At 40.4% G+C, this 144,179-nt stretch overlaps 5 protein-coding genes across 11 annotated transcripts in view; 2 read left to right on the forward strand and 3 right to left on the reverse strand.

Moving 5' to 3' along the window:
• Window positions 1-48,701: 48,701 nt before the first annotated feature.
• Window positions 48,702-90,789, reverse strand: traf4a (tnf receptor-associated factor 4a). Of its 2 annotated transcripts, XM_039785832.1 has the most exons (8): window positions 90,259-90,364; window positions 77,656-77,765; window positions 64,741-64,792; window positions 59,363-59,467; window positions 59,071-59,232; window positions 58,024-58,185; window positions 53,336-53,491; window positions 48,702-51,530 (listed from the first exon to the last, which is right to left on the reverse strand). In XM_039785832.1, exons 2-8 carry the CDS (start codon window positions 77,658-77,660, stop codon window positions 50,898-50,900), a joined length of 1,275 nt encoding a protein of 424 aa, XP_039641766.1. In that variant the 5' UTR covers window positions 77,661-77,765; window positions 90,259-90,364; the 3' UTR covers window positions 48,702-50,897. The 2 variants fall into 2 exon arrangements, with proteins under 2 accessions (XP_039641766.1, XP_039641758.1); XM_039785824.1 differs by lacking the exon at window positions 77,656-77,765 and having other exon boundaries at window positions 90,259-90,789.
• Window positions 90,790-92,009: 1,220 nt separating this feature from the next.
• nek8 (NIMA-related kinase 8) lies at window positions 92,010-111,899 on the reverse strand. 5 transcript variants are annotated; one of them, XM_039789874.1, is made up of 16 exons: window positions 111,737-111,899; window positions 105,858-105,952; window positions 104,055-104,260; window positions 103,321-103,553; window positions 103,072-103,203; window positions 102,636-102,844; window positions 102,446-102,525; window positions 102,152-102,336; window positions 101,022-101,169; window positions 100,412-100,488; window positions 98,956-99,073; window positions 98,654-98,804; window positions 97,995-98,158; window positions 97,483-97,635; window positions 95,119-95,277; window positions 92,010-93,824 (listed from the first exon to the last, which is right to left on the reverse strand). In XM_039789874.1, the coding sequence occupies exons 2-16, from the start codon at window positions 105,902-105,904 to the stop codon at window positions 93,796-93,798; spliced, it is 2,091 nt and encodes a 696-aa protein (XP_039645808.1). In that variant the 5' UTR covers window positions 105,905-105,952; window positions 111,737-111,899; the 3' UTR covers window positions 92,010-93,795. The 5 variants fall into 5 exon arrangements, with proteins under 5 accessions (XP_039645808.1, XP_039645826.1, XP_039645835.1 ...); XM_039789892.1 differs by having other exon boundaries at window positions 105,846-105,952; window positions 111,737-111,896; XM_039789901.1 differs by having other exon boundaries at window positions 105,784-105,952; window positions 111,737-111,896.
• Window positions 111,900-112,878: 979 nt separating this feature from the next.
• Window positions 112,879-121,705, forward strand: tlcd1 (TLC domain containing 1). The gene is made up of 4 exons (XM_039783799.1): window positions 112,879-113,336; window positions 114,366-114,448; window positions 118,090-118,172; window positions 118,877-121,705. The coding sequence occupies exons 1-4, from the start codon at window positions 113,131-113,133 to the stop codon at window positions 119,279-119,281; spliced, it is 777 nt and encodes a 258-aa protein (XP_039639733.1). The 5' UTR covers window positions 112,879-113,130; the 3' UTR covers window positions 119,282-121,705.
• Window positions 121,706-123,258: 1,553 nt separating this feature from the next.
• Window positions 123,259-129,431, forward strand: rab34a (RAB34, member RAS oncogene family a). 2 transcript variants are annotated; one of them, XM_039783777.1, is made up of 12 exons: window positions 123,259-123,707; window positions 123,923-123,961; window positions 125,197-125,313; window positions 125,534-125,625; window positions 125,733-125,801; window positions 126,557-126,658; window positions 126,752-126,816; window positions 126,970-127,021; window positions 127,112-127,193; window positions 127,851-127,941; window positions 128,485-128,592; window positions 128,680-129,431. In XM_039783777.1, exons 3-12 carry the CDS (start codon window positions 125,239-125,241, stop codon window positions 128,745-128,747), a joined length of 804 nt encoding a protein of 267 aa, XP_039639711.1. In that variant the 5' UTR covers window positions 123,259-123,707; window positions 123,923-123,961; window positions 125,197-125,238; the 3' UTR covers window positions 128,748-129,431. The 2 variants fall into 2 exon arrangements, with proteins under 2 accessions (XP_039639711.1, XP_039639719.1); XM_039783785.1 differs by having other exon boundaries at window positions 123,265-123,707; window positions 125,736-125,801; window positions 128,680-129,429.
• Window positions 129,432-129,516: 85 nt separating this feature from the next.
• The window catches only part of zgc:174895 (uncharacterized protein LOC100126024 homolog), a 14,702-nt gene continuing 39 nt past the window's right edge, over window positions 129,517-144,179 (reverse strand). Inside the window, 6 exon segments of the mRNA XM_039789291.1 lie at window positions 129,517-129,740; window positions 129,743-129,838; window positions 129,921-129,987; window positions 131,050-131,153; window positions 138,952-139,098; window positions 143,999-144,179. The exon segment at window positions 143,999-144,179 is cut by the window's right edge and continues 39 nt beyond it. Coding sequence (XP_039645225.1) covers window positions 129,703-129,740; window positions 129,743-129,838; window positions 129,921-129,987; window positions 131,050-131,153; window positions 138,952-139,098; window positions 143,999-144,059 — 513 coding nt within the window. The 5' untranslated portion in view covers window positions 144,060-144,179 and the 3' untranslated portion in view covers window positions 129,517-129,702.

The raw sequence follows: 144,179 nt of genomic DNA on the forward strand, positions 1-144,179 counted from the left end.
CATAAAACTGCAACTCTGCATGCCTCAAAACCACTAAACATAAATGAGAAAGTATGGTTTTTTTTTGTGTGATTTGGATGAAATGAGCCTTTGATTCAGTACATACTGTATGTGACATCAGCAGCTAGCTGGAAACTTTCTCACATGACAGAGTAATGGTAATGTTAAACTATAGGTCACTATAGATCACTTTACAACCAAAGGTGTAAATTGACATGACATGACATTTAGGGGGGGAATTATATCTCTCTGACTTTCAAATTTGATTATAATTGATGCCAAAAATGTAATGTGTAATGTACCCTTTATTTCAGCAAATACATATGAAAAGATCTGTACACCCATAAAGGGGACATAGTGTGGCTACTAAACGGCATATTGAGTTAAATCTGAGTGTTCTCCTTTCCTCTTTTTACCCTGAGCCATCTCTGTGAGGACGATCCACAGTGACAAGTGCGTTCAGATGCAGCGTACCCTGCGTCCCGTCTGCTGACCCTCAGGGGTTGTCTTGGACCTCTGGGGAGAGACTTAGTCAGCATGAGGGGCTGTGAGCAACACAGATCCACAAGTAACGACGAAGCGGCCTCCTGACAGACTGTGCACAATAAAGGGACAGTTGTACTTTCTCTCTCTGTGGAATTTCCAGCTTACTGCCAGATCAAAGTTTGTTTAACAATCCTGTGAGAGCGATATGATTTATTTATCTTTAAAAGAGGAACTTCTCTTTTCTGTGTGTCAGTTGGCAGTTCTACCCTAAACAACTCTCACTGAGGCTCACAACAACTGTATTTAAACATTAAAACATATTTAACACCCAAACATTACACCCAATTGAGATTTCAGAACGTCTCAATCTAAAAAAATTGGCGTTAATATTCTGCTATAACAGCCTCCGCTCTTCTGTGAACACAAGAAGATTTTGGACCCTGGCTGCAGGGATTTTTCTCCCATTCGGCCACAAGAGCATTAGTAAGGTCCAACACTGATGTTGGGCGATAAGGCCTGGCTTTGCTTTCAGTGTTCCAGTTCATCCCAAAGGTGTTGGATAGGGGTTGAAGTCACTCTCTACTGTCAACAATATAATAAAGGTAAAAATGCAACAACAAAAATCTGAAAACGTTTGTTAATGTTTGCTGCAGCCCAACTTGTATGTAACTGTTGACAGTACTGTAGCCTCCATACGACTTTAATAAAACAAGTCACAACAACCCACTGCAGCCAGTTTGCAATGCCAGGGTCAGCTTATGTGGGAGCATACTGTATAAAATCACATCTTGGCAGTGAATGTGGGCAAATCCATTATCCACATGGAGACTAACAAAGAAAATAATGTCAGCTTTACAAAGTGACATGTGTGCTCCCGTACGACAGCCCCTGCTGCAGCCTCATTGCCTGTAGGCCAACCTGCTGTCTCTTCAGCCACATGCCACCCCCGCCTACCCACAGTGCCCCTCTCTCCTATGCCTTCACATTCAGAGCGAAAGCCCTGAAAGACCAGGCAAACCCCCAGCCTGCAGGCCTCACACTGCTTATGTGGATCGAAGACTGAGAACCTTGGGGTTTCTCTGTTATAGACGTGTGCCAGATTATACACCAACCAAACAACGCACACCCCCACCCCATTAGATCTTTAAAAACTCCCCCAGTCTCTGCCCACTCCTTTGCTTCTTAGCAAAGCACTTCCCAGCTGCTGTGATTTGAATACGAGGGCCCCACCAAAGAAAGAGGGCATCTGGCACACGCCTAAGAGGCTAAGAAAAAAAGAGTTAAACTGCTCCTGTCATGGAAATGATCTGAAACAAGATTAAGCCTCTTAAAAAAAGCAAAGAGGTAAAATGGACACATGCCCTTAAATAAGTCCAGACAAAAGGCAACATGCGGAGACACCTGGATAATGTCGATATCCTCACAATGAGTGGTTGCTTGGAGTGGTCGTACACATTGAGAGCTTTGCTTTGCAAATTGGATTCATGAGTAAAGGTCAGCGAAGAAAATTATATTTCTTTAGTTTGTAATTAAGGACATGACAGCAGTAATTGCGTAATCACTCTCTAAAGGATGTTTTCAGCTCAGATTTATTAGGCTACCTGCCCCCATCTGGACACTATCGCTAATTACCATACAGTTGCTGTGTTCACAGGAAAAGGTCCAGTTACTGAATGGAATTAATTCATTACACATTGAGAGAAACAAGTCTGTTTTGATTTAGAAAACATGTCCAGGGAAGACAGTGGTCATTGAGCCTACTGATTATATTTTTGTGGAATTTTTACCATTCTAAATACAGTAACTACAACAATTAAAAAGGATAAGATAAGATAGACTTTATTAATCCCACACTGGGGAAATTCCCTCGTTACAGCAGCTCAAAATTGAAACACAACAGATAAGAAAAATACACATTAAATAGAAATAGATAATAAATATATAAACAATATAATAGGAAAATAGAAACATAAGAGAAATAATAGTAAGTTTCAAGTAAAGGTAATTCCCAATAAAGTCAATAAAAATGCTTGAAACTGTACGGTAAATGCTCACTTGTACTTCATCACAAAAACAATCCCAGTTAAATATTAGGACATATTACATTTAGATTTACAAGGGAGCAGAACTGGCATGGGAAGCTGAGAAATTGTGTATTTTATATCTAAATAAAGTCTATACCTTTTACTATTAGTTATTCTACATACATTCCTTATTTGTCCCTCCTACACAGCTGCAGAGCGGTTGATAGATGACAGGGTTGCAATGCCTTGCATTAGGGCACTCTAACAATTTGGTGTTGTGTTTACAGATGATGCAGCGACACTCCTTTTATAAAGGGCCACTTTACTTCCCACTTGATGGTGCTTATGATATGATATGATAGTACCTAAAGTGTCTATAAAACAAACCCAATGAACATGGATATAACACAATATGCTATTGAGTTGGATTATGGGAATTGTAGTATCCAGAGGTTTTGGAGCTCAGCCCAAACTAGGGACCTCAAGTCAGGAGCTTTATGGAAGTGCAAAATGGAATCATTGGAGTATGTCTTTAATACTTGGTATGTACCCTGGCTTAGTTAAGGGAACAAAATTGAACGCATTACTTTTCACTACCTTTGGTAAGCCATCCCTGAAGTGTCAACAACTTCATAAAGTTACATTTGAACCACTAATGGAGATCAAATACTATCAGATTCTCAATGTGGTGCAAAGTGACTCAGGACAGAGGTCTTTAAACAGAGAGCTCATGTGTTGATGAAACTCTAGATAAGTAGACTAGACATTTTTGTCATTGTGAGGAGCAGCTGTTAAACTTAATTTTCTTGTTTCATCCATGTTTTGTGTTAAGTGGAGAGTTTGGAGCGGGGTTCAAATGGCTGTTGACATGCAGTACTTGACACTGCAGATTTACATGTAAGCACAAGCCGTGAGATGTTAAAGAAATTAAGAGGACTCTGCATTAAGTGTCATATAAATGTCAATAACGATCCAGATTGACTTCCTTCAGCATCTACAACGTACTCAAGCAGTGTTAGTGTAAATAAATTCATGAAAACAGATGCCTCCCACACAAATGTGTCATTAGTTTATTTTCGCTGAACGAGAGGTTCTCCCTACCCTACATATGTTCTTCCTCCCTGTGAGCCCGATGGACATCCTCTCCCCACGGCCAAGGTAACACCAAGGAATCAGCACAGTGAGAGTTCAGGGAGGTTAACAAGTGGGTGTGGAATGCAAGTGTTTCCCACGCGGCATACCTCGACACACTAGCCCTGAGAAAACATGTGTCAGACCTCAGCACAGCAGACTGGAAATCCACGAGATCTGCTCGAAAGGGCCACAGCGTCTGAGGAGCCATCGGGTTAATTCAAACAATCTGGGGAGCAGGACAACAGTGGTGGAGGATGTACTCAGATCCTTTACTCAAATAGTTTGCAAGTAAAAAGTCCTGCATTCAAAATCACACTTTAAGAAGTCGTACAGAAGTATTATCAACTAAATGTTCTTCAAGTATCAAAACATTCCCCTCTAAAATGTATGTAGTAGAAGTATAATGCAACATAAAATAGAAACACTCAAGTAATGCACAAGTAAAATTGTACTTATGTACAGACGTGTATAGTCCAGGTGCCAGAAAGTAAAAATCCTGCCATGTTTTTGGATCTGCCTCTACATCTAGAACAGTGTTTTCACTAACGAGCTCATCTACCTGGTAGAGGAGCTGGTTTAGTGATGGTTGGGACAGCTGCTGGACAGGATTTCTACTTTCTGGCACCTGGACTATACACCTCTGCTACAGTACTTGAGTTACTTTCCACCACTGCAGGAAAATTAAGATGCGGACAGAGTGGGAACATGTTTAGCGAGCCGAGGGAAGAGATTTCTGTGGCTGAAATGCAGAAATAAAAAAAAAAACACTCAAGCACACAACAAGTGGATGTCCCCCACTGAGGCCGAGCTGTGGATGGAAAAAGAGCTCCCCATGTGAACCACACCGTGTTTCCTATGTACCTCTTACGGCAGAGCGGCTCTACCACAACACTGTCAGAACGCATCAGCTGCTGGAGCCATGATGGCTTCCACACTCGGGTTCTCCCAGTGGCGCCCTGGAGAGACGCTACAGGCCTGTTGCTTTAGTCCTGCTCCTAGCAGCCTGTTCAGCCTGCCTTGGTCTCACTACATTGCAGAGGGATCCCTAACACAATATCCCCCTCGGCTTAATCTGGGGGAAGAATGGTGACGTGTATTTTGCATTATCCATAGTGGCGTTTGGGAGAATGGACAGAAATAACAGGGAGGGGTCACACGGGCCAATGTAAAAAGTATTTATTTTTTATAAAAGGCTGATCTGTTGTAGCTGGAGCATAAATGGCCTTGAGCCCTAGAGCTTTTATGAGAAGAATAATATCCTCAGAGCATGACCGGATGACCTCATTGGAAACTTAGGAGAGCCTCACGTTAATCTATAATGTCTTCTTTCTACAGGGTGGCAAAAATGTGTCATGTCATCACTATATTCTCCTCTCACAGTGGTATGCAGCCTGTCAACGGAGTGAAAGTATTCTTGGTTGTCACCTGCTCTTTTAGAAGTGAATATGTGTTGAAGTGAGCAATGAATGGCAGGGTCAGAGCAGGAATGCAATGACAACAGCATGAGAGGGACAGAGAGAGATAAAGACACATGCATGTTGGTTAGACGTCACCAGTCATACCATACAGCACCAGTTCAGGGTTACGACCTGTCCGCTTTCTACTTCACAGCAGAAATGTATCTCAGCCTGGGTGTCCACTGTGAGTTTTCTGTGGGACCAGATCACAAGAGGGGATTACTGAAGCCAGCTGTTGGGTGGGGGAATGGGAAGGGTTTTTCCCCAGTTACCGGTTCACGAGAGTACAAAGTGTGATTTTAACAGCCTGATCGTGGTCAGTGGACGCAGTGTAATGACACCAAACAGCAGAGGGACACAGAGGACATGCTGCTGCCAACTTGCAGACATCCCAGCCCAGACAGGGGCAAATGGTGTAAGTACATCCCAGTGGTACAGCTGGTGAGAAAGTGTGTGATAAGTCAGGCAAGACCTGGGATATGACTGAAATCTATTTGGGATGTTAAGGGAATAAACTTTAACAAAATACAGAAACAATTATTACACAACTCCAAATGAATGCTAATGTTGCTTTGTGGTTTTTCTCACATTCCCGGCATGAAAATACTATCACAGGCAAACATAATAAAGCTGGCAGGCTGATATTGCCTTAATATCTTAATAGATAAAAGGTGTGGTGATGGTCGAGAAACATCCTGAAACTATGGCAGACAAATAGGAACATTCCTTTAACCCCAACTATTTAACAACACATTAGCCAATATAATCCATAATCACAATAAAATGTGTTCGGAAGAGACTCCAAAGTCTCAGAACTGCTTGAAAAAGTTGAATGAATACAGTGCCATTGTTTGCAAGCTTGGGAACAGGGCTCCCACGGGACAAGACGTGACTGAAAACAGGGACTGGGATCAGGGCATTTGGGTTTAAACTGGCATGTGGTTCTCATTGCTGCAGCGTAGTGAGTGATCGTGGTGTACTGGTGCTTTAACTGGCCTCGGCCTTGCACGTGAGCCGATCAAAACCACATGTTCCAGTGTGATTGTGTCTGTGGGCTCGTAAAGATGGAGCTCTGGCTGAAGAGCTGCCCCTGGCTCACACAGCCACACAGAGAGACCCTCTTTGCATGTTAAAAAAACATTTTTCCCACTCTCTTGGCTGATGCAACATAGTACAACTTCCACATGGAGTGTGTTTCTTTCCTGACTAAGGGGTTTCGGAGCTGATTTATTGTACAGTACTGTTGTTGAAATGAATCTGGTGGAGTGGGGCTTTTGTTTTTCTGAAAGCCCTCCTTGAGTTGGTAGTCCAACAGCAATCAGTGAAGAATGGAAGTTATTATAAGGGAATTACGGTCCAAAGGAGGAAAAATGACTGTTTAGATGTTATAAAAGAGGTTTTACAGAGCTGCTGTTTGTTTAGGAAAGATGACATCCTCTTCCTTTATTTAAGGTCAACTGTTGAAAAAAATACTATTGTCAGTTTGAGTCTGCATCTGGTTTACATTTCCTAAACTTTTTGTTGTGTACAGATTTTTTGTGTACTAATTGTTGCTGGTTTTAAAAAAGCAAACTTTGTTGTCCATCATAGCTGAAAATGAACTGTCTGGTGACAAAATGCCCTAAATTATAAGACAAAGGTTAATAAAGTAACATGTTTTTAAGGGTTATTCGTCCTGAGGCTGTCAGATGATTGCTCAGTGTAACGTGTAATGTGTGGACTGACATGAAAATGTAAAACTCAGGTGCACAGAAACTGTCAAATCAAATTAAAGGTCCCATGACATGGTGCTCTTTGGATGCTTTTATACAGACCTTAGTGGTCCCCTAATACTGTATCTGAAGTCTCTTTTATATAGACCTTAGTGGTCCCCTAATACTGTATCTGAAGTCTCTTTTATATAGACCTTAGTGGTCCCCTAATACTGTATCTGAAATCTCTTTTATATAGGCCTTAGTGGTCCCCTAATACTGTATCTGAAGTCTCTGTTATATAGGCCTTAGTGGTCCCCTAATACTGTATCTGAAGTCTCTTTTATATAGACCTTAGTGGTCCCCTAATACTGTATCTGAAGTATCTTTTATATAGACCTTAGTGGTCCCCTAATACTGTATCTAAAGTCTCTTTTATATAGGCCTCAGTGGTCCCCTAATACTGTATCTAAAGTCTCTTTTATATAGACCTTAGTGGTCCCCTAATACTGTATCTGAAGTCTCTTTTATATAGACCTCAGTGGTCCCCTAATACTGTATCTGAAGTATCTTTTATATAGACCTTAGTGGTCCCCTAATACTGTATCTGAAGTCTCTTTTATATAGGCCTTAGTGGTCCCCTAATACTGTATCTGAAGTCTCTTTAATATAGACCTCAGTGGTCCCCTAATACTGTATCTGAAGTCTCTTTTATATAGGCCTTAGTGGTCCCCTAATACTGTATCTGAAGTCTCTTTTATATAGACCTCAGTGGTCCCCTAATACTGTATCTGAAGTCTCTTTTATATAGACCTTAGTGGTCCCCTAATACTGTATCTGAAGTCTCTTTTATATAGACCTTAGTGGTCCCCTAATACTGTATCTGAAGTCTCTTTTATATAGACCTTAGTGGTCTCCTAATACTGTATCTGAAGTCTCTTTTATATAGACCTTAGTGGTCCCCTAATACTGTATCTGAAGTCTCTTTTATATAGGCCTTAGTGGTCCCCTAATACTGTATCTGAAGTCTCTTTCCTGACATTCAGCCTTGGTGCAGAATTCCAGCCCCTAGAGCCAGTCCCACAATGACCTTTCCTTAGGATGTGCCATTTCTGTGTCTGTAGCTATTAAAGAGGAGAGAGGGGGGTGGGGCAAGGTGGAGGGGGGGGGGCTTGACCAACTGCCACTTTGCTCGTTTGAAAGCCATGATGTCTCTCTCTCTCATGGGTGGGCCAAATGCTCTGGGCGGGCAAAGCAGAGAAAGGGGAGGTAACCTTGCTCCTTATGACCTCAACCGGAACGCGTAGCTCCTATGGCGCCATTTTGATGCTACCAAGCCATCACCTCCCGTTAGCATCCCATTGACTCCCATTCATTTTGATGTCACTTTGATAGTGAATAACTTTACATCTGAAGCGTTTAAAGACTCTGTTTGTCCATTTTTTATTTCTAAAGAAACACGACAATGTATAAAAGGCTCCATTACCTTGTACCTCACGTTATGGCTCCGTAGCAGACGTTTTTTATAAAAATAGGCTAACGATTGTGTCATAACCACGAGACTTATCTCCTTACATATACCTACACCCTCCGTCTCTGTAAGATTGGGAATGATTGAGACTTTCAGACAGGTTGCTCACGTCACATTTACGTTGTATCTCTCAGTTGGACGCTGTTCAGTAACGCTCAGCCATCACTGGAAAAGTGCTTCTAATATCCTTCACTGGTCTCCATCCATAGCAAAGGGATCTGTTGGTCCAGTTTATATATGTCTATGCTCATAAGGAGCAGATTCCAGATCGGCCCATCTGAGCTTTCATTTTCTCAAAGGTAGAGCAGGATACCCAGGGCTCGGTTTACACCCATCACCATTTCTAGCCACTGGGGGACCATAGGCAGGCTAGGGGAATGCTAAAATGTAAAAAAAAACTCATAAAGTGAAGTTTTCATGCCATGGGACCTTTAAGCCATCATGTATACTGTGATAGAAATCAGGCAAATTTGAAATCTATGGAAAAAAAATCCTGACATCTCCAGATTTTACTGACACAAACAGGAATAATTGAAATAAAAGGAGTAATCTAGATCAGATTCCCAACCTTTTTTCTTAACCCTCTACCCCTACAAGCATTTCAGATGACCTCAAGTAACCCCTCATTGACTCCACATGTTTAATCGCTTTCATTTGATATTGATTATATAAAAGTGGATACTGTTGAATGGTTCATGCAAATTTAGGTCAGTTTTGCAGTTGTACCACCACCTGGAGTGGCAGATAAGCTGGATGTTATCTGTTGCTTTTAGCTCACTATTTCAACTGTTTATCCATTTTAGATGTTACCTGCTTGATTGCTTGCTAATTTGAATTAATGCACTTTCAAAGTAGTGTTCACACATTGCAGCCGACTCAATATATGGATATATTTTGTAATCAAATAATAACTTCTATCTTATCAAATTAGTTGAGCTACACCACAATCTCTCCACGGACACCGTTGCAACTGCAGAAGTACCCCATAGCGTACCTTTGGTTAGGAATCACTATCCTAGATTAGTGATTCGAACCAGGCCCGGATTATCCATAAGGGCACTTGGGCCAGTGCCCAGGGGCACCAACCATTCACAACCAGTGGGGGGGCACCACATGACACAAGCTTTAACAATATTTTCCGTAAATTGTTATATTATTCACCTGAAATTGTTGAAAGATCATACATTACTCGTTTATGAACACTAATTTCACAATAATAATAATAATACATTTTTGTTTTCTTGATTAAATGGGTGAGACTTGGTTGCGGCCAATACATCCATGCAGCACGGCCGGCCGGTGCACTTCCTGAGTTTATTCAGTATGCAGTAAATGCTGTAAAAGACCCGTCCACAGTCTACGCTTCTTTTCCTAGAACTTGTATTTCTTTCAGAGGACTTTATGCAATAAATCCATATTCTTAGATCTAATATTGATAGTCTTGTGTCCATATCTTATTAATTTTAGGTCCTTTTATTGTCGTTAGCTGTGATGCTAAAGCAGTTTTAGCTTTCCTATGATGCTTTTGAAAGTTTTTGAACAATCAGAGGAGTTGCTTTTAGGGCCCGTGAAATAAAGTCAGAAAAATACATATTTGACCGACCCACAATGCTGCAATATATAGTATTGATTTTTGCTTTTTGAATTGATAGACATTTTGAATTGAGACATTTCAATATAGTGCTCACTGCTCATATGCTACATGTATGTAGTTGGTAAGTTAGTAAATTACATTTGAGAAACCTCCTTGATTATGTCTGAAATTTTTGCCAGGGGGAAAGCAAGTGTTGGTTTCTCTTTGCATAATGAAAATGCTTTGTTTTTTGTTAGTTTTTTTGGCTTGTCTGCTGGGCTGATGTACTGATGTATATTGATTTTGACATTTTGAATTGACTGCTGTGCTTTTTGAATTCAACATTTGGGGGGGGGGCTTTGAGGTATATATATATTGTCTTAATACGGGCCTGATTCTAACAAAGATATTTTTGTCTTTTGCAAGGTTTTTCAGTAATGACTATATAGAGCAAAGGTGTTAGGGTGGTATAATGTGTTGGATAATGATGGCAGAGTCAAATAGTGTCTGTCTTCACCGGCAAAAGTGTCCACAACGTTGCTGGTGTGGATGCTTTGCCCTGAAGTCTCTTGGCAGAATGCCACTGTGTCTTATCTCCAGCAGCCAGCATGCTGATTACAGGAAGACTGTACAGGCATGCACATACATCCTGTTTTGTGTCAGAGACAGCATTCCTGTGCATTCACCTCCACAACACCACAGATATGCTCAAAGTCGTTATTATGCCACTCACTGTAATAGGATAGTGGACACTCTTGCTGCAGTATTGTTCAATACTGCTATCAGGGAACAGGTCAAATTAACTAAATTATATTTGTACTAAAGAGCTGCCATAGCTGATACTGACACTTTATTTTTTCTTCATGAAATCCAAAAGCCAAATAATTGTTACTTTAGATCTTGATTGCAAAAAAAAAAAAAAAAAAAAAAAAGTGACCAGATCTATCTCTAGAAGTCTCACACATCTGAGTGCATTTCAGCAGAAGTTTGTTATGTGAAGGCATTGGCTCCAAAGTGTCAGTGAGTCAGTGATTTTCACTTTGGCGTCAGTTGTGAATAGGTCTGCTATTTCTGAACCTCGGCATCTGTGGAAGGAAAGTGACAGGAAAGTAAGTCCATCTTTTGTGTCAGCTATATCAGTTTCAGGGGAATGTGACACCAGAGGCAGAGTAAGTAAAAACGAGGTATGAATCTGACCTATGAACTGTCTGACAGAGGGTAAAGAAGCAATGTCATGGAGGAGCACTGCTCAAAGAAGTTGAATAACTACATGGACAAAAACCTCGCACACACAGGTGTCTGCCTTTAGGCTTGAGAAAATGTCTTGATTATGCGGTATGTGTCTCTCTCTTCCAGACAGATTACCAGTGCAAAAGTAGAAATACATAAATACAATGAATTTCAAGGGATATAGAAATGTGTACAAATACAATGCATGCATTTAACATTAAACGGGATGAAAGCTCTGCTGTTATCATGAGCCTCCAGCCACCTCCAGGCTTTCTGTTTGTCTTATCAGCAGGTTTGGCTCAGTTGTTGATCCTCTGAAACCCTGTATGTTTATACCCTCACAGAAAAAAGACAGCATCAGCCTTCTATTCAGATTCCTGCTTTCTTTTCAGGCTTGCCGAAGGCAAATGTAATTGTATTCTGAATGAATCACAAGCAATCGACTGACATTGAGAGGAAGCTGTTTGGCACTGATTGAACCAGCACAGGTTTAACTTTAGTTTCATCCCAGATGATTACAGAAGGTACTGGCTAGTTTAGTGTTCTTTAAGTTTTCAGAGTTTAAGTTTGTATTCAATACAACTGAGATATTGATTGACTCCTCTTACTGGCAAGTTCTTTAGTAACGGACTATAGTTTTTAATAATGTCATACAACAATACCTGCCATGGAAACAGACAGTTTGACTTTTAGCCTGACAAACAAATGAAACACTTGTTGAGAAAGTTTTAATTTTGAGTCGGAACATTCATTCACACAATAAGGAAGTTGCTTTAATTTGAGGACCACTGTCTGCAGCAGATGCAACAGGATGAGAAAAATGTGGCAACACCTGTCTCTGCTACAAAACAGGGGGGGTCACGACCCCAAGACCACCAAGAACTGCAAACACAAGTCCAGGAGTATTTCCTCCTCTTCTATCACTTCTTCATATCTTATTGTTAAAGAGCAATCTTATTTCTGCCATCTGAAAGAACAGACGGCGAAGGCTGTGTAAGAAGAAACGTAAGCCGGAAGTTTAGCATGATTGTCTAATGTTACTCTGCCGTTAAAATCATGGATGTACAAGTTGAAAATACAGAATATACTAATACTTTGGAGAAAGAACAACAATGGCGGAAAGACCAGGGATTTATTTGCTTGGACCGACAATGAGGTGGAACTAGGGCTGCACTATTAATCGCAATTTAATGCAATATCCAGCAGACTAAATAAATAATCCATGTTTGGTACAGGTCCTCACAGAAATCACACTATGATCAACTTAATTTTAATATTTATCAATGAAAAATGATACAAAAATGATCATTCCCTCAAATATTGTGAATCATATCGCAATCGCAATATCAGTCAAAATAATAGTTTCTGCCCATCCAGACTACAAAGCAACCCCAGAATTTTCAAACTTAAACGGGGTCAGCAGTGTTTCCAAATGTCTCCGTTTTAGGGGCTCGGAAACGCTGGAGTAGTGTGGATGTGAGGTGTAAACGTAATTTTTAATCGTTTGCGTTTTTAATCAACGTATTGTATTAGTGTGGATGTAGCCTAATTCAAGTTCATGTTTACGTATCTAGCTAGAGCCTCGAATCACAGTATGTCATCTCAAAGGGCTTTACAAAGAAAACAGGATGGTAATTCTCATCTGTCAAAAGTATTCACAATCACAAGTTGAAATATCAACTCAAGCTTTTTACTCAAGTAAAAGTGTAAAAGTACTGGTTTCAAAACTACTTAAAGTATAAAAGTTAAAGTAATGTGTGGGAAAAAATGCCAAAAAGGACAAAAGCTTAGCCCCCATAGGGGCCTAATAGTGCACTACCCCACCTTCACAAAAAAATATAACATTATAGCCATAATGACTATAATGTTATATTAAAATCGTACCTGCAAACTCAGAAGGGCTGAAAAAGGTTGAGACATCTCATGATACATCTCTTCTGTGTTTTTCAGACAACGGCAGCTACAGTCTGGTGTTAGAATCCTCTCCAGTGAAATACAGACACACTTTTACACTGGTTAGCTGTCAGCATTTTAACCGTGTTTACTCCAGCTGCTAGCTAACGGTAGGCTAACGTTACCTGCTGCCAAGTGTAGCATCAACTAGCGTCCCGTGCGGCGATGTTTCAGTTCCCTCTAACGTCCGTTTTCGGAGCATCAGAGAGCAGTGCGGTCATTTAAGTGGCACCTAAATAAGGCACCGAAATCCGCGGTGCTATTCGGTCCGGTAGATAATGGTCGTTAAGGCACCGATGGCATATTAGCACCGGGTCTGTGCAGGTGCGATGGATCGCGTAAAAACTAATAGGGTGTCGGAATGGTATATGTTTATACTTCTCATCCAACCACAATCAAAGTCACTCTATCCGGATGGAGCGATTTATCTGGATAGGTTGTTTTTTTTGTCTGTGTTTTTTTGAACGATGTCGAGCCGGAATGAAAAGAAGCTAAACTGACATAGGAGTAACGAGGCTATTTTTAAAATGTAAGGAGTAGAAAGTACAGATAATTGCATGAAAATGTAAGGAGTAGAAGTAAAAAGTCTGCTGTAAAATAATTACTCCAGTAAAGTATAGATACCCCAAATTTCTACTTAAGTAAGGTAACAAAGTATTTGTACTTCGTTACTTGACACCTCTGTGCTACAGTATATAACGGCACTGGGATGAAATGAATGACTAGTACTCATACAGGTTACTATATGAAGCTAGTGCATATGCCCATGCTCGTATGATGGGAGGGGCTGGACAGAGAGGGGAGAGCTGCAGGATGAAATGCTGCATGATATAACCCTGTCAAGCCCTCAACCAACCACAGAAACTCCTTTTCCTGCATTGCAACAACTCAAAAGCTTTCTAACAACTCAACCACGTGCTAGAGCGATTGAGGAACAGTCGAGCATTTCCTTTCTCCAACTGCAACAAAACGTTAAATCCATCACTCACTTCCTGTTTGCACTCCAGCTCAGTATACCTGCTTCCTGTATAGGCCAAAGAACTTCCCTCACAACACTCTCAATGCACTAAATCTGTTAACGGTCTTCTTATCTGCTTGGCCCACAGTGACACAGATATGGGCTCAAGACTCGTTGGTGCATACAAACACAAACACACACATGCCAAAAATAAAGCTTCTTGTGAATCTTTAACAAAACAAAACAATAAATGAGCAAACTTAAAGTAAATATATTCACCAATACTGAACTAAAAAATGAGAAACATGTTTTTTGTTATATTCTTCACTGTTTCATGTTACTAGATATTACAATGATAACCCAGACTACCACAGAATATTAATTTATTTGCACAACAGCATGTGTGGAAGCTAAAGTTACCCACAATCCATAAGGTGTATCACACTACATATCCCACAGTAGCCCAAAATACACATTTTTGTCCCCCTTCCTTTTACAGATCCAGTTTGATTTATTCACTAAAATACCACAAAAGTGCATCCTGTGGCTGTCCAACCACCAACTCCAGATGAGCAAAGATGTGAGATGATCAGAGTGCTCTATGCAACTTGTTGTGAGCACACACTAATCAGGACTAAAAAAAGCTTTTATTTACAGATAATTCTTCTAAAGAGATGCTAGAACTGATCATCAATCAAAGATAATGCAGTAAAGGACAGTGCTCTTTGTAGTAAAGATGGAAATGAATCATTATTTATTGAGTTTAAAGGTTGATTGGGTTAGTGCATTATTTATGCAGCTTTTTTGGTGTCCTAAACATTTTAACGGAAAGCAATTACCAATGTATTATTTGCTAGATCCTTTGAATTTATATAAATGACAAAAATAAGATTGGACTTTGCTGAGCAAACCTACGCCCTTGTGTACTATTTTCTGCTATACTGTTTATTGAACGTTTCTTTTTTTGTGCTTGTTGTTCTTCCCACCATCTAAGTGCCAGCTCCTGTATCTGGTGCCACTGACGTATTACCACCGTGTTGACAGAGCTCTCGCTCTGTTTGGGCTGCTGGGTCGTCTCTTGTTTAATTCTCATTTTTAGCCTCTCAGCGAACATGTGCTATCATTGGGACCCTGTGGTTTTGCATCATCAGGAAATGGTCCAGGACCACCAGCAGCACCACAGCAAACTCAGTCTGGCAAACTCAAACTGCAAGAACAAAGATAGAAAGAAAGTGTGCCAAAAGTAAGTGTGTGCTGTAAAAAGTTGCTGATAATGTGTGTTATTCAGTGGGAAGAAGTGCTGAGGCTGCTCATAAAGCCTAATTTTTCAAATCAGCCTTAGGATGCATTAAGGCGGGTTATAAATACTAAAGTGAGATGATGCAACTGCAAGTACTATGTGTAACTTTAAAGTTTTGAGAGTCTTGTACAGACAGACCCAGCTGGTACCCCAGCGGGTAAGGTAACACTCCCTCTGGGCTTTGATGTTTAATTCATGAAGAGGCCATGACTTCTGCTGATGCTTCAACGCTCAAGTTAAATGTATCAGAGAAGAAAAAGCAACTCCCCTACTACATGACTACATGTACAAAATGTGTCCACCTCAATCATTTAACACTGGAGGTGACATAAGTGCAGAGCAAAAAAACCATTTTGAGGAAAAAACAAGGCAGCTGCCAAATATGAAGATAGTGGGGTTTTGTGTTAAAGCTTGTCTTTGATACTTGTCCTCACTTTCTGCTTTCGTCCACGCCCGGTGATGTTATTCAGCGAGAGTCGCTGCACTTTGCCTGAGTGCATGTGAAGTGGTGCTTCACACAGAGAGGTAATTTTGCAGCTTCAGGTCCTTATAAACCTCACAGAGAGATTACCAAAACACACATTCAGGTGGGGCCATGGTCAGTCCAGGAATCACTGGATTACTTATCAGTGAACTATCTTGACATTTGGGAAATTTAAATTCTGAAAGCGGCTATAATCGATTGTATCAAATGACGAATGCGAAAACAATGTGACAATGTAAAAGGGGTCGCTCATAAAGATGAACCTGCAGAGAATTATCACACAAATCTGCAGCTCCCCTCAGCTTTAGGAAACTTTATTGACCATATGTGTTTCAGCAACAAGGACGTTCTCCAACTCCATTATTTTGTCTTTTAACTTCCGGTCTACACTGGAAGTGCTTGTGATCACTTTGTGCCTACATTTTAGCAAATATCTGACCAGTTTTAAAGTATAACGTACATCTTGAAGAACTGCCAGAGCAGGACAAAGCGCTATTTTATGTACATAGTGGCACTAATAAGATGAGTTCTCAACCCTCACAGCACCAGGAACAGCTGGTCGTATTACTGTTATAACATCATGTCATGTTTACTGGTCAGAATGTGTTAGTATTTGTGTTTTATTATGTGTTTATGACAGAATGATATACAAGAATAAGTAGTCTGATTTAAAAATTTAAAAATGTGTTTAAATGTTTAAAATGTGTGTTAATACAATATTTCTTGATCTAGTGAAGACTTATTTGGTTGGATACCCTATTACACACAGTCCACTTTTCAATAACATGGGCTTATTGTTGTGTAACAAGCTAATTATTCCAAATTATATTATCAATGAAATATACATTATGTTAGCATACATAGTTGGGAGACAAGTGTTTATGTTGATAAATCAGATTCCAGACCAACAAAGTAAAAAATCAGGGATCGTTTGTGAAGAATGTAAATAATGTTAATGACTTAATAACCTGCATCATTGTACTGATAATTTCAACATCAGAGCTGTCTCCCTAAATATTGAGCTGCTGCTGCAACACACAGTAAGATAGTTGAGCAAGCTGCTAGTTGGTGTCAAAAGATGGTCTTCTCTGTGCTGGATGGGGTGTTGTCAGGCTGATCAGGGTTCTGTATCGGGAGAAATAGTGTTACACTGATTAAACATATAGCAGATCGCAATGTTTTGATGTGGTCACATAAACCTGCAGCTCTACATTTTAACAAGGATTATCCAGTTTTTTTTTTGGTTTTGTTTTTTAAATTGCAGGTGCGGATTACGGCATTATCTTCTCAATCCCAACCCTGTCGTTCAATATTTCACCCGCGGATTACAGGGACACGCTGCCCATGTGAGTCTTGTCTTGTCATGTGAAATGTATTTGTCAGCAGAGGTCAGCAGCCACTGGACTGCCCTTAAGTAAATCTTATTCACACTTGGCACATTATGTAAATCTCTTCAGAGAGAATCAATAATGTCCTGACGGAAGCAGATGAAGATGCAAGGTGTTCCCCTTTCTGGGCGGGGGTTTGGAAGACATATGGCTGTTTCCCTTGATGAAAGACTTTTTCCTTATGTTGTTAAAACAGCAGCACAGCAGCAGCAGGAAGAAAACAAGAATAAGCATCCAGCTGGGGTCAAAGGTCAGGTCCCTCCCTGCCGGTCAGAGGAGTCGAGTGTTAACAGAGGACTGTGTCCATCTGCAAACTGAAATCAAACCTACAGCTTAGGTTACGACTCTTCATCCTCCATCACCAGTTTCTAATGTTCAAACATGGCTGCTGGTTCGCAGTACGAATCCCCGTTTTTAAAATGTTTACTCTCTGTTTCTGATTGCTCCTTCTCTTCAGCTATGATCATTTTGACCGCTAAGAGCTTTCCATACATCAACTCTGGTCTTCGCTGTCTGTTTTGATGACCGTGACAGGGGATGGATGGACTCACGGGCAGAGGACTGAGTCACCTCTTCTACCTATCATCTATCTTTATCTAATCTGTCACAACAAAGCTCGTAAAAACAGTTCATGACCTTCCAACCTCAACGCCTTCATCCTCAGCTGTCTCGATTTATACCCACTCAAGGCCATTACAATGTTATCGCCCTAATTTCTCACCACCTTTTCACATATACTTGTTTGATCAGTGAGTTGCTGAGCGTGTCAAGTGTAACCCATCTTCCACCACAAATGAATTTATAGTAGATTCCTTGTTGAGTTGAAGAGGGTGTCCTTTTTTCTTTGTGGCTTTAAGACATCATGTAATATATCTGCAAGAGGACGTCTTTCTCTTTCTGCCTCTTTCAGAGGACTGTGAATGCATCGGGAAACAGTTTGAATCTACGGGTGTCGGGAGAGGTTAAAACTCAAATGATATCTGGATGAAAGACGATAACAGTGGAACACTCTATGAGGATGATGAGTCTGAACTTTGGGTGATGTTTTGACTATTTTAAACACAAGTAAAAAAAAGAAATACAATATGCCATTTTTATGGCAGGAAAGAATAATGGCTCTGTTGAAATAAAAAATGTGGATCCGACGCAAACGAGTAAAGATTAGTCTTTATTTACCATTTCATTTCATTAATGGTTGTTTGTAGGGCCAATACACTAAGTGGCCACTTTATTTGGTACAAATTACAGTACAGTACAACACAACGGAGTATTAAGAAAAAACACTGCAAAACTATAAGGTAAATATCAATACGTATAAGCTTAAAAATGTCGTGGTTTCTGGAATTTTGTTTTTATCTGCTGAGGTTTTGAGGTATTCCCCTCCACCCAGTTTGTGGTGTTCATATTACTGAAAAAATGCATTCAAAATATTCACAGGCATCATCTCTTTTCTGTGGATTATCCAGAGTAATCAGGGCATTGAATTTTAATGTTAGAGGCCTATTTCAATGCTGCAAGCTTCACAAGTGAGAGTCAGGTCACTTCTATGGTTCAGACAGATCTCTCCAAATCTGTGCCGATGAATCCAAAACAATCTGTATGGGATACTGACCCTTCTTTAAAGCCTAATGCTACAAGAGTCACTGTTGCAGGACAAAGACTAAGACGTGAATGACCTCATCTTCATGTTAACTTTCCAGACTAAAGATAACCGTCCCTGAGTCACTCATAAGCATGTTTCAAAGCTCTCCTGCCACACAAGTATTCCATCCTGTCAGTGTGTAAAGATGTATATGCTTTGATAAGACAGAGCTAATATTACCAGAGCTGAGCGAAGCTGCGTCTAAAAGAGCATGATGGAAAAGTGACACATCCTCGCTGACGATTTCTTCAGAGGACAGGCAGCGTTACATACTGTACAGCCTCAGTGACTTAGATAACACATCATTATCTATTTTCAGTCAGCTTTACTGAGTCTACGCTGGAATTATATATGCAGTGTGGAGACGTAGGAGAGGGGATATAGACACAAAGGTGACAAAGACATATTTTTCATCCTTTGGGTGCTACAGAATGTAAAAAAAGAAAGATCCTCTTCAGTGTTGATCAACTCTCTATCTTTACTGCTAAATATTAAAGGTATAGATCCTTTTGTAAGCCGGCTACTCTTTTGACACATTGGTTTTCCTGTTCTTTGTTTTGTCATGTGGATTCAGTCCTGCACTTTTCTCTTTACTGTAAATGAAATGAGCCCAGATTTTATTGTGTATTTTATTAGATGGGTTTAGACACTCTCTTATGAAGCCCTGCAGCTGAGATTTCATGAGTAGTGAAGGTGAGAAAACTAAATTAAGTATAATTTGATGGAGTTCAAATATATGTGTATTTGATTTCTCAGTGATTGCTAGATGAAAAGATTGATACCACTATCATGCCTGTACGGTAAATATTCAGTTACAGCAGCCGGTTAGCTTAGCAACAGTGCACAAAGACTGGACTCAGGGGGGAAACAGCTAGCCTGGCTCTGTCCAAAGGGTAAAAAATATGCCTATCCCAGCACCTTTAAAGCTCAATAATTAACACATTAGATATCTATTTTGTTGGGGCGCAGTAAAGTCCACTCCCAGCAAAGAAATAATCCAGCACATAACATCCTGTAAAACCATGTGTCATTTTTACACTTTGGTTATTGTACAGATTACGAAAAAATATTAATTAATAAGCTTTAGAGGTGTTAGTAGGCAGATTTTGTCATCATTGGACGGAGCCAGGCTAGCTGTTTCCATCTGTTTCCAGTCTTTGAGCTAGACTAAGTTCAAAGGTTGCTGGTTTCAGCTTTATATCTACCGTACAAACATGTGAGTGGTGTCAATCTTCTTATCTTGTTCTCGGCATAAAGTAAATAAGGGTATTTTCAACAATTTTGAACTATTTCTTTCTGCTTCTGAGATTTCTGACAACACCTCAATGCAATAAGCTATTTGCTTCCGCCTGCTCCTTCTCGAACTAATCCTTTTTTATTTTTTTTGGATTGTTTGTGTTTTATTTTGTGGTTTTTATTTTATTTTATCTTTTGCAACATTGTTGATTGTTCGAGATAAATAATGAAATTAAATATAATGAAGGAAGAAAAGCTATCTGCATTGCTACAAGTGGTACATTTTAAATTACCTTTGTACACCAGCTGACTTTAAACCAAGCACACAAAGAGTTCAGTGTGTTAAATGTTTTGAAATTGGGAGTTTTGAAGAAACCCTTTTTATAATCTGATTTGACTTCAAAAATTTGCACTCACGAGTGGGAGCGCACCTTGCAGTTACAGCTCCATTGTGTCCAGGCTCTGGGACTGAAGCCAAGCATTCTTTGAAAAGGAGAAGTCCACTGATGTTGTGCTAATAAATGGCTCTAGTGGTTTATCACTGGTGGCTCATGATGCAGGCTGAAAGTCCCTTAGTTGTTCAACGGTTGAACATGGTTTAATGTTTTACTCTTCCCCTGGCTGTAAAAGACTGCGTCTATACAAGTGGAATGTATGAATCATGCTCAGCAGCTTTGACAATGACACAAAGGACGCTGGAGTCACTAAGATGTATTAAAAAAGCAGGAATGTTGAGTGCTGTCCAAACTGGAGGATGTGTGCAATGTACACACAAGCTCAATAAAGTCTCACAGGATGGCTGAAGTGTCCTTGAGCAAAACACACACAGTCCTGGACCACTGCGCTCAAGCTGACCCTGCACTTTAATCTCTCTGATGTATTTCCCTTTGGATGAACCAATTCTCACATACTGTATGTACTGTGCTTAGGATTTTAATTTTTTATTTTACTATTTGCCATTAAGCAAACTCAAGAAGATGACGACGCCAGGCTGATGGTTTTACAAAATGATGGAAATGCATAGGTAATATCAAGGAAACAATCAAAAAGGTAGCTTGAACACTGTTCTTTTCAATACTTCTATATTAACAATGGATAAAACATCTGTGTGTATCATGAAAGGGGTTGCTTATGGTGAACCCACAGAGAATTATCACCCAACTTTGCAGTTCCCCTCAGCACTGCGGAGCGTTTTAGAACTTTTCAGCTTTTGGTTTTACAGGCCCACAACTTTACTGTTTTGGTTCTAGCCACAATAGATAGTTGTTTTTAACAGAGAAAAGCTCTGGGCTACCTGCTCAGTCAGCACCAAATGACTAGCTGCTGAAAATAGCGAAGAATTTAGCTGCCAGAGAGCTAGATATTTTCCTAAGGAGTTGATGGAGACCTGGTCTCGCTTTGCCAGACTATCCACAGGCTGCGGAGTGGAAGAAGGTCTCGCTAGTCCACATAGCATTCCAGCATGGGAGAAAAATGTGCTCTGGTTTATTGGCATTTCTTTAAACCAATCACAATCGCCATGGGCGGCGTTAAGTTCTGCACGGAGCCGCTGTAAAAAAGTCGTGCAACAGAAAACTCAGATTGGACACATAGTCTAGCTAGCTGTCTGGATTTACCCTGCAGAGATCTGAGGAGCAGTTAACCATAGTCCTCAGAAATCCACCGGAGGTTAAAATTACAACCCAAAGAAAGAGGAAGGAAACGGACATCGGCGAAAAGACATGCATCAGGCGGAATTTCCTGCTGCACCGGAGCAATCCTGGAAGTGGAACATCAAGGATATAGACTGTTGGAGACCTAAACAAAGCTAAAAGGAGAAGAAATCTCAGACTCACATTCGTTTGTTGGTCAGAAGCACGACTCCAAATTTATGCAAAAGTTGCTACATGATTGCCGGATGAGTAAATAGGCAACTGCTTGCTTACTCATTTGCCATATTATATGATAGAAGGTGATCATCTTGCATCCCTCTATTAGCAGTGTGCGTTGATTAGCTGTATCAAAAAGAAAACTAAACTACATTACTGAAGTAAAATCTCAACATATAAGCCATGGTTTACTCCTAATTGAATGACTCTTCTCCTCTACAATAGGTGCCAAATTCCAGCAACATTCCTCAGACTGCTTTACAACAGTGACTTCGGCTGCTGTAAATGGACACCATCCTGCAACAACAAGTCTTAAATGTACATTGTGTTTATAGAGAAAACAAAGCAGGACCTCCTAACAAAGCAGCCACCGCTTAGTCAGGCTGTGGTGGATGTCGCCCTGGTGAAGTGCCACATATAGTTAATCTGCTCCATGTGCTTGAAACCCGACACACTGACCGAGAGCGGAGGCACAACAGGACGGACAGCCTTGTCAGTGATGGAGGGCTCCCTGGTGACCCATCAATTTCAAACAGCCCTGCCTAATGATCATATTCATCACCTTCCATCAGCCCAAGACCTGCAGCCGGGTCTGCTCCAGCATCCAGGATACAGTCAGGGGCCATAAAGCAAGAGACCACAGCGGCATCGATAGATTCCTAAAAAACTATTTTCTCAATCAGTTTCTTAACATGTGTGATTGGATTCTTAACAAACAAATATTTTCTGCCAATATGAGAACAGTTATGTTTATTTCACATAAGAGATTTCTGAGAGATTTAGAGTTTTGAACATTTAAATTGAGTTACCTCAAACAAACCACATGAAAAATGTTCCCCCTAACTTCAGCTTGATTAATGAGCAACTAACTCTTGCTCGTTTAACCATAAATATTTAATGTTAAAGAGTTAAAAAGAATGGTTTGGATAAACTTGACTGTGTTGCACTTACATTATAACATTATTAAGTTAGATGATAAATCAGTTAAATTAATTTCATCCACATTTTTGGCTAAAATATTATAAGTTTATTATATTGTAAGACAATAATCTCAACTCAGAGGTTGACTTACTAGCTTTTTCTGAGCTTTCAACTGCATCTTAACTTTTGCCTGAACTTGTTGCAGGCCTATATGTTATGATAAAAATATATGAAATAAAATTGAAGCATATTAATAGTTGGTTTTACAGTAATTATGCTTTAGAGTATCTTATGGCAACCGAAGGCAAGCATGAGTTAATTTATCTACTAATATTATTACTAATCTGCCTTCACGCTTTTTATTTTTATTCTCACACAGTGACACACATTCGGACATTGTCCCAACATGGATTCCCATGAAAGTACAAGATTATAGTTTTAAGGTTTTAGAGTGGTGTAGGATCAAAATATTCTCTCAAAAAAAGGAGTGATCAACCAATCCTGATCTGCACTCTGTTGCCCGCCTTCTCCACATATGTAATTACCCAGCTTTATTTGGCATGTATTATTTTCATTCAGCTGGGGAAATTAACAATAATCACAATTCTGAGCATGACAGCGAAGTTTCAGCCAGCCAATCAAGACAATAGTTTTGAATCCCACAAACCCCCCAAAAATGTACCACAGATCCTTCTCTCAGCATCTCTCGTCCCACGTGGTTGATTCTTAATCAGAAACAGGCAGACTGGATCAGGTCCCACATGTGGAAGACTGGATTATAAAAGCTGTTAACAATTAACATGCAGGAGGGTCTGCCCTTCCTCAATAAGAAAGGAACAGTACTTCTTATGTTAATTTCTCAGGATTAATTTAAGGAGCTTTTAAGGGCACTTCAGTGGGAGGGATTTTTAAAGTAGAGTGACTCTTTTTCCTGCTTTGTCGAGCCACGTGAAAAGCTTCCATTACTGAAACAACTGTACATCCATTACTTCAAAACTTCTGTATGCAATAGTGTAAGCAGTGAACTCTCCACCACACAATGACAATTTGGGACAAACAGGGATGAGTGTGTGTTCTGTGGTGTTGGCTCAGAGCTGGGCTGGCCCCATGTTTGTGCCCATGGCTGCAGCTCCAGATGTGAAGGGCTGCACTGCTCAACACCCCAAAGAAGAGGAGGATGAGGAAGAGTCCACAGCAGCATTGAGAGGAAGGAGGGACTGTGGCAGGTGAATTGCAATGTGACCCTGTCATCCTTAAAGCTGCAGACACACTGACCAGACGGCCGACCCTCGGCAGAAAAGACAGTCGGACTGATCAGTCTCCCCAAGTTGGCAAAAAAGTGCCTCGGAACACACCAAAGCCACGAGACGTAATACGTCTCCATAATGGCACTAATCTGTATTGTCGCCCAAAAATTAACACCGGCAGCTGATTGGACGAACACGTCACATGGGTCTGGTTTCTCCGGAAATTCAAAGACAGACTGTCATGGCGGCTTGTTCAGAATACGATCTCATATTGTACAAAAATAGTTCACCGAAACGAGTTTCTGAAAACATTTTAAGCGAGAAACAGGCCGTGCAGTTGCTGAATCTGTCTTCATTTCAGATCAACAAAGGTCAGTTTAAAAGATTTTTGTCAGATGATTCATTCCGCTCCCCATTTCTGGGTTAACACCCTACCAATCAGATGGGTCATGATGGGTAGTGCCCGCCCAGCCGATTATACATGTCAAATCGGCCAAAATGAAGGCCGACGGCCCCTCGGACGGACGACGCCACGGGACACACTGAACAGACTCGAGTGAGTTAGCGCCTTAACTCGTAATTTCCACCAGCTGCGGAACGGCTGTGGAACGGCTGCGGAACGGCTGTGGAACGGCTGCGGAACGGCTCCGAACGGCGGCGGAGTCATTAGGTTTCCATTAAAGTCAGTGGGTGTATTTCCACTGGCTGCAGAACGGCTGCGTTCTGACTGCGTCCCAGCTCCAGCGATCCGCAGCCCTCCGGAGCAGATACGCAGAGCTTCTATTTTTCCCGGATGCTGGAAAGCTCTGCAGCAGTTCAGCACAATTCAGATAGTGCGGGACAGGAAGTCAAGCACAGAAACAAAATAAAACATCCGGTTCATTTTCTAAACAAAATCCACCGTGCTCACGGTGGATCATATTTCCCTTCACTACACCTTGAAAACACAGCACAGAGCTGTTTCCCCTCTACTCCTCTGGATGGAAACAAACTGTTGTTGGTTTCGTGGTTCTGTTCTACCTGAATTCGCGTGATCTCGTGGGTCCTCGTGACTACAGCTGTCTGTCATGGCCGCAGCCGTGCCGCAACAAATCCAGACCTGGTGGGTATTGACGGCCGGCAGAGCACGGAGCCGTTCCGCAACCGGTGGAAATTAGGAGTAAGGCTCCCTGCACCGCCCTGTGTGACACATAACTCTGAGGAGTCTGAGCTATCAATGGACTGTAGGAAAATTATTTTGGTAGGGAGGGAGGCTGAAATTTATGTTTCACTTAAAAAAAAAAAAGCAAGGCCCTGCCGAGTGTTATTACAATATTTTCTTTGGACCTTACTCTTGACTGAAACAATCAGCTGACTGAGGGCGTTTCAACCAGTTCAACCAGTTAGATGTGGAAGCGAGGCTCCGCACCAGGAAAAATCAATCCTACATTAGCTGCTGTAACTTAGCCCCCAGTAGTCAATGCGGGCCAACCTAATGTAGTTTGTTAGCCGTCCGAGTCTATATACACACAGTCCACTTCCGGGATTGCTCAGGTGCCGCCGGAAATTCTGCCGAATGTCCCTCATTTAGGCCAGATGTCCGTTACCTTGGGCTTTCTGTGTGTTGGCATTTTAAACTCAAGTCGATTTATGAGGACTATGGTTAACTGCTCCTCAGATCTTTCATCTGTCCAATGAGTTTTCTGTTGCACAACTAAAACATGTTCCACCAAAACTTCCCGAGGCTATTTTGCAGAGGCGCCATTGCTCCGTACGACGCTTAGCACCACCCAAGACTGTCACGCTACAATGTCGGACTCAAATGGGGTGGTGATGGCGCAGTTTATATGACATGTGCCTTTGGTGCGGGAGATCCGGGTTCGATTCTCACTGCGATACATCAACCAATGTGTCCCTGAGCAAGACGCTTGTTGCTCCAGAGGCGTGCGACCTCTGACATATATGGCAAATGTAATTTGGATAAAAGCGTCAGCTAAATGACATGTAATGTAATGTAAAATGCTCAACTCAACACAGAGTAAAAGGTGAGTATGTTTATTAAAGAATAAAAAGTCCAGGCAATGGTACAAAAGACGGGGTCAAAAATACAGGCAATAATTCAGGAAACACTGGAAACAAACACTAGGAACCACTGGAGAGTGAGACACACGAGCAGCAACAACAATCCGGCAGGGAACAAGTGAAACAAGGGGGTAATATATACACGGGGGATGGGAAGACAACTCCACACAGGTGAATCACATTAGGGCGGAGACAGGTAATCACATAACGGGAAACAAACAAAGGCAGGAAGACGAGTGAAGTGAATGAAGACAAAACAGTAAATGTCAAAATAAAACAGGAAGTCCAAGAAACAAACAGAAAACACAATAAAAGCGGAACTGGATGTGACAAAGACGATTGTGATTGGTTAAATGTAGGGCTGTCAAACGATTAAATTTTTTTCGTAATCGCTGAATTTCAATAGTTGATCGCGATTAATCGCACGTTTTATCACATGATTAAAATTCAATCATGTTACATACATAACTGTTTTTAAGTCTGTATTAACAATGTAAACCAATTCTTACCAGTGTATCTTGATAGGGAATTAAATTAATGCACAGAAAGTTACTTTATGAAATTGACTTTTAGATTTATTTTATTATTTCAAATCAAAAGAAGACTGAGGTAACACAATCAATGTCTTCAGAAATATAGCTTGCCTTAAGCTTGCTTTTTAAAAATGTAAAAATAAATTATACAGCAAAAGTGCATGGACAAGATGGTCTGCAGTTAGTTACCACCCATTTCGCAAGCGCTTCAGTTAATTTTTTCGATTTGGTTTCCTCCACAGGTCTGTGGCGACTTGCACTCTCCAACATAGTGCTTTGCCTGAGTCCGCTAGCATCAACCTGATTAGCTGAATTAGCTGCATGCTTAGCTCGTAGATGGTAGCTTAAACTTGAAGTGCTTCGGTGATATTTTAATTCCATTTCACACAAGGTCCACATTGCTTTTGACTTGTCGACGGAGCCGTCTGGGAGTTTTTTAAAGTAAAACATGGCATTCAAAACTGTGTTGTTCCTCTCCATGGCTGCAGCAGGAGGTAGGAAGTAAAGGTGCCTCAAAGGGTCAAAATAGTAGCAGCCAAAGATTCTAGAGCATAGCGATTCTTCATAGCAAAGATTATTTGGTAACAGCACCAGTGACGGTGTAAAATAAAGAATCTTTGGTGCACGCTATTAATGTGATGAACACAATCATAACGCGTTATGCTCTGTCTTTAATCTCATCGTGATGAACGTGTTAATGCTGACGGCCCTAGTTTAAAGAAATACCAATAAACCAAAGCACGTTTTTCTCCCATCCCAGAATGCTGTGTGGACTCGCCCTCCGCAGCGCTGTGGAGGAAGTTCTGGCAAAGCAAGACTAGCCGTCCCCTGGCAGCAGCCTAGAAGCCAGGGAGGCTGGGTGAAGGAAGCATTACCCATCAGGTGTCAGATCCATGGAAAAGAGACAGCACAGCATTAAAAATTCCCTTGTGCTAATTAATGGAACTCAGCAGGTGGACTTGCCGCCCCACCAGAAACATCTCTGAATGAACAGTAGGGCACAGAGAGATTATTTCTTAGTTCTGATAGTAAGTAAGTAAAAAAACAGCCTAATATCGGTGTAGGGAAAACCGATCAGCAATCATGCCTTCAATTGTTGATATACGATCAGATCGCCAATCGGCACAAGCCTACTCCGCCCATTCACTCTGTCACCACCACCAGTGTCTAGACTCAATGAAGGGGATATTCCTGTATTCCTTATTTAGTAACTACCCCCGTAAAAATAATCATAAATCATGATGGGGTCTAATTGCCTCGCATATTTCTGACACTATGTAAAATAGATTACTTAGTTACTCAACTGCATTCTCATGAGTTTAGTATAATATCCTACGAAATAGGCGACCACCGGCTGCTGGTCACGTGATGACCGGTCACATGACATTTAAGTTTATAACGGGCGGTCTTTACAGTTGCATTTAGCCGAGAAAAGGTTACTGGGAGCCGCATACCGGTCACTGTGAGGTGGCAGTCATTTCAGAACCCGATGAAGTTGAGTTTAGCCAAAAAAAAAGTGGCTGGTAGACGGGCACAGTGCACCGCGAGGTGGTGCTCCTTTCAGCGGCCGATGTAGTTGAGTTTAGCCGACAAAAGGTTGCTGTGAGCCGGGTACAGAGCATCGCGAGGTGATGGTCAATGCTTTCAGCATTCCATGCAGTTGAGTATAGCTGAAAGAAAGTTACCATCATGCGGTGACGACAGTTAAGTTTAGGCACTAAGTTTAGGTTTCCTGGGTGAAAGTCTTGTGTTTTCAACGGGACACAAACTCCGCTCCCCCGCTTGTGTGTGTGTGTGTTTTATGAGCCAGCCTGGATAACACATTGCCCCTGATTAGAAAAACAATTTCAATCAGACTTTAACCCCCCAAAAAATTACAATACCCTCCCTCTTCTGAACCCTTTCCCCACCCTTCTAATTTCCATACCAAAACAAAGCCAATGAAATAATCTCTTCTAATAGATACAGTGATGTGTACAGTGATGAAACAAAGTTGAACAGATCCCTGTTGTCTGCTTCAACCTCCAGCAGTGGATGCCTGCCAGTCCTGTTGTAAATCAATCGCAGTGGACAAATTCCTTTTATCGCATTAACTCTTGCCTCTTGTTAGGGGCCAAATATTGCTGATTTACATATATAATTAGCAGTGCTGAAGGGGCAAATTTCAGCCTACAATAGTTGTCATGGTCCAAAAGAGTAATGCAATTAGAGCCAATTGTTTAAGCATGCCAGCCTGAATCAATTACTCACGTGCAACTGACAATCAGTGTCTGGCTGTTTGAGATGCACAACTAATGAACAACATTAGGACAAGCTGCCGCCTTGCATTGCCGCATGCCTGATTTTCCACAGACATAGTCATCCAAATAACACAAGATTCCTTTTAAGTAACAGATGAAGAAATATTTTTATGTCAGCAAAAATGATAAATGATGAGTTAAACAAGAAGATTCACATATTATTTGATGTTTTTGAGGTGACTGTAATTTTCCTTCTTGAATATGTAACATGATGTAGGAAATGAGAACAGAAGTGTAATTTAATTTAACATCCATATCGACTTTTTTACACGTTTGCAAAAAGGAAATAAAAGTCTTTGCTAAATAAGTTTTCTTGCTCACTCCCAAGTTATAAAGGGGGTAATAAAAAGGAAGAATACTTTGAAGAGACAGAAACCTCCATGGAGCACGCTGAGCTCATTGTTTTTCATCTTTTTGCAGTAAGTTCACAAAGTTCATGTCCCAGAGCTTCAAACTGCCTGAAATCATAGAGGGATGAGATTTTATTAAAAGCAGGGAGGATCTGTTTGTATTAACTGCTCAGATTTAATAAAGTATGTAAATAATTCCCGAATCTTACATACTGCAAGCCTGAAATGTAATAGTATGTAGTTTTGTTTGACATATGCAGCTGAATTTGAAGGTAGTCATTTTTTTTAAAGAATAGATGAGATCAGCATCTTACTAAACCTGCAACAGTGTACATTTTATAACACTATTCATACTTCATAAAATCATTGACTGCTCATCTCAAGGGTTTTGATGCTACAAACTGTATGCCATATGAACTCATTATTTGGCTGTCAGCCCTCAGTAATCAATAGTCAGGTTTCTGTATATTTAATAATGTGAACAGTTCAGCTGCTGGCTTGTTTAAGAATGGGTACAGTTATATTTGTTACTAGAGACAGTGGCTGCTGGTTCAACTACAAACCTATTTCACCAACAGTTTCTATCACTTCCTTCCTGCCTTTGACACAGTCTAACACACTAGTGTAAGAATATTGATACAAAACATTAGGCCTTACCTCTGGTACAGAGTCTGTTTGCCAGAGATGTAAAAGAAAATGTACCGCTTTTTTACTTTCAAACAACCATTAACAGATACTGGAAGAAGTCTGAAACCATATGTACAGTGTGTATGGGTGGAAAGAGAAAATGTACTCATGTATACTGTGCTTAAAGGGATATTTCTATATATTGTAAAGATGAATATATCTTTAAATTGGGTCACTTATGTAGTAGAAATGTGAAACTTTTTAGAAAATGGTGGCTTCTAGGCAGAGAAAAGCCAGAAAATGTGTTTTTGGCTCATGTGGATGAAAGACACCAAATCCCAGAATGCACTTGGTTACCTCAGAACTCGGAAGCCGCAACTGGGAATGACGTCATACCCGAGTTGAATGCGTTCTATTTAAAAGTCGGATTTTCATTGTTTTCATTAGCTCTAGCCCGGTTAGCTATTGTTAGCAACCAGTTGATAACAACGCATTACGCTGTTTTTGTGCATGCAAACCGCGTAACAACATGTCCACAGATAGAAGTTGGACATGCCTGTGTGAACGACTTTAGTGACACAAATGAGACAGAAGTGCTTATAACTTCATGTTACTGCAGCTTTCACAACTGTTGATACAGGGGGCAGCCATGTTGGATTTTGAACTCGGTACTGCAAGGTTGTACGAGTTCCGAGCTTGTAAATACGAGGTCAGGGGGCGTTTCCAACTTTGATCTCCTAAAAAACGAGTTGCGAGGTAAATAGAATGCGGCATTAGAGTCTACTCCCAAGCCACGCCTACCGTTTACAGACAAACAGTGAGACAGTCAACTCAACTCAAGTGTGTTTTAATGTCATTTCAACCATATACACAAAACTACATTTCACCGTGGCTCAAGTGGTGTTACACATTTAAAATATATAAAAAACGACATAAAAACGACATACGAAACAGGCTCCATTTAGTGCACCCACATGATATGCTCCGTAAATTTCAGCTAACACCCACTAGCATTAGCGTTTGGTGGGCTGTAAACACCAAGTATAAACACAGCCGTACATTTGCGTGGAATGTAGAATGGTCGGTATTCAACAGTCACAAACAGTTGGATGCAAGCACCCCATTTCTGCACCAGGCAGTTCATGTTAACACAGCCCACCTCCACTAGTGTTACCCGGCAACAGAGCAGCAGGCCTGGTAGCTGGATAGTCCGGTACACTGTTGTTCAGCCATGTTTCCACAACAACAAAAACACAGCAGAGTCTGAACTGGCGTTGGGAGTTTGGTTGAAGTTGGATGTAGTCCAGTTTGTTGTCTAATGAGCAGACACTTGCAAGCAGGATTGATGGGACAGGTGGCCGGCTAGTGTTAGCTTTCCACCGGCACACTCGTTCAACATTCCCCGCTGATGATGTCCCTTTATGGGCCAGAGGCATCAAGCAACACCGCTGGTCTCCGTAGCAGGCAGGCGAAGCTCGCGTAGTGTGTTGAGTATTCGGTCTGTAATAAAGTGTCCTGCATATTCTCCGATCTGTACCAATGTATCCCAGTGGTACACATGTGCGATAGTTTGAATGCACATAATTGTTGTAAAAGTTTTCTGCTGAGATAGAGACTTACTTACATGTGGAAGTAGCTCCTACTACTGACTGTAGTCCATTGTCTCTGGTCAAAAGTCTTCCGATGACACAAAGAAAATCGTAAGATTTTTTCCAGACCCACAAACCAGAGATCTCTGGTCTCAGGGGGACATGAGGGAGGGAAGCACAGTCATTCAAAAATACTACCGTGTTTCTAGTGCAGGGGTCGGCAACCTTAGGCACACGTGCCACCATGGGCACGCGGGATATCTCTGACTGGGAACAATACAAAGAGGATTACCAACGGCCGCTGGGGCAGATGAACTAACGCTAGTCTCGTTACTGTAAGTAGGCTACATTAAAACCTTCGTGAGTTAAAAGTCAATACTTATCAATTCACTCACCTGTGTAGACCGGCATAAACATGTAGGAGGCGATATTTCAATCTGCTCTGTCTGCTCAGTACACTCTTGTCCACTGCGCTGTTTTACGCAAACACAGCTCTACTCTGCAAATTCTCAAGCACACAGAAAATGGACCCACGAGGCAAGACTCAAGGTGTAAAATACAACAGTTTATTTAGCAGTTAAATAAACTCAGCAGCAGTGTCCAAATAACGACAGGCAAGGGAAAAATCCAGAAAACAGGCAAAGGTCCAAAATCCAGGGAACCCAAAAACAGGCAATACAGGAAACCACTCAAAAGCTGCACACAAAGGAAACAAACGATCTCACACTGGGGAGAGGGGAAGACAGAACTTATATACACAACTAAATTAGACACAGGTGCAACACATTAGGGCGGGGACAGGTAATCACACAAGCGGAAAAATACTAGCAGGACGTAAAACAAGACCACAACAGGAAGAGAAAAAACTTACAAGATAAAACAGAAAGTGGAAAACAAAACAGAAAATGTAACACAAACTCAAACAACAACAACTAGACACAGGGACGAAACATGACAGTACCCCACCCTTAAAGGCCGACACCAGACGGCCCCGGATCTCCAGGATGCAACCGGTGGCAGTCTTGAATGAGTTCAGGATCCAGGTTATTGCTGGCGGAAACCCAAGACCTCTCCTCGGGCTCGTACCCCTCCCAGTCCACCAGATATTGACGACCCCGTCCCCGTCTCCTGACGGCCTAAAGTTTCCTGACAGTGTAGACGGGGCCCCCATCGATGATGCGCAGAGGAGGCGGAGTGGGAGTCTCGGGCACCAGCTGACTCTCCCGTACAGGTTTCACCCGACTGACATAAAAAGTGGGGTGCACCCTCATGGTCCTGGGAAGTTTTAGTCTCACAGCAACAGGATTAAAGGGGTGATAGAATGCAAAACTGATTTTACCTTGTCATAGTTGAATAATGACAGTTTAGTGGGTAACTAGGACATACAGTACAGGCCAAAAGTTTGGACACACCTTCTCATTCAATGCGTTTTTTTAATTTGTTTTCATGACTATTTACATTGTAGATTCTCACTGAAGGCATCAAAACTATGAATGAACACATATGGAATTATGTACTTAAGAAAAAAGTGTGAAATAACTGAAAACATGTCTTATATTTTAGATTCTTCAAAGTAGCCACCCTTTGCTTTTTTTTATTAATAAGGGAAAAAATTCCACTAATTAACCCTGACAAAGCACACCTGTGAAGTGAAAACCATTTCAGATGACTACCTCATGAAGCTCATTGAGAGAACACCAAGGGTTTGCAGAGTTATCAAAAAAAGCAAAGGGTGGCTACTTTGAAGAATCTAAAATATAAGACATGTTTTCAGTTATTTCACACTTTTTTCTTAAGTACATAATTCCATATGTGTTCATTCATAGTTTTGATGCGTTCAGTGAGAATCTACAATGTAAATAGTCATGAAAATAAAGGAAACACATTGAATGAGAAGGTGTCTCCAAACTTTTGGCCTGTACTGTACATAGAACCTCTAAATCCCATTGACACCGCTTTCCTCTGCAAATCTCACTATTTGAAACTGCCTCTGAAAACGGGCAAATCTCAACGAGCCCCATAGTTGACGTCAACTATTGCGGCTCCTCCTCATTTGGCTCTAGTCTCTGCGTTTGTCACGCCCCAACATTTGCATAGGCTACTCCACTGACCTGAGATCAGTTAGTCTTCTGAATCTAGGTCGTGCAGATCTCAGAAATTGTATACATTGTTCATCTGCTATTTTACCATTAAATTCACTTCTGAGACTTTTTTATGCGAGAAATCAACTATGAAGAGGTCAAATATGGGCCGTTTTACGAAAATTTATGTCTAATTGCAAATTTTGTCCGACTGTGTCGGAGTTCAGCGGCCAGTGCTGCCTGGGTTGTTGCCTCGCCGCCCGGCCTGCCTTCCTTCACAGACTCCGGCCTGCTGTGAGCTCGATTAAGCTCCGTTAGGCTGGCAACCCACAGCACTCCATACCCGCGCAAAGACACCGTTTGTTGTTGTTAGCTTTATAAGACATTTAGTTAGATGTTGTATAAGTGGCGTGACATGTGTGTAACATGTGGTAAGAGATTGCTGGTGTAACAAGCTCGCTGACCGCGCTCTCACTCTCACACATGGGCCATTTAGCTAGCAGGAAGAGGGGAGTTGCAGGCCCTCTGTCAGGGCAGCGGCGTTTGGTAGCTAGTCCATTAGCCCAAGCGGTGACTTTGCGCGGGTATGAGGTGCTGTGGGCTGCCAGCCGTGCCGGAGCTCAATCGAGCTCACAGCAGGCCGGGGTCTGTGGAGGAAGTCAGGCTGCATCACAGGCAGCACCGGCCGCTCAACTCCGACACACAGTTTTACCAAATTTGCAATTAGCCATCCATTTTCGTAAAACGGCCCATATTTGAGCTTTATATAGTTGATTTCTCGCATAAAAAAGTCTCAGAAGTGAATTTGGTAACGAAACATTGCAGTGTCTGGAATATGAGATTCTGTCGCGTCTCTAATGTGTGTGATAGAATGTATTGTGTATTGGGGATTCGCTCAACCAATCAGCACGCGTCTCTAATGCATGTGTATTGCGATTCGCTCAACCAATCAGCGCGCGTCTCTACGTGTGTGTACGGGGATAAGGCTCAACCAAGCAGCGCGCAGCTCATCTAAATATTCATGACCATACCATATTTGGAAGAAAAGCTCTTGGTACAAATAGGGCCAAAACACAGGGATGCATAAGGGCCAATAAAATATCAACCAGGCCATTTTCAGCCCAACTAATGTTACATACCCCATTAGGAGACCATAAGGAACAGTGTGAAATACCCTATATAATCATTCTATCACCCCTTTAATAACATTCCTGACAGGGAACGGACCAACAAAACGGGGCGCCAACTTACGGCTTTCGACGCGGAGAGGAAGATCCCTGGTCGACAGCCAAACCTTCTGCCCCTCCGTGTAGGTAGGAGCCGTGGACCTCCGGCGATCTGCAGACTTGTTGTACTGGCAAGACTTGTGCAGCAGAACTTGTCGTGCCCTGGTCCATGTCCGCTGACAACGGCGAACCAACGCCTGAGCGGATGGCACTCCCACTTCTCGTTCCAGAGCCGCAGAAAGGGGTGGTTGGTACCCGTACACACGCCAGCTCCTTGGCGGAAGATAACTTAGGCAGGGGCACAAAGTGAACCATTTTAGAAAATCTATCAACTATGGTGAGTATAGTTGTGTTCCCATTCGAAGGAGGCAAACCTGTGACGAAGTCCAGAGAAATATCGGACCAGGGACAAGAAGGTAGAGGTAGGGGGTGCAGCAATCCGGCTGGAGGTTGGTGAGAAGATTTATTCTGTGCACTCACAGGACACGCCTCCACGCCCATGCCAGGCCACCAGAACCGTTGTTGCACCACGAACATTGTCCTCTTAACCCCGGGGTTAGGTAGGTCTCCAGCAGCTAGTCACAGGGACGAAACATGACACAAATAGAGAATTTTTACAAAACAAGCTAAAACAAAAGCTGTCGGTTTGTAGTCTAACTGTTTATCTTAGTTTGCAGGGAATCTTGAAATTTGGACAAATTCTTATAAACTTAAGCTGGCTGAAGAAACCATCCTCTCCGCTGGGGCAGTAAATATGGATGCATTGTAAGACCAAAACAAATACATGTGGCTACTTAATATGCACGTGAATGACGCAGCCTTTATGTTCATTCTTGATAATGATGCTGGTTGTGTTATTATTATTTTGCCACAGCATTGTTTCATTGAAAATGAGGCATACAGGACCTGCTTATCAATCCATTCATCATTAAAGCTGGGCTTTTCGCTTCAGGCTCTTTGACAGTGATATTTTTGTCAGCCCATTTTCCACCAATCAGGACGCTGCATACTAAAACCATGTTTCCATAATCATAATAATAATAATATACAATAATAATAATTACAAGGTCCTGATTATGAGAAATAAATGTTATCAAATGTTGCTATGGAATAAAATTACAGATTCCCTGGATATTACATTTTGATGTGATGTCATAATTAAACTTAATGTTGACATGGCACACTAATAAACAATTTTTTTGAAAAGGGCACTTCATATCAAAAAGGCTGCCAAGCCCTGTTCTAGTGATACAAAGCTTAATGCTAAATCGGTGAAGTATCCCTTTAAGATAAACTGTGAGTCACTTGTGCTTTATTTCTGTATTTCTATCTACTTTGCACTACTGAACATCTAAACGGAATATATTTATATCATAAAAAGTACTTTAATGAAGTGGAAGTAATACCACAATGTACAAACAAAACGTGCAGTCAATTCTTACTTGATCTTGTAAAATATACTTTAAGTATCAAAAGTAGTGCTGTCAGTTAAGCGTTATTAACCGCGTTAACGCAAACCCATTTTAACGGCATACATTTTTTATCGCGAGATTAGCGTTCTTTTTGGCCTAGCAAACTTTGTAGTTTTTTTCACATGCTGTTGCAACAACTAGTAACATTAGAAAAACTACAACACCCCACTGGATCTAGCTAGACCGGAAACAAAACAACAGGCACGCCGCACACACTGGTTTGGGCTTGCGAGCCGGTGTTATGTGCCTTCTGGTTTTTCCACCTACTGGTTTCCGAGCCTGTCCAGATGCCGTGTAAACCTATCAACCTACCCACGTCAACAGATTCGCTACATATTCATAAACATTTTACTGGCCTTTGCATGTCGCAACTCAAATCAAAACTATACTGAACTGAAAATATGAGCCCTACATTACTATAACATTGTACAGCGGGGAAAATGTGTTTTAAAAGTATTTAGGATAATCCGTGTCGCGCTGGATTCGTACCTCCCTCAGCAAAAATAAAAACTTAAGAGTCCACTTCACCGTCCACTACACTATCACATTTATCACACCAGCTACCAGGACATGACTTTGTTTTTTCTTTTCGGTCAGTAGGCCATGAATCACTGTTTATTTGAGTATTCCGAAACAACAGGTTGTAACACCAGACTGTAGCTGCCGTTGTCTGAAAAACACAGACTCAGCCTCGCCTCTTGGTGCATTCAAAGTTATTGTAAAATACGCTTTTCCCATTCAGTGGTTGTTTTCGCTGTTTTGTGCTCAACTTTTTATTGTTTTATATTTTTGAACATACAGAACAGACAAATACAATTGAACAAGGTGCTCCTTTTTTAATATATATATATATATATATATATATATATAAATATATTTCGTATCAGGCACCATTTTAAAAGTATTGTTGTATCATATTGATAAGAGCATTAAAATGAGGAAAAATAATGTGACTAGAATAGATAAAAATGTGGCCAGACAGCACTAATCAAAAGTAATAAATAGTAAAAGTAAAAGTAATTGTTATGCAGCATTATGGCCCCTTAAAGAGTTATATTATTATACATAAATATATTGTTGTAATATTTTTACCCTTTCCATGACCATGTAAGCAACAGTTTAATGTTGTAGCTGTTTGGGAAGGAGCTGATTTAAACTAGCCTACTTTATATACTGTTAATTTGTTAATTTAAGTGTGGAGTAAGTGTAGTATTGATACTTGTACTTAAATAAAAGATCAGAATAGTTCTTGCACCACTGCTATTGGTCACTTTATTCAGGAAAAAATTCACCTGTCGATTCAAACAGCAGCACAAATGACCTTTTTTTTTTTTTTAAGTGTCACCTTTTCAAACCTGAGAAGCAACCTTGTTGCCAATAAATGTCAGCTTTGTGTCAGGACAGCTTGGCCCGGCAACAAAACATCAATTGTTTCCAATTGGCAGAATTTCCTTCCCTCAGCCGTGGCTGCGGCCAATCAGAGGCCGGCTTGGTGGAACAGAACAAGTTCACCGTGGCAACTGCTCCACTCTACCTCTGCTTACTGACACTCCTCACACCGATCTCTCTGTCTCCGTCAGATGGTCAAAATACCACCCCACGGTGAAGTGAAGCTGGCTGTTCCTGCAGCTCAGGGTGAGTTAGACCCTGGCCGAGCAGACGAGGGGGATTGTGTGTTTTAACATACTATATCCTGCTTTCTGGAAAACCATTTCCCCAATAAACCAGAGCTAATATTCCACAGAAGGAGGTGAGGTTATGTCAGGGGTTGAGGGTGGTGTCTCCAAATGAGTAAGACACGAGACAATCTGCGAGCTTGTGCATGGGCAGCGTCCTCTGCCTATAGCAGCAGCAGCAGCTCGTGGGGGGGAAGCAGTGGTATTTGAGCCACAGCGCAGATGTGGGAATACAGCTCAAGACAAGTGATGGTGCTGTGTGTTTCAATGCAGCTGGGTCAAAAGACAGACCACACTTATTTGAGTAACCCTTCCCTGACCGCGTTACAGCAAACACACAGAGATACTAAACATGCAGACCCCCAGTGGAGAGACCTGCTTGACACACAGCTGAATGTGTTTACTCCTCTACTTCTTTGAAAAGACAGTGTTGCCTTTAGAGGCTCAGAGAGACTGGGAAGCCATGTTTAGAGGATAATCTTGGCCACACCATCTGGTCAAGATTTTCTCTCTTTTCGCCGGATTTCTGATTTCCTCTTTTTTCCCATGAAAAGTATAAAAAAAAGTATTTTTATAGTCTTGAAATGTAACTGATGACTCACATGGATTTGATTTTACTTCTTCAAATGGATAATTGAGCGGCATGTGTAGCAGAAAGGGCAAAGGCTTATGCAGCATCCCAAGCCAGTGGTGAACTACATAATATATGCTTATACTATTACTGATCACTTCCAGTGGCTTCTGCCCATCTGGATGCTTCAGCAATCCCATTGCCCACCCAGTATAATCACTGTTGACACAGGGAATTTAATCTAGATATCTTGGTGATGATGAAAGTGGTTGTAATAGGATTAAACTGGGCTTGACAGGAGTGTGACATCGTACAGCAGGGCATTACTCCATGAGCACAACACTGAATTATACTGTTGGTAGTATATACAACCTTTCCACATGCCCAGTTGGGCTGGGCGATATGACGATATATATCATTAAAACGATAAAAAAATGTCTATATTTTTACAACGTTTCTATTGCGATGTACAAAAACCAGTGGAAGATGCGTTATGGCGATATTTAGGTCATCCATGATATCAAGTTGCATTAGTTTCTGGTACTGTTACGTTATTGTTGTGTGATAAAACAGTTTAAGAACAGATTCATTTTAGAAGTTTGCCACACAATATTATTGCTATAATTACTTCCAAATAATAAGGTATTTTAAAGCTATAGTGCACGACTATTTTATATTATTCAACAATAAAGCCATTGCCAAATGATAAAACGCTAATTAAACATATCAGCTCCACAAAACTCGCTCTGTATTTCTCAGTATGGCTATGTTTATGATAAAATAATAATAATAATTTATTGATCCGGAGAGGGAATATTACATATTTTGTTTTTTTACAATTTTTTCACTCTGTTAGAACACACATTACAGAAGTACACCCACATGCTCAGGACCTTTAAATGAACAAATGGAGTGATGTCAGAGTGAGCGAATTGTTTGGAATTGTTTTAGTTCTGAGGACTTGCAGTCGTTATGTGCCAATCTAAAATATAAATTCTATAGATTTTTCCTTCACTTTTGTTGATTGTTAATAATATATTAATAAATAAGAGCTTCTAATTTATTGATAAAGTGTAAAATTAATTTGCTGTTTTGCCAGAATATCATCAAAATGAAGTGACTCAAGTTCAATCACACTCAACCATAGGAACAGTATGTGATATTGGCATTACTGTACATGTGTTTAATGGCCTAATCAGATGAATGCCTCATCTGTGGGGTTAAGAGGTTTAGGATGAATCAATGTGTAAGACAACAGCTTCCTTGTGTGTTCCAAAATAACTTTATACGTCACTTTAAGCTAGCCAATACCTGCTAATTATTTTACAAAACTATATACACTCCAGAAAATGGGTGATAGAAATAAACCAACATGTCTTTTTTTAGTCTGGACTGAAATATCTTAAGCCTTTTGCTCTGCTCATGTATCTGCCATGTGGCCTTTTACCATACGACCAGATTATGGGTTGCATGGTTGGGGCCACAGAAAGCCATTACTTAGGGGCTAAAGGCTGGAGTTAAGATTATCTGCAGGACTTCAGGCCAAAGAGATTTGATTCCACAAGCACAACACAACACTGTGTTTAGCAGTGAGAGGATTCTGGGGTGGCAACGGTTCAATCCAAGATTAGGCTAATTTAATTCTGGTTGATGAGCATTTTAGTTGATTTTCTGGGGAAATTGTACTATTTCCCTATCAATCCTGTCTTGAGTGAGTTAAACTCACTGTTGGCCATAACTTTAAACTGCAGACAGTCTAATAAGAAACACAACTTCATCTGTGACAATGATAACTTAAAAGTCACCAAATGAGTATTAACATTGGCCTAGTGGAGTTATAAACAGAAGTGTGTCCTTTTCACTTGGGATATGACTAAATTAAAATTGAAGATCTGCCTGGGAGTGGAATTTGGAAAATAAAGTAGAGGATAGCATGCCACAGGGACACCCAGTAAAGTCAGAGTGAAGTTCTTCAACAGAGGTTTTGATGTGGATGACCAGGAAGCCTCCAGAGGTTCACACGCTGCTGGGATCATTTGTCATCATGAATGCCGACTCATGTAAGCAATGGTCACTGAAAGGCTCTTTCAGGTTCACCAACTCAAACCACGTACACACTGCACACATGACCATGAAAGTTAAACATGCATTGTTTTATCTGAGAAGGTGCTTATTAAAATGCCAAACCCCAGGAGTGACTTTTATTCTCAGATCTCCACAGAGAAAATAGCTTTAAGAAAAAAAAGAAATTCACACACTGCATGGAGGAACATTTTTAGCTTTGCTTTGTTCACTGTAATAGTTTGTTATATTACACAAAGCAGTCAGGGAGAAATATTAAAGATAGACCTCATGGACTAAAATATCAGGCAAATTAAAATATGCAAAAAGTAATAATTCAATCTAAGTGTTTTTGTAGCAGCAGATAACTGCCTCTGCAGAATAGTTTTGCTATTTTGGCCCTTAGGCTACGTCAGTTTGCAAATGTTTTTAATTTTCTATTACAGTTTCTTTTTTCTACAAAAATGTTCTCTTAATGAAATCTTAATTTCTTTAGTGCCACAGTGCTGTGCTCTTTCTTCAAAATCAAAGGCACGTACATTCACTAACTTTGTTCACGCGGTCAGATTTATCATAGTCATAATTATTTTGAATCACAAGGACATATCAGGAAGCAACATATTTAAGAAACCACGATCTAAACACTCTTTTCTCTTGCAGTAAACAAACAGAGGTTGATGGACTCTCACACCTCTCTGGATGTTTACATCAGAGCTGTTGGAGAATCCTCACAGAGGTGTCAAATACTGGCTGTTTTTGTGTGGTGTTGATTCAAATATCCATGATGAGCAGAGTAAAGTCTGAAAAGATTTCGCAGGCCCTTTTCATGCCATCTTTGCAATACATCTTCCTTTAGTAGTTTCTTACTGAACAAGTGAGAAGAAAGGAAAATTAGCTGGGGTTGAGGTTTCCAGTGGAGGTAGGGCAGTGAAAAACTCAAATATAATACAAATGTATGAGGTCATGCAGCATCATAAAAGCATGCATATGAGAACACACAATAGTGCACAGCAGTGGTGTCTGAGAAAACATTTGGGCCGGCCTGTGAAAAATGAATTTTCTTTTGTTTAAGTCTATATTTTCCATCATTATCCTGCTATGACAAATCTACAGAGGTGATACCAAAAAACAACAAAAGAAACTCAAATATTTCTTTTATTTATCAATACTAGCCTATGAGCATGGGCTTGACATGGCAGGCACATCGATCTGTGATAAAGTAAAAACTGACAGCTGAGATGTACAGACCTACACTAACAACATGAACAACAAAGCAAAGGAAAAGCAACCAGAACCTAAACAAACAGCAGCTTACAATCTCACAGCAGAAAACGAGTAACAAACAATACAACTATCTCAAGACTTGATCATATTCATTATAATGACCACGGTATTAATTGTTATATTCAACGGCCACGGTGAGCATAGAAGAAGTAGAGATGTATCTACCATGAATGGTTTGTGAAAGGGTTGAATATGAGGATGATTTCATTGTAATCCAGTAAAGTCAAGTTGTTCAGATGAATGCTGGCCATTGGTTTTAATCCTGTTTATTGTAGAACAAAAAAAAAATTTAGTGAATTTGTATTCGGATGAGTATCTATCTTGGGGGAAACTGTCAAGTAACGTTAAGTTGGCCTACATCAATTCTGAAAGAACAGCTGACTGATATGTTGACGTGTCAGTAGGCTACTCCTCCAACCGTGGTTTCTTTACATATCTTGCACATATTTGACATGTTAATTATATAACTTAGTAGCTGCCAATTTTTTTATTTCACCTCACAGTCGGAAAATGTACTCCTCTAAGCACTTGACAACAGAGACAGCCGCTCACAGCGCACACATGATGACACACAACTGTCAAAGGTCAGCCCCGCCCACACCGGTATTCCAGACTTTAACTGGCCAAAAATAATACGTCTCCAGAAAACAAATACCCTTAATTTATTGGGTGTTCATGTGTCTAGCAGCTGGCGGCGAAATTACGAATCCCACTATGACCACGCCAAGGCCCGCCCTACGAAGCAGCTCGATTGGTTGGGGTTAGGCATTTGACCTCGAGTGGTTAAGGTTAGGATAGCCGATTGGTCAGGGGATAGGACCTGAACAAATGGGGTTACGTTACCTTGCCTTCTCATACACTGAACCGAATCAAACCCTAAACCAGAGTTTTTTTGGCATAGTCATGTCATGGATGAAAAAAAATAGTACGTAAATCGTCTACATTTTCAAAACATGTCATTTATTTGCGTAACTTGTTATATTAATCAGAGCCCCTTCTTCACTAACTAACCAGTGACATATACGACTAAAACATTTTTGGGGAAAAAATAGTCTAATTTGCTCACAATAAGAGGTATCTTTTAGCAATGTTTCGCAATAATAAAATTATAATATGGCATCTGTTATGCTTGTGGTTTTAACTTTTCCTGCTGGATTTACTCTTTCCTGCAGTCCTGTTTAGTAGAATCAACACAGTAGTTGTAGCATATTTATCATGATCAAACAGGGATTTCATTGGTGTGTATGGGTGAGCATATAGCCTGTGAAAGCCTCCAGGTTCCTTTGCCCCGGGCCGCTGTGTTATTCCAGTAATACAGGTCAGTGATTGATCCAAGCCCAGCAGCATCATGAAGCTGGCAGGTAGCCACGCTGGCTCTGGCTGACCTTTGACCCCAGGTCACTGCCTCTGGTCTAACTCGACTGGCTTTCAAAAGCTTGCAGGGTGGATGTACATCAGAGAAAATGCATAAATCAATATGCAGGAGAGTTGGTCTTTTTCCCAAAAAATAAATCGTCCAGCTGTGTTTTCTAATTCTGTGCAGTCCAGCTGAAGCCAGCCAGGTCAGTGAGCTCAGTGTGGTCAGACAACCTTTTCATAAAGAGTTGTGGTATACAACTCTTTGTCATCCAGTCAGTGATATAAGAGAAAGGTGCTAGGGAACACTTCAAATTAAATTTCAAAGTTTATGGAGAATTAAAACAAATCAAGCCTCCAGTATCTGTAATATCTTTAGTCTACAAGGCTCTTCGTCAATCAAAAAACACAAAGGCTCACATAGAAAATAACATGTATTGCAGCAGTTCTAAACAGGCCTCTGATTCAATTAGATAAATGTATGTGGTGAGTGTTTCAGATATGTTTTTAATGATTTATGTATGAGACGTGGTAGTTACATACTAAGCTGATGTCATGATATTCACTATGACATAATTTTACACCTTTGCAGTCTTCTGCAGGTAAGTGGATTTATAATAATACAGCTTGGAGGGATGGGTGGAGCTGCCTGTGAGTAATAGAAGATTAGATTTTGGATCAACCCAGAGAGATCGTGCAAGAAGGTCCACAGTGTAACTAGTATATACTGTATTTGGTATCAATAAAACACTTACAGGGTATCAAGGAAAAAGACTGGCATGTTAGGGAATGAGTGGGTAACAACTTTGTGTTTAAGTTGGAAATAAATTGTACTAACAGTATTTCAATCAGGAGAGACTTCCTTGCAATTATGAACAAATGTACGAGTCTCTGGAGCTTGGACTCCATCGAAACCAAATGTCATAAAGGGTTCATGAAACCCAAACATATCCCCCGATGGAGTCCAGACACTGGTGGTGGTGAAGAAGGAGCAGAGGAACCATCGACAGCCGTGGGCGAGACCACCGGTGGTAGAAGGGGAGGAGGCGGGACGCACGCTATTCCTGAAACGACAACTGCCAACCGCGGAGGAGAGAGCAGATTTAAAGCAGGATGTCATGCTGTGATAGGCTCGTGACAAATGGCAGACTCTGATTGGTTTAACTAACAACGACACAGCTGGATCTGATTTGCTACTGACAAGTGACATACCATGAAACAGCTAAACATTATGAGCGATGAAAAAAGGAATATGAAGTCTTCCTGTAAGAACTTACGCTGAGCTTCATTTACTACTATGTTAAACTACAGTTATAGAGGAGGTAGGCCAGTCAAAATAGATATTTCCCACCTGACAGAATAAGCTACCATACCTTAATAATTACAGTAGTGTTAACACTGGGCAACAGAAGGTAACAGTTTCAATATTTAATTAAATTGGTGTATCATATATTTAAAGCATCTAGAGCTGAATTATTGTTCACATGTACTGGTTAAATTAAAAAGTACTAATTTATTAAATGTATTACTAATTCATTAAAGTAAAACATTTATTTCTAGATAGCTCCTCAACGGAAATGTGTTCTGTGCTTCTCCCCCTCTACATATCAGTAAGTAGGCCTACGGAGTAAAACTTTCATTAGTGCCCTAAATGTACAAAGTATTTATACTGAAATATGAGGGCTTTTTCACCCAAAGACCACAGAGACCTTACCCGTAATAAAACACCAAAGAGCTTGACAAAATAGTCTTCACTCAAGGTTCACTCACAGTACTAGCTTTTTTTCCCAGAGCTTTCAACTTCATTTGTCTGCCTCAGTGGATGCAAGTTTTTGTCAACTATTGTTTACAAGGTCAAGACCGAGCCTTCATGCTCAACCAGTGAGCTTCTTGTCGGATGATTCGTCCGTGTGGTGAGTGATCTCCTGCTGTTCAGCTCAGATGTTTCCCACTCCTGAAGGGTTTTTTCACTTTTGTAAAACACTGATTCACCAACTCCCATACACCACAACACCCCTGGTTCAGTTCCTGCACTGTGATGAGGAACTGTTCAACTTCAGCATGAGGGACGACAGCATGGCACCACTTCGTAAACCACAGCAACTCTTTGATGTGTTGTTTTTTTATGGGCGAGGAAAGCCTCATGGGTTGGGCCTTTCCCTGCCTTCACCACCACCACCTCCTCCTCCTCCTCCTCCTCTTCCTCTAACCCAGGTGGCATCTGACTTTCAGCATTGATCAAAGGTCAGCTGAGCTCACCAAGCAGGAACGACACTGATGTGTGCACAGTGTGTATAAGAACATGACTGTACCTGCAAATCATTTACCAAGCGAGTGGTGGGTCATTTGAAAGAGAGCAAAGCCAAAGGGCAGCACTGTACATCGAGCTGCACGTGACTCCGCATTGCATGGGAAACATGGAGCTTGCTAACATGTAATTAGCTGTTACTATTTTCATTCTGCATCGCCCTGAAGCAGCACAGGGCTGTTGGTTGTACACCCCAAGGCAGGAAAATTTGAGGCTGGCTTTTGAGTCTTGAGTCACTCTCTGTATTGGTCTGAGGAGAGACAGAGTGGACTGTCCTGGCTAGAGGACCCCTCCCTGAACTGAATGTTCGCTCTCACTGAAGGGAAACTTAAAAACAGCCATCCTGAATGAAAAACAAGTTCAGTTTTTTTTCAAGGATATTGGCAATATCCTCAAAAAGGAAGACATTGTAGCCTACAGAGGCAAAGAAAAGTCATGCTGTATTCCTAAAACAGATGTTGTTTTCATTTTAAAGCTGAAAAAAGTAGACGGAGAGAGTTGAGATTATATGTTTTAGGAAGACTTTGGCCAGCTATTGTACAGTAAGTGGAAAACAGGACTGTCCTCACAAGGGACCTCTCAATGACTTTGACGTTAAAAGCTCATTTTCCTCTTCCCTAAATCCTGCTACACTGAACATCATCCAAACTGCAAGCAAATGCAAACTCCTGGCATCGCATCAAAGCAGGGCTGGTGTCTGCCTCACTTCCTCTGCTCCTTTGCTTCTCTCCATCTCAAGCAGCATTTGAGCAAACACTACAAAAGAAGCAGGACAGAAACTGCTTTAACCTTTGACCTAGATCACTGAGTATGTGATCGAATTGAAATAAAACCAATTGGCTAATGTGGATTCATCAGATAGAATTTCCAAAATAGAAGGAGTGCCTTTTTTTGGACAAACTTTGCACATGTGACAAGAAAGCTGAGTGGATTATTAAAGTGGACTGTGAAGTACTGATGCTAATAAAATCCTTGGTATGCAACTAGTTTTGAATATTAGTGAGTGAGGAAGGCATGTCAATGTTTTTTGTTTTTTATATGTATCATTACGAATTAATATTAATAATAGATTTCATCAATATATAGTAATGGTGTTTTATGTCCAAGCTCATGTTTTAAAGGCATCTAGTACTTTCTTGGTGGTCAGTAGCCTATAGCTAATTTAGGAAAATAATATAAAGCCAGTCCAGTCCAAAACCAATTATGCTGAGCAAGTAAATAAAGATGGTAAATTAATCATAAAATATTTTCTTTAACAACCCCATTTTTCCTTAACAAGGTTTCTTTTTCATTAAAGGTAAAGTCCAACCAATTTTAAGTTATGTCTTCAAAGGGTCTGTAGGGAAAAGTACAGGTCCACTAATGGCACTTACCCACTGCTAGTAGCAGCTCTACTCTATTCTACTCGGCTCGGCTCGGCCTCGGTGCCCCGTCCTCCTTTTTCCATTGCAGATTTAGTACCGCCTCATGCCTGAGGCGAGCGTGGCTGGTCGTCATAGCGATGTCGCAGGAAACTGGCGTGATCTAACGCGACACACACACAGAACGATGAAGGTGTGTTGTTTTTTACTCCCGGCAAGAAACATTTTGTTTCAAAAGAAGCTGGAGGCATCTAAAAAAAAATACAGCTAGTTAAACTATTTAAAAATGGCGGGGTTGTTCAGGACCCACCCCACCCCACCCCCCCGTCTGTCTCTAGCAACAATGACGCAGCGATTAGTGATGATTCTCTCCGACCAATCAGTAGTCTGCAGGTTTTCACGTCACCTTTTGGTATCGCATCAGCTCGCTGGGAACCTCCACGGAGGTGGTACTAAATAAAGTAGCGGTTAGCCGGTACCAGGGACTTTCTTTAGCCGGTGTGTAAGATCAATTGTTTTTCATTTTCTTCTGATTCTTTCCTGAAGTCAGATTTACAAATATGGTGCCAGTGCGGTTTGACTTTATGAATTTGGCTTCTTTCTGCAAATTCTGCACTGTATGAAATACAAATAGGTAAAACAACTATAATATATGGTATTTTATTTCAATTAAGAAATTGACAAGCACTCTTCAATCAACATATTAAAACATTTTTGCCATCTGTTCAAACTCACATGATGGCTCCTTAAAATAAATACTTTTAAGAGGAAATAATACAGACAGAATATGTGAGGCTCAAACCACAAGTACAAAGAAATTATCCAAATGTCCAAAGAGACAAAAGGGTCTGAAAATTCCCAAAGTCAACCCCGACTCTCCAACGAAAGTGTTTGTATAAAACAGCTAAGTATTTTAAAAAATACAGAATCTTACAAAAAAGTTTTATCTTCTCACTTCTTTAAATCACTGTAAAATATCAGCTGGTATTATGACAAGAAATAAGGAATTTTTCATGTAGAATAATAAAAACAAAGAATGTGCTTCTGCATTTTTACATTAGTATTCACATACGCCATGACTCATAAGTGTACTGGATCATCAGAGTCCTCCACCCCTGTGATGGTGCTATGACGGGGGCAGGTGTATCGCACATCCCTCCAACATCTCCTCGTTGCAACATTGTGTGCCGAGCTGAAGATAGACACCAGTGGCCATGGTAACAACAAAAGGTGTAGTCAGACCCAAGACACCCACATATTTGCAGAGACCATGTCATTAACCATCTTTTCAAAGAGTTCACCAGCCATGCCCAGGCTATGTAAAATAGTTCACTTCACAGCCAAGTGTTCATTGTCTTTATAGGTTATATTACCGGCAGCGTTCACATTTTCTGTATATAAAAAAAAACCCAAAAAAAAACAAAAAAAAAAAACATACTTTTTGACAATTTGTCAACTTTCAAACGGTCCAAAAAAAGAGACTAAATAGCCATCAACGGGAGAGGATTTCAAGAATACAGGTTACAGTACAAAAATGGTCCAGGTGGTAGCACATGAAGCATGCATGTGTTTATGTTGCCCTGCTCACCCCTAAAACTCTCATGCGAAGACATACTGTATAAAAAGGCCACATGGCTTTTCCTTCACTATTAAATGCACGTGTACTCCGACAACTGGCCTCTTTGTCTGCTCTGCTCATCTGAAGACCGACGAAAGGTGCTCCCCTTCCCCTCAGTGGACTTCACAATAGAGTGCTGTTGGAATGAGTCCTAAAACCCAAAATGTATTAGCATTTTTGCACTTCCAGTTCCCTCATCTGGAAGTTAAGGGGTTCTTTAAAAAAAGGCAGTTGCTAACAAGTGGCTGACTGAGACTACAAACGTCATCACACCGAACACGAGAAATCAGTTGGAAGCCGTCAAGCTTTGGTGCATGATACTTTTAATTTTTGGCAATTGCATTTAGGCTAAAAAAATCATAACTATGGTGTTCATGTACAAAATCTATCATCAGTATCATAAACATTCATTTGTTTTTATTTTAAAAAAATGTCGAGGGAACGAGGGCGATGCTAACTTTTTGGGTTGGCCTACAATCCCTGCAACACTCTATAGACACAAAGCCTCGTAGGGTCATTATGAAGTGTGTGTTTGGTACACTGGCATGCTCCTGAAGCTACACAGTTCCTGTGATGGGAGTGGTTAACTACAAGAGACCGATTCAGAGCTTTGATGTTATTGGGTAAAAAAACTAAACAAAAAACAGCCTTGGTTGAGCTTGACAGTTGCATTTTTAGTGCCCAAAAATTGTAGGATTTTCTCAGCAGTAGGAGAGGCATGTTTAATTTTAGTTAAAGGTATAGTTTGACATTTTGGGAAATACGTTTATTCCCTTTTTTGCTGTGTTAGATAAAAAGATTTATACCACTGTCATATCTTTCCGTAGCAGCCAGTTAGCTTAGCCTAGCACAAAGATGAGAAACAGGAGGAAACAACTAGCCTGGCCCTGTCCAAAGATAAAGGACAGAGGATTAAACAATATAAAACAATATATTAAGTGGTTAATTGGTGAGTTTTACATGTGCTAGTGTATAGGTGCAGACCACAACAACTGTGATTAGTCTGCTTGGTAGCATAACATCCATGTCTCTCAGTGGCTGGACAAGCACAGGAAATTCACCCGCCTTCTGCCTCAATCGGTTCAATGGTAGTACACACATAAAACCATTCCACCTTAAAAGTTGCCAGTAGCTGCCGGGAGAAGCCTTTGAGCTGCACAGTGAATGAAATAATTTTTTCTCAGTGTATAGCTAGCTAACTAACTGTTAACTAATGAGGATGACAAGGCAGCAAAACATCCTTTCATTTTATAGTTATATTTTTGTAAACTTGCCATCGTAGGAACAGCAGTTAAATAACCTTTGAAATGAGCCACAATTTGCCATAGGTGCTCTCCGGTACTTAAACAAATAGCACTACACCCCTGCGTACAGCTATAAATCAGCTTTAGGGACCACTAATTAATACATTATATCTCACACAGTTTTAATCCGTACAAAGAAAAAGGCGGTTAAAAATTACAATTTGCCATTTTGCTGAGGGCTATTTCTTGGAAGCAGTTGCTAGGCAACCATTGAGACTCCAGGAAGTTTGCAGTCTTTATGCTAAGCTAAGCTAACCGACAGCTGGCTGTAGCCTTATATTGAATGTGCAGATATGAGAGTGGTATTGATTTTCTCACTTTTCCTTTAAAACAGGAAATTACCAAGATTGGAGATGCAAGTTTCTCACTTGAAAACATCGATTTGATGTTTGTGTGTACACAAACCTCACAAGTCTCTGACCAAGGGCTCTGTGTTTGTTAACGGATCAGTGGGAGTATACTGTATGAGCATGGAAACAAAAGGCAGTTGGGCTCCAGCATGAGTCTGCTGAGCTCCCTCTTCTTTAGATCACCCCAACGGGACGTCTCTGGCCAGCTTCTAACTTTCTCTCTACTCTAAGTGCAGAGGCTTAGCGAAGCCCTTCACCCCTTTTTTCAAATATCTTTTCCATAATCTTTAACATCTGTACTGTGGAAATAACAACAAAAATATAACTTAAGATAAACTCTCTAGGCACTGTTTGATTTCCAAGGCTTTTTGTTGTAGACTGTGATAAAAGGACAACAAACAAAAAATTGAAAAAGGAAACACCAGAGAGTGATGGTTCTGCAGACCAAACACTTTCTCCTCTGTGATATATCAAGGTCCTCCGAGTCAGCTCACACAGCCAAACAGACTCGCTTCAAGCTCTGTGGTGGAGAGGCTGCAAGGGCAGAAAGTTTCTAAAGGGTAAGTGTGTAGAAGTTTTCAAGGTTTAAGTGTCACTTCCAGTCTTTAACCTATCTTTCTCCTTTATGAAAACAAAAGGTTGTATTTTAAGCCATAATCTTCTGTGGAATCTCTATAGAAGCCTTGATGAAGATGCAGTTGTCTCGGATGTAGTTTCTCTTCTTAATCTCCTCGTGAGAGATGAACTTGGGGTAGCCGAAGCCCAGGGTGCTCTCGTCCAGCGAGTTGCGGCTGCTGGAGGGCTTTTGGAAGTTCTTCCAGTTGGGGTCGGGGTTGAAGGTCTCCGTGATGTGCTGGGGTTTGGAAAGTGACGGGTCGCTCTGGTCCATGATGGAGAAAGTCACCTTGTAGGAGAAGGGCCACTCCAGCAGGCTGTCGTACTCTCCGGGCAACACGCGGATGTAGACGGAGAGGTGGGAGCCCTCGCCACTGCCGTTACCGTTCAGGAAGGCAGACACCTGCAGCTTGTAGCCGTAGCGGTGAGTGTAGAAGGGTGGGCTGAAGAACTCGTGGTTGCTTCGGAGCTTGGCCTCCTGCAGTTTGCGGGAGTAGTCGCTGAGCTTCCAGATGAGAACGCCGTCGTGACTGACGGACAGCTCCTCCATCTCTCTCCGCAGCTCCAGGATCTCCTGCCGCTGACGCCCCACCAGGTTACACATCATAGTCAGGTGAGACTTAGTGGTGTCTTCCAGGTGACGACTGATAGCCAGTTTGGGGCACTGCCAGAGAGAAAGCAAAGAGATGAATCATTTAAAAGCTGCTGCACAGTTAGTAAGTGAGGAGCTGCGTAAAAGCATACAGAGGTTACACATACACAGCTATATAAAGTAACACAAAGCTACGATCTGGATCTGTTTATTTCACAACATACTTGGAGCAACTACATTACCCAATTTTGTGTTGTTGTTTTTTTCTACGGCCATTTATACTTCTTGTATGTATATGTAGTTTAGCTGCCCACAAACTAAAATAATAAAATCTTATTTTCACCATGAGTTAATCAAACAATAAAGCATGATTTGCATTTGAACCCCACCTTCAAAAAAGAAAATAACTAGTCTAAACTGGGTCTAAAAAAACGTAATGTTAATGGTCCGGGTGGACATGATTAGTGGAAATATAACGAGGGGTTTTAATAACAGGAAAATACAATTAAGAATTGCATTGAGCTGTATTTGCATGACTTTTCTTTAAAAACTGGAAGTTTGTATATAATAGGAGAATGTCCAGATGAATGTTGAGTTGGGTTGAAGTGTCTCTCTTGGCCATTTTGCATGCATTTTTGAGACAGTTCCTAACTTCAGCTCCTAAACTACTACTACCCCTACGTTGCACACAGTGCCAGGCTTCAATATTAGATCATGAGATAAAAATAACATCTATGCAACATTAGTTTCATCTTCCACTGCATTGATCAACCTTAGTGTTTAGTCAATAGCCTTTATGTTTGCATTTGGGCACAATGGGAAGTCATGCTGCTTTGTGTGTAGCAGTGTGTGTAGCAGTGTGTGTGTGTGTGTGTGTGTGTGTGTGTATCGTATGATGTGATGCGTTTTCAGATTTGACTGAATTATGACTTGAAGAAGTGGTGTCATGTTTGTGGCAAATTGGGATGGAAACAATATAAATATTACTGCAAAAATGTGGATGCTGTTGGTATCCGTTCAGTTCACAGCACATTATCTAAATAATGTATTTGTTTGCATCCATTTACATCCACAGACGAACTTCTATTGATGTGTCTGCCATACCCTGAACAAGATAAAGATGTGAATGCTCTAATTATTACATGTAATGGTCACTCTGCAGTTGTGGAGACATATTTTTGCTTTCCATCTGTAAATGTTATACATCAAGTTTTCCAGATGCTTTGTAATTCCTAACAGAGCGGCGCGGGTATGACGCTCATCTGCCGCTCTTCCTCGAGTGTGTCCACATTTTCTCAAATTGATGTCAGTTTCAAAAATAGACAGAAATGCACAGTATATAGAAGTATTGCTCTCATTAAAATAGACCCTACAGGCACAGTACTGTATGTTCCAAAAGAGAAAAATAATTACTTTGGACACAGTAAGCAAACCATTTCAAGAAAAAAAAATTGTATCGTTATCGGGAAGTACTGGAGTTTATGCACCGATCCGATACCACCTAAAGAAAATCTATGTTAAAGTAGTTTATTTATGTTCTTTTTCCATTATAACTGACTGTCAAACTGGAGAATAATAAAATGTGGCATTCATTGTTTGTGTTTGTTTATGTCTTACAAAGAGTTTAACCTGAGCCAGACCGACAACAAAGATAGAAATAATATCAAATCCATACAGGGATAGTAGTATACAGTTAGTAAACATAATAAAATACATGACACACTGGTATCGGCCGATACGCAAGTTCAGGTATCGGAATCGGTAACGGGAAGCAAAATGGTATTGGGCCATCTCTATAAACAACAATGACAGTAGTAGTAGTGTTAACAGAAAGAAGAAGTCATCTTTTAAAGTTAAATGATAGCGGTCAGTCTTACCCTGTGTTTGCAGCCGGCGTCTTTGAAGGGGCAGAGAACGAGCGCGCTGCCGCAGTTGTCCTTCACATGGTTAGCCAGATCCTCTCGGGCGATGTTGGGTGTGCCGCACTGGTTTGGGCACTGGACAGGAAACCGAGGGCAGTGGTACTGGTGGTTCTGCAGAGGAGTCAGGAACAGTGTTAATGTGTACACTCCTGACCGACAGCATGAGTGATAAGAACACATTCTGCACAGTGGGGTCGCAGTTTAATGGTTGTACAGGGAAAAATGTTCTTGAAAGTAAAAGAAAAAAATACATGTGGTTTAAAAAAATGAGGCTGCAAAAATAGAACAGAAAAGATAGAAAACAACTGATCTTGTAGCCTGAAGCCAAATAAATTATTGGGACCATGCTTCCAATAACACATGCAAATCTGGCAATTAATGTTATAAAACACTGAAACAATTAATGGACAGATAAGTAAATCAGCAGGTAATTTGATAATTGATGTGGCCAGGTTAGTTCAGTTGGTATAGCGGGAACACACATATAGAGGTTTATTCCTCAATGCAGAAGGTGCAGGGTTCGAGTCTGACCTGCGACAGTTTCCTGCATGTCTTCCCCCCCCCCTCTCTCTCACCTTTCATGTCTCAGCTCTTTATCAATTAAAGACGGAAATGGCAAAAAAAGAAATGGCAAAAAAAAAAATCTTTAAAAAAAATTTGATAATTGATTAATCGTCCTTTTTCCCCCGTGGTTATTGCTTTTCGTGCTGCTTAACTTGTTCTTAAATTACAGTAAACTGAATATCTTTGGGTTTTAGATTGTAGGGCTGTCCTCTATTAAAGAAATTATTAGATGACTAACACTCATACGATTTTGTCAACTAATAAATTAGTCGAAAACGACAGATCTGTAAAACTGAGTTTCTCCACAAAGAATCATGCAAAAACACCACTTTAAATCTGCAGAAGTCTCTTGAAAATAAATCATTCAGCATGAAAAAGCATAAAAAATGACTAATCTACCAAATAAATCTCACTAGACCAGTGTTGTAGTCGAGACCACCTAAACCGAAACCAAGTCATCACAAAGACCAGTGTGTATCGAGACCGAGACAAGACCAAGACCAGATTTGTGTTAGACAGCCAGAGCTTCTTCTCCTGTCTCCCACATTCACTTTCTTGGGTGTGAGTGTAAAGGGGGCAGGGAGAGGGGTAAACAGTAACACATTTCAAATTAGATTCAGATTTTAAGTTATTGGTTGCATTTGCAAGTTTTAACACATAGGCGTCAGACAATGCACAGGCAATTGAGTGATATCTCTGCAGTTGTGGTCTTGCCCGGTCTTGAAATAAAATCCAGAGCCCTCTTTATTATTAAAGTGGCCATATAATGCTCATTTCAGATTCATAATTGTATTAAGAGGTTGTACCAGAATAGGTTTACATGGTTTAATTTTCAAAAAACAGCATATTTTTGTTGTACTGCACATTGCTGCAGCTCCTCTTTTCACCCTGTGTTCAGGTCTCTGTTTTAGCTACAGAGTGAGACATCACACTTCTGTACCATCTTTGTTGGGAGGCGCACATGTGCAGTAGCTAGGTAAGATCACATCGCTAGCTGTTTCTTTCTACAACTGCAGTTAGTACAAGGCAGGATTAGCCGTGAGACTTCTTCTAAACGAGGGCGCACTTCCAACTTTGCGTGGAATACCTGCAGAACAGGGACATGGAAGTAGTTCTTTTGTAGATTATGGTGAACTAGTGTGTGTTGTAGCAGTGTTTTGCCATTCAGAACGAGCTAGCATGCTACGGTTAGCCCCTTCGTTTCGGCTAGTGACGCAGATTTTGAACAGCTCCCCCGGAGACTGAAGGCAGGACACATTCAGAAACCGTATCTCACTCAAAACAGCATGGATGTTTTTTTTTCCAAGTTTATGTGTGTGGAAGCACCAGAGACACAAAATAACACCTCAAAGAGTACTCGAGTACTGCAACGCTGCAGTAGACGAAGACCAAATGGACCAATTAGTCGACTAATAGAGAAAATAATCACAAGATTACTAGCCATTATTTTCATTATATTTTCATCTTATTTTAATCAAATAATCATTAAAGGTCCCATGACATGGTGCTCTTTGGATGCTTTTATATAGACCTTAGTGGTCCCCTAATACTGTATCTGAAGTCTCTTTTATATAGGCCTTAGTGGTCCCCTAATACTGTATCTGAAGTCTCTTTTATATAGACCTTAGTGGTCCCCTAATACTGTATCTGAAGTCTCTTTTATATAGGCCTTAGTGGTCCCCTAATACTGTATCTGAAGTCTCTTTTATATAGACCTTAGTGATCCCCTAATACTGTATCTGAAGTCTCTTTTATATAGACCTTAGTGGTCCCCTAATACTGTATCTGAAGTCTCTTTTATATAGGCCTTAGTGGTCCCCTAATACTGTATCTGATGCTTTTATATAGACCTTAGTGGTCCCCTAATACTGTATCTAAAGTCTCTTTTATATAGGCCTTAGTGGTCCCCTAATACTGTATCTGAAGTCTCTTTTATATAGACCTTAATGGTCCCCTAATACTGTATCTGAAGTCTCTTTTATATAGACCTTAGTGGTCCCCTAATACTGTATCTGAAGTCTCTTTTATATAGGCCTTAGTGGTCCCCTAATACTGTATCTGAAGTCTCTTTTATATAGACCTTAATGGTCCCCTAATACTGTATCTGAAGTCTCTTTTATATAGACCTTAATGGTCCCCTAATACTGTATCTGAAGTCTCTTTTATATAGACCTTAGTGGTCCCCTAATACTGTATCTGAAGTCTCTTTTATATAGACCTTAGTGGTCCCCTAATACTGTATCTGAAGTCTCTTTTATATAGGCCTTAGTGGTCCCCTAATACTGTATCTGAAGTCTCTTTCCCAAAATTCAGCCTTGGTGCAGACTTACAGCCACTAGAGCCAGTCCCACAATGAGCTTTCCTTAGGATGTGCCATTTCTGTGTCTGTAGCTATTGAGGAGGAGAGAGGGGGGGCAAGGTGGAGGGTGGGGGTGTGGCTTTGACCAAATGCCACTTGGCTCGTTTGCAAGCCATGATGTCTCTCTCTCTCATGGGTGGGCCAAATTCTCTGGGCGGGCAAAGCAGAGAAAGGGGAGGTAACCTTTCCCCTTCCTAATGAAAAAAAAGCAGAGGGGGGCGGGGGGGGTTTTTTTCGGGACGCAGGGGGGGGGGGAAGGGGAAAAATCAACAAAAGGGGAGGGGGGGCGGGCGGGGAAAAGAGGAAAAAAGGGAGGGTGGGGGGTTTTTGGGCCCCAAAAAAAAAAAAAAAAAAAAAAAAAAAAAAAAAAAATTTTGTGGTTGAAAAAAAAAAAAAAAAAAAAAAAAAAAAAAAAAAAAAAAAAAAAAAAAAAAAAAAAAAAAAAAAAAAAAAAAAAAAAAAAAAAAAAAAAAAAAAAAAAAAAAAAAAATAAAAAAAAAATTAAAAAAAATTAATGGGACAACACTGAAGAAATGACACTTTTCTACAATGTAAAGTATTAAGTTTATATCTTGTATAACAGTGTAAATGTGCTGTCCCCTCAAAATAACTCAACACACAGCCATTAATGTCTAAAACGCTGCCAACAAAAGTCAGTACACCCCTATGTTAAATTCCCATAGAGGCAGGCAGATTTTTATTTTTAAAGGCGGTTATTTCATGGATCCAGGATACTATGCATCCTGATAGAGTTCCCCTTGGCCTTTGAAATTTGCCAAATGATCACATACCCTTCATCATACCTAGAGATTGGCATGGGGTACTTTCCATAAAATCACCTCTCAATGCAAATCAAACTAGCTATTAGGCTAACTGACATAAAACCATGCCAATCTCTATGGTGAAGGGTATGTGATGATGTGGGGCTATTTTAATTCCAAAGGCCAAGGGAACTTTATCAGGATGCATAGTATCCTGGATACTATGCATCCTGATAAAGAGATGATAGAGAGATGATTTTATGGAAAGTACACCATGCCAATCTCTATGGTGAAGGGTATGTGATGATGTGGGGCTATTTTAATTCCAAAGGCCAAGGGAACTTTATCAGGATGCATAGTATCCTGGATCCATGAAATAACTGGCCTTTAAAAATTTGAGGAGACAGCACATTTACACTGTTATACAAGCTTTACACTTAATACTTTACATTGTAGCAAAGTGTCATTTCTTCAGTGTTGTCCCATTAAAAGATATAATGAAAGATTTACTAAAATGTGAGGGGTGTACTCACTTTTGTGATATACTGTACATATATACATATACATATATATACTATATATAATATCCTAGGTATAGGTATAAAACACACATCATGAACGCATTGTAAAACACTTTGTGTCCAAGATTGGGTTATTACATCTCGTCACCAAAATGTGTGGGAAGGGAGAAGGTTCACTGTCTGTTCAGCCTCTGGCCAGATGTGCACAGAGTCAGGTGCTTCAAAACAGCAGGTTACACTAACATCCAGCTGCCACAGGACAGAGACACCATGAATGGCAGCATCCTACAGCCACATCCTGCTCCGCCGGGACTGGAAACCCTCTAGGAGCCACATGCAGGACGGATGACAGGTACAATGATACTGACAGACTCGATCATGCCAAACAAAATGATTTCACTAATAAAACAGAATTAGAGCAGGGATTTTAAAACTGACCTGGATCGTGTCAAACACAAACTCCTTGCCGCAGTACTTGCAGGGCTGTGTGCGTTTGGGACACTCGGCCAGGCCGTGTTGGGACAGCAGACGCCGCATCATCCTCGCCCCACACTTGTTCTCACAGTACACACTCTCCTGGGGACACACACCCTGGTGGTTCTGGAATAGAGAGGAAACGTGATTACAGTTTAGAGCTGGTTTATAAAATCAACACATATACTGTAGATACAGTGGGTGTTACGGTTTACTCAAATGCAGCTTAGAAACTGCAGTTTTCATAGCTCAAAACTGCATTTTAATAAACAAAGTATATTCGCTTCACTTATTCAGAAAATATACTCATCAATCCACACAATCTGTGACAAAGGAAATGCTAATCATTATATTTATTGTCGTTAAAACAATTATTGTGATATTGATTTTGGAAGTTATTGTTGTACTATGCTGCAGTTTTTAAGGAAAGGCACTTTAGGAAGTTTTCTTATTAATTAATTTTCACTAAAATTAGAAGATGTTTTTTGTAGAAAACATATTAAAATGTGCTGAGCAAAGTACTTACAAGAGTATCATTTATTATTTTACTTAGTATTTTAACTCAAGTACCAAGCTAAAACAAATAGTCAATTAATTGACCAGTACAGGAAATTTCTATATTAATCATTATTCCAATCATGTTTTTCTTGCAACAACACCAACCACACAGTGTCTCCAATGTGAGGATTTGCATGTGGGCTAGAGTAAACAGAGGAGGGGAGGAAATGACAGAGGTGTTAGTGAGGAGACTCTGAGGAACTTCATGCCGCTCAGCAAAACACATTTAGCATGAAAGACCCAGTCAAAGCTTCTTTCCTTCTGCCAACACGCGTGTTATTTCATAACAGACTAACACACCTGCATTACTCTCTCCTGCTGCTTTTCACAAAGACGCCTTTCATATAGGCATGGAAATTATGTGGTGTCACTCCGGTTTGTTTACGTCAAGCTCCCGCTGAGTTGGAAAAGGGAAAGAATGAAACTAAAAACAGGTTTGGAGTCGGCGTTTACCTCGTAGGCTTCACCGGTGAACTCGCTGCCACAAAACTCGCACTTGACCTTGCGCTTGGGGCAGTCGTGCTGCAGGTGGTCGGGCAAATCGCGACGCGTCAGCTTGACGGAGCAGCGGTTGGGGCAGGGTATCACATTGAAGGCGCAGGTGGAAAAGTGGCCCTGAGGGAGACACAACAACACACACACACACACACACACACGTTAGGAAATACACAAGTCAGAGTGCTTTTAGTTGCGTTTTTAGTAGAGCTGGAGGGGAAACAAATGAGAGGATATCGAAGCTTCTCACCTGCAGCTGCTTCATCTGGCCAGTCCAGCGGCAGCCCTCCTCACTGTGGATACAGCGGATGGGCAGCGCCAGGATCTGCTGCTCCAGCTCTGGGTCTGGGTAGATCTGAAGAACACAAGCAGGACAAGGTCAGAGAGGCAATGGCAGGAGCTATGCTGGAAGACCGTAATATACCACTTTCATACAGCAAATGTGTGTTTAACATGGGTCTTAATCGGCATTTGACCAATAAACCACGTAAAACCCCATTGGATTAGCTAAAAAAAAAAATATGCATACTTATGAAGCTGAAAACAAGGCTTATACTCTTAGGGCATAAAAAGCTGACATTTTGGAGTAAGACAGGACAGCGGTGCAGTATTTGACCCATACAGGATATTGGATAACAGGGTAATTTAGGTTGTCAGCATTCACAGACTAATTTTTAAATAGTTCAAAGTCAAAGTCAAAGTCAAGTTTATATCATCCATAAAAATGAAAATTACAGTGCTCACACCCGCCTAATACAATACAATAAATACAATACAATACAAAAATTATAAAAATTTACGTTTAAAGTGCTTGTTGTGCTGTCTGATAGCCTGAGGTATAAAAGAGAGAGCATACCGCTTAGTTTGTGTCACGGGAGGCCTTAGCCTACCACTACGTTCTATAACCCTACCAGTCAGATTATCATGAAGAGGGTGACCCGGTTCCCTCATTATTTTCTGTGTCATTTTTGACGGTCTTCATATACTTGATCCACTGTATTTAACTCTCCTACCATTTTTCCAGCCCTTTTAGTCACTCTATCAATCCTGGCCTTCTCGGTTATCCCAGCATTCCCCCCCACAACCCACCACACAGTAGCTCCAAACACTACATATAACTGACATAAAAAACATTCTCACCACATCTGTATTCACCTTAAAGGACTGCAACTTCCTCATACAGTATACCCGTGGACTTAATTTTTTCATCAGTAAGTCAACATGATCTGACCATGTTAGCCTATCATTAAAAACAATGCCCAAATACTTGTATGTGTTCACTCTTTCTATTTCTGATCCTTTACTTTCCACTGCCTCAGTTGTCGTCTTATTTCTCCTGTAATCAATTACTAATTATTTAGTTTTCTTAACATTGAGTTCTAGGAAATGAGTATCACAAAAATCAACAAAAGCTTTTATCTCGTTTTGATAGTGACTATAGTCATCATTTTCAATTAACCCAATGAGCGCTGTGTCGTCAGCAAATTTAACAACTTGACAGCTTGCCTACTGTGGACGGTAGTCTGCAGTGTAAATAGTAAAAAGAAATGGTGATAAAACAGTTCCCTGAGGTGAACCTGTGTTTGTCATGATCTTATCTGACTTAACTCTTGAATTTAGCTTAACAAATTGAGACCTGTTCTCTAAGAAATTTAGAATAAAAGAAATAAATACACCTGGAACCTGAAACCTGGAAGCTGGAACCTGAAAGCTTATTTACAATGATGTGTGGTTGTATCGTATTGAATGCTGAGCTAAAATCATAATACAGAATTCTCACACACCGTCCCCCTGCATCCAGGTGAGCATAGACACTGTCCAATTTACAGACAATAGCATTCTCTGCCCCTCTCCCTTTCTGATAAGCAAATTGGCAGGGGTCAAGATAATTCTCTACATGAGGCTTTAGACTATTTAACACAATTCTCTCACATACCTTCATAGCTATGGAGGTTAGCGCCACTGGTCTTAGATCATTCATACACTCAACAATTTTCTTTTTAGGTACTGGTATAATGCAAGATTGTTTCCATAAATCCGGTAACACTTTATGAGAGAAACAATAATTAAAAATACTTGAAAAAATGCTTTTTAATACTTTTGGAGATAGTCCATCTGGACCTGCTGCTTTGGTAGCTTTCAGCCTCATAAACATACCATATACCTCCTGATTATTTGTTTGCAGGCTATAGTTATCATCCTCTGTGCTGCCAATCATTTCCTTGAGTCTTTGTCTTTCATCAGAAAAGTCTATTTTATCAAATCTATTATAGAAATGATTTAGATTATTAGCATATTCCCTTGTGCCATTTAACTGGGATCTATTTACCTTCCCTTTCCCTGCATATCCGCTCATTAACCGCATTCCTTCCCAGACTTTCTTCATATCATTTTCTTTAAAATAATTTTCTATTTCGCATTTATACCGATATTTCTCTTTGTTTATTTCCCTTTTAAGTTCTTTATGGATCTTTTTCAGTGTATTCTTGTCTCCCCTAGCAAAGGATTTCCTTTTGTCATTAATTAACCTTTTAATTTCAGCATTCATCCATGGTTTACAATTTGCATATACCTTAACCCTTTTTTCCTGTACAACCATATCATTGCAAAATTGTTTAGCATCATCTGTGTCGATCGGAATTCAGAAATCAACTTATTTGCTGCAGTTCATTACTCATATCACTTCTAATTTTACCTGGCTAGTTAACATTTAACCCCTTCTAAAACCAACTAAACAAACTAAATACACTGTGTAAGTAAGTCAGCTTTAGAGCTGCTGGTTGCCGTATTTGGCGACAGAGCCAGGCTAGCTGAGCAGAGCTGAGATGGGTATTGATCGGTGTCTCTCTGTAGATAGAACTTTATTTATCCGAGGGAAATCGTGCAGCAGTTGCAGTGCAAAGTAGTAAAGACTGAATGCATGTTGGTTTCTACATCATATCATACAAGACTGAATGTCCACACAAACACACACACACACACACGGTTACTGGGCGATGGGGATAAGTCAGTTTTCTGCCCAAACACCCCAAATCCCCCCACACTGTCCTGGGGATTTACAGCTCTGCTCTGCATCTCCATCCCCCCATGCTGTCACACAAGCACAGCACTGGTCAAACAAGAAAATCCACTTCCTCAAAATGTCACAACAGCCCTCTAAACAAATAACAGCTCAGGGATGGCCCGACTGTGCTCACGTGCCGAAACATGGGAGCCATCGCTTTCAAATAAAAAGTTCATTTAGAAAATAATTTACCATAAAACACTTCTCTCACTCATTGTTTCTAGCTGCTGTGTTAGGGGATAGATGCCTCTGCCAAACTAAATATGTGTTTTAACCTGTTCAAACTAATATATCTAACATTAAAACTGATGCTTTGACTTGCTGCACTTTTAGAGCAGAAGCAGGCGTTTTTTTGCTGCCATAATCACATTCTTTTAGCAGAGTTAAAGCGGGGGAAAAAAACCCTCTAAAGCAAACTGAAACACTCTCTTATTGTTCCAGTCTTGGAATCTGCAGGGAGCCGGCAATAATGACCTTTTAATAACTTAGTCCCAGGCAGATCAGGGGGGTTAAGCTCTTTGGAGCTTCTACTCAGGGTTTTATTCTGTCTGCTTTAGCCATTGTTAGTCACACACTACTACTACTACTACTACTACTACTACTACTACTACTACTACTACTACTACTACTACTACTACTACTACTACTACTACTGCTACTGCTGCTGCTGCTGCTGCTGCTGCTGCTGCTGCAGCAGCAGCACAATCCTTTAATGACTGCAACCCTCTTGTTCTGTTGGAGCGAGGTTGTGTTTGTGCACGTTTTTTGAAGGACAGTGTGCAGCAAGCACTACAATAACCCTGACAGTAGACCACCAGGACGGGGTAATTTGCAGGCGACTGGGAGCCTTGGTAAATAACAATGTCTGACAGGTGTGCCACGAGCACATCCTTCCCGTTGGGAGTCCCTGCTATTACAGGCGGATTCATCACTCTTAGCACAGCATGCAGACCTGCGCTGCTGCAGCTCCGGGTTAATGGCTCAATGGCTAATTCAGGCTAATGCTAACTAACCATATTGGAGAATTACATACTGCAGTCTTCCTTCAAATTGATGGCAAAAGTTGCTCAGAAACAGGGACGATCATTAACTGTTTGTTGGTTTAAATCTCTCATGCATAGTTCAGAATTAAGCCTCTATCCTATCCTATCCTATCCTATCCAGTTCAGATGAAAATGTCAGTTTACAGTTTTATTTTCTTCTGGAAGAGATTTATTTGGTGAAAAATGTGTGGTTCAGAAGAACTGAACGGTCTGAAATGAAATGAAATGCAACTACCTACTCTGGGTTTAAGGGATAATATGTTGCGCTTTCTTCAAAAAACTATGTATAGACCCTGCCCTCTGCCTGTATTCTCTCTTTTCTTTTCCTTTGTGAGGGACGTTTCTTGGCAATACTAAAGACTACTAAAGAGACTTTGGGCCCCACCTGGGTGTGTAGCCCCCAGCCAGTGGCTCTAGGGACGGCAATGTCTGTCAGTTGGTCCACCGCTTTGGTCCAGACTAAAATATCTCAACAACTACTGGATGGATTTCCATGAATTTTGTATACATATTGATGTCCCCCTCAGAATAAATGTAATTACTTTTGGTGATCCTCTGAAATGTAACTTAAAGCATCCCTATTAGTGGTGTGCGAGAATCGATCCGATACCAAGTAAACACATGGCCAGTATCGCCAATACCGATACGATACCGATTTTTTTTTTATAATTAAGGTGGATGCATCTGAATACATTTTCATGACCTTTAAGTGGTTTTGTGGTTTTTCCTTTGGATTATTAATAAATTAAAACCCAGGACAGAATTTTTTCATATGCTTATATAAATGTGTTGTGTAACCACTGTATCTTACGGACTTTTTACAAATTATACAGCTTGCTGCTGTTTCATTTTTGGCCTGAAAATATCGCCACACGGCGCTCCTCTTCCTCTCTGCCATTCTCAGCTCCGTCTCTGTCCTGCTTGTGTGTGTGTGTGTGTGCTCCTGGCCGCCACCGGGCCGGGCTGCTTGCTTGTTTGTTTGCGTGGCGCCGCTGAGTCACGTGACGGTACAACATCAAATCACAAGAGGGGGGGGAGGAGGAGCAACATGTGCCTGCTCTGCGCTGTGACACAGACCCAGTCAGACAGGTCGCCTCTCTGATGAAACCGCAGCAGTGCATACTGGAGAGGAACTGAAACTAAAGTATCCATCTCATTACACTATTATTGATCAATATCAATACCAACGTTGCTATTGATATTATCAATATTTGGATCGATCCGCCCACCACTAATCCCTATTAGTCTCAACTGTACTTTGTGTTTAGTGCTAAATAGCAAAATGTGCTAAAATGCAAAGCTAAAATGGTGATCATGGTAAACCTACATAACATCAGCATGTTAGCGTTGTCATTGTGAGCATGTCAGCCTTTAGCTTAAAGCACCACTGTGCCTGAGTACAGCCTCACAGAGCCGGCAGCATGACTCTGAAAAGTCTTATATAAATAGAGTTATTGCTATCATATTTGAGAAGAAAACGATTGCGTGAATAATAGTTTGTGGTGAGAGTGTTAATCGTACCTTGGCATAGTCCAATGGCAGCTGGTCCTCCGGACACTTGAAGACGCCCTCACTGCAACAAAACAACAGAAAAGTTTTATTATTAGGATCACTCCAAAGAAAAGATGACTGCAGACAAAAACAATTTGCACGCATCTCATGAGGACATTCAGCCATTTTTAAAATCACATTCAGCGTTCGGTGAGATTACTAACTCTGACCCTGACTGGGAACAACCGGAGCGAAAAGGCACTTCAGCCTGCAAGAACAGCACGGCATCGCCTTTAGTTTTATTCTGTCTCTTCAAACACTCTTAATATGAGAAGTTCTCTGACTCATCACACACACTGCACACTAAAGTCAGATATTTGAGCTTCTGGCTTCAGTGACACTGGCTCTTTCATCTTCTCCCTCTCAGAGCAAACATCTGCACAGATTTCATTACAACCGAGGACAAAACTATTGGAACCTGATTGCTTTATTTATAACACATATAGAGATGATTGATGATCCACTTCCCAGATACTCTAGAGATTCTCTCCCAGCTTAGAGCGAGTGTTCAATTTTTCCCTTGTTTCGCAGTCTAGATAACAATGAGCTAGTTTCAACAGGCTTCTGTTTTCCTGAGAATAAAGCAGTGTAAGACTTGCCTTCATGCTCCAGGCTCTTCCTCAGGAAAAACAGACAATTTGCTGATTTGTGAGTGAGTAGAGTTTTTTTGTTCTTTTTCTCCTCCAGCAGTTTAACCTAAAATAAGATTTTACTACAGGCTCCAGCTCATTTGGTGGCGCCACGGAGGAACCCTTACTGGCCTGTTTTAGGGCCAGATGAGCGAGTGCCATGGCTCATTAGGATGTCCCTACCCTGATGTCATCATGAAATATTCACACTTGTAAATAATAGAGGCAGCAGCCAGTAGGGGTAAGCTGCTAAACATGATCTAAGCTTGCAGCTGCACAGCAAAACCATCCAGACACACAAAAAAAAGACTTAAAAAACACAGAAAAAGGCAATCGGAGGCTGATCTCTCGAGATGTCAGCGGTGCCACAACTGTCTCGAGCCCCCTGCTGTTTCTGGATCAGAGATGCTCTCATGGACTGTCTTTATTTCCATGTCTACTATTTTGAAAAAACGATTTTAAGATTCATTACTTGTCAGATTTGCTGCTTTTTTCAGTTTTATGGGACAGTAAGCTAACACCTTTGGGTTTTAGATAGTTGGTCGGACAAAACAAGATATTTAAAGATGTCAAGTTTGGGATTATGGGAACCACTGAAAGTCATTTTGACAATTCATGGACCAAATTAATTATTGGTCAATCAGGTAATAATCTTTATCTGAAGCTAAATAGGTTTTGTTTTTCACATGAAATCTACTGAAACGGCAGACAACAGAGATGTACAGAAATTAGTTTTTGTTCCAAAGTCACAAGCCCTGAAGCTTGATCTGTCCTCCCGTGCAAAGAGGCCACTCGAACCCCGACCATGCCTAAATTATGTTTAAACTAATTAAGGGACAACAGTGTGCAAACAGTCAGTGTTTTGCCTCATGCTTTAACATGGCTGGCTGCAGTGTCACCTGACCGTGGCTCCCAGAGGCACAGCGACATGTGACAGGATGGGAGTGCATATGCATTTCGCCCCGTCTACCCAGCTGCTATGAAACAAGGGGAGGGGTAGGGAGCAGAGGTTAGGCCTGAGAGGGAGGGAGGGTTGACGAAAAGGGGGGAGCGGAGGAGGGAGGTTAATGCATGACGAGACAGCAGTAATTCTCCTCCATTAGGGTCACTGTGTCAGCTGGGAGCTGGAGACCAATTAACAAGCCACAAAGGGCTGTAAAAGAGGGTCAATCGATGAGAGGCAAGGAGAGCCCAGTCAGCATCTCATGTGTAGAGTGAAATCATTTACAGTACTCATCGCCATCACCGAGGAATCATCTCACACTGTGGAGTACAGCGAGCACCACAACCACGCAGCGAGAGGAGATAGGAAGCGACAGGCTCTCAGCTCTGGACAGGGGACAGTCAGAGGCCCCGTCCAGCTCGGGCCCCGTATCTGACACACAGAGAGGCAGACAGGCGAAAAGAGCCAAGTCACAGACTGTCAGGATAATTCCTCCCCTGGTCTCAGAGAAGCTCCCGCAGCCACACATTCATGTGCTCGGGCCCCACCGCTGAGAATACCGCTCGACTTGGTCTTGGTCGCTCGTGAGTCGAATTTGCTGCCGCTTTGTGACAGCACATTAGCAGTGAAAGGTTGGGCCGTTGTGCAACGCAGCTCCAGTTCAATTACATCCATCTTCTCAGACTACTGAGGGCTTTCTAGAAGAGACTAGAGAGCAGCATGACCAAAAGAGCTGAATATCACAAATAGGGCTTTGTTTTTCAAATCAATTTGATAATTAGTTTGTATTTTTTTTTGAAAATTGCTTAAAATTAAATTACAGATTGCAGACGCCAAGGATTCAAATGCCTTCTTTTGTCTGACCAATAGTCCAAAACCAAAAGATTTATCACAGTGAAAAAAAACATAAACATAAAAGCAGCAATACTCAGAGAAGCTACATGGATCCAATGGATGTTTAGCATTTTTACCATACTAGTGGCTTTAAATTAGCAAATATTATATTATACATGCTTACCTAAGATACTGAACATGGTAAACACTACATCTGCTAAAACATCAGCATGCTAGCATTGTCATTGTGAGCATGTTAGCATGCTTAGCAGCATTGAGCTTGAACTACACCCTCACAACTGCTAGCAGTTTATTTGTCTTTGGCATGTTAGACACTTAATGAAACAAATAAATAGAAATAGATTAACAGAATTATTTCCAATTTATTTTGCTTTGATTAATTTGATTGATTGATTGATTAGATTGACTAATGCTTTTGACTGTAATCGCAAATTTGACTCAAAGCCAACATCTATTGAACACCTTTGAAACAATTAGTTGCTTAAAATCTCAGAAAACAATGTTGATATTTGATTCACCCTACAAATGCTAAATGTTTGTCGATCCCAGCTTTTAAAATGTGACAATTTTCTCTTTTATACGGTTTAAATATTTTGGGGTTTTGGGCTGTTGGTCAGACAAACAAGCAATCTGAAAAAGTCACCTTGGGCCCTGGATTAATGTAGAAATAGAGAGAAGAGAAGTTAATCAGAAGGCATAATCGTTAGTTGCAGCCCTAATGCAGTCATTAAAGGATAAACACAACTGTTACACAAAGCATAAAAGGGACAACTCCTTTGTTCACATCCTTGCAAGTGAGAACTTGTACCTCACAAACAGCCAGGCTCTTTAAAAACAAGTTTCCCACAAATGTTTGCCTCCCACAGATCTTTGACCACAATTCACACCCTCGTCAGTGAACATCCAGGGTGAGAGGCCGATAAACAAGTGTTTCGTGTTGGGATGTCACAGGGGAGCAGCTTAAGACCGGACAGCATACAGTATAAAACAATCACCTCATTAAAATTTCATCGCCTCCTTCTGTCCGCTCGTACTGCGAGAGCAGCCGAGGCTCTACAGCTGCTCTGCTGCCCGGACCATCATGTTTAAATCACCTAAAATTCACTGTCAAGACAAGGGCACACACATTATCACGTTGTGTTGGCTTGTAGCAAACACATTCACCCCCCTCTGCAGGTGAAATGCACCCACTCGTCAGAACCATCATTGCCTTGGACCTTAAATCCCTCTCCCATCTTATTGACCCCCTCTCAAATCTTTTCAGGTGCAGATTAAACAGCCATCCATTCATCCAGCCGATACCACGAGGACAGCCGTCACAACATGCTTCATCACTCTGCACACAGCTCCTGACAGGCAGACGGTGAGAAGTACAAATCCCTCAGGTTTAATCTCACCGGAGGGTATTTTTTTTCTTTTCGTTTTTTTCCAGGCGACAGCGTCCAGCCTGAAGGCCACACAGAGCAGGCATGTTTGTGACAGTAACCTTGAATCCTGCTCTATATTAAGAGACTCCTAAACAAACCTCCCTGTGTTTGTCATTGGAGAGGCCAGGGCTGTCGAGACACACTAAACAAACTAAATCAAAAGCATGAGGCCTTTGCAAGTCTGTGGCACATTAACACTCTAAACAGACCTCTGTCACATGAGGTATTTTCTCAGATAGCGTCGAGGAGGCTCGACTGAACTGCCTGCTTCTCTCCTGTTGGAGCTCACCGCCAGCTTTTATGTTCATCCTCGTGCTAAACCCTTTGCTGTCTTTTCAAGTTATAACCAGGATTAACTTCTCATATACACAAACAAAACCTTAAATTCCACCAGCGCCCTCCGTTCAGGCTCTACGTCTCACAGCTGAAACCAAACTCCCTGCTTCTCCCCTCAGGAAGTGGAAGAGAAAACAGGAATTTGGTTTTTATCTCAGATAGAGTTCCTATAATCACTCCAAATCTAGGCTGGTTTTCAGTTTGTGTGCATAAGACTGTGTGCAGTCATGACATTAAGATGATATAATATGAGTGACTTTGGACAGCAACTTCCACTTTAATTATGGAAGCTTCACAAAGAGGAAAAAAAAAAATGTTTTTCCAAAGATTTAATAGATTATTTTTGTTTTCCCAGCTGTCTCTGGAGCTGTCTCACCACAACCCACAATGTGTTGTAATTTCTTCCAAATGAAATTAAGGATGTGCCTGTGAGTTTCTGTTGCTCAAGCATATCTGAAGCAATGCTGTAGTTTTTCAGTGGAGGATAAACCTAATTCAGTATGTGTACGGTCATCTTTGAGTATTATTTTCTAAACTATTCTTTTTTTTTATGTTTGTGTTTTTAATGTTATCTGTTGATCGATGGAGCAGACGATGCAAGAACATTTTCTGTGTGAACAGACAATAAAGTTGTATCTTATCTTATCTTATAGTTCATGAAGTCAGTTCTCCCTACCTAGACTTTAAAGCTGCAGAAGGTGTTCGGCCTGCAGAAGCTCTTCCTCTCATCCTTAGCGAGCTGGATTAACGCCCTAATGTGAGCAGTCGGTGCTAAATAAAGTGGCCCCTAAACTAGGTTTGAGTGACGGGGACTAAGGCCGGGTGGGGTTTCCACCTGTGGAATCGGATACACCGGGAGCGCAAAGCTCCCTTCGCCCACGGCTGATTTGGCATTCGTCTAAGCTCTCTCCAGCCCTCTCATTTGTCTGGAAAGGGAGGAGCAGCTCCTACTTTCACAGAGTGTGATGACAACACCCACCCACAGGTGGATCGACTGCTCCTTTACAAGCGTCCTGTGGGACATCCACACAGAGTGATGCTGTGACAGCTTCTTGTGTGGGATTTAATACCTACAAAATAAGCTGTCCATACCTGTGGTTTGCCAGAGATTACATTGTGTATACGCCCTCTGACATCCTCTTCTGCCACTTCTATAGGAAGGTGTTGCTAATGTCTATGAATAGGTCACTTTCTAACACACTAATGCAACGTACGTGATCGGAATAAATGAGTTCAGAAGAGCCTGTTTTACACGGAGCTCGGCCTGTTGGTCACCTCGTCCAATATCTAACACTAAAACCACCAACATCTGTCTCCAGTAGGGAACCCATACATGCTAATGCTGTAAAATACATAGACTACTACAACCATCTAAAGTGTGAAGAGAGAAGTTGAAATGACGTCAATTAAGAACTATGTTGATGATCGATTAAGACGTTTTCAAGTTAGAAATCCAAATATTCCCTCCTTTAAGCTTCTCAAATGTAATTTTTTATGTAAATGGAATATTTTTGATCTGATGACATCACGTTTGGCTCTAGGAAAAGCTTCTGATGTTACATGGGCCAAACGATTAATAGATTGATGTAGATAGACAGCATTTATGAAATTACATTTTACAGTCAGCCCTAAACTGAATATCTTTTGGTTTTTGACCGTTAGTTGGAAAAACCAAGCAATTTGAAAGTGTCATGTTTGTAAATCATAACATAACATAAAACAATTGGCGGATTGATCAATTAGGAAAATTATCATTAGTCTCAGACCTAGTGAAAAGCTATAAACCTTTTAAGTGATCCAAAGTTGGAACTGGTTTCATCTGTTGATTCACACTAATATTAGTAGCTGTCCCTGTAAACAAAGCAAGTTAAATACAAAATCTTGCAGGATTATTTTTGTCCTTCCAACACCGAGCAAAGCCTTTTTAGCCGGTTCAACAGAGGATACTTAAATTCTCTTTTCTGTTTTATGAGACCGGTATAACCTGCCATCCTCCTGTAATTTTATTTAAATTTACTGAGGTCTTCTGTGTGCTTAATCATGTTCCAATCTGCTCTGTCCTTACTTTGTGAAGTAATAATCTTGTCATTAATTACTGACCATATTTCACCAAACACAGGAGTCCTCTAATGAATATTAGCCCACTGTGATTTACTATTTCACAATCGGCTGAGTATAAAGGCAGTAAATGTGAGTGAAAAATAGACTTTTTTTTTATCATTGATTTCTCCAAAAAGCAGAGAAGACTAGGGATACATTCTTAAAAGGACCTGTTAATCCTAGTCTGGTGCAAACACAATATTTTTTTTTCTACATTTAGATGTTTGATGGATTTCAGGAACCTGCTTGTTGAGTTTAGTGCCCGCCTGTCCAGAATATGACACCTGTAAAATCCCATCCAACTTCCTCGGCTGGTCACTAACAGCCACTGGCAGCTGTTTAAGATGAAGTAACAATGGCTGACAGTCTGCAGGTCATGGTCATCAACAAGACAGACATAAATTACATCTGACTCAGTGTTAGACAACCCTAAAAAGACAGGCGGAAAATTAAACTACTTCCAGTGGTGATTACACATATTCATATAAATCAAGCACTGCTCAACTTTACAGTTCAGTTTAAAATCTCTATTTTATGCTTCCTTGTCCAGACGAATACTATTTTTATTATGTTCCCTTGTCAAAGCAGGAATAAAATGATGCAAGTGGGAGAAAGGCACTACTACGAGAGAGAGAGAAAAAGAGTGAGTGAGTGAGTGTGTGTGTGTGTGTGTCTGGCCTCTTTCCCTGGCTTCATCTCCTATGTAACACACTTACTGGGACCAAATGTGGACCAAGATAGAATAGCCTTTGAAAAGGAAGGTTTTATTATGAGCTACACTGAGACTATACCTACAAAATGCGAACAGAAGAAAGCGTGTTTTGATGCTTTTGTTTGCTTTCTTTTGTGTAGTTGCAGAGATAATTTTACAAACATACACTGTGGATCCTGACGGTCAGGACACCTGAGGCCATGCTTGCTCATGCCGTCATCACTTATGTAATGATATTCAGTTCTCCTTGCAGTTCACCTCACCGTGCTGACATTTGTGAGCACAAGCCATCTGTGAGAGAGTTCACACAGCTATAAAGCGTCCAAAGGTCAACAAATTCTCAGATTGTTTTTCTTAAATGTCAGTTTTGCAGTGGCACCGGCAGCAGATAAAGAGTAATATTACTGCGTACTGTAGTTTTTTTTAAATGACTCTGATGGAGCTTAATGTGCCTATAAGATGTAACTCAGAAAGACCATGTTCCTGTACAGAAATTGTGTGTTGCCAATGTCAACCCACTCATTTTACTTGAAATGTAAAAACACAGAAAGAGCACACAAACAAAGAACTACAGCCCACAAAACTTCAGTTTTTCTGCATTAATAGGACAAATGATTGAACTATGGCATACAATAAACCAATATTCTAAAACTGTTGATAGAGGAACTTCTGATCAACAAATTATGCAGTTAATGGTGTAATAATCCTGTTTATTTTATCGGTTAATTATATGATCCCTACCTGTTTACTTTTGGCATGTACTGTATATATTTTGGATTTGGACTTTACTGTTAACCATTTTTTAATTTATGACACTTACCGTACATTTCTGGCATTGTGCATTTAGTTTTTCCACTTTATTACCTATACCTATAATCTTTATTGTTTATATTTTGTTTATTTGCACTCCTACTTTGTACTGCAAGTGCTGAACAAAAATGTCTCTTGGGATAAATACAATTCTATATCCTATCATATCTTCTAATCTAATCTAATCCTATTAACAGAATGAATTTCACATTGATGATAAGGTCACCTACACATAAGGGCTTGGGAGAACATTATTATGGTTTTGTTTTTTACAGTATGTTCAGAACTACATTTCCTGGACTGAAATATTTTGCTTGTGCGATTATAAAAAGTAGCTCCAAGAAGCTGGCGAGGCGGAATTAGACAGTCAGTTTGAATTTGTGAGCAATTAATACAATGACTCATCAAATTGCCAGAGGTGCAGCTTAGAAAACACCATGCCATGACAGCAAACCATAAAAAAAAGAGCCACCTGCCAGAGGACTAGCTGGCTACAAAGAGAGTGAGAGGAAGGAAGGAAGGAAGGAAGGAAGGAAGGAAGGAAGGAAGGAAGGAAGGAAGGAAGGAAGGATGGATGAATAGACCGATAGAGGGAGGGTCAGAGAGAGGAGGAGGAGCAGCCATCTGCAGGCCGAGCGCAAGCCTGCGAGATGCCATAATCCATCGTTAAGTGTGTGAGGAGGGTAGACAGCGCTTAGAAGTTTTTATAATCCCCTCACACGGTCTCCTTCCATCAGTGTGATCGGGCTTTGACATGGAGTCTTTATCAGAGAGGGGAGGGTTATAACATGGAATGCTAATCCAGCTCTTCTCAGTTTGTTTCTGTTGACTCTGAATGTATATGGGATTAGTTTTGTGACTTTAATTCCAAGCAAAACTTCTCAAGTATCAAACAAAAAACACTAACTCAAGCAAAAAAACTTGTCACCTCAAAAGGTAAAACTTAAAACTTGTTGTGTGGAGTGGTTTGTGTGTCCTCCAAAGTTTAACGTTAGCTCAGCTGCACTGAAACGTCAGGGGGCAGGCAGGCACTGAGCTGTCACTCAAACTCACTCCGACAACTCATTAGCCAATGGGGACGCACCCCTGTAAAACCCGCCCACAAAAACTCAGGGAGCGCAAACGAGAAAGCTGGGAGCATGACTGCAAACATGATGGAGAGAGCAAAATACTGATCATTGAGAAAGAAGCAGAGGGAACTGTAAACAATAGGACATAATATCAAACAAATAAAATACCAATAGTTTACGACTACACAAATGTTTTGTTTGCAAGTTTTAAGTTTTACCTCTGGAGGTGACAATTTTTTTGCTTGAGTTACTGTTTTTTGTTTGATACTTAAGAAGTTTTGCTTGGAATTAAAAGTCACAAAACTAATCCCATAAATGTATAGCCTTCATAAACTCCAGTTGTGTAGGACTTCCTCTTAACTCGCACCTACGATATTAGGAGTTCAGAGAAATAGTAGCGATAGTTAGATATTTGATTGCTGTTTTGCAGGGAGTTCGATGAGAAGATAGACACCACTCTTATGTCTGTACGGCAAATATGAAGCTACAGCCGGTTATCTTAGCTTAGCATAAATACTGGAAACAGGTGGAAATAGCTGGCTCTGTCCTAACAATATATGCCTAGCAGCACTAATAAAGCTAATTAATTAACAAGTTATACCTTCTGTCTGTTAAATTTGAAGCTAGCTCCAGCAGCTAGTTATCTCAATTTAGCATTTACTAAGACCGGAAACAGCTAGTCTGGTTTTATGAAGGGTTTTGTACAGATTACAAGGTATAAAATGTTAGCTTTAGAGGTGGCTTTTGTAACCTTTAAATAGACATATGCTAGCGGTTTCTCCCTGTTTCAAATCTTCGTCATATTGGGCAGACAAACATAAGAGTGGTATCAATCTTTGCATCTAACTCCAAAAACACCAGCAGCTAGTTAACTTAGCTAAGCACAAAGACTGCTTATTATCTTAGCATAAAGACGGGGGACAGGGGGGAAACAGCTAGCTTTTCTATAGCTTGTTGTTTTGTTTTTGTACAGATTTAACAAAAGGGATATAATGTCAGAGACATTTTTGTTACCTTTGGACAGAGCCAGGCTCGCTGTTTCCCCCCCGTTTCCAGTCTGGTGCTAAGCTAAGCTAACTGGCCGTTGTTGGCTTTACCATATTAGACAAGAGAGTGGTATCGATCTTCTCATCTAAGAAAAGAAAATAAGCACATTTCCTGAAATATCAAACAATTTCTTAACATCCTGTTAAAATAACTGTTTGACATACGCATTTCAGTCTCAGTTATGCAGTGTCATATCTATACAGATTAGCAGCCAATCAAATAAATAAAACAGCAAATGTTAAAGAATGCTGTAGGATCTTTTGTTTTCCTGGTCGATTTCATCCCCCAGATTATGCGCTGTATGCAGGAGGTACAGAAAATCAATCCACTTTCATTAACTGCTGCTGATCTGGGTGCAGGGTGGTGGGGGGGGGGGTTTGAGAAAGAAGTCTGTCCCATCAATTGTATCGGGAGCTGAGCTCATGCATGCAATGCAGTACAGTCACCCTCACCCATGCAGTACACAGCAAAAGCAGAGACCACCATAACGGAGGCGTACCCAGGCCTGCACTGCACACATGAAAGGAAAGGAAGGCTTAAAAGGAGATGCTTTATGTTTGATCTGGTTGAAGGGTGGTTTGTGGAGGGGCGGGTGGAGGACTGTGCCTGGAGATCAATGAAAGTCCCGAGCTTTAACATGTCACACATGTGAGAAGGACCTACTGGTCTGTGAAAAGTGCTAAAAGCTGCTGTCAAGGTTGCAGCAGTAAGTGTGAATAACCCCACTCTCCATTTTACTACCCACTGTCACGCATTTGTGAAAAAGAGTGATCAACTGTTATTCCACCAACTCAGCCCAAATGGAAGCAGTTACATGTTGTAAATTTCTCCAGACACGTGTAAATTTGAGCTGTTTTAATCACAGATGGCTGGTCTAATTTTAGCTCAGCTTCAGAGGACAGATTTCTGCTCAAAAGGCCTATTTGCAGCGATGGCGGCTGGCTTCGAGGAGCTGCCACGCTGCCACGCTAATCCTGTGGAATGCCTGCACTGGACGGAGGGGCTCTGAGATTGCCAAGGCATTGCCTGGCCTATTAAAAAGGAGAGCTGCCTGCCAACTATATGCATATGGCGCTGGAGAAGGAGCACTAGACACAGTTGGCTCATTTTTCCTTCGAACGGCATTAATGAATCAGCTATTGGAGTCACAATCATCGAGAAGCACAGCATGAAATCACAGCACTAATACAGATTAAACTGTGTGGAAGCAGCAGTGCGCTTCAGGCCATTGTACAAGCTGTCTTTCAGAATGAGAGAAAATGCATTTTTATCAGTATGCGAATGCTGCAATAAAAAAGGTAGCCTATCATTCAGTTTGAGGACATTTTGGGAAAACAGGCTTATTCGCTTTCTTGCTGAGAGCTTCTCCCATACTATACGGTAATTCCTCTACTGTGCGACAGTAAGTCGCCTGGTTATGACACAATCGTTAGCCTATTTTTACAAAAACGTCTGCTACGGAGCCATAACGTGAGGTACAACGTAATGGAGCCTTTTATACATTGTCGTGTTTCTTTAGAAATAAACAATGGACAAATAGAGTCAGATGTAAAGTTATTCACTGTCAAAGGGACGCCAAAATAAATGGCAGTCAATGGAATGCTAACGGGAGGTGATGGCTTGGTGGCATCGAAATGGCGCCATAGGAGCTACGCGTTCCGGGGAGAGGCTTACCCCCTTGGTTTAATCCATACAAAAGCCTGTTTCCGATCTTTATGCTAAACGACTGCTAGCTGTAATGTTAGCTTCATGTTCAGCGGACAGATATGGAAGCTGCATCGATCTTATCTAACTCTGCAAACATGTTGTTGATGGCCAGAATATGTGACAGATGGTTGGGTTAGGAGGTTAATGCCCTGGAAATCCAGAGTATTATAAAGCATTTCACTTTTAACACACTTTCTTTGATTAGTTAGGACAGTAGCAGATAAATCAGTCCTTCAAAAAATAATTAGAAAATTAAAAAAAAAAAAAAAAGGCAAAAAAGAGGGGTGGAAAAGAAAGGGGGGGGGGTGAGAAAAAAAAAAAAAACAAAAAAAAAAAAAATGGTGGAGGGGTTTTCCCCCCCCCCCCCAAAAAAAAAAAAAAAAAAAAAAAAAAATCAATCCTGACACAAAATCCCATGAGGTGTTGGTGTTAAAAAGCTATTAAAATTTTAAAAAGGTTTTTACATCCAGAGGTTTTATGCTCCTTTAACCAATTAAGACGCTGTATATGAGGTCATCCCAGTAGGATCATTCACAAGCAGTTTCCTAAATTAAGTGGTGTGGATTTCAGCGTGAATTAATGGTCAAAAATCCTTTTTTTGTCAAGACGTCCTTAACTCCTGTGGAAGAATGAAGAGGAATATGCCAATGGCTTGTTAGCTGGTCCTCACGACTCATTATTCCTGCGTAACGACCTCCTTTTGCTCTCCGTAGGATTTGTTTTACGAGTTTCAAAACCACCTCCCACCCCACCAAGATCCCAGCCCAGAGGCCAAGAGGGACAGTTTCTCTTCAAAGAGAATTTACTCTGTTGTTGGCCACCAGAGGAAAGGCATCAATCAGAAGCCACTTAGAAATAAAGTTTCACGATTTAGCAGCACCTATAGACACATGAGCTCATGGCACCAGAGGAGAGAAGTACGAGCTGCGGCTTTGCATTCTCTTCCCATGAATCATGTTTTATAGCAATTCATAAGTCTTTCAGTTCACGCATTTATAGTCTGCTCTCAATGCCAAAACTCATACAGCAGACAAAGAAGACCGTTGTTTTTAATGCTTGCAGATCTACTGCATGCCTCAGAGAAATCTCTCATCACCCTTTAATTAAACTATTCTTTTATTGCAGAGTGACTGTCACTCCTTTGAAAATATGTGGTGCAAAAGTGAGTTGTAAACAAGCTGAGAGGGAAAACAAGACAATATCTGCAACCAAATTTGACTATCAGGTCCAGAAAGGCAGATTATCTCACCTCATTTCTGCATCGCCTCCTCTGCGACCAACAGCAGCAGGTGGGCAGTGCAGATAATCCCTCCAACCAGTAACATCTTATGGACAACAGATCTTTTTATTACCCTGCACCTGTTCACCCCATACACCAGAAAAGGAAATGAAACACAAAAATCTGGTTTTAATCCATTTTACGAAATAATTCCTGCTTGGTAAAATGCTAAAGAGTTAGATTAAATGTATCCCGTTTCAAAGTTACACATTTGAATTGGGTTGGATTATGTGCTGTATGTATATGTGAGTTACACTCAGTATGCTCGTCTGAGGAAAAGTTGCTGTATCGATAAAAACAAAAAGGCGACAAAGTGCGACGGAGACAGACTTAGCGAATAAATCATGTCTCCAATTAATTCGTGAAACAAACATAATTGCCACATTTACATCACGTTTCCCCACATCCAACCGTCTGTGGATTGACTGGCGCTCTTTTAATGACATCATCTAATTGCGCCCTCTTCTTCTTTAATGGCACTCGACAGGAGAATCAGCAGCTGTTAATCTTAATGAACCACTGCACTACATTTGGATGAAAACTTGAATTGTGTCTGCCCTGTATGGAACTGTGGAGAAATAGCTCATCCACCATTGTTTCTTTTCAGTGGGTCACTGCCAATGCTCTGGTTTGGTGCTTTGCTTAGAACACACTATATCAAGTAGCTGTTAACAACAGAAAAAGCAGCTCCGCAGTCATTAACCAGCTCTCTTTTCTTTCCTGTCCTTCACAGATAAGTACTGCACTCAACACAAACGCTGACCTGCTATGTGTGCGCCAGATAGCAGGTGTGGGTAAACCATTATCAGCTTTACTGTGGGAGTTATTTCAGTCCGATCCCACAAGAAGAGGAAGAAAAATGTGCAATGCCCTCTGTGACACATTCATTAATTAGCTAGAAGTGGAGTCCAATCGTACAGAATCATTAAAAGTAACAGAAAATGTGCAGACACCTCTCCTTAACTGTTTGTATTAGACAGAATAGAGACGGGATAACGATTTGGTTTTCCACTTGTCAAAGTCGGTGACCTGCCTCGCTGTGATTCACCGTTATCACAGCCGAGAGCAGGAAGCACAGCCATGGGTCTGATGTGTCATGAGTCACTTGTGATCCTCTCAGGCAGAAAAACTTTTTACCCTCTCAGCCTCGTCTTTCTTCCTCGATGCTGCTCACCTTCAAAAACTAGTCAAAGTGACGTCTCACTTTCCTCTCAGATATCCGAAAAGAAAATGTCATATTTCATGTGAATTTCTTTTAGCATTCCCATTGAACTGCGAGCGGAAAAGCTCCATTTCCTGATTTGTCAGTTAGCTGATTCAGGCCTGTGAGGTGTGCACATCAGTGGCTGTGACAATTTTAGGTCCTGTGCTTTTGTGTCCATGGTAACTGGGAGGGAAGGTGAGGGCTTTTTAGGTATGGGTATGGGTATATGTGTGCGTGCGCGTGTGTGTAGTTTGCAGACACGTGCACTAATTCACCAAAAATGAACAATCACTCATTGCTCCTGTTATCGGCGGTTATAATCTCAGACATGCTGTGGCTCCTGTTTTCCCGTATCAGTTTGAATCTGTAAAGAGTACATGTAGATTAAAACGATACAGGAACCCGCCCCCGGCCTGCACATGCCCCCCCCTGACTGAATGTGAGCCAGCTCAGAGCTGCGCCTCCTGCAGTTGTCCACTTCTCTGCTTCGTGGATGCAATTTCTTTGTTCAGCGAGGCGAGGAGCTGACGTCAATTCGCCTCCTTTGTTTCAAAACGCCTCAGCTGCATTGTTCGTCTAGCATGAATTCTTCAACCTGCCCCTGTTGCCGGGAGCAACAATGAGATAAATGACAAGATTTCAATCAGCGTAACAAGAGCAAAAAAGAAAATAAAAAGAGGAATTAGCAACAATTAGAGATGTCAGCCATTCCTTGTAAGAATAAATCACAGAGGACAATGCAATTTTTAATCTTTGGTTTGCTAAATTATTTGAATAATAGGCAGAGATGTTCCTGAAGGGCTGCAACTGACCATTATTTTTTGAATAATCAATGAATAATATTCAAGCAAAAGTGTCAAATATTCTACTGGCTCGAATATGTGCTGGTTTTTGTTCGGTCCTTTTATGATTGTACGTAGATTTCTTTTCAAACAAAATGACAAAACGAGCAATTTAGAGATGTCAATTTGACATTTCTTTTTGCTATTTTCTGACATTTTATTGACCAAACGATTAATGGAATCCTCGGAAAAGTCATCAGCAGATTAACTGATAATAAAAACGGTAATTAGTTGCCAAGTGAGGTGTCCCATTTGTACATTTACCACCACAATCAGCCAATCCTGTGCCATTTCCACCATGGTTTGGTGAGCTAAGAAAGTCTAGAAAACAAGCGCTCCTTCGCCCTGAACGAGTTGACTGAATGATCCATCTGGACGTGCACCTGACAGAGCGACTTCCTGTGCAGGCTCTTTGATGGGATCAATAGTTGGCTTGTGCAGAGGGAGGAAGGAGCGGGTTCAGGGCATTAACGCTGTGTTGACATATCTGAGAATGAGCTGTGAGACACAACACAAGGGAGTTAGTGTACTTGACAGAGTCATTGAGCTGTTTGGTTAAAGGACCACCACAGCAAACAGCCCAGCTGATGAGAGGAAGGTGGAAGAGTCTTGGCAGGAAGGAAGCGGAAAGGATGAGGGGGCAACTGGCCAATGACCTTAACATTGATGGGGCCCCTGTGGATAAATGACTATAATTCAGGAGTGTGTTTCGCTTCAAGTGAAGGGCTTAACTGCTCTGCCGACACCTGTTCAGCTGTACAGAGGAGCCTTTCACTGAGGACAGGTGCCTGGGCAGTGAGGCGCTCTCTGCTCCGCTCCCAGCTGCTCTCCTTTCAGACCTCCGACTCAGATTCCTCGCATGCCGGCCTGTCAGCTCAGCAACCACTGCAGCGGTCACTCAGCTGCCTCATAGTGAAGACAATTCCCCAATACAAACAATACCTCTGCCAGAGGAGCATCACAGGAGCATCTCACATTAAGGGGGACAAAGTGGAAACACTGCAGGATCAGTGTGTTTATGATACATTGGAATATGCTGCATATTGTGCACTTAAAAAAAAAACTTTTCACGCTCTATGCTAGATGGTGGACAAGTTCCCTAGCTGTAGGTGTAAGCTTTGCTTTCTATATGAATAATAACATGACATCAGTTTGACTCAAATTCAAGAGAAATAGCTTGCTTGCTTTTCTATATAAGTGGGAGTAGTAATTGTTGGTAGGGCTGCAACTAACAGTTATTTTCATTATTTTATTCATTTAATGAATTGGCCAGTTGCTTTCTCAATTAACCAATTAATCGCTTGATTGATAAAAATGACTATATAAAAACAGTAAAAAAAAAAAAAAAAAAGAAAGCCCAAAGTGACGTTTTCAAATGGCTTGTTTTGTCCAACCAACAGTCCAAAACCCAAATATACAACTGAATATCACATAAGACAAAGAAAAGCAAGAAAACCTCACAATTTAGAAACTGAAACAAGGGAATGTTTTGGTACATTTGCTTTAATTGATATTCAAAAAAGCTGCCGATTTATTTTATGTTAACTGACTCATCAACTAATGGCGTGTGTGACTCATTAACACCCTGTTTGGGAAATTCGGGTATGCACAAACGTTTCACACAAATTAGAAAAAAAAAAGCATCCTGCTGGACTAATTTCTGTGGGAGTTTGAACATGTGTGCGTTTTGCTGTGTGCATATTCACAGTCGGCTTTCTAGCTAGTTCAGTGACCTGTGCACAACACAAACAGATTGGAGGGGGGGTTGGGGGTCAGTTAATAAGATAGGGAGCAGAGTGCAGATGAGGCCAGACTTAGCACTGAAATGGTTTTAAACTGAAACACTTGCCTCCTACCTTCAAATATCTGCTGTTTGACACCCCAACTACAAACCTTCTGAGGGGCTTATACGTTTTGTGGGAACAGGCAGAGAACATGTACGTGTCATGATAAACATACCTTTATCTAAGCTATCTGACATAGCATGCATACCCGGGCACGTGTGAGCACTAGCCATGCTCGTCAGATCTGGGCCAACTGGCTGCAGTCCAGCGTCAGCAGGGCTGGGTCTGGCAGCTTGGTCCCAGCATGCTCGCTGTATGAGGGGCAAGGTGCTTCGCTGCATAGCTGGAATGTTTTCTGTCTTTGTGTGGCCCCAAAAGGCTGGGATTCATTTTAAAAGGACCTCTTATAAAAGGAGGGCAAGTTGAGGCATGTCTATAACTGGGTCTTATATCGCGCTGCATTCACACTGCTGCCACTTATTTAGTGTCAATAAATAATAAAAGATATAAATATAAATCTAATTAATACCCCCCCCCCCCACCCCGCCCCAATTTTGTCAGATAAGATTTGCTCTGCATTTGTATGAAAACTTGAGTTGTGTCTGCTCCGTATGCATCAATGGAAAAAAGGATCATCCACCATTGTTTCTTTTCAGTGCTCTGGTTTGGTGCTAAACTATCAAACTGCTGGTAACAACAGAAAAAGCAGCTCTGCAGTCATTAACCAGCTGTCTTTTCTTTCCTGTCCTTCACAGATAACGATCTTCAGTCTACAATCTTAGAGGACAAAAAAAATAAACATTCATATTCAAGAAATCAGAGCCAGTTAATTTTTGGCAATTAAAAGATGACTTAAACCGAGCCTATGTGACTTTTGAAAGAAGAAATTGTTCCTCTTACAAATGAAAAGTTGAATTCATAAGCAATGAAAATGCACCATTGCGTAACTCAATGCAGTCAGCAGATTTGTCAATAGGGCTAATGATAGCTAATTTAGCAAACTTTACATAGATACTGATGTTAAATTAAAATATATGACTACAGTGAGTCATTTCGCTGACTTAACTCTTCTCTTCTTGTGCTACTGTTGACCAAATGACCTATTAATTGACTACTTTATCTACTTTCAAATAAAGTGGTTTAGATATTCTAGCTAAAAATCTGTTCCCTGTTTCGTCAAACTTGTTTTTAGAGATGCAGCCATGTTTCCAGATCTCAGAAACTAACCTGGCGAGTAATCTCATTATAAGATGTAGAAATGATGCCAAATGCTAAAAAAAACCCCATTAATTTCCTTTAACTAAGCCACCTTTGTCATTTTAAATGTGTAAATGAACTCTCAAATCCTCATCCTGAAGACCCAAAGTTTAAACTACTGACCAAATATAAATGTTTGTTGCCTAATTCTACAATTTCTTCATTTTGACAGAAAAAAACAAAAGCCCAAAGCTGTAATATTTCCGATCTACATCACAACAGCCAAACCACCTGCAACGATGACTTTAGCTCTTCATGTTAACATGAAGTCGGACTACTAATTGCAGTAATTTGAAGTTGTCCTCTGCGCGTGATTAAGGTGTGTGAAAGTTGAGTCACAGCTTTCAGACTTTCTGTAAACCACAAATTGCCTTTTGCCTAAACTTTCACATTGTTCTCGACCGCATAGCAAGGAAAAGACACGGTGTGTGGTCACTTGATTTGGACAAAGAGTCACGGTTCGTGTAGAAGTCAACGAGAGGCTTAGAGTTCTTGAACAAGCTGGATAATTACGGATGTATTCCTGGCTGAAGCTGCAGCTGACGGACCTCTCAAGGCGGTTTTGCTTGTGATTCAAATAAAATCAGCCACTTTTCAGAAGTCTTTAAAAAAAGTGATGAGTTGTGCTTGAACTGGCTGTCACTAATACAGTCCCTCGCAGCAGACAGATGATGTGACCTGAAAGTGACGCATGGAGAGCCGCCCCGTCACAATGAGAGGCCAAAACATCTCAATGACTAAATCCACCGAAGACATTTCTTTACATTCAAACAGCTGTCACAATATGTCTCATAATAATATCTTTTTCTGGACCTTTGCAGCTGTGAGAAATGGTCAGGACACTTTCTCTCAGCAATGTTATCGTCACAGCTGCATCTCTAAAGCCTCTCAGCTTCCTCCCAGGAGACTCGCAGCAAATGACCTTATTCTGAAACAGAGCGGCTTACATCTGTCTGTCTCTGGGGTGACGGAGCTCTGTGGAAACGCTTCAAATGACAAGGGCTATAAAGTTAAACTACAGTGGGAAAGTTTACAGGCAAATCAGAGCATATAAACAATGGCCACATGGGCCACATGTCATTTATCATGGTCTCAGTCAGAAAAACTGAATTATTGGACTGTCTGTAATAATCCACCTTCCCTGGTGTTTACACAAAGTGAGAGTTCACTAATTCTAAACCAAAAACTGCAGCTTCACATCATTTTTTTCATGCCAGCCATTCTAAACATGGGTAATTACTGGCTATCGGACGTCAACATTCATTTCCTTACACCCATAAAATACTGTGATTTTGGGTCATTTCCTGTTGTTGGCTTGGATTTCGTGTTCAGGATTTCATTTTCAGCTTGAGTGCAGTGACTTCAATGTGCGTAACTGTTCATAATTGAGCAGACACAAAATGTAACAACGTTTTAGATCACCGATTTATCATTTTGGTCATTTTTTAAGCAAAAATGTCAATCATTCGCTGGTTCTTGTCTCTTGAATGTGAGAATTTGCTGCTTTATCCATTTTATTTTATTGTAAACCGAATATCCTTAGATTCTAGACGGTTACTTTGAAATATATATATATATATAAATAATATGTACATAATGTCACCTCTGGTTAATAATAATAATAATAATAAGTAAACTATTTTCTGGCATCTTTTAGACAAAATTATTAATCAGTTCATTAAAAAAAAAATACAGTAATTGGCAGATAAATCAGTAATAAAAATAGCTGTAAGCTGCAGCCTTGGTTATGAATAAAACTATTCTAATTCATGAAGTAATACGGTTGAAGCAGCAAGAAGTAAACATTAGCTTAGACTTTTTATTTGTCCCCGTAGGGCAATTTGTTCTGAAACATCCATGTTAAACTTCAAAGATCAGTGACTTATATAATAATAAGTTACAAAGTCCGTGAGGACATGTAACGTTCAGGAATATTCAGTCGCTAGAGAGACGAGTGGGCGGCATAACTTCAACAGTAGCTGGTGTTTGTGTCTTAACTTTACAGGTCCGGCACATCATGGAGGTGTAGGTACAGTTACTGTAGGCAGAGTATAGAGTACTGACTGTCCTTTCCCTAGATAAATGCTGCTGTGCTCTCCGAGTGAGCGGCTCCTTCTATGCATTGATGCGTTCAGATTTACTGGGCTGTTTCCAGCTCTGTCACCCCAAGTCCATCAGCTGACAGCAGCTTCAGTGCACAGCTCTAAGAGGCCTTCACAGACCCCAAAGTGCAGAGCAGAGGCCCGAGGGCTTTCACTCAGCCAAACAACATCTCTCTGTGTGTGCAGCCCACTGACCATCGTTGTCGTCAGAGACAGGATGGGACAGCAGAGCCCACCCCCCTCCCCCGAACTCTCCGGATCTGGACCCAGGATGCCTGTGCAGCCTGAGGACACCTGCGGGGGACTGTGAATGTCTCTGTGATGGGGCTGAGGGACGGAGATGCTAATGAACACACAGTCATTCATCAGCCATCCATGGCACTGCTCCCATTCAGATAGAGATACCCACTGAGACACAAAGCCCCAGCTGCCTCAAGTGGCAGACTGACACACAACATTGGGCACCAATGCAACACAGCTTCATTTAGCCCTTTAAGAAACGCTCAAAGTCCCTCTCTATACATCCCTCTGCACGGCTGCACGCACAATGGACAGAAGTGGATTCATCATGTGTTTAAAAGGGGAGAAATAACCCTGATTACCACATGTTGACGGAGCCAAACGCCTTTCAGAACGCCATTTGATTTTTATGGTACTACTTTCTTATAAATCTTCCTTTACAAAGTTTTTAAATGGTTAATACATCACTTTGTAAAACTTTATAGATCAGTTATTGATCTAAATAACGTTTGGGTTGCTAGGCTGTGAAAGCGGTATTTATCCTCCAGCAGGAAACATGTCTTTTTAGCGCTGTACATTTTGAAAAAATATGCTTATTTGCTTTTTTGCCAAGAGTTAGATGAGAAGATGGATACTTTCATTCTTCTCATCTAACACTAACAACTTATTCACATGTGTAACTGCAGACTTTATGGCTCATAAGAACAGGTATTTATTAATGGATTACCAACATTTATAACTGCATTATCACCAAATAGATGAATCTTTTTGTCTATCTTTTTTTCTTTTTCATTTGCTACTTTTCTCTGTTTTAAATTTTAAAATGTAAATTGACAAAACTTGAAGATGGTAGAAGAATATTGGAAGAGGCCATTTGGGGATTTTTGTGAGAATGTGACTAAACTATGGAACTAAACCGTTAACCAATCAATTGGAAAATGACTGACTGATTGATTTATAAACCATTAATAAAGCGATTTGTTAGACCTTATAAACTCATCATAAAAGGTCACTCATCATAAAGTGGTATCGATTCTCCTTCCACTAAACTCTGCCCACACATTGAAATAAGGCTGCTGGAAGAAGAGTACTGTAAAACAGTCTGGAGTACTTACGCATTCAGACTATAAAAGCGTGGGAGAGTGAGTATCACCTACATCAATGAGGAGTGAAAAAATTGTGGATGTGCCAAAGTTAAAATGAATCATAGCCCATTCCCAAAAAACCCTCCCCTGGCTTTTGGACAGTGAATAATCGAGTTTTGAAATGAAATCTCATATTAGCCCACTTTGGAGTTCCTCGTGACTCTGGGTAATTCAGCAGTTGCAGCGCTACACGACTGCATGGAAGAAGAAGCTCCCGAGCCGAACAAACCAATTACACCGCTGGCAAGGCCGCGGCGCAGCACTGCATCATGCCCACAGAGAGCCCGCTGTCATATTGCATGACATTACTGTGGCTCAGTAGACCCAGGACTGATGAGCCATGAGGCCTGGCATGTGTGAGGGCTACTTAGCTGCTTAGCCCTCACACAGTGAAAGAAATTGTGTTACATACCATAAAGTGTGGACTCTCCTTTATTAAAGAGTCTGCGTTGCTAAAACAAAAGCCTGCCCCTGTCAGCACACACTCAACTGTTGAAGCGTGTGAGTCATATCTGATGGCAGTGAGTGTTAAAGCTGCAGGGCTGGGCTGCTTTTACCCCATGACTCTCCCTCCCGGTGCTGGGGGCAGCCTGCAGGACTGTAAAGTATTTAGACATTCCTCCCGGGGCGGAAACACAGCCCATTAGCATCACATGCTAACATGCCTATGGACACAGAGGAGGCACACAGCAGCTCTTGTAAGCGCTGACACATGGGAAAGTACAATCCATGCGTTTCCTCGAGTGCCTCTCAGGGAAGTTTATTTTGACAACCTTTGAAGTGAAAATACACGATTTAGCGTTATAAGCAGTACATGTATATAATTGGGATTGGGTTTATAACACACTGAAATGTGGTTGTAAGCAGATTTCAGTGTTTATGAGTGTACAAGTCAACAACTATGACTCCTCCTGTGGTGAAGCACCCATAACTGTAGGCTGGTGTATAAATACATAATAAAAGGCATATAGTATAACACGTCTTTCTAGGAGATGTTATACTGTACTTATTGACACTAATACAACACAAACATAAAAAGTCCTTATATCTGCTTATAGTTTCATTATAGTTTTTATAAGACCTATTTTATATTATTTAAACTTTTCTTGATGAATTAACATTTATACATGCAGACTTGATGATTAAAATCCTTCATTAATTACGCATTAACATTTCTAATGGCAGACTTGATGATTAAAAGTCTTTATTAAGGAGTTATTAACATTTGTAACTGCATGATTCATGATAAGAACTCTTTATTAAAGATGTATGACATTTATAACTGCAGACTTCATGACTAAGACATTTATTAACGACGTATTAACTCTTATTCCTCTTGTGAAGCACCCAGACGGGAGGGGCGGTGTTTTAACAGATAATAAATGTGAAATTTGCAAAAGTGTTGCCAGTCAAGTATTGAGGACAGTTTGTTGAGAAAGGATGATTAACAGTGAAGAAATGCCATGCAGTAGCAGTCTTGTTGCAACAGAGCAGCAAGCTGGGGAGACAGCGGCAGAGCTGCCAGGGTGAAAGTGGGCAGAGTCGGCTGGCAGGCCCCGACTGGATGTTCCATAGTCTTCAATCATTACAAAAAAAGGATCAAGCTAGTTGCACAATGGGCGAAGCATTAGCTAACTAATGTCTGTCAGCCTCAATAAACTTGAACTCTCCTCACAAACAGAGGCCAAGAGAGCTCAAAGTGGCCTCAACTGGCACACTTTGTTAATTAAAGAGGGGACAATGCAGCTTTGTTTCCGTTTGTCACAGTTAGCAAAGGTGGAAGAGCTGCTGGCATCAAGTTTCATCAAGTAAAACTAAAGACAGTAAAATAACAGAAAGGCCAGTTTTGTAACTGAAATTAAACTACAGACCAGTCAGATTGAGTAGATTTCTTACTAGATAATAGCACACTAACAAACCACAGTGTTTTTATGAGCCAGAACATTAAAATGCTATATTTAACTATTTTGGGAAGCTTCAAGTTCTCGGCAGAGTTTCTCTAACAAAACTGCTCTGTTAGTTTCTGTTTTGTCTTCATCTCTTTATCTTTCCAAACGCATCACTGAAGCCCTGATATGATTCACGCAACACGTCAACATTGATGTTCATCTGCAGCACAATAACTGCTCTTCTATGTTAACTCAATGGTCATAAAAAAACGTGAAAATGAGTGAATACTGAATATCTTTTCCAATCAATACGACAAAAAAAGTCCACAAGTGAAGAAACCCAACTTCACAATAACTTTCACAATCAAATCTTTAGACTTTCGTTGTTTTCGTCGATTGACCAATTCATGTTTAAGTCTATAAAAGGTCCTAAGGAAAGGTGTGCATCACAGATTTCATCATGATACGATATATATTACACTTTGGACAACGATACGATATTTGCTGATATCACAAATTCTGCTTTGATTCAATTCAATTTATCAATACATTTTATCAACTCACAAAAAGCAACTAAAATATGATTCGACAATTTTATTACTGAGCTCAGACATTTAAATGAAAAACAACCTATTGTTTTTAATGACAATTACAAACATAAAGTGGGAATTTCAAATTGATATATTGATCCAGGTCGTAGTGTTACACCCCTAGATAAAAAGATAAAAGTGACAAAAGCCCATCCCTGTTTCCCAGAGACCAAGGTTGACGTCTTCAAAAGTCAGTCCAGATGAGATATTCAATATTCAATCATCAGCTATAGAAGAGGAAAGAGCTGAACATTTTCAGCAAGGTTTCGCATTTTGCTTGAAAAATTACTTAAATGATTATAGTTCATTATTTTTCTGTTGATTGACTAATTGATTAATTTACTAATCATGCAGCTCTACAGCCCTATACTTCTGTTTCTGCCTGAAGAAGAAAACCAGTTAAATAAAAAAAACTTTAAATAAAAGGCTTAGTTAAGATTGAAACAGAAATTATTCATATCCACATATGTTCAGTCTACTCCTGAAGACGTTTATGATGCAAGTCCATGATTTGCAGATACATTGTGGGTAATGAAGTAAGTGACTGTTTCCGGACAGATTAGGGTGGGGGGTTGTTCTCAGACTGCTGACCTAGGAGTGAAAGGTCCCTCAGTGGCCTCCTGACTGACACCAATGAAGAATCTGTCTAATCCTGGACCCTCAGGACACACACACACACACACAAACACACACCACACACACACACACACACACACACACACACACACACACACACACACACACACACACACACACACACACACACACACACACACACACACACACACACACACACACACACACCTCGACCCCATGCAGACCCAGCCACCCCAGGGGCAGAAACACAGACAGGATGGAGAGGACACAAACACCACAATATGAAAAGAGATTTTACCCTGAATATTGAATACTGGAAAAAAAGACAAAACCTGGAAAAGCACACAATAATGACTAATAAGCATCATTGCAAGCCTAATTTTTTGACTCATAGATGATGTAGCCACAACAAAAAGCATCGATCTCCTTTCAGCAGAACAATGACAACATCCTCTAGGCTACCTGTTCTACAAAAACACCTGCATGACTGATCCACAAAAAGCTCCTTTGTCATGATTTCATGTTGACACAGTGGCTCATAACTGCATTTAAATCATTGCATATGTGGAGAGGAGAAACACACATCAAACTAAAAAACGGTGGGTGGGGGGGGGGGGTCAATGCAGCCGCTGTTTACCAGGCCCCATGTAGCCTACTGTCATAATCAGTGTGCAGTGGACATACAAATACTAAAAATGAATGGTGAGGAAAGGTGAGAAGGAAACACCCACACATTCTTTATTTACTGTAGCTTGACCGAAACTATACGAGGCTGTGCTGCGGTTCCAGTATCGCCTGCAGAGAGGTGGATCTCTCATACACAAACACACACACACACACACACACACACACACACAGACACACACACACACACACACACACACACACACACACACACACACACACACACACACACACCGTACCTTAGAAATTCTTGCAGACAGGTGTCACAGAAACGATGTCCACAGGTAGACACTTGGACCGGCTCCCGCATCGCCTTGCTGCAGAGCGGACACTGGAACCGTCTCTTTGGTTTTTCCAGAAACTTGTAATCAAACCCGGGCATCGCTACAGTTTCCGTGGATATTATCTCGGCCTTCAGCTGCAGGTTAAAAGGTAGAAATGTCCTCTCTGATCCTCCGTTCACTCCCCCCTCCCCCTGAAAACGGGGCTATTTAGCTGCACTGGCGTTTAAGCCGATGAGGGGTTCATATCACGTCCCTTCCGCCACCGAGCGATCGGGCTTTAAGGAGGCGAGTCCTCCCCAGGCTTTCCTCCTGCAGCCCCGGCGACTGATGGCAACAAAGGAGCGACACTGCTGTCCAGGAAACGCTACGGAAACGATCACAGATCGGTCCTGAAAGCCCCTGTCCGTGCACGTCCACAGCTCAGGGTTAATGCGTGTGGGCCTCTCCTCCTCAGTGGATGCAGCACTGACAGACTGAGCACAATGCATAACCCCTCCGTCTGTTTAGGTGCACCGAGTCCCGCCTCCTTCTCCACGCAGGAGGAGTCAAGAAGCTGAAACACTCTGTTCACTTTATTTATCCCTCTTATCTCTCTTTATTGAGCTTAATGAAGGCGTATGTGTGGCTGATAAGAAATACTTTACTTGTTTCAAATGCCTCTATGGAATGTAATGTCTAGCCTACTATTTATTATTTATTTGTCAGATAGGCGACAAGCCTATAATGAGTGCACACAAACTGGCTCTGGCTTTATACTTATTTTAAACATATATAGTCCTGATTATTAACGTCAGAGGTGAAGATGGTTTTAATATTTATGTCCAATACATATTATAAAAAAAAAAGTCCAATTGACCTAATACAGAAGCCAACAGCACGGTTAGAAGTGACGCATGCCACCTGGTGGTAGAGCAGACACACACAATGAACAATATAGTGTTCATTTTATGGTGCCATAATGTACACGCACCATTTGCCTTTACACGTTACAAATACAACCTGACTCACATTGTTACCCTCACTGAAACAAAAAACTAAAACTGGATATGGTTTTATGACTGTAGAAATAAAGAGCACATATTTTGATCATTTTCTACCTGCTGTATTGCCACTGGATTACATCATCATTACATCATCATACGAGACAACAATGTGGACGAGCCATGTCGTCAGAATAGGTGTGAACTCTTCTTAAATAAGGAATAATTACTTCAGAATTATATTTTGAAGGAATAGATGATTTCTTATTAGAATCATTATGAATACACTGGGAGAAAATACATATACATCTACAGTATACTGTAATATAATATTATAGTTACAATAATCATACCAACTGATAACAGCTGTATGAAAACTACAATAAAAGTGATTAATTAATAATGGGGACTGCGGAGGCTGAATAAAAGCAAAGACTGTCACTGAGAGATCCAGCATTATACTGCAGGTTAGTTATTCATTTTAAGATGGTGATGAATAACTTGTTTTATTTTAAGGTCATGTTTCCAGACATCCATTAGCAGCCATGAGAACATTACATTCTCTGAAATATTTGATCTAAACTGAGTACTGTTCACTGTGAAACAATCATCTCATTTAAAATACAAGATTTATCACAGGATTTGTAACATCTTGCATGGTTTATGCTGTTCAAAATTTCATTTCAGGTATCCAGAAACTAAAAGACACCTGTCAGACTCAGGATCTGTCTTTCTCTTATTGTTTTTTATTTATTTATTTGTTTATTTTTATTTATCGTGACAATTAAAGCTGTGACACCAGAAGATGTAATGTAAAAACACAGAAAAACATTTCACTCCTGGGCATGGTGGTGGAAAATAAGTACATTTACTCAAATACTGTACTTAAGTGCAAATTTTGAGGTACTTCACTTGAGTATTCTATTTTAAGGTACTTGATACTTTTACTCCACTACATTTCAGAGGCAAATATTGAACTTTTTTACTTTACTACATTTATTTGGCAGCTTATACTTTACAGATTATTAAAGCAAAAATCAATCAACTAATACATTTAGATGCATTATTATCAATTAAGTATATAAGACACAGAGTAAAGAATTAGCCCCACATTCACCAGCTGCAACATCAAAGTGATGCTTACACATTAATGCATCACTAATTATAATCCAAATAATAGAACATGTATTATTCTGAAATGGGCCATTCTGCATAATGAGTACTTTTACTTTTATTTTTTTAATGACACGTTTACACATTTATTTCACACGTCATCAATGTATCATTAAAGACAATTTCAGAAGGTGCTCATACTTTTGTACTTTTACTTAAGTAAAATATTGAATGCAGGACTTGTAACGGAGTATTTCTACACTGTGGTATTGGTACTTTTACTTAAGTAAAATAGCTGAGTACTTCTTCCACCACTTTGGCAGTTTTCTTTTCTCAACAGTCTTAGGTCATCTTATGAATACAGTTTACACAATATACATACCATTTCATTTTAAATATTATACACATTTCAGTGAGTTACAACACATACAAATAAATAAACAGTCTATTTAATGCACTTGATTTACTGTCCACCATTTTCTGTGAGTGTCCGAGTGTGACATCTATCCTCTATAAAGTAGTGCCCTCAAAGATTCCTACAATGGAACACAACAATTTTTTGCTAACAATCTCACAATGCAACTTCTCACATTTAATAGATGTCAGTGATGACGATGATAATTGGTGTCCATATTTACAGCTCCCTGCAGAGTAAACTATTGAGTGTCTCTTATATAGGGAGGAGTGAACAAGATTTGGAACACAGTCATTAAGTCCTAAAGAGGCTGATCAGTTGAACCCTGAACACATCGTTATCTGGTCTGAATGCTGCTGTTGAGTTACAAATGTATCGGAGGACTAATCCAATGAAGCACAATGTGAGCGCTGACGATGTGATCGAGATTAACGTGTTTGGTTCATTCGACTGATAAATTGCTAAACACTGAAGTGGCTTTTGTTCTTTTCGTTTCTGCGCATTGTGTCATCTCATTCACCAGAGGCTTAAGGGACCTCAAACCAGTTTGACTTTTATTGGCCTTTATCATGCTAACTCCGCACGTGATAGACGACAATAGCTCACCACATGAAAGCTGCCTAATGACTTCCTATAATCCATCTTCAGAAAGAGTGTTGCAACTGTCCTTTAACTAACCTGTTCCTGTTGTGAGATACACCTGCTGCAACACACAGGGCTCGGCCTTTTCTGTGCTTTGCTTTATGATATCAAACCGCCGAATGAAACAAACATTCATTCCCGGAAAGAGAGAAGAAAAAACCTAGACGGAGAGGAAGACCAAGTGGAAATCTGAGGCCGCAGCTGCAGTGTGAAAGGGAATCTTTCAACTGCAGCACAGATGGGCCTCTGGGAGGAGTTATATTCAGAGGAAGCTTCACCTCATGCCACCGCCGGGCTTCTTGGCGACCACTGAGTGGGTGTGGGTTCGTTTTTAGGACAAAATCATCTTGGGACAGGTTCCTCGAGCAAAGCTGAAACGAGATGGTGGAAGGGGCAGAGTGAAATGTCTTCAGAGCTCAAAATACTCAAAATAGTCAATTAATAGATTAGTTGATTGACAGAACATTTGTTGGCAACTATTTTGATAACTGAGTAAAAAGCAGGAGTTAACTGAATATATTTTGGACTGATGGTCAGACAAAAAAAGGAATTTAAAGTTGCCATCTTTGGCTCTGGAAAATTACAATTGATATCTTTCCCGATATTTGTTAGACAAAGCATTTATTCAGCTGATTGAGACTATAATCAGTAAATGAATCAATAATGAAAATATTTGTGAGTTTTAGCCCTTAATGTCCACACATGACTTATGTCGTTGTACAAATTACTGTAAGCCGATAAATCAAATTGGCAATAATGAGGCCAACAGTGGTTGACATTTAATTAAATATCAATACAATCTTGTCTACATGTTCTACAATCAATATGAAACCAGATTCTCCCAGTTACATGGCTGTACAGTTAAACATGGACATGCAACACTGTTAAAAGCTTTATGTCTGTTGTTTTAACCCTCCCCCAGTTTTTAAACTGTAGTATTATGCTTATCAGTTTCTGGTCTGATCCCATCAGTATCAGACTATGATAATGGCCTCTATGAGGGTTATTAGTCCATGTTGTCTCCATGTCCTTGTCCCATGGTGCAGGTCAAAAAAAACATTTATACAGCAGCCGTGTAGCCTGTAGCGAGGATTAACAACATCTCTGTTACTTATTAAATTGTGATGCACTTTAATCTTTTTTAAATCTGCAGCTATTTTCAATTTGGAGTGTAGAGGGACTATCTAATCCCACCTTCACTGTTTTCATTAGAATCTGTTGCTTTTGGGAGAAAGACGGGCCAAATTGCTGTTTTCTGTGGCCTTCTATGGCCATGTCATTCATTTCAGTCTACAATTAATAGCCACAATGCAAATTTGACTGAATTATTACTTTTTGCATGCAGATAGAAAGGTTCTGATCAAGTGTAGCTGAAAGGAACTTGTTTGTTAATGTAATAAGAGTGCCTGTGACTGGAAATGCTGTAAGATGTATGCCTGTATGAAACAAAGCTATAGTCATGTCTTTAGCCAGTGAGCTTTCAAACTTACAAATGAGTCCTTTCTCAATTCTTCATAAACATGCATCTCTGTCGATATTATCAAGAGAAGCTTGTCTCAAGTTCAGCCTGTCTTTCATCTGGGGATTAGCACTCTCTCAGTTACATTTCACCACCATCCCAACATCTCAGTGTTTGTTAACAAAGGCTAATAAGCGAAATATTACGTTTCACTGCCAGCAGAGTGTTGCCATGACAACAAGCCACCGATGTCACCGTGAATGGGTGACTCTCGTCAAGCTGCACCGCCTTCGGTATCCCAGAATCCTCCTCTTTTCTTCCGAGTCGGCCGCGGGCCCCCTTTCCCCAGGTGTACACCTCCCCATCTGTGGAGAGCAGGAGGAGAAGGCGCTGGTCACCATTACTCAGGATGCATTAATCCATGAAAATCTTTAACTGACAGCTCTGTCTCTCCTGCAGTGACAGCACAATGGCTCTATCTGGAGGAAGTTGAACAAAGACTCCCACAGCAAAGGAAACCTACAGGCATGGCTGCCACTTCTGGCTTTCTCCCCGGGGAGCCAATCACTGGCACAATATGACTTTTTACCAATTTACCCTCAAAACACACTTACAAAAATGCACACATCTGTTACCTATCAGTTAAACCATGTGTTTAAAGAACCAGACCAATGGATTTGTATGTTTAGCCCATTAGCTAAAAACCCTGTATAGTTTACATTACTGCTAACCATACCATATGTTCCATGTAACCATTAAACCTTCAGTTCATTTTAGTTTGCCGTGAAAATAAACTTACAAAGACTTGAAACGTGTTTGAGCAACAAAATCCATCACACTGAACATTTAATCAGCTCTGTTTTTGAGCTCCTCTACTGTTGTTTGGTCACATAGTTGCTCACAGGGACTGTTTTGAGACTCTCATTAAAATACTCCTCTTTTCTTCAAAAGCAGATAAACCACAGATATCTGAGAAATGTTTTCTCAATTCAGAACTGAGATGAACCCTGTTGTGTTTACGTGCAACTACTACTCATACATAAAAACTTTTTTAAGTGAGGGATTGAAAATGAGGGAAAATAAAGAGGTTGTCATTTTGGAAAATTCTTGTTTTTAGCACAAGTGCTTGTTGGAAACTATGCCGGTTTGAGACAGGGTGTTGGATCTACCTCTCATTTACAGCACAGCAGCAGAGAAGGAAGCATGCTACTTGGCTACAATGTCAGGACAGTGACAAAGTGAAAAAAAATGCTGTATAATGAACAACTTAAAAGGACTTAAAGTCTATGGGCCTAATTTACTAATACTAGCGCAGTTTGCGCTGCATCTGTTTATGCGAGTTCAGTAATAGCGCACGCTATGCTTCCACATTTTGCGTAGTATTTATCAACCCTGACACCCATCAGGCAATCAGCGTCTTTCTCCGCCCACTATACCGTAAATTGCGCTGTAGCAAAGCGGTACTGGTGCTATGATATGACTGAGTGTAGAATGCGATATTCCCACTGCTGATGCTATGACTGTTTGAAATGATCCTGATGCCAGTATTTGTAATGTAGCGAGGAGTTTAACAACTGCTGGAATGGGATGTGAACGCTGAGTGGGATATTCAATTTCATCTTTGATTTCTGCCAGGAACTCTAATATTGCATGGCTGCTTGATCTGTAACGCTAAATGATGTTGTGTTCACTGACAAAGTGTGATTCTTGTGTTAAAAATATTTTCAGTCTCGCCTATGTCTTCGTCTTGCTCAAATTACTGTTGCCATTTCACCAGCGACATAAAGGTCTACGAGGAAACTCGATTGCGGCTGGTTTAGACCTGCTTTTAAGAGGCGGAGAATTTCCCCCGCAGAATAGAGGCGCGCTCTTACTGACAGTCTTTGTAAATACCACGGAATATATAATTAGGGGCACTTTGCGCTTATCCTCCCACCTTTTCGGGTGGTACTCCCACTTTCCCCACGACCCTCCCACGAACGCATATTGAAAGCGCAACTTGTCTCTTCTCGCTCATGTGGCAGACAATCTGCGATTTTACCAAAGTGCGCCCTGTTTGTAAATAGCCCGCATCTTACGTCCGTCTTTGCGACCAATTAGCGCCTGGAAACAGGCGCAAACGGCTTGATAAATCTAGCCCTATGTGTGTGCAGACTGTGCTTGATTGATATCTCCCTAGTCTCACATTACCAGACCTATCTCCACAGCACAGTGTCAGCAATGGATTATGGTCTGGCTACACCAGCTATCTATTCTGGGATAGGGGAAAAAACGCTCTGGCTTGTATGTATTTCTTTATACCAATCACAACCGTCCTGGGCAGCACTAAGCCCTGATAGCGGAAATAGCAAGCGGGGAGGGACATCCAGCGTCTTTTACGCACCAGATGTCAGGCTTTATTTTCCAGCAATTTACATCCATTAAGCCAGAGTAATATTTCCCTGACCCCCTGTTAGCTTTGTTGTCATAGTTATTAGTTCAAGTTATCCGGTGACCTCTCATACACCCCAGCCTTCAACCTGTGGAGGAATGCTCGACCTTTATAAACTGGGACGGTCACTTCTACTAACCAGATCCGATAGCTAAGGTGAAAGCGTCTCCACATGCAGCCATGGTGATGCCCTGCAGCCCAGGCACCAGGTAGGGAACACGGCTGCTACGACGGGAGCTGCAGCCCATCTGGCCATGCTGGTTGCTGCCAAAGGTAAAACACTGACCCCTTTCTGGAAAATAGGGGGTAAAAATGTTTCATTGTTAAAAATCACGAGTGTTACTTTGACACAATAAATATCTGATTTATTTATCGGCCTTGTTTTATGCCTGAGGTGCTGTAAAAAACAAAGATTGCACTTTGTACTTTTCACGTTAGTTTAGCTTCAGCACTTGAAGTTGAACATGTTGGAAGTGATCTCTCCCAGCAGCGTTTCACTCAATCTGGTGCTGCAAGAACCTAGAAAACTAGCTGGCGCTATTGAAACAGTGACCTTCTCTTATTTCGTATCATTATGGAAGAATCACTCAGAGATGCATAATTTCAAATGAGTCTGGTTCAAATTTTACATTTATAATGGGAATAGTTTACCTGTAACAGCAACAGAATGTGCTGTCCCAATGTCAATGTGAACAATCTTCTCACTGTTGAGTGGAGCTGACTGGACAGAAGTGAAAGAATGGACTTCTTCCACCTGATTGGAGGGATTTGGTTCCTCTCCAGCTGTTATCTTATCCAGCCCAAGCTTGTTGAACCTGACCACAACAAAACAACAAAATCAAGGTACTTATAACAGAGGAACAGAGACATTTGTATAAATATACTTTTAAACCACATCTTCAATATACAATAAATATTTATCACTAAACCAACAACTAAACATTTTTTATTCCTGTTTCCTCGTCGGCTGCAGATAGCTGCTGAGATGCAGGTATCTCAACAATGCTGCTTACTGAGACCAGAAATGAACGCTGTTGTGTTTACGGTCGTACTCTTACACAACTCTACATCCTGTCCAAAACCTCTCTGAGAGAGGCAGATTACCAATGACAGAAAAATGTGTGTCATTTTGGGAGAATGCTGCCTCACAGGGTGTGCACCAGGAAAGTATCTTTGTACACCATATCATTTAATCTATCGCCACCCCATGCACACAAACAAGTTTATACGTACGTGTCTCATGTCAGCCAGTGACATGTTTATTGAGACTAATGGCCATGGTTTTGTGTAGGAAAATATAGAGTAATTACCTGTTGCTTCCACATGTCACAATGCTGTACTGGGTGCTGATAGTCATGGAACAGTCCACTCCACACATCACCCTTTGGGCCTCAAATTCCACAGGTAAACACACCTGCTGTGGAGAGTTGTGGGTGTCTTGGGTGCCAAGCCCGAGGCGACCTTCCAGACAGAAGAATAGATACAAGGAGAGAGACCTAACAATAAAGCTGTGTACTGTAATGCTCCTGTCATAAATCAGTCACATACAAACAAACACAAACAGATGAGTCCTAAGATAGATTTGAAAAGAACCCGTTCATTTATGATATACCATTATCTCCTCTTCCCCAGGCAAATACTTCTCTTTCATTGGTCACAGCGAGTACGTGGGAAGCTCCACATGACACCTGAACCAGCTCGTAGCCGAGGAGTGCCTCAACTATCTTGGGCTGATTTCAAAAACAGAGAGAGAAAATAAATGTCATCATTGTCACGTTTAAAGTACAGATGTGTACGGACACAGAGTAGGGACTGGTAGCCCAGTATTTAATGTGTATACAACATGACTGCAACTGGTTCAAATCAAGCCAGGAACCTTGATTTAATGTCACATTACTCACTCTCCCCTTGTTTCCTGTCTGCCTCTCTACTATCAACTGTCCATCAAAGCTGCCAAAATAAATTCACAGGGACCAAAAATGTCCTTTTGATTGAAGCTTTTGTTTTACAATGTCAGATTTTTTGCATTTAAAGGCATGTTTTTTTCATAATTTAGGACATTTCTCACAGCACGGAAAAATAGATCTAGATCTGACAGTTTCTTAGGTACGAATACAGTCTAATGTAATACAAATGGTTGTAATGGAAAGTTAGAGAATTGTTGACTAAACTGTATTATCATTTTAGAGGATAAAGTCTGTAGTGCTGTTTAACTGTAATGCATTACAGTATACTGAGAGGTATTTCTAATATTTAGAAAATATTAAACCACCAGCAGAACTACATGATAACCTACAGCATGTGTGATTGCAGGGAGCCAGGTTCTATTCAGCTCAAGACTATTTGTTCTAGGAGACGGGTCAATCCTAAGCAAAATAGATAAGCACATAAGAAGCTGGGTCCAGACTAGTTTGATGATAGCCAGACAGATTCTTCTAAGAGGATGGAGGAATGAAGGGATGCCGTCAACCCAGGAGTGGGCTTGTTAAATGGCTAGAGTGGCAGCGTTTAAAAAAAAATGTCATATAAACAGTTTGCAAGATTGAATGTCTACATTAGAAGATTTGGAAGGTACGTACTTAGTCTTTCTGCAGGGCTACTAAGAAGCCACATACTATGGAGAGGGGTAAACGATGTGCTTATTGTTTTATCACATATACAGTACATAATATGTCTATTTGGTTTACAGTTTATAGTCTATTTTGTTATTATTTTATTGTATTGTCTTGAATATTATGGTTATTATTTTATCTTGTCTTCATTTTTGTCTAAGGAAGTGTACCTAAATTAACAACCAAGGCCTATGATATATGCGGTGATGACGAGTGGAGCGGTTCTGGAAGGGAGGGGATGTGTTCATGTTGTAAATTGTAAATGTTTTGTATTTTGTAAAAAAAGAAAAGAAAAAAAAGCTGCCACATACAGCTCTATATACAGAACCACCAGCAGAACTTATTGCAGGACTGTTGTATTAGACTGAATTACATTTAGTTAGGTGTATCAAATAAACTGCCAACTGAGTGTTCATTTAATATGAGTATATTTTCCTTTGAACAATGGACACATACCTGTGTTACATCATTGAAGTTACCGTGTCCTAGGCAGCCGTTGCTCCCACTACCAAATGTCATGATAATGCCCCTGTCTGCAAATTGAAAATAAAAAAGGCATTACAGACACTATTAGTTGATAAATGTAGGTGTGTTATTTTGTAGGCCAACGCAATGCTTCTAATCCTCATCTAGGAAATGCTAATCTGTGTCAGTACAGTGAAAAGTGATGAAAGAGAGGCAATTGAGCTGAGAGGAAGGGTCTTTAATCCTGTGTTATCTGCTTTGCAATGCTGGAAGGACTGACAACAGCCTCCTGAAGTACACTGACTAACAGAACACCACAGTTTGAGCTCAAGGAAAACTACTTCCAAACTGCTAGGCAAGCATGGAGAGGTTTGTTTTCCAAGTGGATCCATGCTATCTGATCTGGAAAAAGAGCTGACAGTATACACACTTTCATGTACGTTCAAATGCTGCCTCAGTGTTTTACAGCCATGTGGTGCAGCGTGTGAGGGCAGAAAACAGAGATTAAACATTGATTTCCTTTTAGCAGAGCTCCCTGCTAAACTAACTGAGCATGGGTGTGATGACTATGATAGTTATAAAAAGCAGCCGGCCCACCAACCTGTCATGCAGGTGGTAAAAAGATCACCGCAGGATACAGACTTGATGGTGACTCCAGACTGGCCCTCAAGAAAACGGGAAATGAACTGAGGCTGCATCTGCTCCACCACACCGGGCAGACTGGCCTCACCAGACCCCACTGATGGAGTCTGTTACAATAAAGGATTATTAGTCTTAATGGGGGCAAAACAGTGAGAATGTAACTGTTAACTGGAAAACATAAGCAACTAAACATGTTAAAGGAAGAATCCATCATATTAGGAAGCATCAATCTGTGATGTTCAATGCCTTCCAGCTGTTATTTTATTATAAAGTTCTACAGAAATTCTGATCCAAAAACGTTGTTTTTTTAGCACATTGGTGGTGGCTGTTTGCACTGAAGCAACTTCTGGTGTAGTATTTTCCCCTCTAATGTGGCTGTTGAGTCTACAAAGAAGCTCTCAGAGGGGCTGACACCAAAACCAGATTTGAACCATTGATATTTTTGATAGCTGAAAAGAGATAACTGAACTAGCTAGTTGTAAAAGCGCTAAGCTGTTATGGGCAGTTATTAGAGGTGTTGAAATTAATCAAATAATCGATGCATCGAATAGTGGACTTGGACGATGCTGCGTCGATAATCGTACGGGCCATAATCGATTATTTCTGTTTACAATTTAATATATGCCTAACAACCTTTCTGTTTACATATTCTGTTATGTTTTGCACATTCAGGAAGTGCCATGTGCTCAGTGCTGTAGTTTTATGTATTCAATTTATTTAGTATTAGAGCACTGCAGAATGTTTTGTTTTTGAAGCTTGAAAAGCTAAGAATTAAATATCCTATATGGCTTTAATGGTAAAAATGTATTTGACACATCGTGATGCATCGAGATATCGAATCGAATTGAATCGCTGACATGATAATCATAATCAAATTGAATCGGGAGATCAGTGAAGATTCACACCTCTAGCAGTTATCTGTGAGAATAAGAAAAAAAGACATCATCGTACATCAACAGGTTGACCCAGGAGTGCAGAGTAATAACAGCTGTTCCTTGATAGTGGGTCAGGAAGGATTTTTCCTTTATAGTGCATGAATTTCAGAAATTATGAACGCTGCATTGTAAACAAGTCTTAAAATACACAGACCTCCCATGTAATTAGACGGCCAGACTTGGTCACCCCCATCTTCTGAGTGCGGCCCAGAGACACTTGAAGCACCTCAGTGTTGAGCATCGGAAGGCGGAGGGGCGCTGAGATTCCACTTCCCCACGTGTACACCGACGACAGCGGGAGGGAATGCACCTTCCCTGATCCTAAACCCACTGATCCATCTGTGCATGCCCAAGAAATAATCAGTCAAATGTGTAATTAAAGTAGGCCTACAGTGATCTACCTGGTGCAGCTAGTTCTGTTGTCAAATAATGGTGTTATGTGCCTGACCTCTGGACCTGTTGGTAGGAACTCTCCCTCCTGGTCTACCATGATGACCAGTTTGCACAGCAGACAGTGGTTTCTCAATCCTGGAAGATAGAAAATGAAAAGATTCTTTACACAAAATAAATGAAATCTTAATCTCAAATCATGTGCATCAAATGCCTGTCTAATCATTAATGATACATTAAGGCAGTACCTGCGCATTTTGACATTGCCTATATCTGTGAAGAGATTAAGGAGGGGCCTGATGCATATGGGAAGAGCCATTATTTCATTGAGTTGAGGCCGTTTGGATGGATCCAGATTGAGCATGTTGAGGATGAGCTGTCGGAGTTCTGGACTGTACCGGTCTGAAATTGGAGCAAATGTTCCGCTCATAATCTTCAGAACAAGGGCAGGTAGATTCTGGAAGCAAAATGAAAGAGGGTTATACAGTAAAATTACAAAACATATTAGAAATATGTGAAAAATCCCCAATCATCTTCCCAAAATCCCTGCCAAAAGAATAAGATTTTCACATTAGTACCACACTTTAAAATTGGTAGTGATATTTCAAAAGCTTACACAAATGTAGTATTATTTAAATCACTTCAACCAAGTAAGCAAGGGATTATTGTAAATAAAATGCGTACAGCTGCCTCAAAGGCTCTCTTAAGGCTCGCTAGCTCATAGAGCACACAGCCCAAAGCCCAGATGTCACTCTTCTGGTTATACGGCTTTCCCTCACACAGCTCTGGGGAGATGTAACATGGGGTCCCGACCACCTGCAGAGTGAAAAGAAGGAGGATGATGATTTGTGCCAACACGTTAGGATTCAACATATGAGGTTATATATGTTGCTAACGTAATTACGGTTCCAAACCAAAAGCAAATCAGCTCACCGTGTAAGCTTTGCTCTTGCTGACAAGGATTTTAGAGATGCCAAAGTCACCGATTTTGACGATCATCTGGTGCTTGTCAAGAAGAATATTCTGCGTCTTAAGGTCTCTGTGCAAAATAAGTTTGTTGTGGACGTGGTACAGGGCAAGTAAGATTTGTACAAAGAAGTGAAGGATGGTGTCCTCATCCAGCAGAGAGTTACAGCGCTTCTGTATGTAATCGGCCAAGGTTCCACCTGCATGAAAAACAGCAAATGGGGATACCTTTGTATTTCACTTTCAAATATCAATATATCAGTCTTAGTAAGCTGTGGTGGTTCCACCTGCAAATCAAGCAACAGACTGAAAGGATGAGAAAATGTAATTTAGAAAGATAATCCATAGCTTTAGAAGCTTTGACAGCAAAGGTTTGGTCTTTAACCTGAACACAGAAACAGCTAAAAGCGCCTCATCTGAGGATTTCAGGCTGAATATTGTGTTTTGCTGCAGAAATTTGGACCAATTGATGGCGATCTACCTTTCTTTACACCTTAATAACTATATACTGTATACATATATTTATATATAAAATAAATGTTACCTAATCACCTCAAAACACCACCACGCAGATTGAAATTAGATGTTGATATGGGAAAAAGAAAAGGTATGGAGCCCTACAGCACTAAACCATGGGAACAGTGAACCGTTAGACAATGAACAAAAGGGGGTTGTGTAATATGATATTACAGTAAGCTTACCTGGTGCATACTCCATAGCTATCATGAGGGCCTTGTCTTCCAGGAAGTTCTCATAGTACTCTATGATATTTGGATGGTTGAGCAGTTTCAGGACCTGACACTCGTTCTGAGCCGCCAGGCGTTCGTCTCGTGACATCTGCTCCACTGGGATCTCCTTCAGGATGACAAAGGCCCCGTCGCCGCGCCTGCGGCACAGGTGAACGATCCTGACAGGGGAGGAAAATGGAGAGAAATTAGATGTATACATTGTTCCATAAACAATATAGAAGCTAGTGGGATGGTTGTTGGGAGTTTAATTCTGGTGTGACAGTGTTACTGAGCACTAGTTTCGTTTTTGACATAAGTATCTTGTATGATTTGAAGAAAAAAATTATGTAAAGAAAAGTTGATGAGCATGACGGTGAACCACTTGTGTAAAAGTACTTGTATCCTTTATTTATGTAAACCTTTTGCACTAAAATGCTTTAAAAACTTGAAATTAAGGACTACAAGAGGAATTCCGTGCACTATTAGTGTTGTTGTCCACTTTTAAAAGGGGAAATAATACTCACTGGGGGGGATGGATAGGGAAGTGAGGGTGGGTAGGATTTGGGTATTTTACTACAGATACTTTATTTATGTTTTACTTGTTGAATTGTACCATACTGTCTATTGCTACCCAATAAAAAGAGTTTAAAAAGAGTTAAAAAAGAAGAAAATGGGAAAATAATGTAGGCCGAAAAGGACCCACAAACATGGTGCTTCCATTCGCTTATTATGTGTGAGGAAGAGTAGTGTTTCGCTCTGGAAGCCTAGACTAGTCAATAAAATCACTTTCAAAAACAACCACTGCACATTTAGCACGAATAAAGACGTCATGTACAATAATATAGATTTACATTATTTTCTTTATGTTGCAGTTAATTGCAAGTTGATAATGCCAAGTTAATTTTTGTCACATAGGCTCAAGTTATGTTATGACTGTACCTATTTTTTTATCTACAAAGTAACTGGTATGACTTCATGTAAATGTAGCTAGTTGTGTAGAAAATACAACAGTACCCTCTGAAATGTTGTATTTGGTCTGATCAAACTAACTTCACCACGGTCTGACAAAGTGGGAATACTCAGTACAGTACCACTTTGACAATGTGCAGTTGTACAGTAACGTTACAGGACCTGAGTGAATATACCTTATGACGTTTAAAATACATTGGAAAATGAGAATGAAACAATTATAAAGTAGTTACGTTATGCTAATGTTTAGGATACATATAGTTACAATATATGTTAGAAGTAACCTTTCCAGCAACTTGCTATCTTTAAATAACATCTTTGTCTTTCAAATGTTACGTAACGTTATAGCAACTAGCTAGCTAGCTAGTAATTCAAAGTGATGTGAATGCAATAACTCAGATAATAACTAGCTAACCTAACCAAAAGTTAATTTATAGTTAGCCTAGCTACAACAAAAATAAACCTTTGAAAAAGAAAAGCCACACAAACTGTAAATGACAAAAACCCACAAAGTTTGTTTAGAAATAAAAAGCCCAGAGTGGCGTTGGCATTAAGATTATTCACACAGCTCCTTATAACTTTTGTTTTAAACCGTTAGCGTTACTTTTCCAGACATGTTTTCTTCTTCTGAGGGCGGCGCACATTTGACGCATCCCGTTAGCTAGCTACATTTTAGGGGAAAACGGAGTTCTAGCTTTCCTATTTTACGCCTGACAACACCGTATTTTCTTACCTACGTCGGAATAACAGATGTGTCTAACCCAAAACAGCTACGGAGTGTTAATAAACACTCACAAAAGAGTTTACCCGAAAGCTCCTCTTCCGACAACTTTGATTTTCTCATACTTCTCCATCGCTGCTCCCAAACTTTTCCGCTGTCTCCAGGCAACCCGTTCCAACTACTACAGGAAGCGACGAGGGACAAAAGGTGAAGGGCTGAACCGTTACTGCCATACATACCAAACTGAAAAAATAGAGGCTCACAGAAGTTACAGTGGGTGGCACATTTTTCAATACATGTTTTCTGTCACAGAGAAAGAGATTAAGAGACAGAAAAACAGAGCAAGCCAACTATTCTGCTTTGAAGAGTAGATAACAACTAAAAAATATGTTTTAAAGTTTAGGTTTCAGGGTAGCTGTCAGTCATCTGATCTGATGCTTAATAGAAGTTGGGAGATGTAACACAAAATGCCCCTAAACACAGTGAAAAATAAAGTCCAAAATGTCTCAGACAAAAGAAAAGCAATGTTTCAGAATGGTTAAGGTCAATTCTGGCCTCAAATCAATTGAGATTGGAAGTCTGGAAGTCTGGAAGAGAGCCATTCATGGTCAAGACGTTCCTGAAATATTAATATAATTGATTGATTGATTTTTATTGATTGAAAAACACATGCAGAAAACCATTTGCTTGAAGTCACAGCTGTAAAAATAAAATAAAATAATAATAACAATAATAATGTATTAATAATAATATTAATAAAATAAATAATAAATCAAGTTAATAATACCAGTCACTTTCTTTTTCCAACCTGACTTTGACTTGTTTGAGCAAACAATTCAATGAATACACCAAAACATGAAATTGTTTTTATGTTACTATTTTAGGCTTATCTATTATTTTTAATTTGAAGAATATCAGACCACATTTTGTGAACAAATTATGCAAAAAATACAGAGAAATCCAAGGGGTAATAATAAGACCTGATATACATAAACAGCTGGAGATACCTTATATGAATAAGTATACAATATAAATCCGATACAGTATGAACAGTACACGACAGGTCAGATATGTAACATGTCAGGCCATGAAAGCAGAAGGAAGAAAACACTTAAAGTAGGAAAAGTACAGGTGTTATTACTGATGGCTCTGTTCTATTCAAGTGTTGCAGTACGTCATGGCAGTGTGACAGCGCACCCTTTGCCAGTTATAGCGACAAGTCAAAATGTCTGCGGTGAAAAGGGCCTATCAAAATATAGTCATCTTTTCTTCCCTCAGTTTTAATGGCCTGGCTTGTTACAGCACATTTCTGAATATATTTGCTCTGGTTATGGTTTGTTTAGCCTTGCTTATCATATTTTTTAAAGTCGGTGACTTTGTTTCTTTAACCATCAGAACATGTATACTTTTGCAGCTGTCCTTAACACCACACAAAGCTAGCAAAGCGAGCAATGTGGCTTTATTTTGTTATGCTTAATGTTAGAATTTTCACTTTTTCCATTAACTGTAATTTAGCTTGAAGGCTTCAGATTTAGTATTCACCATAAAGGAAAGATCAAATCCAACACTTAACTTTTCCTTTCTGAAAAGTGACTCACTATTTTAGTTTACAAACCAAGTTATTGCTTTTGTCACACTTGTGATTTTATTAGTACTGACATATCCAAAATGTCTTCAGCACGGTGTTGTCCAACAACAGGAAACAAATAAAGTGAAGTGAAAACTGAAATGGACACAGTGAGGCAGTGAGAGAAACAGTGAGACAGATGAGATTAGTGTAGCGTCTTGAGCATGGACTTTATATCCAGACGCCTGTTGATTATAAAGCGCCTTCCCCTTGTCTGATATAAGCAGGAAGAAGGCTACATGAGCACTGTTTCCCCTCTCAGCCACGATGGGGATAAGAAATGCTTTGTGCTGTGACAAAGAGCTCTGTGTTGGGCTGGAGTACATAGCTCCACTATTATCATCAATCTGAAATAATGATATATCACCACAAACAGTGATCTTCATGTAATTTAACCTTTTCTCTAGGCCTACAATTTGCAGTTTTTTTCAAGTGAAGCTATGCAGAGGGAAGATAGTTGAGTAGGTAGTTAATCAAACAATAGTTTGCTCTTTCTCAGGGATATAATATCTCAAAGGAGCACCTAAAGGAGCCTTGCAGTATATGTGGCAGACTCCTCAGACCAGCTCAGTGACATATTTGGCCTTGTGTTGCTGTCGGAGATCTTTCTCCAATTGAACAGTCAGTGACCAGGAATGCATTGTGTAGGACAGTGAAACTGATGCTAAACCCCAGGTATGATCCATTAATCTTTGGAGATTTCTCGAGACATGACAGGAAGTTGTGGGTGGTAATTTCATCAAAGCGATGCGTTCACCTCATCTTTAACAGAGGCCTTTTTCACACGAGACATTATGACGTTACACAGAAGGAAAAACACGTTTTATTAATCAAATGAATGCATCGTTAATGATGTGAGTAACAGGGCCTTTCCCTACTGTTACAAGTCTCTCGCTACATATTATATAGGCTTTGTGAGCATGTGTGTGTGAGAACATATTTTTGCATATGTATGTATGTATGTGTGTGTGTGGTACTTCTTTGTTCTTGCTATGTAAGTTTTTCCCTGCTTACTTGATGCTTCTTGTTTTAAAGTAGGCTGTTTTTTGTCAAGCACCTTGCAGGCCTAGCAGTTAAAACTTGACAAATGTGGGATTACAAACACAGTGGACACAATCAATTATGTTAACCAATGTCAAAAAAAGTTTGAAAACATATGTAATTTACAAATAACCCTTATTTTTACCTGCAGTAGAAAAGTGCTGTTTTACTGCTCGAGAATAAAACTAAATCTCCCTCCGACCAAAGACAAACCAATTTTTGTTTGGCTGTGTACAATGCAGTCGCTGGAAATCAATTAACCCGTTGATTTTCTCTCTTGCAGACTTGTAGAGTCTCTTTACAGTAGCCACTTCTCAACAGCCCTAGGAAAGAAAAATCCCCCGAGATCAACAAGGTTCAGTGCTGAGCCAGGCACAAACACATGATATTGGAAGGCCTTCTGAACAGCTCGACAGTCTCTGGTGTTTGCTGTGGCCTGAGTGCAATATGCAACCTTTTGCATCTTCTGTCTGAAATCCTGATCTCTTTCTTTGTACAATGCAAGCTGTGAGTAATTAAAGGTTTGTGTGATAAAACTATGAGAGCAAAATGCTTTCATTCTTCACACTGTACAAAATAAACACAGGTAGGGCAACCAGGAAACACAAGAAATGATATTAAGTTACATTTTTCTCTCTAACCACAGGGTGTCCTTTTACAGAGAGCCATGTACTCAACTGATATAAGTCAAAGATAGACCATTAGTCCAAGTGTCTCTGTCTCTGTCTCTCCCCTCTCTCTCTCTCTCTCTCTCTCTCTCTCTCTCTCTCTCTCTCTCTCTCTCTCTCTCTCTCTCTCTCTCTCTCTCTCTCTCTCAGACACATAAAACACATGATGTGACTTTCAGAATTAAAGGAGTTGCAGCCTTATTAATCACAAGGGAATTTTCTATCACAGCTCAACAATCACTATCTCAGAGAGGTCTTCCTGGAGGTTTTTGGAGAGAGATGCCACCAAGTGGTTTGATGAAGAACTGGTAGTCACTGAGCTGAAAAACAGAATCATTACGGTCATTATGTAATACTAGCTCTTTACATGAGGTTTTGCTGCCATCTTGTGGTGTCCTTTTACACTGTCGACTATACCGGAGAATCCTATTACAGTAACGCTGTAGCTTTGGTGTATTATTTATAATAATACTAAGCTTTGGCTAAGTATTATTTAGGTATATTTGCCTTTATTTGACCAGAGATTTGAGAGGTAACAGGAAATAAGAGGAGAGAGGGGGTTGGATGAAAGGAAGTAAAAGTACCAATACAATAAAATCATACTTAAGTTAAAGTACATAAGTAGCACCAAAATATATTTTAAAACCTACCTAAAAGTACTCAGAGTCATCACTAATGCTGCAGCTATCATAAAACTAATGACGCAATTGAGGCATACTGTAATTTACTGAGGAATTTTCTTATAGTAGGTTACATGCAATTGATGAGTAGCCCACATGCAATAGGTGTGGAAAAGCAACAAAAATACTTTTCCTTTGTAAGGAAAGAAGACAAACATGCAAAAATAAAAAGAATGCATCAGGTTTAAATTAGTTGAAAAACCTTTAGTAGGTAAAGAAAAGTAAACTCCCTGTGCTTGGGTTTATATTTCAAACAGACAGCTCTGTGTGTGTGTGTGTGTGTGTGTGTGTGTGTGTGTGTGTGTGTGTGTGTGTGTGTGTGTGTGTGTGTGTGTGTGTGTGTGTGTGTGTGTGTGTGTGTGTGTGTGTGTGTGTGGGTGGAGGGTCTGACTTTCCCCCACTGGGCTGCAGGGAGGCCAGCTGTGGGGGATCAGATGAGAGCCACGCTGTGTTTATGGAAAGCGTTATGGCCCAGGAAGGAGGGCTTCGTAGGCTGCCTGTCTAACACACCAGGTTTACATTGTTATGCTCCAAACACAACAAAGACATGTATGTTACATTATCAATCATATCTATATTTATGACATTGCCACCAATTTACCTAAAAGAAATGTAATCCTGCATTTGATTATCTAGTGTACATACAGTATGTAATATATTGTATTGTATTTGTTTATACTAATTTTTAAAGGGAAGTTCATAGTGAGTACTAGTCTAGTACTCACTATGAACTTCCCTTTAAAAATTATAAAGGCCCAAGTGAACTTTATTATCCCCTTGATGGAGTGCAAATGGTCAAGGTAGTAAGACATGATCAAAGGCAGAAAAGATGACAATAATGAAATAAAGAAACTTGATAATTACTAGTTTGATACATTTAGTAGCAGCAGCATTTTGGATGGGCTGAAGGCTAGCAACTTCTGGCCTCGGTCATAATAAAGAGATTTCCATTTAGTCCAGAGGAGATGAAAGCATGGACTACTTTCTCAAGATATGACACTGTTCTAAATGATGGTTGTGTACCCCTGACATTTGCTTGTCAAACAAAAAGATCCGAAAGTCAGCTTGAATGTCTGACAGCGCAACCTGGTTTAAGGGGAAATGCAGTTTGGAATTATCAGCATGAACATTGGAATGTATGCTCCCCCAGAACATTTTTAACATTAAACACTTCATTTCCTGCATTCAGGTGAATTTGTATGCACTTATTTCTACCTTTTTCTGAATCAATTTATGCTAGAAATATATTTATGTAAAGGGAAACATAGGGGACAATTCAAAATATAAAAACATAATGGAATATATTGCAATAAGGCTCTCAGGCATTCTGTATTGCATTCATCTATTTATTCTCCTTTGGATCGACTTTTCTAATTATATCTGAGTCAGCACACATGTAGCCTAGCATCATTTAGGCCTACTCCTCCCTCCTCTTTTGCGTCTTTTGTTGGGGAAGTAACCTCCTTAAATGTGCATATGACAATTATTCACCTCAATGATACATTCATTCATTTTAATGAATTAATAAAGCCCTGGACTGTAATATTTCAGATGTGTTTGAGCAAGATTTCTTCTCATGTTCAAAACTTTGTGCACATTCAAGATATAACTCATCCCATCTGTGTTCTCTGAGGTTTGGAGGAGTAGGCCTACTTAAACTTATGTTGTCTTTTTCTTTCATCTTATACTCAAAACATAGTCACTCCCTTATGGAGTTAGATTCCCCTGTAGCATGTAGGCCTAGGCTAACAACCAGAAACACCATCACATTAGATTCATCCCCAAAACATGTAGGCTAAGCACTGTAACGCAAGATTAATAGAGCTGATCCTTATAGTTGCAATTTCTAAGTTGAACCTCACACCACTTTAACTTGAATGTAGCCTAATGGTAGCCTAGAGCGCTTATTGGCTTCAGCTTGACAAGTTGCGCTTTAAACGCAGTCTTACCGTTGCTTGCAGTCGCTATGGCGACACCACGTCATATGGGCTTTGCTCATCTGATCAGCTGGATCTTGGATGAGTCGGTACCGCGGCGGCGGTCTAGTCTCTCCTACCAGTGTCGAGCTGTAGGTTCATGGTGATTCTGGTAGTCTTGATTTCTCACAGCGAGACACGCGATCAGGCACACGGAGGGAGACACACACACACACACACACACACACACACACACGCACACACGCACACACACACACACACACACACACACACACACACACACACACACACACACACACACACACACACACACACACGTTTATAGGCTATATTGTCCGGTTTCATATTTGTCAGTCAACTTTTCAAAATACATTCGGGGCTACACTCAAAACATTAGGGCTGAATAACCGGCAAAATCGGCTGCCGCCGCCTCTGATAGTCTAGGCTACATCTTCACTTTTATTTTGGTAAAAATTTGGAATGCAAGATTCTTTACGTAGCCTATGTTTTATGTTTGTATTTTAATTTTGTGGCATTGCTACTGTCAATTAAAGGGTCTGAAGATTTCATCCACGACTGGCACATATGAGTGGAAACAGATTTCCCTTCTCCACCAAAACGCTATGCCTTTTACTTTTTGAGTTCCTTTGTAGGCCTAGCCCTTAGCGCCAGTAATAAAAGCAAATCACGCTGCGTTTGAGAGAGCCTGGCTCTACTTATTAGAGCTATTATTGTTGTTATTAATATTAATAAATTAGATTCATGAGGCAGAGAGAAGGGGGCGGGATCTGAACGCACAGCTAACATACGCATTTAGTGGCGACTCTAGTAGGCTAGACATTTAAAGTTAGGCGATTACTATGCAGCTATATGTAGCCTCCTATATTGGTCTTTTTTGACATGCTTACCCAAAAATCAGTTTCGGCAGCCCAGCTCTGTGATATTGTTACTTGGGTAACGTGATCGCAATCTCGCCCCTCCTTGTTTTGTGGTTAAAGGGCGCAGCTGTACCCACCCACCCCGCTCCCTCTATGTGTTTTGCACCAAACCCCGCACAAAAAAAAAAACAAACCACAAAAAAAAAAAAAAAACACCCCCCCCCCCCCCCAATTGTCGCTCCCCCCCCCCCCCCCCCCCCCCCCCCCCCCACACGTGAGAAGAAAAGGGCTGCAGCATAACTCGGACATCATCTCTGCGGTAAGAAGACTTGGAAAAAGTTTCAAAGCAGAGGATCCTGGAACACACTCCCATCTCATACCGTGCATATCTGTCCATCACCGAGCTGAGAGGCCGTTGACAGGAGCGTGAAAAAAGGCAACAGGGGAAAGGACGAAGGGAGTTAGGTATAGAGGATATAAGAGCAAGCGCTCAAAGACAGAGGGAGAGCAGGGGCCGAGGAGGAGAGGATGGAGGCTCTGGTCCTTGTGTTGAAGAGTCACCCAGGCCCGTCAGTGCTGGTGTTCTCTCTGATGTTCAGGGTGATCCACCGGTTGCTGCAAAGGCTGCCTGTGCCCAAAGTGGTGAGGCAGGACGACTTCAGCACCTGGAAGTGGAAGAACCTCAGCGTGTCAGTGGTGCACTCTCTGCTGACTGGGACATGGGCCCTGACCTGGTAAGTTTTCATCCAAATATCCGTCTATTCACCCTTCTATCCATCCATCCACACTGGGACACCATTGTCTATTCACAGTACACATGATGTGTTGTGTGTGTGTGTGTGTGTTTGTGTGTGTGTGTGTGTGTGTGAGTGAGTGCAGCAGTGACAGTCTGTGGCAGCCTGGAAAAGAAGGACATGTTCAGTATGGTGAGGGAAGGGCCGGGGGAGAGAATGGCATTTTTAAGTGGGGAGGGAAATACCACTGTACAGTATGAGCTGCATAAAAGTGGTATTGCTATTTGCTTGTACTTGTGAATTTGTGACTCTGAAGTTTGTAAAGAAATACATTTCTTCAGCCTCACATGCAGCCAACTGCCAGCCACAGCCTGCATAACAACTGGAAAAACCTGCTGGCTTAACGATTCTTGTGCAAGCATCATGAGAAACTTTTTTTGGGGCGGGGACCATTGTGACTCAGCTTTTAACTTTATGAAGATGGAACATGGTCATATTTCTTAGGCTGTCTGCACTCACACTTATGTAATGATACATTTTAAGGAATATGTGAATTAGCAATAATTGAGAGAAAGTAAGTTTCCACATTCGAAAGTAGGTTTAAGGCCAAGGAAACACGTGGAACAGTACACTGCTTCACCAGTCACATTAGGGCTAGGTCATTTGTTAACAATAATTCTGCCATGGTGTGTTTATACAGGGAGGAGACAGACAACCCTGGTTTTTGAGGTGTGCCCCCTTTGCCAGCAGCAGTAAGAAGTGACAAAGTATAATGCAAAATCAGAGGGGACAATAGTCCTAGAATTGTAGAAATAATGGTATTTATAAAGACACAGATAGAAGCCAGATAGTAAATGGTTTCAAAATGAAATGATGAAACATTAATAGAATTATTTCTCCAACTACTAAAATGAGGGATATCTATTGGTCAAATGGTTAAAAAAGGCAGAACACCTGATGTATCTGCTTAATCAGGCTGATATCTGAGTGAGGCCAATCCATCTATCCATAACATGTGTCCCTCTCCAGTGTGGTGCTTTGGCCCGAGATGTTGAGCAACATTCACTCTTACAACACCCCTCTGTCCTACCTGCTCGTCTGCATTTCGACAGGTGAGTGAACTCAATGCATCATGGGAAACAACAACATTTCAGGAAGACAAGTAAAACAACTGTCTGGTTTTGGTTTAAATGAAAAATTAAATAAATGTGTTTGTGAACTTTTCTACAAATATTCAGTCAGTTGTAGTGTTTGATGTAGGGCTGCAACAAAGGATTATTTTCATTTGGAGCTGCAAAAGAATAATCGATTAGGTGTCAACTATTTAATTAATCTCCAACTATTTTGATTGGTTTGGGTACAAATTCTCTGCTGGCAGCTTGTTAAATGTGAATATTTTCTAGTTTCTTCTCTCCTCTGTGACGGTAAACTGAATATCTTTGAGTTGTGGACAAAACAAGACATGTGAGGACGTCATCTTGGGCTTTGGGAAACACTGATCCACATTTTTCACGATTTTCATTTTATAGACCTTACAACTAATGGATTAATTGACAAAAATAATAGAAAAACAGATTGTTGTTAGTTGCAGCCCTATTTCCATTATTGCTTATTTTTTTCATTAATTTATATATAGTTTTGTCTAAAATGTCAGAAAACTGTTAAAAGTGCTTAAGTTATAACTTCTTACAGCCCAGGGTAGTGTCTTCATATATTGTTTTCTGCAACTAACAGTCCAAAACTCAAACATATCATGTATCACAAAGGTAACGATCAAATCTACACATGGGAAAAGCTGAAACCAGCAAATGTTTGGCATTTGTGCTTAAAAAAATGACTAAAATGATTATTCGATTGTCAAAATAGTTGCAAACTGATTTTCTGTAAATCTTTTTATCAACTGATCGTTGCAGCTCTTGTTTACAGCACAAGAGAGAGTCGTGGGGGATGAGGTGATTGACGGCATTTTCTCTTCCATCCTTGAGACTTGAATTTATCTTGGGGGCATAGACCGCCACCTTTCCAGTTGTTGCTTGTCAGAGGAAAAACATAAAGATCCGCCCCTCTCATCTGACTCTCAGAACAGACGAATGGGCGTCTCCTCTAAATCACCACGGACACCAAAGATAAAACACAGAGGACTCTGTGGTCTAGTTGAGCTGTACTGTATGTGGTTAAGTCTCTTATGTGTTACCATGAAGACACAAATCTGTGGAGATCAGCCCTTAGAACTGCAAACAGCAGCTAGCTCCACTGAGGCCAACCGGGCCAGGCAGTGGAGGTCATGTTCTGTAGAGGCTGGTTGTGTGTATCATTAGCAACCGCGTGTCACTCATACACAGGAACAAAAGGACTCTTAGTCACTTGAATACTTCCAGCTAAATGGGGCCTACACACTTTAATATCCGTGGTTATGCTTTGAATTGTTTAGTTGGCGTCTTCTAACAATAATGATGAAGAGAGACTTTTAACTGCTGTCAGATCGGTTCAAGGTCCCATGGCATGAAAATGTCACTTTATGAGGTTTTTTAACATTAAAGCGCCCATATTATGCTCATTTTCAGGTTCATAACTGTATTTTAAGGTTGTACCAGAATAGGTTTACATGGTTTAATTTTCAAAAAACACCATATTTTAGTTGTACTGCACAGCTCTCTCTCACTGCTGCAGATCCTCTTTTCACCTGGTTTCTGTTTTAGCTACAGAGTGAGACCTCTTTTCATCTTCTTCTTCTGTACTATCTTTGATTGCACTCTACACGCAGTAGCTCAGATGTAGAGCATGTCAGCTAGCTAACTCTAGAGACAGTAAAAGAAAGGCTGTTTCTCCAACTTTGGTCAGTTACAAGGCAGGATTAGCTGGGAGACTTCTAAATGAGGGCGCACATGTAAGTAGTTCTTTTGTAGATTATGGTGAACTTGTGTGTGTTGTAGCAGTGCTTTGCTATTGAGAACGACGTAGCATGCTAAGCGTTACGCGGCTTACGCCGCTAGCATTAGCCGGCTAACGCTACAAGCTAACGGTTGTGGTTAGCCAGCTCATTTCCGGACTGTGACGTCACAGTCCGAGGCCGATTTTGAACAGCTCACTAGGAGACTGAAAGCAGGACACATTCAGAAACCGTATCTCACTCAAAACACCATGGATGGATTTTTTTCAAAGTTTGTATGTGTGTGGAAGCACCAGAGACACAAAAGAACACCCCAAATCCCAGAAAAAGTGTTTTTTTCATAATATGGGCACTTTAATATGAGTTCCCCCCAGCCTGCCTATGGTCCCCCAGTGGCTAGAAATGGTGATAGGTGTAAACCGAGCCCTGGGTATCCTGCTCTGCCTTTGAGAAAATGAAAGCTCAGATGGGCCGATCTGGAATCTTCTCCTTATGAGGTCATAAGGAGGAAGGTTACCTCCCCTTTCTCTGCTTTGCCCGCCCAGAGAATTTGGCCCACCCATGAGAGAGAGAGACATCATGGCTTTCAAACGAGCAAAGTGGCAGTTGGTCAAGGCCACACCCCCACCCTCCACCTTGCCCCCCCCCCCCTCTCTTCTCCTCAATAGCTACAGACACAGAAATGACACATACTAAGGAAAGCTCATTATGGGACTGGCTCTAGTGGCTGTAATTCTGCACCAAGGCTGAGTTATGGGAAAGAGACTTCAGATACAGTATTAGGGGACCACTAAGGTCTATATAACAGAGACTTCAGATACAGTATTAGGGGACCACTAAGGTCTATATAAAAGAGACTTCAGATACAGTATTAGGGGACCACTAAGGTCTATATAAAAGAGACTTCAGATACAGTATTAGGGGACCACAAAGGTCTATATAAAAGAGACTTCAGATACAGTATTAGGGGACCACTAAGGCCTATATAAAAGCATCCAAAGAGCACCATGTCATGGGACCTTTAAGCAAAAATTGGCTCTTATTTATTTATTTCATATATGTATATATAAACATTGACTCTTATTTATTTATTTCATATATATATATATATATATATATATATATATATATATATATATATATATATATATATATATATACTATATTACACACTAATAATACATAAAAGTAAAATGTGCCAGAATGAGCCTGAAGGCTATTTTACATCCACTGTCCCTGGACTGATGGTAAGAGGTCACCCTAAAAAGAGATAAAACAATTAAGCTATCAATAATACATACATATTTGGCCCTATACAATAAAAGTTGATTATGCAAATGCTAAAAGACAACAACATAAAAACAAGAACTGTTAATGTCTCTTGATTAACAAGTGACACAGATAGAAAGTAGATCTTTAGATTCATGTCATGATAGAAGTAGTTAGTGGCAAAAAGTCAATGTTTGCATTTCTAGTTTACAAAAAGGACACATGTAAAAATTAAAAGCTGGTGTTATTTTGATTTAAACAGGTTCAACATGTTGGGAACATGTTTCACATCATCATATCTAAGAGATTATTTTATCCATGTGTTGTTTCTTGAAGCTGAAATTGCTACTTTTGATCATTAATTACTTGTTATTACAGTATATCGGTTTTTATAGTGGAGTGCGGTAAAACATTAAAACAACACACTCACTATGGTTGGAAACTGTTTACAGTGCCAGCTCCACCTAACCTAAAATATGAAAATCAAATGCACAGTAAAATGTAAAATGCATTTTATTCTCAAACTCATCTACTTCCTGTCCTCTTCCTCTCATACCAGTGACAGAGACAGTATCATTTTCTCTGCCCTCTCAGGATACTTTGTGCAGGATGCAGGTGATATTATCCTGACAGGACATACTAAAGCATCATGGGAATTCCTAGTCCATCATGTGGTGGTAAGACAGCATGCCTGTATGCCACGTTTTCTTTTCTTGTCTTTTTGAATACAATCAAGGTTTACGCATTTAAGGTTCAGATAAGATAACGGAGTCACTATGTGAAGCTCAGCTATAGTTGATCTGAACAGGTTTCACATGTGTGTTTATAAGAGTGACCGAGAAGAAGAGAAAGTAAAGTGTTATTTTGTTGATTTGATTTTAGCTCTAGTTTCTAAATGTCACCAAATATATAAGAAAATAAAAACTTTGGTTATGTTGTAAGAAATCCTGCATACTGTAATACCCTGTGTTATACATTAAGGCTTAAAGATTTGTTGCATATGCTGCTATGGATTTTTACTGAATACCATTTCATTATTAATGACTTATCCAAAGAACAAACCGATCCAGAGCAAGGGGAAATAAGTATTGACACAACTGATTTTATATGCATTATCCCAAACATTCAGCCCAACATATTTGGTATTTTTTGAAAACGTTGGCTTCTTCACTAGAATTTAGACTTAACTTCTGTGAGTTTTACATTTTTTTTGATGCACAACACAAGTTTTTTGTGACAGTTTAGGATTTGCTTACAATATGCCTTAAATGAAAAAGCAACCGATAAAAGCAAGGCAAATGCAAATAAAGACAAATATAACTTGATCACAGGAGATTACCTCTAAAAACACATCTATCTCTCTGTGCGTGTCTCTCCTCAGGTGATCTCGTGTTTCCTGTACTCCCTCTACACTGAGCTGTATGTAGCCGGCGCTGTACTCGCTCTCTTTGTGGAGGTCAACAGTGTTACCCTCCACCTGAGGCTGTTGATGAAGCTGGGGGGCGCTCAGTTCTCCTCCATGTACCGCATCAACAAACTCGTCAACATCCTCACCTACATCACGTTCCGCATGGGCACCCAGGCCTACCTCACCTGGTACCTCATCCACAACTACACCTGGCTGACCAACGGTTTATTCTTCCTCATCTCCATGATAGTGATGGATATTATGATCCTGATTTATTTCTACCGCCTGCTCCGTGCAGACTTCTTGCCCCGGAGTAAGAAATCTATGGGACACAATGGATCGTATAACAACAACTCCAAAAAGTTTCCCTGTGATTGACTGGGGAAGGTTTACAGACCTAATAGGCTATTGTGTTGTTATTTAGGGTGGGAGTTTACACATTTTGTATTTTTCAAACTGACACCAATTTTCGTGACGACAGGTTCCCTTGTTGTGTCTCATTGCCAAAGAATCCCTCCCCAAAAAAACTAAAACAAACAAGATGCAGCCTTGTTCAGAAATGTTGAAAAAGTCAGAAATGTAGCACTTTTACTCTATATTAAAATTACTTTATGTATCGTGTAAAGGAATAAGTCAACATTTTGGGATATATGTTAGTTAGTTGCTTTCTTGGAAAGAATTAGATGAGACAATTGATACCACTTTCATGTCTGTACGGAAGCTACACCAGCAGCCAGTTAGCTTAGCTTAGCATATAGAATGGAAACCAGGGGAAACAAGTAGCCTGGCTCTGTCCAATGATAAAAAAGAATCAGTACATGTACACAACAGTACATATGTTAAATAGTGAACTTTAGAGGTGCTGGAAGGCAGAGCCAGGCCTTGTTTCCAGTCAAACTGGTAATGGCTGTAACCTTAGTACAGACATGGGAGTGGTATCAATCTTTTGATCAAACTCTCAGCAAAAATAAGCATATTCCCATAAATGTCAAATTATTACTTAAACATACATTTTAGCATCTTGTAACCTCAAAGGAGTAGTTTGACATTTTGGGAAATAAGCCTTTTTCTCTTTCTTGATTGATACCACTCTCATGTCTGTAGGCTACAGTAAGCTAAACATGAAGCTACAGCCAACAGACAGTTAGCTTAGCTTAGCTTAGCATAAAGACTTGAAACAGGGGGAAACAGCTAGACTCTCTCCATACAGAGGTAAACAACAAGATATAACGTGTTGATTTGTGAGATACAGAGGTACTATTTGGTTTTGCCTTTGGACAGAGCCAGGCTAGCTGTTTCCTCTTGTTTCCAGTTAAGCTAAGCTAAGCTAAGCTAAACTAAGCTGGATGTAGCCTTGATGTACAAATATGAGAGTGGCATCAATCTTCTCGTCTAAATCTCTGCAAGTAAACATGTCCCAAAAGTGTCAAACTATTCCTTTAGTCATTTAAAAAAACATGTGATAAAAAATTTCCACATAGGCCTATTTGAAATGCAAAATTGCATTGCCAGTCGCTAACAATCTTAGCTGACTCCCTAGATATGATGCCATATCTTTAACATTTGCATGCGTAGAGAGAGAAAGTAGTACAGTACGTTCTCTCTCTCTGTGTCTCTATGATGCCATTTGTGGCTGAAGGGATACTGGGCTGTGACTGAGCTGGTAGAGGACCAATTCAACACACAGGAACACAGGACAATTAATAGTCCCTTATGGTTCTCATATTCAAAATTAGTTTATTAGGATAAACCCCTTGCAATGTATCATCTCGTTTTCGAGGGGGTCCCAACATATAACACAATCATTACATAACAACAGAGGAGTGAAATAAAATAAAATAAAAATACAAGTAGCAATATGACAGCGTACATATATAAAGCAAAAAAAAAAAGACAAGTAGGGCTGAAGCTGGGTCTTCCTGCCATCTAGCAGTCTGATAATTGAACTCCTCAGGAAGTGGGCACCATGAGAAACCCTCTACAATGAGCAGGCAGCAGCACAATCAATACTGATATTGATTATCACCAGTAGTTAGACTTAATATGGAGTGATAGAAGAGTATCCCCACGGTGTATACCATATTTGCTTGTCTGCAAAATACTTTTACAGAATAGGTCCATTTTAAGATATATTCCTCCTCCTCCTCTCTCCTCAGAAATGGGCATACCACATTTTGAAAATAATGTCCTTAAATATGCATTCCTTTTTTATATATTTCAAGTGGTAATAAGTAAACATCAGTGAAACTTAAAATTCTAATTTCCTAATCATGCTAGAAATAATACATGCTGACAGTGTCCTTTAAAAACCTAATAATCCGTACATTTCATTTGCTATTTCTGCCAAGAAATGGACAGAGTTTAGATGTGTCCGACCTGTGCAGCAGTGCCTTTACCAATGTGCCTTTTCAATAAGAATAGAGCACAGATAATGTATGAATATGAGTATAGACATAGTGCAGGCTGATATACTGTATGTTGCTGATATCTGATGCTTTTGTAAAAGCTGGGCCCAGTGGAGAAATGTTGAGCCCTAACATACAGTAAGTACATTTGATTGTGACCACAATAATGTATCTTGTATTAAATGTATTTTTAGGAGCCCCGTATTTTGGATGGTTGAGTGATACCATGAATTAAAAAAGTATTTTAAACCACAGGAGTGTTGTAATAATATGTACTCTAACAAAGAGACTCTGTTTTACATTGATGTAGTCACTCACATTAACACCTTAGATGTCTGGTGAAGCTGCAATCAATTCATGTATTGACAGATCCTTTATTAAAGTAAAAGTACCAATACAATGTAAAAATACTCCATTTCATGTCAAAGTCCCACAATCAAAATTGTTTTAAACGTGGTATAGAAGTATAATTGCAAAATGTAATTAAAGTATCAAAAGTAGACGTACTTCCTGTGCAGACTGTGACTGATATAATGTAGGATATTACATTATTAGATTTGTAATACTAACACAGCAATGTGCATGTAGCATTTTACTGTTGTAGCTGATCGAGGTGGATCTACTTGTAACACACAGTTAGGTAGGTTAGTCTGTCTCTCTCTAAAGGGTCACAATAAATCTGAGGGGTCGTGAGATGATTAATGAGAGAGAAAAGAAGAAAAATATTTTCTATCTGTACTTTTTTATTGGTGATGAGTCATAAGCCTGAAAAGTTAGAAAACACTGGTTTAAATTATAGGTTTACATTCTTTTCAAATAGGGGACAGATTCAGTCTTTTTTACTGTCTAAGAACATGTTTTAAAGTTCAGTATGTGTGCTTCATTAACAACAAGGAAAAGCCTGTCGGGGAAATTTGGTAGTCATTTTCAAACTTTTACAGAGACCAAAACCTTCTCATTGTCAACATTCTCCACTCATTGGCCACTTTTTAAGATACACTTTTTCAATCTAATACAACTGGTCTGCCATAAAGTCTCTTAATGATGCCATTGCCTATAATGTTAGCTTTTGTTAGAATTAATAAGAAACACCTTTCAATATGTGACCGCTTTATAATCAGGTAGACCTGAAGAAATGTGACCCTATCCTTAAATCTTTGACATGTGTTGTAATTTGTAAGATGATGTTGTTGATGTTAAATATGAATGTGAAAAGTTACTAGTAACTAAAGCTGTGAGATCAATGTAGTGAATAGTACAATATGTAAAATGTAGTGATATAAAGTAGCATAAAACACTCAAAATAGTAGTAACAGTAAAATACAGTATTAGGTACGTCATTAAATGTACTGCTCTAAGGTAACCTGGCAGTGCTTGGTACCATATAGGGCAGGGGTCTTTAGGCCAAGGACCCCTTAGCTAAAAGAGGAGAAGATCTAGGGACCCTTACTACATTTACTGTATATTTTCTATGTAGAATTAAGTTGCATTAAACTGAGCTGCATAGATGAAAATGAAATGGCAGTGAATCCTAAAGCTTAACTGTACGGCTACCATTAAGGCACAGTAAGCTTATATTCAATGTGGAAATAACATTTTCTTTCACAAATAGACCAATTGGTCTTTGCTATTAAAACATTAGATTCATGTTAATGTATATTTTTAGACATATATAAATTTTTGAAAAAAGAAAGTTTTGAAAAATTATTTTGTAAACATAATTTGGCTGCCCCCCTGCACTAACTCTGGGGACCCCCTAGGGGTCACGAACCCCCTGTTGAATATCTCTGATATAGGGATACATGAATATATTGCGTTAGGCCTACATGTTAAGAATGTAAAACCTACATTAAATAATGACATTATTAGTACATTTAGTGAAATAATGAATATCATTTATGTAAGTGTTATTACCTTCATGTAATGCTGTATATCTTTTACATATTGTATATATGTGTATTTGTCTTCATATTGAGTAGGTTATTAATATTGTAATAGTTTACAGAATGTCTAGGCCTATCAGACAGACAGACAGAGATACATTGTGGTTATAACGAGGCAGAGATCAGAGGCTCAGAGCGCCCTCTGCTGTCCAAATATTGACCGGACACATGTGTTCTCTATTTGCTCATTTCGTCCAGCAGGGGACCGAGCAGAGGGAATCTGGAGGAAAGAAAGAAGAAATCCAGAGATCTGAGTCAGCAGCAGCGGCTCCAGTCTGCTTCTTCCCACTTCCGTGGGTCCATTTCAGCTCTGATCGTCATCAAACCAACACGCTAATGCTTAGCAATGAACACACATGGGTCTCCATCTTCCGATAAGAAGCATCCGTGGAAGGAATGAAAACGAGCCCAGACACAGAAGAGAGAGAGAGAGAGAGAAGAGTCTGTCTCGACGAGGTAACTTCTTCTGCAGCTCAAACACGCTGTTTTTTGGTGTGAAAAAGTTCAATTTAGTCATCTATGTGTAACCTGTATACTCATATCTTTCTTAACGTGTCACTTTACAGAGATAATAAGAGACTTTGTGTGGTGTTTGGGTGTAGAATAGAGTTTTAAAGTTTCAGTAGTATGGTGGACCAAACCAAACTCTTGTTCTCCTCCTTCTTTCCCAGACGCTTTGATGAACAAGAGGATTAAAACAGATCGCCACAGTAAGTGGATCAACACTGATCACAGATGGCTGGTCGGACTCTGCATGCGCTCATGTTGCTACACAATGGATAACCCATAGTTTCTCTCGTTCCAGTTTATTGTTAGACTGCCCGCCTGCTGTCTCCTTATGTCCAGTTAGCTGTAGTCTTTACTGGGACTGACAATTTTTGGTTCCCAGAACGTAATGGGAACGTTCGTTTTTGGTTGCGCGAACGTTCCCTGAAGGTTAGGTTTGGTTGTGTTTTGGTTGTGTTTTCGTTATTATGGAAAGTTGGTTGAACGTTCTGGTCCTTTAGAGAACGTTCCCCTAACGTTGCAACCTTCAGGGAACGTTCCCCTAACGTTCTTTTTTACATTCCCCTAACCTTTAACAAACTTTACCAACAATGATACTAATTTGATTATTACTTTAAACCGTCTGCATGAGCAGGAATGAATTATTAAATATTAGCAGGAATGAATGAACAGGCAAACTTGATTGGATTTAAAACTTGAATTTACAATATACAAAGAAGAATAAACAAAATACAAAATAGATAAGGATGTAGAGGGCCAAGTAATAGTGCAAATGTATTGTACAAGATGCATATTGGAATGATAATGTATGTAATGTGTAGGTGAATGGCCAAAGTGGGGATGAGCCCACTTATCAGCAGTTCAGGAGAGTGATGGCAGTGGGAAAGAAGCTGTTCTTGTGTCTGGTTGTTTTTGTTTTGGAACATTGTATACAATGTTCCTACAATGTAAACATTGTAGGAACATTTGTAGGGTGTTATCTTCGCAGTAGAAATTGTAAATGAATGAAGGGAGGTGGACATTTCAAATACCGTTTGAATGGTAAAAATCCACTAAGCCATTGTGGAGATATTCAATGTCATGCCAGCAAATTAGGTTCCAAGGAGTATACCAACATCAGTAGGCTATAAGATGTAGGTGCTGTTGACTGTTTTCAAATTGTCTGTTTTGTTGAACTAAAACCCCAAAGATGTTCAGTTTGATTGACCTTTCAAATTAAATTTAGTGATTAATCTCTCTTTTATGATTACTCTTTCTTTGAGAAAAAAAAAAAAATAATTCACTGTTTCCTTTTACTCAAAATGTGAGGAGTTGCAGTTTTATCTCCTGTAGCAACATGACAAATAAGCACCAGGTCTGATGATTGGGCCTAAAAATCATTCACTGCAGTCTAGATATTATGAAGAAACCGTTCAAATGTCTTTCTCTCTCTGTCCAGCTCACCACACGCCCCTGTGCTGAACATTTACCTCCAAGCTTCATGTCCGTCCGAGTTTCAGCCATGAGTGTTCTTCCTCCTGTTCGGAGGGACCGTATCATCGCTCAGCTCCCTCAGGTAAAATCCTTCCACTTTATTAGAGTGCTTCCACCATCCTCACAAATTCCTCTTCCTTCAAAAAAATGGGAAAAAGACAAAATACAATGATAACCAATACAAGCCACAGCAATTAACAGCAACAAAACACAATGAGAGCAAAATAACAGCAGGACAACAACAATGGGCAAAACACCTCCCTTCCCCCCCACCAGGACCAATCCCTCTTCCTCTCTTGTAGTATTTTAGGAAAGATGCAGCTCTCCACATTAAGGAGGATTTCAACAACAAAGTGAAGACTGCGTGTCAGGAGCAGCGTACCGGCACTGTGGGGTGAGGACAGGAACCAGCAGCCACATGAGGCTGCATGTGGTGGTTTTGTGTCACTTTTTAAATTTTTTTTTTTTTTACTTGTTGCTATCTTCTTTTATTCTTCTCAGCAGATTTAAAATCTCTAAGGTCATTGTTGTGGGCGATCTGGCTGTGGGGAAAACCTGTCTGATTAATAGGTAAGCTCAAACAGTCACTGGTGCAGTTCTGGGGAATGAATAACTCAAACAAGAAATAACTCTGAGGACATGAGCATAATCCTCTTTATTTTATTATTTAAAAAGTGTAGAAATGTTAAATCTACATTAAAAATAACACCGCAATACACAGTGGTGGAAAGTAACTAAGCACATTTATTTAAGTACCGTACTTTACAGTTTACAGTATTTCTATTTGGTGCTACTTTATACATCTACGGAGAAAAATACACCTACTGTACATTAATCTGACAGCTGGAGTTATTAGTTACTTTACAGATTAAGATTAACAAAACATCAGTTTATAAAATAGGATACTGTGCTGTAGATTAAACTATTCAACAGTATATAAAGTAGTAAAAATGTGTTCCACCTCCACCAGCTGTAACATTTCAATGCTGCTTATGTTAAAGCATCAGTAATAATATTCCAATAAAACAATATATGTAATAATATAACTCTCTGAAAGGCCCAACAAGTACTTTTACTTTAGGCACTTTCGGCTGGCAATAGACACAATCATTTAAAGGGCCAGTTGACCCAAATTAAAAAGAAGCACATTTTATCACCTACCGCTGGTTATATGTAGTTATAAAATCTGTAAAAAGATTGGTGGTGGACGTGAATGGTTTAGGTATTACTTTACTTTTTGAGATATCTTTATCAGATACAAAATATATACAGTATAGCATTCTTCATTTAGATGAAAAAACTGAAGACAATTTTTATGTTTTCAGGTTTTGCAAAGACGCTTTTGATAAAAACTACAAGGCAACAATCGGCGTTGACTTTGAGATGGAGCGCTTTGAGGTGCTGGGCGTTCCTTTCAGCCTACAGCTGTAAGTCTCAAGTCTTCATTATTAAACATAAAACAAAAGTAAGATGAGTCTTCCTGATGGGACATTGCTTACATGGCTGTCTCTATGTTGCAGCTGGGACACTGCAGGCCAAGAGAGATTCAAGTGCATTGCTTCAACATACTACAGAGGAGCCCAGGGTGAGAGATTTGTGTTTTAAGGCAACACACTTATAATGAACTTACTAAAGACTCTCCTCTTTCCATGTACACAATATCAGGGGAGAAAAAGAAGCTGTGTATACATAACTGTGTCTCGTAAAACTGTTAATGTAATATTTTCTCTTCTTCCAGTTGTGATTATCGCATTTGATGTAAATGACGTCGCGTCTTTGGGCCATGTGAGGTAAGCCTATTTGTTATGGGCAGATTGTTGGCACCCGTTCAGTTTTTGGTCCCAGCTGGCCGTCTGAAGTTTGTCTTGTTTTGTCTGCAGACAGTGGCTGGAGGACGCCCTGAAAGAGAACGACCCCACCGCCGTTCAGCTGTTCCTCGTGGGCACAAAGAAAGACCTGAGCGTACGTCTTTTGACTCTTTTTAAGGTGGACATGCCTGTGAAGATTTCTTGTGTCTGTTACTGGAGTCGAATGTCAATTGTTTGGATTGTTGCCAGCAGCACAAAGCGCTTGTGTCCCAACTCAAACCTCAGGAATGTAGTTTCCCTGTCCTTTACTTCACTGGACTTCAAATCTTTTCTGAAATGATGGACCTGCAGACATTTCTGAGACATTACTAACTGCATTTAAGCAGGGGTGGGAAGTAAGAAGCAGACTCCCTTTTTCTATTTCCAGAAGTTTGTAATTTCTCTTGAACTATTTGAGTTGTGATTCTTCCTTTACTTTATTGTGATTTTTGCACAGATGGTATGAGCACTGAGGTTTGGTATTTGGTCTATTTGGATTGCTAATGCTGTGGCTTTCATAAGAAATTAGATTACTGGATTAAGTAATTTACCTTTTTTATTATTTCTAGAGGGCTTCTCTTGTCCTTCCTGAGTCACTCCCTTGCAGTGCAGGACATTGTAATGGCCATCTTTTATTTATTCTACTTGTTAATAGACTAAACCATTAATCAATGAAGCAAGACATGATATTAAAAACAATTCTTAGTTGCAGATCTTTTGTGTTTGAATGGATTACATGATATCTAACTGTCTGCTCTGCTTTCTCGGACAGTCTCCTGCTCAGTATTCTCAGATCGAACAAGATGCTCTCAAACTAGCACAAGAGATCAGAGCAGAGTATTGGGCTGTGTCGTCACTCACAGGTGAGTGTTTTCTATTTAAATACAGTAACATGACAAGTGTCAGCAACCCCACCCTTGGCTGAGGGACTGTTTGAATGTTATTAGTTAAGGTCAGAAAAGGGGGATAATAGTCTGAAGACATTACTAACTGCATTTAAGCAGTGGTGGGAAGTAAGAGGCAGATTCCTTTTCTATTTCCTAGTTTCATTTTACTAGGAAACTAGTTTTAATACTAGTTTGTAATTTCTCTTGAACTATTTGAGTTGTGTGGGGAAAAAGCAGAGAAGGGTCTTTAATTTTTCCATGCCCCAGATTTATGTTTTACTCCATTTTATTGTGAAAAACCTGCCATTGTACTGTATGCACCATTGATCATAAAGGTGCGACAATGTAGACAATGTTACGTGACTCACAGCTCTCTTCTACAACTTGGATCAGCATCAAACTCTTCCTGTTAAATTATCAGTACCAAATATAAACAATGGTTGTAAGTTTCAGCCCTCCTCTCCACATTAATAATTTTCATACAGTTCCTTACTAATCTATATTTCCTCAATGCTGTAGGGGAAAACGTCAAAGAGTTTTTCTTTCGAGTTGCATCGTTGGCATTCGAGACCAATGTTCTTGCGGAGTTGGAGAAAAGTGGATCGAGGCAAATTGGGGGCATCGTCAGTGAGTATCCAAACTCATCTCTTTGTGGTCATGAAAACCATCCCATTTGTCACATTGTTTTAACACTCAGCTGTTGGTTTGTTCCAGGAATTAACAGCACGTCAAACAATGCGTACGCTTCATCGAAGAAGAAGCAGCCGAACTGCTGCCAGTAAGGATGGAATCAGGAGTTGAAAGTCAAAAGTAAAGACTGAAATGCAGAAAAAGACTGGAGGGATTTCTGTGGTCAAAGCAGGAGGAGGGAGGCTGGAGTTTTAACTTCCTGACATATGAGAGTTTAGTTTTTCCTGGCTTAGAACGAGTTTTCCTCTGTGGGATGTGGATTCTTGTGGTGTTGCTCAGTTTAACTTGTCTGGAGTTACAGAGTGACACAGCAATTCCACAAAAATGACTGTTCTGGTACTGCAGAGATGCCAAAGAATGACTGTGGATGTTTTTTAATATGTTGCTCAAACAGTCTCGCTGCTGTAGTTTGCAAATTAAGATTTTTCTTCACACTAATACTGTTTTAAATTACTGTTTTTACTTGGTACTTAATCCTCTTTTCATAATATTGTAGATCAGACATTCCCAACCTTTCTGTAAGAAGTAAGACTATGCAAATCACAAGAAAAAAGCAAAGATTTGAAGATGGTCTGAAAAAAATAAACAGAATTTTGCGTAGCAGGAATGTTTTTTCTGCTTTCCTATCCTGTTTATCATTTTCCAACCCCTCAGATTAATCTTGTGATGCTTGTCATGCGTCATAGGTACTGCTTTTTGCTTTTTGTTTACAATCAAATCAATGACTGAATTTGGATTATCATGTTTATATCAAAAACTTAAATAATGCGTATGGATATTTCACAATTTTTTCTTTTGATTTTCTCATGTTATGTTTAATAAAAATATATTTAAAAGAAAAATGTCATTGTGTTACAAGAACAATTATTTAGTTGAAATCACAGTATAGCTTGCTGTTTAACAAACAGATTTCACTATTTTATGTTACGGCTGTAGATGAAAACGTGTCTATTCAGATAAAACTTTTTTGGCCAATGTAGGCATAGAAAATACTATTAATGCTACTATTTTCTTTACTAAAGTTGTAAGAAACCATGCTTTTCTGGTTCAGTTGAAATGTTTGAAGGAATCAAGATACTTCTGGTTTGGCTCTGGAGCTCTTCGGGGATGCAGTGAGGGAATTTTTAATTTTAGTTAATCCACTTTCCTCCTTCAGTGTTCTCGATGGCCACAGCTGCTACACCTGCAGGACACAGAGTGTGACATTTATTTTAGTGCTGTTGATCTTTGAAATAAGGTGGTATGATGTAACCATCTTGACTGACCTACAATAGTGGCTCCCAGCTTCTCCACCAGCTGGATCGCAGCCTTCATAGTGCCTCCATCGGTCCACTAATATACCTGCAGGAAGGAGAGATGTGTCAACTAACTTCTTCTTTTTTTAAGTGTTTAAAGAAATGGTACACTTCATTTTTTTCAGATAAATATTTAAAATAAAACCTAACCTTATATCTCTCTTATTCTATCTCTCGCTCCTTTTACAATCTAAGGATATGACTGAACAAACAACTGTGGCAGTCTGTCTCCCTGTCCCTCCTCCCCAGCCATATGCCCTATTCCCCAAACCACAGTTGTATATAGAGAGAGTTTGGCCAACTAGGGAATCGAATGTTCTGAGCTATCCTGTTCTGTGATTGGTTCCGAGGTGGTCACGTGTTTTGTGGACTCCATATTGGATACCAACATTCATCTAATTCCCATTAGCATAGTGCAGGGAATAGTGGAAAAATGTAATAAATTATTAAAAAAATTGCATAAATCACTGAAAGATCCCCCGTGAACCAAAAAGGCAAAAAGTGTGGGAGCTGAAGGTGAAAAGGGCAAACTGGAGGGCAAGTGACTACTCATTATTGTGTGAGGTAAATGTCAATTTCTTTCTTCAACTTTTAACACATAGGACAAATATAGTAATACCATCGTTAATGTGTACCACGCTGTCAAAAACGTTCTAGCACTGCTTTTGAAATGAATGAAGTTTAAAGTTAGCCAAGCCTTATGCTAGCGTTAGATTTTTCGCTAGCACTCCATATACCTAAATGCTTAGAAATGCTTGTGATCTTGAAGCCCGGTCTCATGGCAGTTTATGATATGGTCACGTTATTGAATCTATTAAGTCGTGGACAGGACACGTAAATGTAGTTTTTTTAGTGTGGCGATTACGAATTTTAAAGCAATGTATTTCAATGGGAAGTATATTTCGTGATCACAGAACAATGACATTAGCGAGTAGTATTGATAAGGCAAAAGTCCGCGCAGGGAGGTTGGTTGGGGGGGGTGGATGGGTCAAACGCACAGCATGTTGCAGTTCCTTTCCTCGTTATTCTCTTCGTAACCACAACCGTCCCGCTGTTGTGGCGTTTAATTTCCCTGTTGTGTGCCCCTGCGCCCGGGGACCGCGTCCCGCGAGTGGCGGCCCGTCCCGTTGTTGTGGCCGGTGTGTGGTGTTTTCGTTTCCACGTTGTTGCGTCCCCCAGGGAAAGGTTCGAGAAAATTGTGACCTGTACACGTTCAAAATTCGTGGCGTGTACACAAAATAAACGTGAAAATCGTGACCTGGGGTCTGTTTCAGGAAGGAGGTTTAACAAACTCTGAGTGTAACCCTGATCTCTGAGTTGATTTACCCTGAGATGGGAAACTCTGAGTTTTTGGTTCCAGAACAGCTGATTTGAGTTGGTTCAATCAACTCGGAGTAGGTTCACTCAGGGTTACGCGCGTGCACAACCACTATAAAAAGGCGGCATGAATGGAGCCATGATTCTACGATTCACCATGTTAACAACCACAAACAAATGGGTCGGTGGAAATACTCATGCGCACAAACAGCGAGTTTGAACCTACTGTCTATGGTTTGGACCTACTGTCTATGGTTTGAACCTACTGTCTATGGTTTGGACCTACGGTCTATGGTTTGGATCTACTGTCTATGGTTTGGACCTACTGTCTATGGTTTGAACCTAATGTCTATGGTTTGGATCTACTGTCTATGGTTTGGACCTACTGTCTATGGTTTGGACCTACTGTCTATGGTTTGGACCTACTGTCTATGGTTTGAACCTACTGTCTATGGTTTGGACCTACTGTCTATGGTTTGAACCTAATGTCTATGGTTTGGATCTACTGTCTATGGTTTGGACCTACTGTCTATGGTTTGAACCTAATGTCTATGGTTTGGATCTACTGTCTATGGTTTGGACCTACTGTCTATGGTTTGGACCTACTGTCTATGGTTTTAACCTACTGTCTATGGTTTGAACATGCATTTCGTTAATAAAGCAAGACAGTGGTTGCTGCTGCAAAAGAGAGAGAATTGGTGTGGGAGAAAATTGCTGCTCGAGTCAATGCGTAAGCATTAACAGTGTATTAATTTCATATTTAATCACAGTTAACTTATATTACTGGTGAAAACTGGAATTGTATTACACCTATAATTTCATTTAGGTGCAATCCTGCGGGCGAAAAAGTAAGCTACTACTATATCCCATTCTGAGGCCGTAGCACCATGATCATTAACAGAACTATAATGTATAATCATTTATTTCTTTTTAATGGCTCTCACTGGTTTGTGTCCAGGGAACACTACAAAAACGTTTAAAAAACGTTTCAGAGCAAGTCACACTTTTCTGACAGCTCTACAGTGGCTTTACTATTACAGTATGATCCGCTACACTGTTATAAAGGGAACTGCCGTTTGCAAAAAACGTAATGCGACACAAAGAATCTGCAGGGATGTTATGGCAGGTCCACAATGGTGGATGTTAGTGATATGAGGACGGATAAGGTATCTACATATCTAATGGACTGTGATGAAAAATACCTCTCAAATCGGTTATGTGGAAATGAAAATACATCGGGACTCAGTATCATCTCCCGACGTAAACTCTCTGTGAATTAATACAGCTTTTTCATCAATGGGATCGTCGACAAAAGGACATGACATGTTTGAGAAAAAAACGTTTTATAATCTGCCTAACATAAACCTATACGTTTTTTTATTCATGCAGATAACAACTGCATTAAAATGCACCTGATACAGACTGAATGAATGAATGAGGAAATTAGTTTAGCTCCTGACAAGGTTCACAGGCTCAGTTACCATAGTAACTGACTCTGAGGTTAAGTTAGCCTACCTCTATTTCTGAAACGGGCTGGAGTTACCCCTCTCTCTCAGGTTTGATTAACCTCTCTTTCTGAAACCGAAAACCCAGAGTTTCCCTCATCTCAGGGTTAACACACTCAGAGTTTTCACTAAACCTGCTTTCTGAAACGGGCCCCTGTGTGGTATTTCAGAAAGAGAGGTAACTTCACCTCAGAGTCAGTTACTATGGTAACTGAGCCTGTGAACCTAACCTGGTCGGGAGCAGGTTTTCTTCAAGAAACCTTGAGTTTCTCTCAGTCTCCTCCCTCCCCACAGCGCCCTTTCATTCCCTCATCCATTCATTCAGTCTGGATCAGGCGCATTTTAGCGCAGTTTGTTATCGGCATGAATAATAAAAAAAATATGTTGGTTTATTAACCATGTTAGGCAGACTATAAAACATTTCATTTCTCAAAACATGGCATTTCCTTTTGTCAATGATCCCATTGATGAAGAAGCTGCTTTACTTCACAGAGAATAAAAGCCCCGACATTTTAATTTTCAGATTACTTCCTATTTGAGCGGTATCGTTTTTCTTCCCAGTCGATCAGTTATGTAGCCTATAACCTTATCCGTCCTCATATCACTAATGTCACCCATTTATGCTCTTACATCCTAGCAGATTATTTGTGTCGCATTACGTTTTTTTGCAAACGGCATTTGTCTTTACAACATTGGTGATGCGGAGCATTTTAGTAAAGCCGCTGTAGCAAAGCGCCGTCAGAAGAGTTTAAACGTTTTTAAAAGGAGTTCCACAGTATTGCAGGTGAATGATGTAAACCCTTTGAAATAAAAGTTTATGGATTATAATTCTGTTAATGATGCTGCTGCAGCCTCAGAATGGGATTAGTAGGACTAGGACTTCTTCGCCCGCAGGATTGCACCTAAATGAAATAGATTATAGGTTCAATACCATTTCACCAGTAATGTTAGGCTATAGCCTACTTATGATTAAAAATTATATACACTATATTGGAATATACGCATTTACTCTAGCAGCAATTTTCTCCCACGCAAATTCTCTCTCTTTTGCAGCAGCCGCTGTGTTGCTTTTTTTTTTAACTTGCTGTATGTGCGCATGAGTATTTCCGCCGACCCGTTTGTTTGTGGTTGTTACCATGGTGAATCGCAGAATCATGGCTCCATTCATGCTGCCTTTTTATTGTGGTGGTGCACGCGCGTGAACCTACTCTGAGTTGATTGAACCAACTCATATCAGCTGTTCTGAATCCGAAAACTACGGAAGAGGATTAGGGCCACTGTTGAAAAATGTATTTGAGTTCTGACTTTATTCTCAGAATTCTGACTTTAAACTCAGAATTCTGACTTTAAACTCAGAATTCTGACTTTAAACTCAGAATTCTGACTTTATTCTCAGAATTCTGACTTTAAACTCAGAATTCTGACTTTATTCTCAGAATTCTGACTTTAAACTTAGAATTCTGACTTTAATCTCAGAATTCTGACTTTATTCTCAGAATTCTGACTTTATTCTCAGAATTCTGACTTTAAACACAGAATTCTGACTTTATTCTCAGAATTCTGACTTTAAACTCAGAATTCTGACTTTATTCTCAGAATTCTGACTTTAAACTTAGAATTCTGACTTTAAACTTAGAATTCTGACTTTAATCTCAGAATTCTGACTTTATTCTCAGAATTCTGACTTTAGAATTCTGACTTTAATCTCAGAATTCTGACTTTAAACTCAGAATTCTGACTTTATTCTCAGAATTCTGACTTTATTCTCAGAATTCTGAGTTTAAAGTCAGAATTCTGAGTTTAAAGTCAGAATTCTGAGAATAAAGTCAGAATTCTGAACTCAAATACATTTTTCACCAGTGGCCCTAATCCTCTTTCGTAGAAAACTCAGAGTTTCCCATCTCAGGGTAAATCAAATAAGACATCAGGGTTAGACTCAGAGTTTGTTAAATCTTCTACCTGAAATAGGGCCCTGTACACAAATTAATAAATCAAAATAACGTGGCTATTTCACGACCTGGCGTGAGACCGGGTTGGATCTTGCCATAGTCATGACTTGAATTTAAGCTTGTCTGACTTCAGTAATCTGTAACTCTGATGTAATATACTGTGACCACGCAGGCATGTAATTTATGTTGATTTAGCTCACCAAATATTATTAATACGTAACTTTGCCTTGGTTAATACTAAGTTATAATTGCTAGCGTGATAACGTTATGGTCCTGTCCTACCGTGATTTACACCTGACCAAAACACACTTTTTACCCATATGCTGTCGGTCGCATTAGAATCATCAGAATCACATAACGCCTTAGGCTACAATATGGGAAGGGTTTATCAATGTCTGTAATAAAAAAAAAAAAAAATAAAAAAAAAAATAAAAAAAATTAAAATTTTTTTTTTTAATAATAATAATACCTAAAAAAAATTCAACCACAATTTTTAATAAAATTTTTTTTTATTAAAAAAATTTTTTTTTTTTTTTTTTTTTTTTTTTTTTTTTTTTTTTTTTTTTTTTTTATTTTATTTTTTTTTTTTTTTTTTTTTTTTTTTTTTTTTTTTTTTTTTTTTTTTTTTTTTTTTTTTTTTTTTTTTTTTTTTTTATTTTTTTTTTTTTTTTTTTTTTTTTTTTTTTTTTATCTGAAGTCAATTTTATATAGCCCTTAGTGGTCCCCTAATACTGTATCTGAAGTCTCTTTTATATAGACCTTAGTGGTCCCCTAATACTGTATCTGAAGTCTCTTTTATATAGGCCTTAGTGGTCCCCTAATACTGTATCTTAAGTCTCTTTTATATAGACCTTAGTGGTCCCCTAATACTGTATCTGAAGTCTCTTTTATATAGACCTTAGTGGTCCCCTAATACTGTATCTGAAGTCTCTTTTATATAGGCCTTAGTGGTCCCCTAATACTGTATCTTAAGTCTCTTTTATATAGACCTTAGTCGTCCCCTAATACTGTATCTGAAGTCTCTTTTATATAGACCTTAGTGGTAAATAATAATAAAATTATTATTTTTTAAATAATAAAAACAGAAAATTGGAAAAACAGTTTAAAGATCCAATTTTTTAATTTGTCAAGGCGGAAAAAAATGAAAAATTGGATATTGGAACCCATTTTTATGTTTTTCCAAATGTCCGTTTGTGTTTAGAAAATTGAACTGGTAAGCGTTACACTGACCCGTCAGGACTCGGGAGACTGAAGAGAAAAAGAAAGGTAAACACTGGTCAGAGACTTATTATGTGGTAACTCACTACAATGGGCATTTTTTAGAGGCCCATTTACAATATATAAGGTAAATATACACTGGAATACTTCCGTTAGGGCCTTTTACATATTGACAATTGTTGATAATAACATGTATATGCCTGTTTATGGTGAAAATAAGTAATTTATTTCAAGATAGCATATTCACCCCATAGGGTTACACTGTAGAGTCATCTGACAATGGTATCCAATATGGCGCCCATGATTTGAGTTGGCCAAACTCTCTCTATATACGGCTCTGCCCCAAACCAAATCTATGACATTCCCCTTCCATATACCAGATGCCCTCTGGCATCAACTCCCATTAACACTAGAGGGTGCCGTGTCACAGGGAAGAAATGGACAGAAAGTTGAGGAGACCAGAGTTTGAATTCTTCCATCGTTCAGGGTTAGGTTGATTTTATACGATTAGTTTATTCATCAAGTAGTTAACAGACAGAATCAGCAACTATTTTCATAATCAATTAAACATTTAATATTTTTTTTATGAAGAAATGCCAAATTTGTATTTGGTGGTTGCAGCTTCTCAGATGATGATTTCATATGTTTCTTATATATAATAATGAACTGAATATCTTTGGGTTTTAGACTCTAGGTTGAGTAAAACAAGCAATTGGAATATATCTTGGGATGTGGATCATTATTATGGACATTGTTTAGTATGTTTAACTATTTCACTATTTTTAAAGAATATAGCTAAATAATCTATAGATTAATTAACTATAATGAACCCTAGTTTTATATATATATATATATATATATATATATATATATATATATATATATATATAAATGTTGTATTCTGGTCAAAGAAATTTGAAATTCTGACATTACCTTAATATGACATATAAATACAGCCATGCATTGAAGCTTTTCTTATGCTCACCATGCCTAAAACAACTCTTTCAGTACAGAGTTCTGGTGCCAGATAATGATCTAAGTAATCACTCAACCAGTGTATTACATTTTGCAAGTACATTTTAAGACCGGATATTTACAAAAAACACAAACAACATACAGTACAAGCCAAAAGTTTGGACACACCTTCTCATTCAATGCGTTTTCTTTATTTTCATGACTATTTACATTGTAGATTCTCACTGAAGGCATCAAAACTATGAATGAACACATATGGAATTATGTAATTAACAAAAAAGTGTGAAATAACTGAAAACATGTCTTATATTTTAGATTCTTTATTTTAGACTCAAAGTAGCCACCCTTTGCTTTTTTGATAGCGCTGCAAACCCTTGGTGTTCTCTCAATGAGCTTCATAAGGTAGTCACCTGAAATGGTTTTCACTTCACAGGTGTGCATTGTCAGGGTTAATTAGTGGAATTTTTTCCCTTATTAATGGGGTTGGGACCATCAGTTGTGTTGTGCAGAAGTCAGGTTGATACACAGCCGCCAGCCCTATTGGACAACTGTTAGAATTCATATTATGGCAAGAACCAATCAGCTAAGTAAAGAGAAACAAGTGGCCATCATTACTTTACAAATGAAGGTCAGTCAGTCCGGAAAATTGCGAAAACCTTGATTGTGTCCCCAAGTGCAGTCGCAAAAACCATCAAGCGCTACAACAAAACTGGCTCACATGAGGACCGCCCCAGGAAAGGAAGACCAAGAGTCACCTCTGCTGCTGAGGATAAGTTCATCCGAGTCACCAGCCTCAGAAATCGTAAGTTAACAGCAGCTCAGATTAGAGACCAGATGAATGCCACACAGAGTTCTAGCAGCAGACACATCTCTAGAACAACTGTTAAGAGGAGACTGTGCGAATCAGGCCTTCATGGTCAAGTAGCTGCTAGGAAACCACTGCTAAGGAGAGGCAACAAGCAGAAGAGATTTGTTTGGGCCAAGAAACACAAGGAATGGACATTAGACCAGTGGAAATCTGTGCTTTGGTCTGATGAGTCCAAATTTGAAATCTTTGGTTCCAACCGCCGTGTCTTTGTGCGACGCAGAAAAGGTGAACGGATGGATTCTACATACCTGGTTCCCACCGTGGAGCATGGAGGAGGAGGTGTGATGGTGTGGGGGGGGGGGGGCTTTGCTGGTGACAATGTTGGGGATTTATTCAAAATTGAAGGCATACTGAACCAGCATGGCTACCACAGCATCCTGCAGCGACATGCCATCCCATCCGGTTTGCGTTTAGTTGGACCATCATTTATTTTTCAACATGACACACACCTCCAGGCTGTGTAAGGGCTATTTGACCAAGAAGGAGAGTTATGGAGTGCTGCGCCAGATGACCTGGCCTCCACAGTCACCGGACCTGAACCCAATCGAGATGGTTTGGGGTGAGTTGGACCGCAGATTGAAGGCAAAAGGGCCAACAAGTGCTAAGCATCTCTGGGAACTCCTTCAAGACTGTTGGAAAACCATTTCAGGTGACTACCTCTTGAAGCTCATCAAGAGAATGCCAAGAGTGTGCAAAGCAGTAATCAGAGCAAAGGGTGGCTACTTTGAGGAATCTAAAATATAAGACATGTTTTCAGTTATTTCACACTTTTTTGTTAAGTACATAATTCCATATGTGTTCATTCATAGTTTTGATGCCTTCAGTGAGAATCTACAATGTAAATAGTCATGAAAATAAAGGAAATGCATTGAATGAGAAGGTGTGTCCAAACTTTTGGCCTGTACTGTAAGTCTAAACCTATTATCTCCCACCTGACAAAATGAGCTGCCCTACTTTAAACTACATGAATAGAGGAGGTGGGCCATTGTGATAGAATATTAACATCCTTGTCAGCATTCACAAACTGAAATGTGTTCTTTTAGAAAATATATTTTAAAATGTAGCTCACAACCCTGAGGTGTCCCAAATATTGACAGCTGGGTAAACATTCATCTCCTCAAAAGAAATAAGGGACCTGGTTAAAGGATAAAAAGCAAAGGAAGATTAACCTGGTTTTAATGCATTCAGTCTTACTTCCATAGTCTTTTGTGTGCCTGTGTAGTCTCTGTAGCTCGGGGTTTGGCTTGCGACACACAGATGTTCTGCTTTGCGGACAGCCAGAAAACCTTTTCCGAGGGTGGTGGCAACAGATGCATGTTTCTGAAAAACATTTATCAGAAACATTCATCCACACTGACAGAATGATATCTCAGCTAACCCCCAGTGGGAAGTGGACATTGTAATGCCATTTGCTGTGGCAAAGTATCTTAATTTAGAATTTTAGCTCAGGGGTTAGGTTTCCTCCCCTCCTGCCACTTTGCAGCTGAGTTTCTGCAACTACTGGACTGCCTCAACCTCCAACAACATGTTGATTTCCCCACACACTCCAGGGGGCACACACTGGACCTGGTCATTTCCAACTCCGCCCCTATTAGCAACCTTCTGACGTATGATCTGGGTGTGTCTGACCACAAGGCCATCTCAATGGAGCTGTCACTCCTTTCTCCACACACCAAAGACAAGCGTCAAATCTGCTATAGGGACCTGAAAAAGATCAACCCGGACACCTTGACCATAGACCTCCAACATCTCTCCTCTGCTGATTTTTTCCCAGTCACTGAGTCGGTTGACTTCTACAACCAATCTCTGAGCAGTCTCCTAGATCTCCACGCCACTGTCAAAACTAGAACTGTCAGCTTCTTACGCTCAGCCCCCTGGTATACTTACGAACTCCGGCAAATGAAAACAGCTGGGCGTGCCCTTGAGCGGCGCCACATGGCCTCAGGACTCACTGTTCATAGGCAGGCCTACCGAGAACATCAGAAGTCCTATTCAAGGTTCTTGAGAGATGCACGTTCACAGTTCTATTCCAACATTATCAACAATAGCCCTGGCAACTCCAAGCAACTTTTTTCTACATACATGACATCCTCAAACCGCAAACTCACTCTCATTCAGAAGCCACAGAAGAGAGGTGCAACAATTTCATTACTTTCTTCAGAAAAAAAGTAGACACCATCCGCTCCCTGCTATCCAGTTTCTCTACACTGCCTGTCCCAACTGCAGACCCACAGCCTGGGATTTCCCAACCTCTCAGCTGTTTTTTTGTCATCTCACAGCAAGAGGTTGAGGATATCATCAAAAAGATGAAACCATCATCTGTGCTCTGGACCCCTTCCCCACAGCCCTGGTAAAATCCAACCTCCACGCCATAAGTCCCCTCATCACAAAGGTCATTAACCACTCCCTCCAGGCTGGCCATGTTCCATCAACACTGAAAACCGCTGTCATCAGGCCATTTCTCAAAAAATCAACCCTAGACCCAGAAGTCTTTGCCAACTACAGGCCCATCTCCAACCTTCCATTCCTTTCCAAAGTGCTGGAAAAAGTAGTTGCCGCACAGCTTCAGGACCATCTAAAACAAAACAGCCTGTTCGAGAAATTTCAATCTGGTTTCCGCCCTGGCCAAAGCACAGAAACAGCCCTGGTCAGGGTCACAAATGACCTGCGGATGACTGCAGACGCTGGCTCCCCATCACTTCTCATCCTCCTGGACTTGACTGCAGCATTCGACACTGTGGACCACAATATCCTCCTCCACCGCCTAATTTCCACTATCGGTGTTTCTGACTCTGTCCATGAGTGGTTCTCATCCTACCTCACCGGGAGAACTGAGCATGTCGCCTTGGGAGAGGCTAAATCCCTGACACACAACGTCACCTGTGGTGTCCCTCAAGGCTCAGTGCTCGGCCCCACCCTGTTTATTCTCTACATGCTCCCCCTTGGTCATGTCATCAGCTGGCATGGAATTTCATTCCACTGCTATGCTGATGACACTCAACTCTACCTCAGGACAAACCCAACCCCCTCTGCTGCCCTGCCATCATCCACTCTGACCACCTGCCTGGAGCAAAACTTTCTGAAGCTAAACAGCTCCAAGACTGAAGCCATTTTAGTCAGCACCCCACACCAGGTTCGGTTATCTGACATTACCAGCATCACCTTCTCCGGCCAAATTATTCCACTTTCAATATCTGCCACTAACCTGGGTGTTAAAATGGACTCTCATCTGACCTTTGAGGCTCACATCAAACATCTCTGCAAGACCTCCTTCTTCTACCTCAGGAACATCGCCAAACTCCGTCCCACACTCACTCCTGCAGATGCGGAAAAGCTTGTCCACGCTTTTGTCTCCTCCAGGCTGGACTACTGCAATGCGCTCCTCACCGGGACCCCTTCAAAAGTTGCAGTATATCCAGAACAGCGCTGCTAGGATCCTGTTGAGGGTGCGCAAACATGACCACATCACCCCCATCCTTAAATCACTCCACTGGCTTCCTGTCTCACTCAGGGTTGAGTACAAGGTCTCCCTCCTTACCTACCAGTGCATCCATGGTGAAGCTCCCCCCCTACCTCAAGGAACTCCTCACCCTACAGACCTCAACACGTACCCTCCGATCTGCCTCAGCGTATTTTTTGAAACCTCCCAGGACAAAGCTCCGTACAATGGGAGATCGGGCTTTCTGCTCAGCTGCTCCCAGTCTGTGGAATGCTCTCCCTGACCACCTGAGGACACCACGGACTGTGGATGCTTTTAAACGTGGCCTTAAAACCCACCTTTTTAGGAGAGCTTTTGAGTGAACTCGTGCCCTTTTCCTTATTGTTTTTGTTTCATGTCATTCTATTCATTTATTTTTATTTTCAAGCTCTCCATGTGTTTTTATTTGTACTTTTTTTAGTACTATCATGTAGCATGTAAATATAAAGTGCATTACAAATTAAATGTATTATTATTATTATTATTATTATTATTATTATTATTATTATTATTATTATTATATACCTCTTGAGTTCCCAAAGGTGCACATTTATTTATGGTGCGCTCCATTTTACATGTAACTAGAGATGGGTGGAAGCTTGTTTCAGGCCTTGGAAGCACACTGTTTCAAGTGGAAAAGCTTGTACCAAATGAGGAATACCCTGTGACTGATGATGTCCAAAGCTAGTCCGGGTGCTTCAGAAAGCGCTTTATTGAGTTTGACTGTTTTCATGCTAAACTGTTACTATGCTAAATAGAATAACTGAGAAATATGGCAATGCAGGGCCGTCTACGTCATCGGCCGAAACATTTGGTGTGTGGTAACCACTTTAGCAAATACCTGCAGAACAGGGACATGGAAGTAGTTCTATAGTGTTGTAGCAGTGTTTTGCTATTGACAACGAGGTGGCTAACCACTAGCAGCGCTAGCTTCTAGCTAGTAGTCCTTACCTAGCTACTGCGCATGTGCAACTCCCAACCGGGCCCTGATAAAACATCAGATTTTATAAACTGATGTGTTTTGTGTGCAGAAATCCTAATTTGTAAAGTAACTAGTAACTAAAGCTGTCAGATAAATGTAGTGGAGTAAAAAGTACAATATTTATGGTCTGAGCGCCGACAGTGGCAAAGGCCCTATTGAAACTGAAGGAATTATTAGGCGGTCGCATCAAGCCTGGTGAAAATTTACGTAATTTACAAAACTTAAACAATTTGAGCCCCATAAACATACTGCAACGTTTAACATAGACTAATAAAACTTGGTACACATATGTAGCATGTCCAGATGTACAAAAAACGTCATTGGAGCCATACCCTAAACCCAACAGGAAGTCCTTCATTTTTAATTGAATGTTTGAAATTAGTGCGATTTTGGCCATTTCCACGTCATACTTTAATGAACTCCTCCTAGAGTTTTCCTCCGATCAACTTCAAATTCAGTCTGTGCCATCTTAAGACATTAAAGATGAAAATTTGTTAAAAGAAAAACTTTTCGTCATAGGGCATGGCCGTGGCGGGGCAGCCATCTTGTGCATTTTGCCATCGAAACAGGAAGTGGGTGTAACTTGAGTGTACATTGTCCAACTGGCTCGAAACTTTTCAGGATTCATAAGACTCCAACCCTGAGGACAAATAAAGGCTGATATTTACGTAAAGTCATAGTGCCCCCTAGTGGCAGCAGGAAGTAGGCCTAAAAGGTTTCCGCCTGACTTCTTGTTTCTTGTTACAGACGATAACGGCAGACGCTTAACGTCTTGCGATTTTAAGTCCTCCACAACGAAATACAGTCACTAATTACACCGTTTTAGCTGTATTTTAACCGGACCTGTCTGGCCGCAGTTTCTCCGTTGTTTGCAAAACTTTCCTCCGCTCCGTTAGCTAACGTCTAGGTATTTGTTGTGCTAACGGCTAGTTAGCCTGCCTGCTAGCGGGAGTTAAAGCGAACCACTCAGGATTTTGCCTCCTGGGAAATCTAATCTATTCCATATTTTGGTAACAGTAACGAGCTATCCACAGCTTGCTAATACAAGCAGGAGCACCTGCATTGTATTTCGACTTGTGAAGGTTTTTAGGTTTTAGGAAAAGGCCTCCATCAACGTTGCTACTAGCTAAACTAGCAAGCTACACGATGCCCCCCCTCAGCTGTTCACCTGGCTGTGACTCGTGCCTCCTGTTCAGCCAGAAGATAGTGGAACTTGAAGCCAGAATATCGACTCTCCACCAGATCAAGGCAAGTGAACAGTTCCTCGACTCCATTATCATTGGAAGTTCTCCTCACACATACACTGTCGGATGTCTTGATTCCACTGTGCCCTGCAATACTCTCACCCCACCACACACTAATACAACCTCTGTCCCTGTTGTCTCTCCTCGCTCTGCCGGAGGACAGCCAACTCTGCTGACCAGCTCCACTCCACACCAGCCGGAGCCATGGCGTGTAAGCAAGCACCAGAGCAGGCGGTCAGGACAACGCTCAGCCCCAGCCCAACCCTACGACTAGAAAGCCGCTACAGCATTCTGGCCGAACGAGCGGAGTTCCCTTCTCTGCACGTCCCCACGCAGCTCATCCTGGTCCAGCGACACAATCGACGCCCATTGAGGGCGGACTCTCCCCCTCGGACTCATCAACCTCCACGCTGATCAGCCGAAGCTCCATGGTAAGGGACCTCCACATTTCCCCCTTTACCTAGCGGTCCCTCTAAGGTCTACTGCTTCCCCGGTGCCAAGGTCCGTGACATCCAGCACAAACTTCCCGGCATCCTCGCCCGCCACGCCAAGGTCGACAACATCATCGTGCATGTGGGCACAAACGACATCAGAGAGGGACGGTCGACAGCACTCCGGAGAGACTTCACCACTCTCCTCTCCACCCTGATGGGCACAGGTAAGCGGATTGTCATCTCTGGGCCTCTACCTACC

This window comes from Perca fluviatilis, chromosome 2 (genome assembly GCF_010015445.1).
Source record: "Perca fluviatilis chromosome 2, GENO_Pfluv_1.0, whole genome shotgun sequence".
NCBI lineage: Eukaryota > Metazoa > Chordata > Actinopteri > Perciformes > Percidae > Perca > Perca fluviatilis.

Bases quoted from the DNA above. Each gene is read 5' to 3' on its own strand.
- tlcd1 (XM_039783799.1), top strand. From the start codon at position 113,131: ATGGAGGCTCTGGTCCTTGTGTTGAAGAGTCACCCAGGCCCGTCAGTG. The intron at 113,337-114,365 runs GTAAGTTTTCAT...GTCCCTCTCCAG, and splicing joins GGGACATGGGCCCTGACCTG to TGTGGTGCTTTGGCCCGAGA. The intron at 118,173-118,876 runs GTAAGACAGCAT...GTCTCTCCTCAG, and splicing joins TCCTAGTCCATCATGTGGTG to GTGATCTCGTGTTTCCTGTA.
- nek8 (XM_039789865.1), bottom strand. From the start codon at position 111,786: ATGAGCAAAGCCCATATGACGTGGTGTCGCCATAGCGACTGCAAGCAA. The intron at 103,204-103,320 runs GTGAGCTGATTT...TTCACTCTGCAG, and splicing joins GCAAGAGCAAAGCTTACACG to GTGGTCGGGACCCCATGTTA. The intron at 102,845-103,071 runs GTACGCATTTTA...TTTTGCTTCCAG, and splicing joins AGAGAGCCTTTGAGGCAGCT to AATCTACCTGCCCTTGTTCT.
- traf4a (XM_039785824.1), bottom strand. From the start codon at position 90,401: ATGCCCGGGTTTGATTACAAGTTTCTGGAAAAACCAAAGAGACGGTTC. The intron at 59,233-59,362 runs GTGAGAAGCTTC...TGTCTCCCTCAG, and splicing joins GCCAGATGAAGCAGCTGCAG to GGCCACTTTTCCACCTGCGC. The intron at 58,186-59,070 runs GTAAACGCCGAC...TCTCTATTCCAG, and splicing joins TCACCGGTGAAGCCTACGAG to AACCACCAGGGTGTGTGTCC.
- rab34a (XM_039783777.1), top strand. From the start codon at position 125,239: ATGTCCGTCCGAGTTTCAGCCATGAGTGTTCTTCCTCCTGTTCGGAGG. The intron at 126,817-126,969 runs GTGAGAGATTTG...CTCTTCTTCCAG, and splicing joins ATACTACAGAGGAGCCCAGG to TTGTGATTATCGCATTTGAT. The intron at 127,194-127,850 runs GTACGTCTTTTG...TTTCTCGGACAG, and splicing joins GCACAAAGAAAGACCTGAGC to TCTCCTGCTCAGTATTCTCA.